This window comes from Rhinopithecus roxellana, chromosome 6 (genome assembly GCF_007565055.1).
Source record: "Rhinopithecus roxellana isolate Shanxi Qingling chromosome 6, ASM756505v1, whole genome shotgun sequence".
Classification (NCBI taxonomy): Eukaryota; Metazoa; Chordata; class Mammalia; order Primates; family Cercopithecidae; genus Rhinopithecus; species Rhinopithecus roxellana.
Genome location: NC_044554.1, coordinates 74,209,091 through 74,353,269, shown reverse-complemented (window position 1 = coordinate 74,353,269; position 144,179 = coordinate 74,209,091). Strand labels below are relative to the sequence as shown.

General features: G+C 37.3%; 1 protein-coding gene, 1 long non-coding RNA gene and 1 pseudogene across 2 annotated transcripts; 1 reads left to right on the top strand and 2 right to left on the bottom strand.

Annotated features, from left to right (window-relative positions):
• Positions 1-48,021: 48,021 nt before the first annotated feature.
• On the bottom strand, positions 48,022-52,216 carry LOC104658641. Its single transcript, XR_747454.2, has 4 exons — positions 52,131-52,216; positions 51,408-51,515; positions 49,986-50,159; positions 48,022-48,396 (listed from the first exon to the last, which is right to left on the bottom strand). It is a non-coding gene; the product is annotated as an uncharacterized LOC104658641 (long non-coding RNA).
• A 172-nt stretch (positions 52,217-52,388) lies between these two features.
• Positions 52,389-131,349, top strand: MACC1 (MET transcriptional regulator MACC1). The gene is made up of 5 exons (XM_010358708.2): positions 52,389-52,454; positions 107,549-107,671; positions 109,178-111,219; positions 115,307-115,495; positions 130,209-131,349. The coding sequence occupies exons 2-5, from the start codon at positions 107,557-107,559 to the stop codon at positions 130,419-130,421; spliced, it is 2,559 nt and encodes an 852-aa protein (XP_010357010.1). The 5' UTR covers positions 52,389-52,454; positions 107,549-107,556; the 3' UTR covers positions 130,422-131,349.
• Positions 131,350-137,290: 5,941 nt separating this feature from the next.
• Positions 137,291-138,748, bottom strand: LOC104658639 (annotated as a pseudogene).
• Positions 138,749-144,179: the final 5,431 nt, after the last annotated feature.

Below are 144,179 nucleotides of genomic sequence, written 5' to 3'. Positions count from 1 at the left end.
AGGGAATATGGAAAGTTTCATGGGGAAATCCCATGCCTCTGAAATGCCAGCAGCATTTATCTAGCAATAGTTATCCAAGGGGGTGGGCCTGAGTGAAATCTCAGCTTAGTGTGGTGTGGAGAAAGCAAATAAGAGAGCATACGTCCCCAAGGCCATTCACAAGTGCTACGTGCCCTTGTGATCAATAGAAGGAGTAGTGTAGCCAGATAGACTGTAGGATGTGAGATGCTTGTGACTGGAGGCTAAGGCAAAGTTCATGGACATCAGCAATGATAACAGGATGCACTCCAAAGACCAAGCAGGGTAATCTCAACTCAGATGGATCTTCAGCAGCCATGTGGTTAGACCACTGCAGAAGTAATCAGGACAGAGGCCATTACCCTGGAACCAAGCAGGATTTGGTATATCACCTGGAGACTTGCATGTTCCACCTCCATGTCTGAGAACATGTCAGCTTCGTTCTACACCCAGGTACTAAATTTGGAAGAATGGGAAGGATTTGAATGAGAGACTCATAAATACAAAATAAAAAAATGTATATTCTATTTTTTTGTGGGAAGGGGGATTTCTAGAGTAGATAGAACAAGATATTAGCTGTAAAGCCAAATTGCATTTCTGATACTTGAGTGTATGCTTGTTAAAATCATACCTGCCACATGGGAAAGAGAACTGTGAATTTGGCTCAACCCATTTTAGAACAAAATTCACATGTCTTGGGACATGAATCCCAAAATATGGAAACTTAACCATGCTTCTGCTATTTGGATTTTCTGTAACTGATTCCCTTTGTTTCTTTCATGGAATTTTAAAATATCCTGTGTGTCAGGGTAGATGAGGCCTGAGTCTTAAAAGAGGTAGTAGCATCTTCTTACAGATAGCATATGAGCTTGGAGTGAAAAGCAAAGTGAGAAAATGCCGATGTCACACCCTGTGGAAGCATTTTAGAAACTCCTCCATCCATGGAATCTCCTGATGCTCATATCAGCTCAGTCTTGCAGGAATTTGCATGTTGCTTATTTATAGAGGTCATTCTTTAATAATCCTTGTGGCAATGGCAGAAAGTACCCTTTGGTCTCCTCCTCTCGAGCCATCCCACCATAGTCCTCTGAGTGACTGGAGAAGAGAAGCCAAGAGTGATTGTCAGTGTAACTCATGGATGGTCACAGAACTGGTTTAAAAAGGAGTCGGGACTTGAAATCTAGCTAAACATTGAGAGTCTGGAATACATCAGACCTGGGAGGGAAGGCAGGGTGAAGCCCAGAAAGCTATGCTAAGATAAGAAAAAGCAGCAAAGTATTAGGGAAGTCCAGTCCTTGGTTGATTCAACTCTAGATGAAGGGTTTGGATAATGAGCATAGACTCAAATTTAATACTCAGTGATAGCTGTGGGAAAGTGAACCCCAATTTTGTGACTTGTTTAGCTTTAGAAGTGGATTGAGTATAGATAGGCCTAAAAGAAAAAAAATGCCAGAAATGCGGCATAGGAAGTGGAGTATGCTGTGAACATGGCAAATGACTTTTTGTCTTATTAAATTGTGCAGGTCTGGAGGTATGCATGGTTCGATTCCCACCTTTCCCCTTTCACCCTCCTCATGGATGACTTCATTTGTGTCCTGCTTAAATAAGACAGACTTCTGTACCAAGCTTCAGGACCCATGTAATCTACTGTCTAGATAAACCTATGCAACTCTTACCTTTACTCTGGTTGTTGACTGGTTCCAGCTTTGTGACCCAATCCTAATGCTGATTGATGGGCTTCTACCTGTTTGTCCTGCCTGAGGCCTTTTATTAGTGGCTCCCCGCTCTATGTATCTTCTGGGGCCAGGATTCTAATATGGTCTCACTGTAATTCTTTCCAGTAAGTTCCGTCTAAGTTTGTTAGCTTTGGAGGTGATGGTGGCAGTGGTTGCATTTCCTGTTACTTAATGCCTCTAAACTCATAGTATTTACAACATTCAAAGAAGATTTTAATATGAAATAACTAGAAGAACAACTCATTATATAATTTAATTGCTATGTGTTATTATAAGATTAAAGTAATAGTTTTTTTTTTTTTTTTTTTAATCCTGTAGCAATAGGCTATTAAAAAACTGTTAGTAAACATATTAGGGTCACCAAATAAGTCAATGACTGAATGGCGATTAGTTCAAACTCTTTAACTTTTCACAGTTTTAAGCCATGTCTTTGTGTTTCAGAAAGACACTTTTTCTGAAAAACAAAATGTCTATTGGCTACTCCTAAATTTCTTCATTAACAGTGAAAAAAATTCAATAGGAAGTCACGGAACTTAGTGCTTCTTTCTCTGTGCCAATTCTGTCAGACCACACAGAAGCAAAAGCTAGATGATCTGGCAGAGCTATCAGACTTGGAGAGAGGTTTGGCAATGGAATGAGGGGAAGGAAAGCTGACTGTGGTGTCACTGATTCAGGCAGGAGAGAGGAGTGGTTACAGGCAGTGTTAGTGAACTGTCTACAGACTGCACTGCAAACAGCTGAGTAGGAAGTTTTACTTAGCGAGGAAAGAGAGAATATACTAATGTAGTTGATGTTGGGATAAAATGGAAGTTAGCATTTTAGGGCACTATTGAGACCACAGAGGTGGCTTGTGGATGGAGATAGAGTAATACAGGGTAGGATGCTATTGTACGCTGTTCTAAATACTCGATATTGCTTTTTTTTTTTTTTTTTTTTCTAGGATAAAGGCTATGTAAAGTAATGCTGTCTGCATATTTTGTCAGGATCAAGTCTCACCTAGAAAAAAAATACAAAACAAAATATTAACAAAAATAGAATTAGATACAGTAATGCCTTCTAGAGTAATGCTTGCTTATATTTATGATCCACTTATTTTGAAGACATTAGATTTCTCAATAAGAAATTACTATGAAGCACTTTCTTACGTTGGGTGAGCTAGATACTGCAGATGCATAACATTATTATTATTGTCACTAGAAAACAAATTAACATGCTTTAAAAATTTATAGCCCTCTACATTCTGTGAAGTAGGAATAATATTAGTTCATTTTATTGAACACTCACTGTGATGCAGACACTACGATTAGTGCTTTATGTTTATTTTCCCTTCAAAGTGTAAAATAAAATCTGAATAAGGTACTATTTTTATTATGAATTAATAGAGGAGAGAATCGAGGCATAGAGGAGCCAAGATAACTTGTTCATAGTCAAACATATGGTAAGTACCAGATCTGGGATTCAGAACCATGTTTGACTCTAGTGTCAACCCAGTTAACTAGGATTTTCACTGGATATTCTAGTTCTCTCAAAAATAAGCTGTTTCACTGATGCAAAATAAAAACACAATGATAAAAAACTACGCATTCACTAAAATGACTAAAATTTTAAAAGAACGACACCACCAAATGTGTTTAGGATATGAAGCAGCCGAAACTGTCATACAATGCTGGTATAGTATAAAAGGATACAACCTACTTGGAGAACAGTTTGACAGTTTCATGTACAATTAGCCCACACTTATACAACACTAAAATCCCATTACTAGTTATTTACCAAGAGAAGTAAAAGTGCAGTTGTACAGAATTCACATCAGCTTTATAATACTCAAAAACTAGAAACAATCCAAATATTCATTAACTGTTAGATAAACCATTTGTGGTAGATTCATGCCATGAAATATTACTCAATGGAAAAAGGAATAAACTGCTCATATTGAAACAACATGGATAAGTTTCAAAAGCAGTATGGTGAGCAGAGGAAGCTAGGCAAAAAAGTGCACATAATGTGTGATTTCATTTATGTGAAGTTCTAGAATAGATAAAACTAATCTACAGTGATAGAAAACAGATCAGCGGTTGTCTGGTGCCAAGAGAATAGGATTAACTGTGTAGGGATATGAGGGAAATTTTGAATGACATAACTCTTCTATATTTTCATTGTGGTGGTAGTTACACAAGTTTATATATTTGTCAAAACTTATTCAACAGTACACTTAAAATGGGAGCATTATATTTTATAAAAATTATAACTGAATAAGTTGATTAAAAAATATACTGTTTCCTGTAGTTAAGTCCTTACTGCTTAAGAATTCTTAGCGTTTATTTCCTTGAACTTCCTGCCTATTCTATTGTGTATATGTTAGTACAGATGTATGTACATTAAGATGTACTGATTTACTTATGATACTGGATGTTTACCTGCTTATAGCCTATATTACTTCACAAAATTGAATTATGTGTATTTTTCTGTTTTTTCTTATGTTTATTTAGTCTTCTTTTGCTGACTGAATCATAGCTATAACACCGTTTGTTAATCTGACTGCATGAAAAAGTATACAACCTGCCAGAATTTGGAAAATACAGCGCATAATGCCAAATATTTATATATAAGCGAAATGAAAATTTGAATGAACCATTCATATTTATTGGCTCTCTATTTATCAAAAGCCTGTGAAACCAGTACCTGACATAAATGAAGCAATGGAAAAGAAGTCCTTGATGGTAACCTTGAAGTTTTAGCTCCTGAAGTATTATCTAATGACCTCATATAGATTGAATTGTAGTTTTTGTAAGTGTTGGTTACAGTTGAAAGTAAGTGTGCTACAGCAGGAAGACTTTAAATGTTAAATTTAGGTGGCCTGGCTTGAATTTATATCCCAGTTTCACCATTTACCTACTGAGTGGCTTTGAGCGACTGCTTCAGCTGTTTGATTGCCAAATTACTTACCTGAAACAGAGAGAAAATCTCACAGGCATGAGACAATTTTAAAAAGTACACATAAAGCATGCTTAACACCTACTATCCATGATTGATATTATTTATTATATTACATAAGTATAGTGTGAAAAATTCTGATCTTAAATTTAGAATCTTGGGTTTGAGTCTCTCTATTACACTCAGTGTCTTGGCTTTGATTTTCCATTAATCTCTTTGTAAAATGGTTATAGTAGTAACATTAGTTTATTTTGAGGATTAGCTGAGACTTTATATATGGAGTTATATCGAGTAATACCCAGGACACAGTACATTTTACATTTTAGTTGATTTTAAATGTATATTTTAGTTGATTTGAAATCCAATTTATTCAATGTCATATAAGATATATGATAACTCTGGTAACTAGAATATTAACAAAAGTATTCCATTTTCCAACTATGACTAAAAATAGGTATTTGCACAAACTTAAGAAAAAAGAAACACTGAGATCATAGACTGAAATTTTCTCATTTTATCCAAGTCTTTGATATCTTTAAAATAGCAAAATAACTGGCCAGATAGATAACCTAGAACTCATTTTTTATGTGTCAAATGATTATTTGTGTCCTTCATTAGTTTGATTTTTATGAAAGACTGGAAGGTGACAGAGAAAGCAATGCAACTAAGAACAATACAGCACTGATCATTTCTTTTGACAGCCCAATTGTTTCATCATAACTTGATTATTAAGCAGATGAATTAAGCAGATGTCAAAATAAACTTTAAGCTCCAGGGATTCCAGCTCTATGGAGGCATTCAAAATGCAAATTAAAATGACATTTTTCACAATAGGAATAATGTTATGAATTAATCCTTCACTAAGAATCTTTTCCCAATTAATATTTATTATCATAGATAATAGATAAACAAATGTAAAAAGTAAAGGATAAGCTATCACATAATAAGTGAACAGACCATACATCTTCTTTGAAAACAAAGAAGCGGGGGCGGAGCAAGATGGCCGAATAGGAACAGCTCCAGTCTCCAACTCCCAGCGCGAGTGACACAGAAGACCGGTGATTTCTGCACATTCAACTGAGGTACTGGGGTCATCTCACTGGGGAGTGCTGGACAATCGGTGCTGGTCAGCTGCTGCAGCCCGACAGCGAGAGCTGAAGCAGGGCGAGGCATTGCCTCACCTGGGAAGCGCAAGGGGGAAGGGAATCCCTTTTCCTAGCCAGGGGAACTGAGACACACAACACCTGGAAAATTGGGTAATTCCCACCCCAATACTGCGCTTTAAGCAAACGGGCACACCAGGAGATTATACCCACACCTGGCCAGGAGGGTCCCACGGCCAGGGAGCCTCCCTCATTGCTAGCACAGCAGTCTGCAATTTAACCTCAAGGCAGCAGCGAGGCTGGGGGAGGGGCGCCCGCCATTGCTGAGGCTTAAGTAGGTAAACAAAGCCTCTGGGAAGCTCGAACTGGGTGGACCTCACAGCAGCTCAAGGAAACCTGCCTGTCTCTGTAGACTCCACCTCTGGGGACAGGGCACAGCTAAACAACAAAAGGGGAAGCAGCAGAGGCCTGTGCAGACACAAACGACTCTGTCTGACAGCTTTGAAGAGAGCAGTGGATCTCCCAACATGGAGGCTGAGATCTGAGAACGGACAGACTGCCTGCTCAAGTGGGTCCCTCACCCCTGAGTAGCCTAACTGGGAGACATCCCCCACTAGGGGCAGTCTGACACCCCACACCTCACAGGGTGGAGTACACCCCTGAGAGGAAGCTTCCAAAGTAAGAATCAGACAGGTACACTCGCTGTTCAGCAATATTCTATCTTCTGCAACCTCTGCTGCTGATACCCAGGCAAACAGCGTCTGGAGTGGACCTCAAGCAATCTACAACAGACCTACAGCTGAGGGTCCTGACTATTAGAAGGAAAACTATCAAACAGGAAGAACACCTATACCAAAACCCCATCAGTAAGTCACCATCATCAAAGACCAGAGGCAGATGAAACCACAAAGATGGGGAAGAAGCAGGGCAGAAAAGGTGGAAATTCAAAAAATAAGAGCGCATCTCCCCCTGCAAAGGAGCACAGCTCATCACCAGCAATGGATCGAAGCTGGTCAGAGAATGACTTTGACGAGATGAGAGAAGAAGGCTTCAGTCCATCAAACTTCTCAGAGCTAAAGGAGGAATTACGTACCCAGCGCAAAGAAACTAAAAATCTTGAAAAAACAGTGGAAGAATTGATAGCTAGAATAATTAATGCAGAGAAGGTCATAAATGAAATGACAGAGATGAAAACCATGACACGAGAAATACGTGACAAATACACAAGCTTCAGTAACTGACTCGATCAACTGGAAGAAAGAGTATCAGCGATTGAGGATCAAATGAATGAAATGAAGCGAGAAGAGAAACCAAAAGAAAAAAGAAGAAAAAGAAATGAACAAAGCCTGCAAGAAGTACAGGATTATGTAAAAAGACCAAATCTACATTTGATTGGGGTGCCTGAAAGTGAGGGGGAAAATGGAACCAAGTTGGAAAACACTCTTCAGGATATCATCCAGGAGAACTTCCCCAACCTAGCAGGGCAGGCCAACATTCAAATTCAGGAAATACAGAGAACGCCACAAAGATAGTCCTCCAGAAGAGCAACTCCAAGACACATAATTGCCAGATTCACCAAAGTTGAAATGAAGGAAAAAATCTTAAGGGCAACCAGAGAGAAAGGTCGAGTTACCCACAAAGGGAAGCCCATCAGACTAACAGCAGATCTCTCGGCAGAAACTCTACAAGCCAGAAGAGAGTGCGGGCCAATATTCAACGTTCTTAAAGAAAAGGATTTTCAACCCAGAATTTCATATCCAGCCAAACTAAGTTTCATAAGTGAAGGAGAAATAAAATCCTTTACAGACAAGCAAATGCTTAGAGATTTTGTCACCACCAGGCCTGCCCTACAAGAGACCCTGAAGGAAGCCCTAAACATGGAAAGGAACAACCGGCACCAGCCATTGCAAAAACATGCCAAAATGTAAAGACCATCGGGCTAGGAAGAAATTGCATCAACTAACGAGCAAAATAACCAGTTAATACCATAATGGCAGGATCAAGTTCACACATAACAATATTAACCTTAAATGTAAATGGACTAAATGCTCCAATTAAAAGACACAGACTGGCAAACTGGATAAAGAGTCAAGACCCATCAGTCTGCTGTATTCAGGAGACCCATCTCACATGCAGAGACATACATAGGCTCAAAATAAAGGGATAGAGGAAGATCTACCAAGCAAATGGAGAACAAAAAAAAGCAGGGGTTGCAATCCTAGTCTCTGATAAAATAGACTTTAAACCATCAAAGATCAAAAGAGACAAAGAAAGCCATTACATAATGGTAAAAGGATCAATTCAACAGGAAGAGCTAACTATCCTAAATATATATGCACCCAATACAGGAGCACCCAGATTCATAAAGCAAGTCCTTAGAGACTTACAAAGAGACTTAGACTCCCATACAATAATAATGGGAGACTTCAACACTCCACTGTCAACATTAGACAGATCAACGAGACAGAAAGTTAACAAGGATATCCAGGAATTGAACTCATCTCTGCACCAAGCGGACCTTATAGACATCTATAGAACTCTCCACCCCAAATCAACAGAATATACATTCTTCTCAGCACCACATCGCACTTATTCCAAAATTGACCACATAATTGGAAATAAAGCATTCCTTAGCAAATGTAAAAGAACAGAAATTATAACAAACTGTCTCTCAGACCACAGTGCAATCAAGCTAGAACTCAGGACTAAGAAGCTCAATCAAAACCGCTTAACTACATGGAAACTGAACAACCTGCTCCTGAATGACTACTGGGTACATAACGAAATGAAGGCAGAAATAAAGATGTTCTTTGAAACCAATGAGGACAAAGATACAACATACCAGAATCTCTGGGACACATTTAAAGCAGTGTGTAGAGGGAAATTTATAGCACTAAATGCCCACAAGAGAAAGCTGGAAAGATCTAAAATGGACACTCTAACATCACAATTAAAAGAACTGGAGAAGCAAGAGCAAACACATTCAAAAGCTAGCAGAAGGCAGGAAATAACTAAGAGTATAGCAGACCTGAAGGAGATAGAGACACAAAAGACCCTCCAAAAAAATCAATGAATCCAGGAGTTGGTTTTTTGAAAAGATCAACAAAATTGACAGACCGCTAGCAAGACTAATAAAGAAGAAAAGAGAGAAGAATCAAATAGATGCAATAAAAAATGATAAAGGGGATATCACCACCGACCCCAGAGAAATAAAAACTACCATCAGAGAATACTATAAACACCTCTACGCAAATCAACTAGAAAATCTAGAAGAAATGGATAATTTCCTGGACACTTACACTCTTCCAAGACTAAACCAGGAAGAAGTTGAATCCCTGAATAGACCAATAGCAGGCTCTGAAATTGAGGCAATAATTAATAGCCTACCAACCAAAAAAAGTCCAGGACCAGATGGATTCACAGCTGAATTCTACCAGAGGTACAAAGAGGAGCTGGTACCATTCCTTCTGAAACTATTCCAATCAATTGAAAAAGAGGGAATCCTCCCTAACTCATTTTATGAGGCCAACATCATCCTGATACCAAAGCCTGGCAGAGACGCCACAAAAAAAGAAAATTTTAGACCAATATCCCTGATGAACATCAATGCAAAAATCCTCAATAAAATACTGGCAAACCGGATTCAGCAGCACATCAAAAAGCTTATCCACCATGATCAAGTGGGCTTCATCCCTGGGATGCAAGGCTGGTTCGACATTCGCAAATCAATAAACGTAATCCAGCATATAAACAGAACCAAAGACAAGAACCACATGATTATCTCAATAGATGCAGAAAAGGCTTTTGACAAAATTCAACAGCCCTTCATGCTAAAAACGCTCAATAAATTCGGGATTCATGGAACGTACTTCAAAATAATAAGAGCTATTTATGACAAACCCACAGCCAATATCATACTGAATGGGCAAAAACTGGAAAAATTCCCTTTGAAAACTGGCACAAGACAGGGATGCCCTCTCTCACCACTCCTATTCAACATAGTCTTGGAAGTTCTGGCTAGGGCAATCAGGCAAGAGAAAGAAATAAAGGGTATTCAGTTAGGAAAAGAAAAAGTCAAATTGTCCCTGTTTGCAGATGACATGATTGTATATTTAGAAAACCCCATCGTCTCAGCCCAAAATCTCCTTAAGCTGATAAGCAACTTCAGCAAAGTCTCAGGATACAAAATTAATGTGCAAAAATCACAAGCATTCTTATACACCAATAACAGACAAACAGAGAGCCAAATCATGAATGAACTTCCATTCACAATTGCTTCAAAGAGAATAAAATACCTAGGAATCCAACTGACAAGGGATGTAAAGGACCTCTTCAAGGAGAACTACAAGCCACTGCTCAGTGAAATAAAAGAGGACACAAACAAATGGAAGAACATACCATGCTCATGGATAGGAAGAATCAATATCGTGAAAATGGCCATACTGCCCAAGGTTATTTATAGATTCAATGCCATCCCCATCAAGCTACCAATGAGTTTCTTCACAGAATTGGAAAAAACTGCTTTAAAGTTCATATGGAACCAAAAAAGAGCCCGCATTGCCAAGACAATCCTAAGTCATAAGAACAAAGCTGGAGGCATCACACTACCTGATTTCAAACTATACTACAAGGCTACAGTAACCAAAACAGCATGGTACTGGTACCAAAACAGAGATATAGACCAATGGAACAGAACAGAGTCCTCAGAAATAATACCACACAGCTACAGCCATCTGATCTTTGACAAACCTGAGAGAAACAAGAAATGGGGAAAGGATTCCCTATTTAATAAATGGTGCTGGGAAAATTGGCTAGCCATAAGTAGAAAGCTGAAACTGGATCCTTTCCTTACTCCTTATATGAAAATTAATTCAAGATGGATTAGAGACTTAAATGTTAGACCTAATACCATAAAAACCCTAGAAGAAAACCTAGGTAGTACCATTCAGGACATAGGCATGGGCAAGGACTTCATGTCTAAAACACCAAAAGCAACGGCAGCAAAAGCCAAAATTGACAAATGGGATCTCATTAAACCAAAGAGCTTCTGCACAGCAAAAGGAACTACCATCAGAGTGAACAGGCAACCTACAGAATGGGAGAAAATTTTTGCAATCCACTCATCTGACAAAGGGCTGATATCCAGAACCTACAAAGAACTCAAACAAATTTACAAGAAAAAAAACAAACAACCCCATCAAAAAGTGGGCAAAGGATATGAACAGACATTTCTCAAAAGAAGACATTCATACAGCCAACAGACACATGAAAAAATGCTCATCATCACTGGACATCAGAGAAATGCAAATCAAAACCACAATGAGATACCATCTCACACCAGTTAGAATGGCAATCATTAAAAAGTCAGGAAACAACAGGTGCTGGAGAGGATGTGGAGAAATAGGAACACTTTTACACTGTTGGTGGGATTGTAAACTAGTTCAACCATTATGGAAAACAGTGTGGCAATTCCTCAAGGATCTAGAACTAGATGTACCATATGACCCAGCCATCCCACTACTGGGTATATACCCAAAGGATTATAAATCATGCTGCTCTAAAGACACATGCACACGTATGTTTATTGCGGCACTATTCACAATAGCAAAGACTTGGAATCAACCCAAATGTCCATCTGTGACAGACTGGATTAAGAAAATGTGGCACATATACACCATGGAATATTATGCAGCCATAAAAAAGGATGAGTTTGCATCCTTTGTAGGGCCATGGATGCAGCTGGAGACCATCATTCTTAGCACACTATCAGAAGAACAGAAAACCAAGCACCGCATGTTCTCACTCACAGGTGGGAACTGAACAATGACATCACTTGGACTCGGGAAGAGGAACATCACACATCCGGGCCTATCGTGGGGAGGGGGGAGGGGGGAGGGATTGCATTGGGAGTTATACCTGATATAAATGACGAATGGATGGGTGCTGACGAGTTGATGGGTGCAGCACACCAACATGGCACAAGTATACATATGTAACAAACCTGCACGTGGTGTACATGTACCCTAGAACTTAAAGTATAATAAAAAAAAAATTAAAAAAAAAAAGAAAACAAAGAAGCAAACTTTAAGAAAATAAAGCATAATAGTAAAGCCATATATTCTAAATATATGAATATAGAAATATTTAGAAATTTTCATGTAAGAGTGTAGGTGGTACATCTTCCAAACATCTGAATAAGGAAACATTATATTACTTAGCTTATTTATTTGTAGCTCACATGTCATGGCACAAGATAAAGCAACCTCAACAGAAGGCCTGCATTTCTGCATAGGACTCTGTTTTTCTACCTGCAGGTATATTTATTCTGATCTGGGAATCAATATATGGTGGGATGACAAGATGTGTTGGCACTGTCGTGGTTTTTTGTTAAATATCCATGTGATTGTGAGACATTCCAATTTTTCACGGCCTTATTTTTCACATTAAATTTAGAAAATACTCTATAATTTTTTCTCTTATTTAGAAAATTGAGTTTGTTTCAAAAGAAATAATACAAGTTAAACCACTGATATTTCAAATAATATAGGTTTATTCTATCAGTTGTTGTTTAATATTCAGCTAAATCTCATCCGTAGTTGTTTTTTTAACTAAGTTACCAAAGCAAGAGTTTCTTTCTTTATTCCTACAACTGTCATTTCTCATTCTCTCTGCATTGGCAAAATGTTCAATCTGCAGGATTATGCAGGGTATTTCCAGCACTGTAGTTTGGTCATGAATAGGTTATGTATTCAAATAGTCATAGACATTTAATAAGTCATAAAGAGAAAGAAGTTCATCAGAGCAAAATAACTAATAAAAGAACACTAGTTAGCTAAGAATTTCCATGTGACGAGCAGACGTAAATACATTATGTGGAGGAAACTTTTTGTTTCATAAATCTATATTGTATTTTAAAAGTTTTATAACCACTTTCCACATACTATCCTTTTTGACAATTGAGTAATTCTTTCAGAATAGTTACTTGCCTAAGATTGCAGGGCTATAATATGGTAAGTTTTTATTGAAGCCAAAATATTCTGACTTTGTGTTCACTCTTCTTTCTGCTATGTCAGATGAAGTCAGAATAACAGACTCAAGATTGCTTATTTCACCGATGTATAGTTCACTTTTTACAAACAGACAATTCATGTTCATCAGGCAACTTTATTTTTGATTCAAATGTATTATATAGTTGATAATTTATTGCTCATGCTCATGAACATTCACACTTACCAAAATTACCTGTTCTTATGTTTGTTCCTAAAATGAGAATAGCCAATGTTTGAATGACTGTTAGCATTTGAAAAATGGAGATAAATTCATAAATTACCACAATGAAATATCTCACAAAAGTGTGAAAGGCTTAACTGCCTGTTTCTTTGTTCACTTCAATGGTCAATTTTTGTAAACAAAAATCACTCAGTTATTTTCTAGGCTCAAAAAAAAAAAAGAAATTTTAATAGTATTTAAACAAAAAATAAATTTCCTGTGAATGATCCAAATATACTGCAACAGCTCTGTCTTCTAATTCCACAAGAATGTAGAATATGTACATAACAGACAACCCTTGTATCTTTGCCCCTCAAGATCCATGTCTTTTTCTTCTGCAGCATTTTGACTTCCCTTTGGAAACCTCCCCTCCTTACTATTAGTCTTGGCCCTAGGAATGGACACTCTATTTCTGGTCCATCAAACTTTTTTAGGTGCTATAAGGAAAGAAGAGCTTTTATACTGAGCTTGTTACAATGGAAGAAACTAAGCCTCAAGCTGCTGGAGTCATCTTGTCACTGCAGGGAGAGAGCCTGCTAGTGAATAAAATAACACAGGAAAAAGGAAAGCTAAGAAGTAGAGTGATATTTAATTCTGGTATTATTTATTGACGACAATTGTAATCAGTTTTACTTTTGTATTTCAGTAAAGTGATCCTGTATATTCCCCCTTTCATTTCATTTTATTTCCTTTCATTTTTCCACATAAGCCTGCCTGATTTCATTTTTTGCTACTCGTCATTGAAAAGGTACTGATTGCCAGGCGCGGTGGCGCAAGCCTGTAATCCCAGCACTTTGGGAGGCCGAGACGGGAGGATCACGAGGTCAGGAGATTGAGACCACCCTGGCTAACACGGTGAAACCCCGTCTCTACTAAAAAAATACAAAAAAACTAGCCGGGAGAGGTGGCGGGCGCCTGTAGTCCCAGCTACTCGGGAGGCTGAGGCAGGAGAATGGCGTGAACCCGGGAGAAGGAGCTTTCAGTGAGCTGAGATCCGGCCACTGCGCTCCAGCCTGGGCCACAGAGCGAAACTCCGTCTCAAAAAAAAAAAAAAAAAAAAAAAAAAAAAGACAAGGTACTGATTAATACAATGAATGGATGGATGATAAAAATTTTAGTGCTTCCAAATAACTGCAAAGCTAACAACCCTGAACATTTTATGAAGGTATATTGAACCTCCAGCATCTATCAAAGCCTAAATATGTTGCTGTGCTATTACAGTGACTCTTCATTTCAATTATAGCCTCTTTTAACCAGATCTGTGAATGCTTACGCTAATGTGCCAGTTGAGTGTTACACACACACACACACATACGAAAATAGAATTATTTCTTTTGAGAATAGCAGATAAAGTAGAGAATGCCCCAATTACATGAATTAAATATCAATCAAGTCAAATGATTGTTGTTTATAATTAAAATTATAGGACATTTTTAAATAAAAATAGGTTTAGGCCTACAGTTTGTATCAAAGAGTACAAAAGAAACAGATTTCCCCAAGAGACAAAACTCTTCTTAGAACATTTTTAAAATTTCTTTTAAAAACAGCTAGACTCAGAGATTTGCTCCTGTGAAAGTAGTAGCCTTTATGATTGATGCCCAAGTCTCTCCTCCATTCTTTTCTTCCATTCTCCCTCCGTAAACATTATTTAGCAACCTACTCTGTGCTAGGCACTATGCTAAGTACAAATAATACAGGAGTGGGCAAGTCTAGATTGACTCCCCTTCTTAAAGGTACTTTAAATTTTATCATAAAGTTATTATAGAAAAGGTAGGAAGATATTCCAAGGTCTACTAAAATTATGGATACTTTCTTTCTCCAGGCAAAAGCATATTGTAATTATTTTCTTCTAGACAATGAGGTATAAAATGCAAAACATCATTTGCATTATTTTCAGGTTAAGAAATGAATCCTTAGGAAACCTCCTTTTTTTTTTTAATAAGATGGAAGTTTCATTTATGTTTTATCCAAAGTTCACTTTATCAAGTTCAGTGCCAACTAACACCCTAACACTGGCACTGGTCCTGCTCCCTGCCTGATGAATTTGTCTGCAAACATCTGAAAAGCCCTCAGCAGTGACATGACTCACTTGGCAATGGGGACTGATGAGAAGGGGTTGCCCAGGGTGCCCTGAAATCATGAACAGGTATCCATACCAAGAGAGGGGAGGTGTTCTGACCTTAAAAAAAAAGTTATTGTGTGTATTTAAAGTTCACAACATGATGTTATGGGATATGTACAAATAGTAAAATGGCTACTGTAGTGAAGCAAGTTAATATATCTGTCATCTCACATACTTTTTTGTGTTGAAAGCAGCTAAAATCTACTTATTTAACAAAAATTCCAAATACAATACAATTTTATTCCCTGTAGTCCTCATATTGTACATGAGATCTCTAGGTTTGCTCATCCGACCTCTCCTACCTGTGTGCTACTTTGTAGGCTTTCACTTCCGTCTCCTCATTTCCCCACTCTCAGTCCCTGCTAAGCACTGTTTTATTGTCTGTCTCTGTATATTTGACTCTTTGATTTCTCAAAAAGTGAGCTCATGCAGTATTTTTCTTTCTGCATCTGGCTTATTTCACTTAGCATAATGTGCTCCAGGTCCATCTATGTTATGGCAAATGGCAGAATCTGCTTCTTTTTTAAATCTAAATAATATATATGTACATGTTATTGTACTATCCTATAACATTACTCGTATATATTATTACTTTCTTTATTCATCCATTGACGGACACTTAGCTTGTTTCCATATGTTGGCCATTGTGAATAATGTTGCAATGAGCATGGGATTATAGTTATTTTTAAGAGGTGGGGATTGCATTTCCTTTGGGCATATACCCACAAGAGGGATTACTGAGTCATATAGTAGCTTTATTTTTAATTTCTTTAAGCACTTCCATACTGTTTTCCATAATGGCTGTATCAATCTACCTTCCCACCAACAGTATGCTAGGGTTCCCTTTTCTTCACACCCTCACCAACATTTATTAACTCTCATATCCTTTGATAACAGCCATTTTAAAGGATATGAGGTGGTGTCTACTGGTGGCTTGAATTTGCAGTTCCTTGATAATTAGTGATGCTGAACACCTTTTTATATACCTATTGGCCATTTCTATGTTGTTGGTGAGAAATGTCTATTTAAGTCTTTGCCCATTTTTTAATTGAATTGGTTTTCTGCTATTTAATTATAAGAGGTTTTTGTGCTTTTCAGATATTAACCCCTTATCATATCTGGTTTGCAAATACTTTTCTCTGGCTAATAGGTTGCCTTTTCATTTTGTTGATTGTTTTCTTTGCTGTGCAGAAACTTGTTAGTTAATGTAATCCCATTAATTTATTTTGGCATTTGTACTCTGAGCTTTTGGTGAGATGGCCAGAAAAAAATCATTACCAAGGCCAACATCAAGGAGAGTTTCCCTCATGTTCTCTTATAGGAGTTTTATGATTTCAGATCTTATATTTACGTCTTTTATCCATTTTGAGTTGAAGTTTGTGTGTAGTTCAGATGAGGGTCCAATTTTATTCTTTTGCATGTAGAAATCCATTTTTTTAGTACTATTTATTGAAGTTACTATTCTTTCCCCATGTGACCTCTTTTATTGCTCTTCTTAGGGAAGAAATTTTGGTCTTAGTGGAATTAAATCACTACCCAATTGTAACGAATTTAGGATACTGATAGGCAATTTTCTCCCTATTATTTTGTGGTAACTTAAAAGGCGAACAAACAAGCACAACCATGCAAAGCAAAAAGAAACTCAGTTTCTTTAGGGATTTATAGTTGTACTATATTTTTTATCCTCATTAGATATTTATACCATTTCTAGGAAGGGTCATCATTCTTGACATACACTGTTTAAGTGGAATAGATAGAGGAAATGGTGGTCAATCTCATTAGTTTCCTTTGATTTAAAAAAATCAACTTTATGTGACGGTAATAGAGTTAGATCCTTTGTAAGGGATATTCTCAAGGACTGCCCTTGAAAATGACAACCTCATAGGCACTGATCCCATGTTCAGTAATGGTGATTCTGTCTTTTATTAGTCAGGGTTCTCCAGAGGGATGGAACCAACAGTATGTATGCATATATAAAAGGGAGTTTATTAGGGACAATTGAGAATTGGTTCACACAATTATAAAGCAAAGTGTCTAGAAGCTGGGGAAAGAGAGAAGCTGATAGTGGCTCAGCCCAAGTCTGAAAGCCTCAAAACCAGGGAAGCTGACAGTGCACCCTTCAATCTGTGGCTGAAGGCCTGACAGCCCCCAGGAATCTCCTGGTACAAGTCCCAGAGTCCAGAGGCTGAAGAACCTGGAGACTGATGTCTAACGGAAGGAGAAGAGGAAACAAGTGTCTGGCACAGGAAGAAACAGAGAGCCAGAACACTCAATAAACAAGCTTAACCTTGCTTCTTTTGCCTGCTTTTTCTAGCTGCACTGGCAGCTTATTGGATGTACCCACCCACATTGAGGGTAGATTTTCCTCTCCCAGTCCACTGACTTGAGTGTCAGTCTCCTCTGGCAATACCCTCACAGACACACCCTGAAACAATACTTCACTAGCCATGTAGGCATCCCACAATCCAGCCAAGTTGACACCTAATATTAATCATCACATCTCCCTTGACTAAATCTGTACTATTATCTAATACTGGATTAAAGAGTATTTGTTGATTGCTCTGTTTACTTAAGGACTTCTTAGAATATTAAATATGCTAATATATAATAACTGATGTTCAAGAGGGATTACATGTTGCATTTCCTAAAATTATTTGATCACTGGGTTTTTCTTCCCATATAATTTCTTAATAACAGTGTTCTGCTGAACAATTGTTGTGAAGTTAGTTGTGATCTAGAAATGAGCATCTTCTATGTTAAAATAAGTCACCTGTCTCTGTTTCAACCAATAGTCTCAGGAGAATTGCTGTATTTAATGTAAAAAGTAATAGAATTCATGTAAAAGCAATGACTATAGCTTTGAAGTAACCATTAAAAGGATGGATACATGAACAAAGAGTAGTAAGGCAATATCTGCATCTTTGACTATTCCCCCAATCTGTTTCTGGCTAGAATGAACGTTGAGAATTGTCCAGCTGATATTCCATTGTGAACAATGATACAGTCGTACAAACAATGAGCAGGTTCTCAGAAGTTCTAGCCTCTCTCTCAATTTCTGGCTGTTGCATATCTTGCTTCCTGCCTCTAAAACATTATTTGCCTCACTTTTCACTTACCTAGCTCCTATATCAGTTCAGATATCTGCTGACACATCACTTCATTAAGGAAGACTTTTCTGACAGTTTAAATTAGGGTAGATGTTAATTCTACATGCCTCGAATATACTCTCTGCTTATGTTTACTGCAGCCTTTAAGGTTCTACGTTAAAACTGCCTATCCTTTGATTCTCCCACTAAGATATAAACTCCTTTGGGCAATGACATTATCTTGTTCGTGTGTGTGTGTGTGTGTGTGTGTGTGTGTGTGTGTGTGTGAGACAGAGACAGAGACAGAGAGAGAGAGAGAGAGAGAGAGAGAGAGAGAGAGAAAGAGAGAGAGAGAGAGTTTCACTGTTCTTGCCTAAGCTAGAGTGTAATGATGCGATCTCGGCTCACTGCAACCTCCTGGGTACAAGCGATTCTTCTGCCTCAGCCTCCCAAGTAGCTGGGATTACAGGTGCCTGCCACCACGCCTGGCTAATTTTTTTGTATTTTTAGTAGAGACCGGGTTTCTCCATGTTGGCCAGGCTGTTCTTGAACTCCTGACCTCAGGTGATCTGCCCACCTTGGCCTCCCAAAGTGCTGGGATCACAGGCGTGAGCCACCGCGCCTGGCCTATCCTGTTCTCTCTTATATACCCAGTACTCACCATTGTGCCTGGCATACAGAAGCTGCTTAATAAGGTTTCGGTTGTTTGTCCAAATTGTCCATTATTTACATAGCTAATTTGTGGCAGATCTAGATTGATATCCAGAGCTCTTTGCATATGGGACATTTGTTTTCTACTGCTTTGAGAAACAACTCCCTTCACAGACACACTCACCTAAACACAGTTATTAAAATCTACTCTTGAAAGTATCACATGGTTCAGATTGACAATCTTCGTTAGGGAAACATCCACAACTAATGTAAATGATTGTAAATCCTTCCACTGAAGTGTGACAGAAGTTGGCACCACATGTGGTGTTTCTGCTGCAGTGAACTTTGGCCCAGGAATGGGCCCTGATGCATTACTCATGTGGTGGAACAATAATAATACCTACGGTCCAGCCATGTGGAATGGATATGTCATGGGGGAACTGCACAACTATGTCCTCCTCCCATCTAGCAATATTATGCACAAATATGTCCTCCTCCATAAAATATATCTAAAACATAGCGACTTGTTCACTTATGTCAGCAGCAATGAACCATTTTGCAAGTGTTTCTAATAATGAAAAGAATTAACATTTTAAATCTTTTCACTCAAGAGTGTTTGAACTCAATTTTCATTATGTGTTGTAGTTTGTAATGTATTTGTGCTACAGAACAACGGGTCTTTCATTCTCAGCTGCAATGATGAATTATGCAAGAGTTTCTAAGTGCTTTTCTTTTCCTTAATCATTTTGGTGTTCAACTTTCAGATTGTGGTAGTATTTCACACCACTGCATCTGAGAGGAGGAAAGAAGAGAATTTGACAATAGCTCCTACAGCTGTACAGAATACACTGTATACCCTCCTCAGTGAGAAAGTTTATTTGTAATTCAGATAGCATAGGCTGAACACATGATCCATTCATTGTAATTGTTCACCCCTTTTAAGTGGATTTGACGTCTGAAGACCTTAATCGCCAAGTTTCTACCTTAATCAGAGGTTGTTGATCACATGGTGTTTTAAAAAGCAATTAACATTTTAAAACTAGGAGATCTAGCCTCAAAATCCATATTTCTGTCTTCTCTTGAAAAATCCATGTATCCAGAACCAGATGCTCATGCAGCATAAAATCCATGGTGGGGTCACTACTGCCTGTCCCTTTCACTTGTAAGTATCTCTAGTCCCCACAGCCACAGGGTTCTACCTTTTATGTTACCTCTTTGGATCTCTTGGCATTGAGTTCTTAACATCTAGATGAAATATTTCTGTTTATATAAATAATAATAACTTTGTCAATCAATTAAATGTGTCTAAACAAAATCTACTTTCAAGATTAATAATTATTGAGTTCTTTCATCTTTAAGTGCTGGGAGGTATTTTGTACAAATAGGATGATATTAAAACCAGAACAAGTGAGCTTTTGGCCAATATTATTTTGTGTTTGACTCAGTTTAGAGCAGTAAGAGTTTATTGAACATCTATGAAGCCCTGGGGATGTAGCCATCTGCTTTTGAGAAACTTACACTTCTTTTTCTGCCTATAATCAGTCAACTCTCTACAAACCAGTAACAGGACTGTAGATTTGGGGTAAGCAAGGCTACAATCTGTTAAATAAAACAGAATTGGAAAAATTGAACTTCTTTGTAGACATCTATTTAGAATTGTGTTAGTTCATAAATAACGATCATAGACTTTTTATCAAAATTAAAGGAAACATAAATCCTTAGTCATATTCTTTCATTTGGGGGAAGTAAAAGGTGTTTTGTGAGTAAGTACTTTTCTTCTTAAGGAAAAAAAAGAATCTTTGAAAAGTAAGGTTCGTTTGTTCTCTCATTGAGCATAATCACAGAAAGTAGGTCATTGCTTCCCTCACCAAATTAACTATGTTAGCCCTTGAACTTTAAATAAAAGTCATATTTTAATGCTAGAATGGCCATGGTTTTCTTCATCTATTCCCTAGCTGTTCACAAGTTCTTTGACCAGCTTTATTGCTTTCAAATTGCTTCACAGTGTTTCATCTCTCCTACTGTCAAGGCTGAAGAACACAGAAATTTGCCAATTCCTGACACCAGCTCCCCTGCCTATGGCCATCTGCACTTTTACTTTAGAATTTTTCATTAGTTTGATCTGATTTTCTACAATTGTGCCACCATGTAAAATGGATCCTGAATGGGTAGACAAAGTTGTAAGTCAATTATATTTTTCCTCCAGACCTGCTTATTTTTTTTAAATACAAATACCTGAAAATTGTATATTGTTGAACTGAATGTTAATGCATTCTCTCCTGTTTCTCAGTGTTTGTTATAAAACTTTATCAAGTGGCAGCACGAAACCACAAAAACTTTTGCACAGTTTTCCAATAAAGTACAATAATCTAATAAGCCAATCACATTTTCTAAAATCAAGTTCAAAACAATACCTGGAAGTACTTTTTTTTCCATAAATTTAGAGAAGAGATCAAAAGTAAACAGGTACCATTCAAAGATGAACTTTATATAACAATAATAGATGACACTATTACTAAGGAACTTGCACAATCAACTGCAATGTTAATATCAAGTGTCAGCCTCAAAGAGAAAGCAGGAAGTTATTGGCAAAATATTTTATTAAATACAGGTCATTGTTGTACAATGGTATGAGACGTGGAAGACCAATTACTGACATCTGTAATTTTTAACATTATTCTTAATCTCCTTTAAAATTCCCATGGGCTTTATTACCAATACCTTTTCCTCATAAAATGGTACTAGTCTCATAGGTTAGTGGAAATTGTATACTTAGTAGTGTCTCTCTATAGCTATGTTGTCTCTTTTTTTAGCCTTGAACAAGCTGTAAACTAACTAAACTAATTAATATTTTTGTTCCTGAGATTGTCTCCAAATAGATACCTTCTCTCTATTCAGTGAATTTCTAAACGTTTCCGCTTTCATCATTCCACCCATGGATCTGCTTTGGCTGAGGTATCTAAGAAGTTGCACGTTATCAAATTCAACAGATCCTCCCCAGTTTTATTTTGCTTGAGGTTTCTTCAGGGATTGACTCTCTCCTTGAAACCTTTTACCCTGTGTGACACAATATCTCCTAGTTTCTCTCCCTTCCTATACTTCTTAGTTTCTTTTGTAGACTTCTCTGCTTCTGCCTATCCCTCAACTAATAAAACACATTTTATTTTAGGCCTTTCATGTGTTCATCCCTTCCTTGAGTGAGCGACTGCATACTTAACCTGAACATATATGACTACGTCACTAGCTTTCAAAGCTATATCTTCTGTCTGGATCTTTCTTTTTTGTCCCACATTCTTATGCCCAACTCTTGAATACACATTTGCATTTAGATGGACTTAAGTACTTCAAATGCAGCTCAGAATTTGCACCCAAGGCTGATCTTCCTCTTTTTTCTTTTCCATGGTGAAGAATACCTTGATATATGCAAAACACCAAGTTGAAACCTGGAACTAACTCTGATCTTCTTCTTCTTGAGTCCAATCACTTACTCCAGAAAGGTCGGAAATAGTTTTAGAGACCGCTAACTTTCTGTTCCCGTGGCCAGTTTTCTATCCCACTTGAAACAGGCCCCTCAGATGTTTCACCTGGGCAACCTAGTTCAGCTTGAGCTCCTCCCACCTTCCCTCAAGAGCAAGACAATAACTTCTTGAAATGTCAATCTGTTCTTACTACCCTCACTTAAAATCTTTCATGGGCTCAATGCCTAAAACAGAAGTTCAAATTTTTTTTTAATAAAGAAAATATTGAGTGGAAACCTAAACTGATAAAAGCTAATCAGTTTTTATTTCCCACTAGGCCCTGATGTGTCTTTACTCTTCGTGTTTTGAAAACCCCGAGCCTGCAATATGAAATCCAAATTCTTAATGCAGCCAACAAGGCCCTCCCTACCTTACATGTCCCTGCCCTCACTTCCCAGTTATCCTGCTCTCCACTACGTTGATCTCTCTGTCTTTCCCAAAACTGGCTACTTTTGTTCTGGGCTACGTTGCTGTTCCACATCTCTACTGGCTGCCTGAACGTTCTTCCTCACCTCGTTCAACCAATCACATCTGGCTCATCTTTGAGATGCAATGAAACAGTCCCCTCAGAGGTATATCTCAAGACTCCTCTTCTTCCCTAAACGTTGTCCCCACAACAGCATTTATTGGCCTGCTTCTGAGTTTTGTAGTATTTTTTGTGCATCTATATGTTTTGTGTATTTCTCTATTTTATATACACATCTATTTTAGGTTGTTTATGGGTTAATCTCTCCCAGTAGACTGTGAACTCCATAAAGGCAATTGCTGTATTCCGATACCTTCATCTGGTACCTTTCACAATGATTTTAGGAATTTGCCTTTTTCTGAATATGTTACTTTTACCATTTACTCCTTTTCTTAAGATGCAAATATACTTATAATCCATTCTGAACAGTTCTGCAGTGCCTCTTATGGTTACTTTAGTTATAATATTAATAAATGGCAGCCAAGTGATTTATCTTCATAGATTTGTATTTAAAATCTTGGAATATTTTTAGGTCAGCCATTCATTTATTTAGTTACTCAATGAGCATTAATTGAGAACCTATAGTGCACTAGGCTGAAAAGTGGAGAGAAGAGGGGATATCCATTTCCTTGTGTTAAGGTTTGCCATCCCAGTCCAAGGTGATAGCTTTCAAACTTAACAGCTTATGGATCCTTTGAAGAGAAACTAAATTTTGCTTTTAATACACTAGTCCCTAGAATAGATGGCAAATTTCAAGAAAGGAAGAATGGGCTGGGCGCGGTGGCTCACACCTGTAATCCCAGCACTTTGAGAGGCCGAGGCAGGTGGATCACCTGGAGTCAGGAATTCAAGACAAACCTGGCCAACATAGTGAAACCCGGTCTCTAATAAAAATATAAAAATCAGCCGTGTGTGATGACGAGTGCCTGTAATCCCAGCAACTCGGTAGGCTGAGGCAGGAAAATCACTTGAACCCAGGAGGCAGAGGTTGCAGTGAGCTGAGATTGCACCACTGCACTCCAGCCTGGGCAACAGAGTGAGATTGCATCTCAAAAAAATAAATAAATAAAAGAGGAAGAATAAAGCCATAAAGCCTTCACTATTCTGCTATTCTTTTTTAATGTGTTTATCATATTGAAGTCAGTGTCAGCTCAGAAGAGATGCTCATAAGATGTAAAATTATAACCAGAATTCATTTGCTGTCTAAAAATTCCATAACATCTTCTTTTTATTAAGGTAACTATGAGGAGACTTTGGACTTTAGTATTTCATATATATTCCTTATATATATGAATAAAATAATTTTTATCCATTTTGGTGGGATAGTTTATGTGTCTGTCGGTTATTAGACTGGGAATTACAAAGTAATTATTATCATTATTTCCATTAAAAATCCCTGAGTTGATGATTTCAACACAAAACAAAACAAAAACCAAAAGCCCCTCTGACAAAGATTGTTCACGCCTGCCAAACCCAAACTCACATATTCACATGTTTGTGCAATAAGCATGGAAAACACTTAGCTTTTCCCAGACTGCTTTGTATTTTTAGAGAAAGGAAAGGGGAAGCTAATATTTATTTAATGTTGAATATGTGCTAGTATGGTACCAGATGCTCTCCTTTAATCCTCACAAGAAACCTTGAAACAAGAGGTATCACCTCCATTTTTGCCAGTGAGAAAAATAAATCTCAGGATAAAGTAGTTCGTCCCAGATTTCTCACTAGAAATCGGCAGAGCCTGATTTAGAACTCAGGGCTCCACTGTCCATCCATAATCTTTCTACTATGCAATACTGCCTCTGGTGCAAGTGCTCAAGGTCAGTAGGGGCTAATATTATCCAAGAAAATAGGCTAAAATATCCCAGCTTTTCGATGATACCACTTTAAGCCTGACCTTCTTGTTATTATTTATCCCAGGGGCACACTCTTATCTACTTACTATCATGATTCACTTTTCACTGTGTGTAGTTCATTTCTAGTTCTCTCCTAAGATTTTGAAGCCTCTTAGAATTGAGCTTCATGATGTAATATACACAATATATAGGCCTATTAACTGGAAATCACAGTTTAAAGAATTATTTTTTCCATCAGTAAAACGAATGTGGTTTTCTTATTATATGAGAGAAAATACGGAGTGAAGAGTTTCTTCTTTTGCCTTATTTGACCGCAATGCAAAGTTATCCTTTAATTTTATGTTCTTTTTATTTATTCTATGCTTTGTGGTTATGAAGCCTTTTGGAAATATCACAACCTTTTCTGCTGAAACGTTGTGCTAGAACCCAATATTCAGGTACCATAGAAAGAGATTTGCCATCCAAATACGAGAATGCTGCCAGGAAGGTCAGTGCTACAGCAGAATGTATTAGGGCCAGGAACTAATGTACATTTTGATACTTTTATTTGAATCAAGAATTTTATATTATGATTTTATTTCAAAGCATTAAAATACATGGCAATGATTTAGCAGTGGAATCCTGTGTAGAAATTTTAAAAAATGCATCTCTTACCTGATTTCCATTATTTCTCTCCAGATCATGTTAAATAATGTTGGGTTTCCAAATATTCAGGAAGCATCTAAATATAATTCATTAGCACTTAATCACAAACTTACTATAATGCCACAAATCTACCATGAGAGTAAGATGATTACAATCTTTTCTGAGGCAAACAAAAAATATGAAAATTTCAGCTTGTACTTTTCATTGAGTTGTTGGGTGAAGGAAGACCACCATTAAACCAAATTGCAATCTGAACTAATGGAATAATGAACAGGAGGAATCAGGTTTATATTTGCATATGTCTAATTTTATGTTTCTATAAGCTTTAATTAAAAAAGCCTAAATTCACAGCCCTTTGAATTATAAATTAATAACTGAGATTTTGAAATACTTATCATATAAACAGCTTTATTATGCTCTACAGTTTCTACTAGATTCTGCTTTGAGTTCTTATCAGTTTTATTTTGTAGAACAGAGAATCATCAAAAGAGGAAACTCATTTTTTGTAGATAGTAATAGAATAAGAAAATTATCATTTATGCAGCCAACAGACACATGAAAAAATGCTCATCATCACTGGACATCAGAGAAATGCAAATCAAAACCCTGATAAGATGCCATCTCACACCAGTTGGAATGGCAATCATTAAAAAGTCAGGAAACAACAGGTGCTGGAGAGGATGTGGAGAAATAGGAACACTTTTACACTGTTGGTGGGACTGTAAACTAGTTCAACCATTGTGGAAGACAGTGTGGCGATTCCTCAAGGATCTAGAACTAGAAATATCATTTGACCCAGCCATCCCATTACTGGGTATATACCCAAAGGATTGTAAATCATGCTGCTATAAAGACACATGCACACGTATGTTTATTGTGGCACTATTCACAACAGCAAAGACTTAGAACCAACCCAAATGTCCATCAGAGATAGACTGAATTAAGAAAATGTGGCACATATGCACCATGGAATACTATGCAGCCATAAAAAAGGATGAGTTCATGTCCTTTATAGGGACATGAATGAAGCTGGAAGCCATCATTCTGAGCAAACTATCACAAGGATAGAAAACCAAACACTGCATGTTCTCACTCATAGGTGGGAATTAAACAATGAGAACACTTGGACACAAGAAGGGGAACATCACACACTGGGGCATGTTGTGGGGTGGGGGCGTGGGGAAGTGATAGCATTAGGAGATATACTTAATGTAAATGATGAGTTAGTGGGTACAGCATACTAACATGGCACATGTATACATATGTAACAAACCTGCATGTTTGTAACCTAGAAATTAAAGTTTAATAATAAAAAAAAAAAAGGACAAAAAGAAAGAAAATCATCCTAGTGCTTATCCTGTCCTCTTTCCTGCTCAGCACAAATAACTTCTTGGGTGTAAAGATTTGTTTAAAGATACTGACCATCTCCCCCTACTACTAATCTCCTTCCCATCTCCTCATTGCCCCATCCCCAATTCAAACAACCTGCATCTGATAATGGGCAGCAAACAGGTATTATTTTTTAGTGAACTAAGTCAAGACCAGCAAAGCATAGGCTTGCCTTATATTTGTATGTATAATATATAAATATAAATATGTATATATTTATATACATATATGTATACATATATTATTATACATAATATATACATATAAATATGTATATAAATATAAATATGTATATATTCATACTTACATCACATGATGTATCATCCATGTCATTTGATATATATAAAAGTCATACTGTCTTTGCCTAAACTTCATGTTTGATGGCAGAACCAAATCTAGAACTCAGGCTAATATTTCCAGTCTAATATTTATACCCACACTATAGTGTTGCTTATGCTGGATTCAGCTAGTGATTTTTCTAGTTTGCATTGTGCATATAAATATATATATGTTGCCTCAGTATTTCTACAGGTTTTAAGGGAAATTCATTCATTCCACAAATATGTATTAAGAACTGACTATGGGCTGGAGATATAGCTAAATGCAAGATGGACAAATTCCTTGTTTCACAAGGCTTAAATTCTAGTAAGGGATACAAGCAATCAATAAGTTGACAAATCTGTAATATAGTAATAGGTATTCAAAGCAGGGCAGGAAGACAGAATATTTTGGAAAGTACTTCATGAATGCATTGTTCTGCTGTATAACTTTTTCAAATGAAAATGTGTTTGAGACATTTTGAGAGAATCTTTGTCCATTTAGTATTGCTATAACAGAATACCTGAGGCTGAGTAATTTATAAAGAAAAGAGGTCTATTTAGCTCATGGTTCTGAAGGCTGAATACAAGAAGCAAGGCACTGGCACCTGCTTGGCATCTGGCGAGGGCTTTTCATGCTGAGCCATAACATGGCAGAAAAGGTCAAAGAGCAAGCGGACATATGTGAAGAGGCAAAACCTGAGTGATGTCCTCGCTGTTTAACGATCAACTCATGCAGAAATATTCCTGCAAGAAATAATCCGGTATTCAGAGATTGAGTCTCCCAGCTCCAGCTTGGTGTTGTTTTCTCAAGTCATTCACTGCCAAGGAACAACACCAAGCCCTTCATGAGAGACCCACCTCCATGATCCAAACACCTCCCACTAGGCCCCCCTTCCCAACACCACCACACTGGGGATCAAATTTCAACATGAGTTTTGGTGGGAACAAATTCAAACCACAGCAGGAAAGTATGAACAGAAAGTATGCTTTTATCCGTAGTACTTTGGACTTCATTCAGTATATTTGCACTCATGCGTGCACAGACGTATACACACACAATGTGTTGGTAAGATTGGTATGATAATGGCTTTTTCGATGCATTGTTAAAATGCCATTTTAAATAGACATTCATTACTTTTCATTATGAGTGTTGTCGTTTTCACTCTAATTTATTTCAATGACATTGTCATCTAACATTGTTAACATATTTAAGTGCTGATGAAAAATTCTTTGAAAAGCCAGTAGATAAAGAAAAAAAAAAATACAATAGAAAGACAGCAAAGGAGAAAACACACTGAATTCTCAGTACAACTGTAAAGAAGCTTTTTCCATTCCTGGGGAATTCTAGTGTGTTATAGAGAAGAAGGAAGAATCTTATGCCTCCTCTCACCCTCTTCTCTCAGGAAACAATAATAATGGCATTTAGAGCTCCTGAGTGGCCTTGAGGCAAGAAGAAAGTGTTTTCTTTTTCCTCCCCTAATTGTTTGACATATCTGAGGTTTCTCTCTACAATTAAAAAAATATGTAAAGTCAATAATGCTGTAATAACCAGTAATATCAAGCTCTTACTATGTTCCAGGCAGTAGGCTAAGTACTTTACATACAATTATTTCATTTAATGAAAACAAAAACTCCATGACTCAAACGTTATTATGTTTATGTTATGAGTAGGAGTCCTGAAGAGGTGAAATATCTTGCTCAAGGTCACGTATGTAATCAAGAGAGTCAGGCATGGACCCTAGCAAGTAGGTTCAGGGTCTCGAGTCTTAAACAGAAGCCATCTGTATGAGACAAACTGTGGATCAGGTTCTAAGTGAAATGTGGAAAAAATGAGCTGCAAGGTATGAAGGATGAAATGTCGGAGGCTGGTCATTGGCCATGATCCAAAGGAAAGTAGTTCAATGTGGTAAAAAGACCATGGCTTTTCCAAATACTTGTCTCCTCTTCTTGAGGGTGATCCCCATGAGCATAACAGAGAAGTTGTTGAACATAAGCACAGATTGATACAAAAAGAAACCTAATTTTTTCACTGCAGGAGTTTCTTAGATGAGACTTAGTAAAGCATTTGTAGGGCATGTTTTGGAAAGACCAGGGAAAAGCCTTACAAATATCAACCAGAATCAAAAGGGTACTTGTGGTTGGTGGATACATGGGCTTAATTACCCATGACTTTCTGGTCCTGCTTCTTCTTCTATGTCCTGTGGCTGCTAATGCTGAGTGAAATTACTCATTTTTGCAGACACTTCTGTGATCACATATTTACTCACTCAACCAATATGGCAAGTGCTGATTTAGCGGGCCAGAATAGAAATTAAAGAGCTAATTTCTGCTTTAATAGTGCTTCTGTAATATTTCTCTGTTCCTTCCTATAATCATGTAACACATTTTATGATAGTAAATTGCATGCTATATTTGGCTCTGGCTTTCAACCAAAACCAAGAAAGAATATGTACCTGAGTTTATGCACTAGACATTCTAAGAAAGAGACAGAAAATAAACAAGTTAGCAAAGAGAGATGAAGAAAATATCTCTGAAGAGGTGGTATCTAATGTGATATGGAAAGATGAGAAGCAGAAAATAATGAAAAACAGACTAGAAGGATGGTTACCAGAGACTGGGAAGGATAGTGAGAGAGTGAGAGGGAGGTGGAGATGGCTAATGGTTACAAAAATAATAGAAAGAATGAACAAGGCCTAGTATTTGATAGCACAACAGGGTGACTATAGTCAATAATAATTCATTTGTACATTTAAAAATAATTTTAAAAGTGTAATCCGATTATTTGTAAGACAAACTATAAATACTTGAGGGGATAGATACCCCACTTTACTCTGATATTATTACATACTGCATGCCTATGTCAAAACACCTCATGTACCTCCCAAAATATACACATACTATGTACCCACGAAAATTAAAAATAAAAAATTTAAAATAATAAAATAAAATCATAGAAAAAGCTAGTCAAGAAAGCCCAGGCAAAGAAAATGGAAGGCTTGCCATTAGAAGTAGAAGGAATAGAAGGAGGCGGATTTAGTGACTCAATATAGATTAATAAGAACAAAAAACTCATTTGCAGAGCCAATAATGAATTAGGTTTTCAGAGATCTAATGCTGTGATTTCTGTTACACTTTTCTGTTTCTACGACAGTAGAATGAGAATAAAATGTACTGAAGAACCATGAGGAGGTAAAGAAAAAAACACGTAGTCAAATTTTAGCAGGTTTTTGAGATCTCCTGAGACAAACTTTATTTCCAGAGAATTAATAACTCTCTATAGAACAATGTATTAAGTAAAAAAATTTTAGGATACACAACCTATACTTATAAAAACATGTTATTTTCCAGCAGTAAATTGAGGCACTGGGGATGTTGAATGTGTTTTTAAAAGCATTTTGAAATTTCAATTAAAAAGTTTTATTGAAAATGTTTGTCATGACAGTGCTCCATTTAATGTTTCAGAAAAGTCATTGCTGATGTCAGTATCTATGGAAAATGTGACATAACTTTTGTTTCAGGTCAAGGACTGCAGAAATAAATTTTTACTAATGATTACTTCCTCATTTTAATGAGGTACTTTTTTAGTATTGTTACTCTGAGGGGCTGACACCTCATTACTTGGCAAATTTACATGGTTTTCAGATTTCTGACTTATAGAAAGAAGACAGTGTGAAGCCCTAATTCAGTCAGTTTCATTATGCATACAACTGATTAAAAAATAAGTCATGAGGGAACCACTAACAATGTGACTGAAACTCTGTGGTCGTCTGGTAGACTGTTGAACTAATCCAACACACACACACACACACACACACACACACACACGGAAGTTACGTTCTCTCTAAGACTGTTATGGCAGAGCAACTTCCAGCTACTTATCCAAGTTCTATGCCATGTAGCCTGGGCTTGGGCATAGCTGTCATATGGACACTTCAGGGGCTCTGTCAGTATGGGAAGGACAAGAAGATTATGGGCTTAGGATTCCTGCTCCATGCCCATGCTAGACAAAAGCTTGTTCAGAATATTCTAGGATTCTTAAAAGAACATTGGAATGTCCCTGCATTATTCCTCAACCTTGCCTTGTGCTTCTCTGCTGGGGAAAGGGCTTATCACATGCGGACCAAAGAGGAGCACTGTCTGGGCATCGTTAGTTTCATCTCATCTCTCTTTTTTTTTTTTTTTTTTGGTGGGGGCACGTCTCCAATCTCATTCTTTCTCTGCTGTCTAATTCTCTATATTCTTGCTTCTCAAGGGGAGGGTCATGAACCAGCAGCATCACCTAGGAGCTTGTTAGACATGCAGAATTTCAAGCCCCCCACCAGACTTGCTGAGTCTGAATCTTCATTTTAACAAAGCCTTACACGCACATTAAACTTTGAATCTCTCCTCTGCATTCACATATGCACAGGTTTCCCCTATCTGGCAAGGTTATCATCATACCTTGCCCCTGTTTCCTTGCTTTAATTATATTTTTCCTTTCTGTTATGGCCTTACATGTGCTACTTCAGATATTCTCTCCAGAACACTCTGCACTCTGGCTTCATGTCTACCTGTAGTGCACATGTAAGAGTCATTGCCCCTCAGTATCCTTTCTCCTTACCTCCCTGGGGATCTATCCCTCCTCCCTTTTCAGACCAGGGGCTGCATACCCTTCCCCCAGGCTACTGCATATAACCACATTAAGTCAAATAGTGCATAACATTCCTTCTGACCATGGTAACTGGTGCCCACAATGAGATTGTTTTGTGACCACTTAGAGCTAATGAGAAGTAATCAGAATTGATTGGGACTTCTGGAGAGTAAGAGTTCTTACTTTCCTTACTGTGGGGTTTCAAGATGACAGAATATAAATACTAGAGTTTCTCCTGCAATCGGTCCTGCCTTTAGACCCAGGCAGAAGTGGTTTCTGCTCTGGACCCAGGGTTATGACTTTCCTCTAGCTCTACTTCTTCACACTGGTCAAGGAATCTGAAAGGCCATGAGGGTTGAACACCCAGAACCCATGCTGTCCCCTTCTTTAGGAACCCAAGACTGTGAAATTCTCTTTCCAGTGTACTCCAGTCTTGCTTCCAATGCTTGTTCAGGGAAAATTCCTTGGGCTGTCTCTCAAGGTGCGTCTTGTTACTGGTGGTATTCATACTTCTCTGACTTGAGTGGCGGCCAGGGAAAGGTTTCTGGGAGGGGAGTGGACCGAGCTTTGTTCTGTGTGCCTTAGTGTACACATGTGTCTGTCTGTCCAAGTCCCTTTGTTATACAGGATGGAGCTGAAGGTGAAGAGAAGCAGATACCAACAGCCACCACTTTTCATTATTGTTGGAAGCTCATGAAACCTACCCACACCTCTGTTCTGGAATGTCACTGATGATGTCTTCGTTGCCACAACTGTTCCTCTGTTTTCTTTCTTTCCCGCCCCTGCCCCTCCCCCACCCCGCCACTTACCCTTTCACTTTGCACTATCTGCTCCTTTAGCATTTAGAAAACTCAACTATTAAGTACTTATATTATGCAGGAGTCATAAACCAGAGTCAACGCAATCTGTTCCCACCCCCCACCTGCCCCCACCACCTCCCTGCCTCAGGTCTCTTCTTATCCTTAGGCCCTTACTATTAAAAATTGTTTTTATCAGTCGCCTCTTCTCCTTCCTCACTGAAGATGTTCTGGTTTAGTCCGTTCAGTGAATTTCAAAGTAGTCTCATTTTTCTTTAATGCTTCATCTACATAATCATGAGAATGACCTTCTACCAGGAAATTATATTCTTTTCCTACTTAATCATCAGCGGTTTCTCTCCACCTAGAGAAAACAGACAGTCCTCATCACAATCTACAAATCTCTTTATGTCTTGTCCCTTCTTGTATTTTAACAAGGAGCCTTACATGAGCATTAAACTTTGAACCTCTCCTCTACAGTCACTCATGCACAGGTTTCCCCTATCTAACAAAGCTTACATGTCCAACCTACTTCACTCAGTCAGCACATATTTATTGAGTGTCTACTTTATGACAGGTAGTATTCTAGACAGTGGAGATGCTATGGTGAACAAGCTAGGGTTCCTGCTCCTAAGAAACTACTGGGGAAATATAGTAGACAAATAAACAGATAAGCCAATAGGAAAATTAAATAATACACACACATGCACACACAAACACACATATATCACACATCACACATATATGCTGCTCAGGCCTGAAAATAGGATTATTTGCTGAGCAGAGAGTGAGGAGCTCAGTTCAGTTGTACGGTCTAAGGAGATTTTCTACACACATGACATCTAAGCTGAGGCTTGAATGACTGGAATAGGACACTTGAAGTAGGGCCAAGTGAACTTTCTGAACAGAGCTCACAGACAGTGCACAGGCCCCAAAAGGAAGAACTACCACCCGCTCTTTGATTCTCATTGTATGCTTCAACTCAACTCCAGACGCAGTTCCCTGAGTGTGTGAGGCTATTTCAAGCCCCTTGTCTTTGAATACCCTTTCCTTCGTGCTGCCCAGTCAACTACCACTCTTCTTTCTTGTTCACACCCACCTGTTACTTGCTTTCTTAAGGCTGCCCTGTCTACTCTCCCTTGGCCAAGCAGATTGAGAGGCTCCCTCCTCTGTGTTCCCCTTTGTGTGCACAAACTTGAACCATAACCTTGTTATGGCATTGAAATTCTCTTAAAGACGGAGAACATGTTTTATCATTGTGTTTTTCCAGAGCTTTGCATACACTACACACTCAATACTTATTAAAATAGATGAAGGAAACTTTTTTGAAAAATCTCTCTTCTATTAGAATCCTTCATGCCACTCTGCCTAAGAATGTTCAGAAATGCTCTTGATTTCCTTATTTTTCTTCTTAACCAACTCTTGTTTCCTTTTTTTCCTCCCTATCTAGTCGTTTAGGTTTTCTAGGGCCTGAGTCTCATATCTTTCTATTGCAGAGATTCCTTGAATTTTCAGCACTTTCACAACCATTTCTATATTAGTGATTTAAAATCTTTTTATTCTCAGTAAGAACCTAGTGGGTTTTTTAAAAGTCTTTATTTATATTTGGTACACTTTCAGTTCTTTGTTTTATTCCTTGTACTGAACATCTGTTAAGAGAGGAAAAAACAGGGATAGTAGTCATAAAAATCAGTCAGTGTATATTTTCAAGGAATCTCTGCTATCTTCTGGTGTGATAATTTGCAAGTAACTAAGAGTCTGACGTGCTAAGTGCTTTTTAAGTGTAATATTAGTCATCCAAGTTTCACAAGACTTATAAAGTAGGTGTTTTATTATTTATACTTTACAGATGAGTCAAATGAGGCTTAAAGAGATTGGAAATTTGCCCCAACCTACCAGTGTGTGTTAGAGCCTGGATTCTAACCTGCATCTGTCTGAATCAACATTTTATCAGTAGTTCCAAAGGAACACATAAGACGTGGCTTCAACATCAAATTTTTTAATGACAACTCTGTATTTGCTCAACTTATTGTTCTGTAGCTATCTTTCAAGTAAAGCTAAGGAGAGTGCAAGAAGTCTCAAATTCCTGCAGCCATTTGATAATCGGGGGTTATGTTCAATCTTTTACTATCTTGCTTAGTCTCCTCGATGAACGAGTATCTATCAAATACAACTTCTCTGAATCCACCTGCAATATTTTTGTATTTCTTGCATACACAAAATCATTTTACAAATGTAAAGGGCAAGAATAAAACTCAGGGTTTGGTAGAATTTTTGCTATGTAAGTTAGGAGGTGGAAATTTGAAATTCACTAAGAATGCTGAGAGAGGTACATTTTGTAAATCAAACAATGTCACAATCAGGCTCCAGGTAAACCAAGTGGCTTCTTCTAGTTGATGTTTTTGAGATTAAGCATGCTTTTCCTAGAGAGCTACACTAAGACATGACAACAATCAGATTCCTTGGCTGATTAAACACTTAGTGAACACTGAAATAGACATCACACCTCTTTCACTCAAGGCAAGACAGATGTCCATGTGGGAGCTCAACAGCAGTCATCCTTTCTGCAGAAAGGGAAATAAACACCTGATCACTATAGTAATTCATTATCAGAACAGAAACCCAGGAGCTGAGCACATTGCACAGTCCTTAGCAAGTAGTAAATAGCCAATTGTGACTTCAGTGGCAAGTCACTCCACAGTCACTCAAAATCTTTTGATTTCTGAAGAAATAGTGTTGATCAATTTGGTCTGTGAATTTAAAAAGCAGGTGAACTCTGTAGTGATGAATTCTTATGACTACAAATAGCAAAGTGGGTTCACACAACAATGGATTGGAGAGTGGTTATTCAGTTCTGTGTTGTCCCAGGCTTTGTGGAGGAGGTTGCAAGAATGATTCTGTATTTGCCAAGTAAAGAATAATGCAAGCTATCCTCATGTCCAAGTTTAGATCTGACTTTCTTCTTTAAAACAGAGTTTCACATGGCTATGAGGGGATATTTGGGGAAGCTCTGGAATTAGGCTACCTGGGCCAGAATCTTGACTTTGCAATTTATTAGATGTTTGACTTTGGACAAACAATTCTGTTGCTTTCTTCACCTTTAAAATGAAGATGTCAAAAGTGCCTGTTTTATAGGATATGGGGGAGTATTAGACTAAAAGATTCATCCAAAGAAGATAAAGGGCTTCCATACAGTGCCTGGCACTTAGTCGTACCCAATGTATGCTACTTTCCCATGATTGTACTACCTAGTGAAATGTAAGTAATCTGGCTTTGCCTCAAATCACGTTTTAAAATAGTGCAATTGATGACCATTGTATTCCACGTATAGTAAACACTTAGACATTAACCTAGCTATGTATCAGGGCACAAAGAGAAGTATACTGGATCCAGTGTGTATGTTCCCATCACCTAGATTTCCTTGGCATCGCCTGTCTACCTACATGTACTCTTTTCCTACTGCCATAAAGGTCATCACAGTAATCACCTCATTTCCAAAAAGCATCAGTTGTTTCTGCCTCCTCTAAGAGGAGATGAGCCATTAGAACTCATTTCCAGCACCTAGGTCCAATCTAACAGGACCTATGGGGGCCTAGGTTTGTCCACTGACTGCCCAAAGGGGCTTGGCAATGCACTTTGGTTTTATGAGAGTTAATGCCCTGTAGGTGAACTTTGACTAATGAAAGAGAGAAAGGAAGAGTAAATAGAAGAAATCACTCATCTTTTTTTTCCCAGAGGGCCTGGTCTGAGATACAATGGCTCCATGTGGAACCACTGTATTAGTGAAAAATCACCTAGTATTTGGTTCACTCTTTTCCTACCTCATTTCACTTTCTCTTTTACTCTTGCTTCCTTGGCACTGTAGTCGTCAATAAAGTGCCAGTAGGTTAGTTTCGCCTGAAGACACTGTTTTCTAGGGATTCAGTGACAAGAGGCAATAAACGTTTTCCCATGATACATAATATTTTAATAGCAACTTTAAAACAGTGTGGTATTGACTACGTTATTGCCACAGCAACATAGAAGACTGAGGGATGTATTCCTCAAGAAGGAAGGAAGTGTCAGATTTTTTTAAAGGATGGATTAGGTTTATGAAAGATCAATAAAGATGGACAAAAGAAGCAGAAAGAACAAATTGAGTTAAGGCAAAGATGTATGCATGAATGCAAACGTACTGTAAAGGGTCCCCTATGACTGAAGTGGAGGGTATGTGGAGGCATTGGGATAGGTAAGTTAGAAAAGGATGCATGACTCAGGTTGCGAAGGGCACTGGATGGTATGGTGTTATACTTTGGTTACACTCTAAGCAGAAGGAAGCTTTCAAAGATTTTGAGTAAGGAGGTGATATGATCATATGTAAGATACTGGAGGCAAGCAGCCCACTTAGGTGGCTACTTGCAACAGTCCACATATGAGAAGGCAAGAGCCCAAACTAATAAAGAGGAAAAACTAGAAAGTGAAGAATAAATGCTAAAGATACTGTGGAGGCAGAATCAAGAAGACTTGGAAAATTTTGCATGTGGAGTAAGACATTGGGATCAATGATAATGTTCATTTATTAGTTATAGAAGAGAGGAAGACATAATTTTGAGGAAGAAGTTAATTTTATAATAATGTAGTTAATTTTTCCAATGAACATCTGGGTAAAAATTACTAAAAATATTTGAAAACAGATCCAGAACTAAAGAATGTTGCTACCTTTTGGATAGAAGACTCACATTCACTAATAATAGATTTCAAGACATTGTAGAATAATGAAATTTATAAATACAAATTCATCATGAAGTCCAACCATCTATCCCTGAAAAAGTGCATAAAAGATAATGGGAAGCTCTAATAAACTTGAATAAGGATGACTACTTATGCAATGAGCAGTAGAGAACAAAAAACTGGACTGAGATGTAAGCTTATTAGTTCACTCTAACTTGAACATCTGAGTAGAGATGTTAGATAACACAGGAGTCAGATATAGGCCTCAGAAAATGACAAATTATTATGTGCTTGAGACTTTTAGGATCCTTCCTGAATATGCAAAATTGGGGCTAGTAGGAATTATTCATAAATATAAAATACATTCATATTCAGGGATAAATGAAGAAGGCAAAACAGTGGAGAAATAGACCTAAAAGTGTTTTCGGAACATAAAGATTTACTAGGAAGGAAAGAAAGCCTCACATATGTTTCTATTCCAGTAATGTGGTCCAATTTTTAGAAATAATAATAGCTGACATTTATGAAGACATTGTTATCACCTGCCAGACACTGCTGTAGGGACTTTACATGTGTCAACTCTCTTAATCCTTGCAAAATCCCGATGATAGGTTTTATTATTACCAGTTATTTTGAGATGAGGGAACTGAGGCACACTAAGGACACAGATCACATGAGTGATGAGCCGGCTGGAATGAGGCCGTGCTATGTCAGTGCTCCAGCATTTAACCACTGTGCCATTTAACCTCCTTAGCCCTGTAAGAATAGTAATGATATTTTTCATATTTGTATAGCAATTTATAATTCTTGATGCATTATTTCATATTGATGTACAACAAACCTATACTTGGAAAGGACAAAGTATTATTCGGAAATAGAGGCTCAGGAAGTTTGTGTTCTGCAAGGTTATATAAGCTATTTTACAGCTTTTCTCTGACAGGAGCTTACTTTGAAGGTAAATAATATCAAGCTTAGAAAATACTTAGATGAGTAGAGAAGATAAAAAATACAAAGGTAAGCAACCAGAATGTGACATGGGAAATGAAAATTTTACTTCCTACAATGAGCATTAGCCCTAGCAACTTCCTTAGGGTCTGTTACTGGGGAGGGAGAGCCCCAACTGCCAGACTTCTCCATTGAACATGTGTCCTCCCTCTACTGCTTGCAGGAAAATAAATGTACTCTATGAGATTAAATTAAGGTAAAGAAGACTGCAAATCATTTTACCCAAAGCCTACTAAGACACAGTGGACAACTCTTTTATGCCTCACTGCCCTGTGTAATCTGGCCTTCAGTGTGCTCAGAAAATAGAACCATTTTCCCTTTATTTCTCCAAGAAGTTTTCTGGATAACTTTGTATGAAGATGAAAGAAAATGGCTATCCTTTTTCATAAAATGATTTAATTAATACTGTATCCTTAATGTTATTATGGTTCAGATATCACCAAACAATTGTGGATGAAGATGGAAACTCATTCATTTATTCGACAAATATTTATCTCTGGTAAAGTGCGGCATTTGAGAATTGACTCTGGAACCAGATAGGGTTCAAATCCTGCCTCTGCCTTTTATTGCCTGTGAGATTGGTCCATGTCACAGTTTTCTTACCTGTAAATAGGGGCTAATAACAAATAGTACCTAGATCACAGGATTGTTATGAAAATGAGATGCCTGACACATAGATTCTATATCAGCATGAGGCTATTATCAAGGGCTGACTGTGTGTCAGGCACTGTTTTAGGGACTGGGAATAAAATAATTATCAAGATAGACAAAGCTCCTAATTTTACATAGCCTGTATTTAGTCATTCTAGTCAGAAAGATAGATAATCAGCAAGCATCAAGTTCAGTATACATAACTATGGTTTCAAGTTGTGATCTAAATTGCATAATGGTTGCACATATTCTTATATTCAACAGTATGTTACTTAGACAGTTGTATTAGCTAACTAACACCAGTTTTCAAGCAACATCCACATCTCTTATAATCATTGCAAGTATTTATTAGCTCAGCAGTTACTAGGCACATATTATTTGGAATCCTCCTCCAAATTCAGAAGGATAAGAAACTGAGATTCAGATAAATTCAATAACTTGGTAAGTGGTGGAGGTAAAATCTAAATCCATGTTTGTCTCATTTTGAAGTCCATGCTCTTTAATTGCTCTGTACTGCCTTACAACCATGAGATGTGATGGAACACAAATTATACCCTTTTCCAGCTGAGGAAAGTGACTCAGATTATCTTGGGGCAAGGTCACATAGCGTAGGAAGTGAAAGAGCTGGAGTATGAATCCAGGTTCCTGGATTCCCGTTTCCATTTCTGTTTTTGTTTTTTATCTATAGTAACAGAGAAAAATTTCACAAATACTTGAACTGAAATACTGCCTAGATGTTCAAAGCACTCAAACTTTACTGTTACTGTTCATATTATTTTATGACTTAAATCATATATGCTTTTAAAAATTCTTATCAACTATGTGTGTGAATCATTTCTGGGGGGATAAGAAGAAGGAAATTTCCCAGAGAGACAGTTTTTAAAATAGTAGTTAAATTCTTAGACTAGCCTATGAACGCCTCCTTAACATTTAGGGGCATGGAAATACAATGTCAATGGAAGTCACCAGTTTCTAATGATTGATTAGTTCTGTTTACTTACATAAGAGGAGTTTTCTTTCTAGGACAATCTGAGTCAAAGTCATGGGACCACTGCTCAGTTGGGAGAGAAAGAATGGATGTCAACACAGAGAGGAACCACCCTGTTACTCAGTGGGTCATTCATTATTCTGAGAAGGCTCTCATTGTCCTTCTCCTGCAACAATTCCATGACAGCATTAGTGTAGATGTTTCTGACTTTTGTGTGAGCAATAGTCATATACTCTACAGTTTTTAATTGCTTAAATATGGCACAACTCTTCTTATGTTAATGCAGTGATCTGTCAATTCCTCATCCCCAATCCCTCCAAAAGGGATTGTGTGTAGAAAGATTATTTGGAAATCACTTTTCAAACTAGTATTTCTCTGCTACTTCTACAGCCTCAGTGATATTGGGAAAATCTTCCAGGAGAGAGATCAACAGACAAATCAGTATCAGCAGCATTAATATAAAAAGAAATTGTGTGGTAATGCCACAAACTATCCTTGTAAGGCTCTTAAATTGGCCAGAAATCTTCTGCATTACGTGGTTTACCTTTTGGCAATACAAACAAGTATATCCAAATGAGTCCCAGAGCTCTTTTATGTTTCAAAACTTTTACTTTCATCTACCCACCAGTGAAAATAAAAGGGACTTTTCTCAGTTTAATTTCTTCTTTGGAATCCTAAAGCATTCCCCTAAAGTATTTTTGATCCACACAAACTTTATGAAATCACTTTTTTCCCCCTTTTACTAAATGGTTTCTTTTAACCACTTATACAAAACATTTATTTAAAAATATACAGTATCATGGTTTCTAGTGTATTGGCACATTGAGGATTCCAGAAGGAAGCCTTATATTAAATATTATCATGCTATGGCAGAAAGAACACTGGATCAAGAGCCCAGTTCATCCACTAAGAAGATTCATCTAACTCCTTTGAGTGCCATTTTGTCGTACTGCTTCATACATTGTTGTATGTTGCATGTGTCAGGGCTTAGAACAAGATACTCTGGAGTATGGTGCCTTGGCCTGCTGAGTAAATCAAACTGAAGGACAATGGGAGAGCCTCTGAAGCAATGCCTCCCTGACCTTCCTTGTCCTTCTTTACCCTCTTTCCATTCTCCCCAAAGTAGGTCATAGAAGCTTGAATTCCTCTCCCTAAAGCAAACCATAAAGCCTAGAAAGGTCACTTTCTTTCTCACCTTCCCCTGCTTTTCTGTGTGAACATAGTCATGAACGAATTCTTGGACCTACCTGGCCTAAAAGTAGGTCTTAAGACTTACATTCTGGAGGAGTTCTTTCCCAGACTTAGGAGAAAGGAGATGCTCTACAGAGAGGTCAAGAAGAATCTGAACAAACAGGCCTTTTTGTTCAACCATATTTGTACATCACTGTATGTTCTTCATCAAACCCTAGCACAAAAAAAAAAAATACCTGTTTTTCTCTGGGTCTTTAGGTCTTCATTTCTGAAGGCTCCTGCTAATTCGTCTTTTATTATAGGAGTGTCAGCTATAATCCTTGTGATGGGCAAGTGGAAGGTATTCTTTTTCTCTCCTCCACGTATGAATAAATATATATTGCATGAAATTACAAAATAAAGGTACTCTTAAGAAATTCTAAGTAACCTTTCAAAGATAAGAATCTCTCTTCACATTGTATCCTAGTGTCTCCCTAATCTCCTTCATGTGTATCTATAAATGGCTCTGGCATCATTACAAATTGACCAGCAGGCCACTGTCTAGATAATTAGTATATTATTAATCTCCTGCAAAATTGAGTGGAATAGGAGAAAATCTCTTTTATAGATTTAGATAATACCTGTTTTGTAGGTATAAAATAGGTATTTGCCCCTACATAAAATAACTTTCTTATAATAACAACAAAATTCACTAATTAGGTATCCTCAAGAAGTTAGTGCTTCAAAATGATACGAAAAGTTTAAAATAATTTAGTTGCATAGAATAATTAATATGAATAGTATCTTTGGTTTTAGTCTTAAACATATTTGATATTTTGTCTTTTCTTACATATACTGAAAGTATTTTCGTCATGTTTATTATAAAAAGCTTGATTTATTACATCTGGTCTTTAAACGTAGACTTTGATCTTAACAATGTAAAATTGCCAGTGCCCATACCGTTAAAGGGAAATTGATTACTCAATTCTAGGATGCCTGAAAGTAAGAATAACATATATTTGTTGGGCAGCATTTAAAACTCCTCTAGAGGAATCTTAGTAACTTTAAAAAGCTAATATATGTAATTAAGATAAACTATGTCCTTCTTACTGGCAACATCAGTCCTTAGGATGACCTCCTAAGAACACGAACTTAGAATTTAGGGTGACACATTACCTCAATCTCTTTTGCCTGGGGATAATTTCATTTCCCAGAAAGCTAGTGAAATCTGCAGGCGTGTGTTTATTTAATATGGACTCTATGACTTTAAGCCCTGACTTTAGTAATTCATACTTTTTTCTGAAATGGAAAGTGGGAAATCACTGTCACAGTTTTCCAGTTAATTGCTCTTTTTCAGCAATGGCCACACACATCTGGATGTGTGTCATTACCCTAGGTATTGTGTAAGAAGAAAGTCTGTAAAATATAATTGGAAAAAGATGAGAAACTGTGCTTCTTTTATTAGTGAGGTTATCACTTAAAATACCACTAACAAGTACATTTTAGCAAAACTCTCATATATTTCTAAAAAAAATTCTTTATCAATTTCTTTGATATTATCTTTTTTGGGGGGAAATTTTAAACAATGATATAAATTTTGTTTCCACTAAAATCTGATATACAAAAGGAATCTAGTATTTGCCATTCAGTCATGCATGCAAGCTATGTTCAGCAAACATTTACTGTATCCCAGACACCATGCTTGCAGCTAGGAAAATAATAGTGAAGAAACACAAACACAGGCCCTGGCCTCCTAGAACTTAACTGAAAAGCAAACATGAATTCTTCACTTTTTTGTTTTTTTTTTTTTTTTTTTTTGAGATGGAGCTTCACTCTAGTTGCCCAGGATGGAGTGCAATGGCATGATCTCAGCTCACTGCAACCTCCGCCTCCTGGGCTCAAGTGATTCTCCTCCCTCAGCCTCCCCAGTAGCTGGGATGACAAGTGCCTGCCACCACGCCCAGCTGATTTTTGTATTTTTAGTAGAGACGGGGTTTCGCCATGTAGGCCAGGCTGCTCTCGAACTCCTGACTTCAAGTTATCTGCCCGCTTTGGCCTCCCAAAGTGCTGGGATTATAGGTGTGAGCCACTGTGCCCAGCCAATAATTGTTGTGGAATTAAACTCTTTTTATAGACACGCTAAAGAAGGCTTTTCTGTGGAAGGGCAAAATCCAAAGGTAAAGAGGGAGGAAAGCATTTGAGGTACAACATTTCATTTCTTCAGTGGAAGAAAGCTGAGAAAATTCCAAGAACTAAAATAGGTCCTCTGGAGCAGCGCAAATTATTAAAAAGACTCTTGATGAGAATGGAGAGATAGGAAGAAACTCAAGAGACCACGGAAGGGCTTATTGGCCAAATATGGATTTCAGCTTTACCCTGAGAACAAAGGAAAGCTATTTAAGAATTTTAAAGCAGAAGCATTGCATTTACTTTGGGGGGGGGAACTATTTTCAATGTAAGAAATGATTTATTGAACACTAATATGGATACAGAGAGGACAGCTGAGTTACTGTAGTATTCCAGGTAAGGAATGTGGGTAGTTTGGAGTAGGGCAGCGTCAGTGCACATGGAAAGAGGAATACAGGTGAGATCTACTTAGGAGGTAAACCTGACAGCAGGGGGTGATAGATTAGATATGGGGGGAGAGAGGAGCAGAAAGAAGGATGGGTACTGGGATTTTGGCTTTCAAAATTGAGTGGCTTATGGTACCACACTCCCTGAAGTAGCAAACATTTGGGGGCTAATTTACAAGTCCAGTTTAAAACTGAGATGCATAGGTAGAAAGAAAGAGAGCTGGATATTTGCCTCTGGGGCTCAGAGAGGGACTGGGACATGGATTTAAAATTGTTAATGAATGGAGGGTAATAGAAGCAGTGACAAGGAGGAGATTGCTCAGGGAATGATATGAGGTGCTAGGGCAAGCTGAGCAGAGGAAGGAGAGTGAGGCTGCAAGGACAGAAAAAGATCAGCCACAGGGAGAGGGGAGGCACTGAGAGAGTGTGGATTCTTAGATGCCAAGGGAGAGTAAATTCCAAGGCATGATCAGTGAACTTTTCTGTCAAAATTGCATCCAGCTCATCACCTTTTTCCAGCTCTTTGCCTACGGGAACATGGGGACATCTACTTACTGGCCCACTGTGGGTAGATGTGACCACGTGTTTAGGTTTGGCAAAAGACTTGTGAGCAGAAATGATGTGGGTTGATTCTGGGAAGAGTTTATAATTGCCTATGTAGAGTTTACCAGAGTTGTCCCTCTATGAAGACACCAGTGTTCAAAATGAAGGCTGCTCAGACGGTCTAAGTCCTTGAGTGATTAAGAGAAAGTTCTCCCACTACTTCTCAATAGACAGGTAAATTGAGCAAGAGAGAAATATCTTATGTCCTGAGCCTGAGATTTTGTAAGTTTTTTGTTTGTTGCTTTTTTTTTTTAATCTGTAACACAATTTAGACCATTCTGACAAGTTTGAACATCTGCTGATAAATTAAGAAAGATAAAGATTGAAAAAAAAAATTCATTGAATTTAGAAAAATGACCATAAGGAGAACTTGATGAAAGGAGAAGTCTGATTAGAAAGGGTTGAGGACGGAGAAGATAAGGAAATGAACAGCAAGTGTATATGGAGAGATTCTGTCAAAACATTAATCAGTGATAGGAAGCAAAGATGATCATAGTTGCTTGAGAGAGATGTAAATGTTTGTTATTTTTGTAAAATGGGGGACACTGGAGAGATGTATGGATAGGAAGGACTCAAAGGAGAGAAAGAGGTAAAATATACTAAAAACACAAGAGATATTTGATGTTAAATATTTCTTAAAAATACGGAAAGGATATGCCTTGAGAATTGCTTAAAGTGTTAGGCAAATGTTGACGAATAAGTAATTCTTGGCTCCTTATAAAGAATCAATTATTGGAACATTAATGAATAAATAAATTAATTCTGCAATGATTAAAGAATAAACAATGATGACACTTTTGCTATATTTAATTTAATTCTTTCTTCTTTTCTGGCCCTAGTGTCATCCACAAGAAGAGATAAGCTCTGGCTTTACATTCACTAAAATAAGACCTTTCTACATTGAGAGCCGACCCTAGGCAAAACTCTCAACTATTAACTTTTATTTGGGCCACATTGTTTAGCTTTTTTCATGTTGTGAGAAATAAAAATAATGAAGATGTGTTGAAAGGATGGGGAACACATTTAGGAAGCACAATAAGTCACTAACACATGTGCACAATCAGGAAGAACTTAAGTATAGGTTAGAATATAACTCTTAGTACAATCCTCTATAATGCAGCCTTCATGAAACCATAGATTTGTGTTTATTTTCTTCAATGCAATATAGCTAGCTCTTAGAAAAGTCCCTGGCACACAGTAAGCAGTCAATAAGTATTTGTTGAATGTGAGAATAACAGCTCACCTTGCCTTGCCTTTATAAATGGGTGTCTAATATTGCCTCATTCTGGGATCCTACCATTCCTGTGACTAGCTTTTCTCTTATTCTGTTTCCGTCTCTGTCTGCCAATCACCAGCCCTCCATCCTGCTGCTCTCTGCTCCCACAGCAAACTTTTGACTAGTTTGTAGTTTCTGCTTTCTGTTTTGTCGTGGTGCTTATCCTGGTTTTGCAATACTCCAGAGTTTGTACCTCTACTTTAAGTTTTCCGCTTGCGTGGTTGATTGGTTAGTTGGTTACTATCCCATACAAAAATATTCTAATAAGACACGGCTTTCATGCTAGATTATTTTATAAGCCCACTATCTAACTGTATAGTTTTCAAATTTGCCTACAGAAAGGAAACCACTTTATATTGAACTCAACACTCAAAGACACACACATACCACACATAGACACACACACACACTCACACATATACTCACATACACATTAGAATGAACAGTTCCTGAAACAATACTTACCCTTTTTAGTTCAATGTATTCTCATTTATTCTATTGTACTCTATTCATTTCATCTGCTCAGTTCCATTCTATTTCAATTTATTGTATTTCACTTAAAAATGTTGTTAAATTGACTAGTGATCCACAAACTAGCCAAATATATTAGGTTGGTGCAAAAGCAATTGCGGTTTTTGCCATTACTTTCAATGCAATTTAAAAAATCCTGATCTAGTTGCAGATGGCCAGTTTTGGTTTGAACACCAATTTTCCACCCAGTGATCTGTGGTCAATCATCTGTGGTGAGTTAGGGCAACGGAGTCACATAGCACCGGGCAAGGAAAATTGTATCCATGGCTCGGCTCTTTCAGGAGAAAGGAACCACGTGTGTGAGAGGCAATTCTTTCTGATGCAAGCAGATTCCTGCATTTATTTCTGCAAATAAATATTCCTCCATTCAGTTCTCCCATTATCCTTCCCCACTTAGCCCTGTTCATAAACTTACACTTGCCAACATGTCAATTGATTAATCCTTGCCATGGCAGTCCCTTTAAGTTGCATTTCCGTTTTAATATCATCTTGTTTAACTAATCTAATTGTTTTTGAGAGCAAACCATGTTTGAAACTGAATCATGTGTCTATCATAATAAAATAATAAGTGACAGCCCAGAGGCAGGTGATGTATTGGGGACACCATACCTTTCTTTATGCTTCTTCAATCATACATCTTCTAACACAGGTCCTGTACCAAATTAAGAGATGGTCTCTTTTCCCCAATGAGTAGCCTATACAGCACTCAACTCCAACCTAGAATGTTACATGGAGAATTTCCTGAGGAGGTAACCCTTTATGGTAGATGAACAATGGCCCCTCCAAAATGTCCTTGCCCCAATCCCTGGTATGTGTAAATATGTTACACGGCAAAAGGAACTTTGCTGTTGTGATGAAGGGTCTGTACCTTGAGATGGTGAGTGGGAAGGGGTTGATCCAGATTATCCAGGTGGCCTCAATGTGATAATGAGTCCTTCAAAGCAGAGAAGCTTTCCTGGCTGTAGTCAGTGAGAGAGATGTGATGACGGAAGGATCAGAGAAGCGACAAGAGAGCACTCAGCCTGAAGTTGCTGGCTTTGAAGAGGGAAAAAGAAATCTGCCCCCAGAAATGTGGGTGGCCTCCAGAAGCTGAAAAAGGGAAGGGGATGGATTTTCCCCTAGAGCCTCCAGAAAGAAAGAAATATGATCCTGCTGACACCTAGAATTTAGCCCAGTGAGACTTGTAGCAGCCTCCTGACTGCAAAACTGTAAGACATTAAATTTGTGTGGTTTAAACTACCAAATGTGTGGTAACTTGTTGCAGCAGCAATTGAAAGCTAATACAGTTAGAATGAACATGTTAGCACCAAAAGAATGTGTAAAAATACAAGAAGCCAGCCTCATGTAGACTCCAACATCTGAGGTGGAAATTCTTATGGGGTATTGAATGAGTAACTTAAAGCATTCCTCTTCTATGTCAGAGAACGCTGGGATTTGGCCCCTTGTCAGTGAACCTCTCTGTGTCTCTGTGTTCAACCTTTTAATCTCAAGTTAGAGAATAAACCTCACTGTGGCATAACACTTATTAGGTACATGAAAAATAAGAGACAATATTACCAGGATATAAAATGTACTGCTTCTTTCTTACAGAGTTTCCAATTGTCAGAAAAATTTACTTACTCATAAAATCCCACTGATGGTGTCCACAGAACGTAACAGTATGTGAATAGATGTTAATATTTTTTAAAAGTTTTGCATTTTATTGTGCAAAATTTAAAAATGTGCAAGATATTTACATAGATAGATAGATAGATAATGAAGCCTATTATCTAAACATATTAGAAAATGAATTAGGAATATCCGCCACCCCCTTGTCTTGGGTTTCTAGATTGTGAGCTTTATAGAATATAATTAAACATTGATATTCCAATAAAGAACTTACTCACTATCTGGTATTCCAGAAACTCAGAGAAAATTATTTTTCCCGCTAAAGAGGGTGAAGTAATTGATATGTTTGTCCACACACAGACACATATATTTGTTCATTGAATGCACAAAAAGTGCTATTTTAATAGAGAGACACAAAATATTACATATTCATGGGACTTAGGGACAAAACTATGCCTTGGAAATTTTCTGGAAAGTCACATAAACTCCAGAGAAGTTGATGTAAAGACACCTAAAGATCTTCCCAAAGAGTGATCTTGGTTTTGATAGCGGCAGTTCTACCAATACAAATACAAAAGAGTCAACAAATGGACAACTCTTTAGATTACACTTATGACTCAAGTAATTCATAGGCATTCCAGTGAAAACTGCACAGAGCTCTCTCTGCTGTTACTTGCAAAAGGCTAGCACGGAAATATCTTGTGCTCATGTGAAGAGTTGGCCCATATTTCCTTGCGTGTTATCCTGAAAGCAACAAATGACAGAAAAGAGTGATGAACATCTAAGCCACAGCTTTGTGGGGGTCAATTTATGGATGATTCATCTTACGGTTAAGTAAAGCTCCAAAAAATGTAATGAAGGAAACTATGAAATTGTTACAACAACTTGGCTCACTTTCTTAATCTGGGGAAATAAAATCAATCTGACCTAAATTTACTCTGGCCCTAACATTTTACTATGATTTAAGCTATTCACTGAAATTAACTGGTAAATGGCAGAGTCAAATGTTTTCAGAAAGTTACAGGATGATAATGACTCAGGGACAAAGTGACCCAGAAAACGGATGTCACAGCAGCCCAGGTTCTGAGTGTCAATACATACTGAAACAGGACAGAGAAAAAACTCCAGGGGGATCTTTCTTCCAAGTTTGCAAATGTGGCCTTTCTTTTTCCAAGATAATGTCATACTGAGAAAAATCTGAACAAGGGGGGAATATGCTGTTTCCTATCACTCTTTCTGGTATATTTGTACTACAGGGGGCAAACATGGTGACTTTGACATACGACACAGGCCACTGAAGGCTACAAAAAAAAAGAAAAGAAAAAAGGAAACAAAAATCCTTTTGATTATTAAATAACAACAAGCAATAGCTTGTGTGTTTGAGTTCCCTCTCCAGCGTAGGAAATCACTAGTTCTGCTCCCTCTGAGATACAGAGAAGGGGTAGAGTCTAAATTCTAACCGTAGTTAAGAGAAAAGAATTACCTCTGCATTAATGAGCAATCTGACAGCTTCCATGTGGTCAGGCAAATTTTAAGTTAGAAGGAACTTTAAGCAAGACTTCCTCATTTCATTGACCGGTTTAATGTAGGTCAAATATATATACATGTACTATAGCCAGGCACTGTGGAGATTTAGGATATTTAGAGATAAGTAAAATCCAGTACTTGATCTGATGGAGTCTAAATATACTGGGGTAGGTAGTGACAATGTGGTAAGAGTTGTGTGAGAGGTAGGTATCACTCAGAGTTTTTAGCTTCAAGCAACAGCAAATGACTGTGGCAGATCCAGACTGAAGAGCAACACACCAAACTTCAGTCTCAGAATTGCTGGGAGGGGCTTAAGAATCAGGCACATGGCTTATGAAGCCAGAGCAGCAGCCAAAGAAATGCCACTGAATAGGTTCCTTGTTTCTGCTAAGACCCAGGAACCACAATTTGCATGACCAACGCCATGAGCACTGGACTCTGAACCCCACGGCCACCACAGTCACATCCGGAACAGCATGTTGTTTGCACAGCTGCCTCTGCTCACCACAACAGTGGGTTCTCTTCTGTCCCTGCTTCTTTGTGTCATCAGTTCCTAATCCCTGGTCCCAGATAGCCATGTCTGATTGCAATTCTAAGTGCTTTGCCTCTCCCTTATCTACAAGGGCAGCTGGGACAGTAAGTCATTGGGATTTCAGCTTCTATGTTGGTTGTAACCATTGCATAAGTCAGTACAAGAAACATGGTAGGGTTAAGGAGGTCAGAAGAGACTTTCTTAAGGAAGTGATCCTGAGCCATGTGCTGAAGATGAGCTAAGGCCCCAACTTCACATAACTGGTGATACTCACACAAGCAGGCTAAGGGGCCTCCAGTCCTTATGACATAATTAGAGGAGAGCTGGGAGTACTTTCCAGACAACAGCCACCTTCACCAGCCAGCCCTTTTGTCTGATGGTCGACACAAAACTCATTGTATGAGTCAGCAGGATCTAGAAGGTTCACTTCCTCCACAGTGGCTGACAGCTAGAAGACACAGCAGAGCATGTGGGGACCAGAAGAATCCCATAGAAGCAGAGGTGTGGGGAACTAGCAACTGTTGAAAGAATTCCCTTCCCTGGGGGAGGAGATCAATGGTTAAGAACGATTTAAATAGTCCAAAGTGCAGAGTTTGTTCTTTAGAGCCAGTAGATTAGGTAACAGGGGAAGGGATCCATAAATGCTGGAGCTGATAATCGGAAATCATAGATAGAGGTAGGGCCAGGTCTCCAAGGCCATGGGACTGAGGACTCTAGGGAGCCCAGTCCTTGGGAAGCTGTTAGAAAGGCAAGTGCAGAGCAGGGATTGGAGCTGGTAAACAGTGAGTGCTGACCTACTAGGGCTTTCATTTCGGGTACTGTCAAGGTTTCAATTGCTAGATTTAATACTTTGCCTTTCTGCAAATAAAGGCTATGGGAGCCACACCAGACTAGACTGCAGGGGGATTCTGATAACAGTACTCGTCATGCATGGCATTTAGAGAGTTTTTTAAATGTAAATGTTTTCTGGGAGAGATAAAAATGGCATTAGGCTTTAACACACACACACCTTAGAGTTAATATCTCAGTTATTTTAGGCATTGATTGTTTATCACAAACATCTACATGTACATTAATGAGTTAATGAGGTGGGGATACAATAAAGTCTTGCCTTCAAATAGGAATGTAAGGCTGCATATGTACACACACACCCACGTAAACCAATGAAACGAGATACACAATGTGTTATGAGAGGAGCAGATACAATATTATGAAATTGATTAGGAGGAAGAGAATAACTCAGATTAAGACAAACTGAGGAGGACATCTTGGTGAAGAGTGTTCTTCACTGAGCTTTGGAAAAAATGAAATCTCTGAACATTTAAAGATGAGGAAAGATAATTTCAGGGAGGAGAAATGCCATGCAGAACGCCATCTGTAGGGTCGGGTAAATTAAGAATTATTTGTTTTGGAAAAAAAATATAATGACATAAAGGAAAGCTAGATTCTAGTAGAGAGTTGAGGAACCTGTGAAAAGGAGAAACGGAACAGCTCAGTGTGGATCATGGGATGAGTCAAGGGGAAACTTCAAAGGGAATCTGGGTGGATTAGGTGATTTGGCAGCATGACAGCCCGGGATGCATCAGGGAGGAAGGGGCAGTTGGAACAGTAGGAGAGAAAGTGCAGAAAAGGGAAAGGAAACTTTTTCTTTGTCACTCAGAATGACATGGCAGATGTCATTCTGCTATCTACTTACTTTAGATGAATCCTTCTGTTATGTTTCTGAACCCAGACCCAGCCAGGACTTGTCTCTATTCGTTTTCTGGGCTGTGTCTAACAGGAAATAACAGGCTAGAGAGAGATGCTGTATGAGCAAATGGAGAAACACATTTGTTTTTAACATTCTCTGTTGCTGATTTTGGAAAAAAAATGTGAAACAATTATTGCACATTGCATTTTACTAAGTTTTACATTTTTTCCCCTTCTCCTTAATTTTCTCTTTCTTGAATTTTGAACAAAATAATACTGAAATACACAGAAGTAAAACACAAAACACAGAAATGGAAAGTAAAATGGAAGAAAATATCAAGAAAACTTTATTCTTACATTTTAAAGTGTTATCTTAAAAATCCAGAGCATTTTAGAAGGTGAAATGCCAAAAGGTCTCCATTATGTCTATAGCACCTTTTGAGTGACAGTCACAGTGCTGATGTAGGGGGAACTAGTTAGACACTGTCACTCACCAGGGAAGACTTTATTCACCTGTTCCACAGGGCAGTGAGGCACCCTCAGCTCTGAATCACCGAAAGAGAATCTGGTGGGGCAAGTTCCAGCTGCATGAGGATTTGTTTGCATAAATATTTTTTAGTTATTGCCAAGACTGAGGGTGCCTTCTTACTCCCTGGCAAACATTAAACCACTTTTATTTCCTTTCATAGAAATAAGATTATATTTACAGATTGTTCTTAGATATACTCACCTGATTTTTTTTTAATTGCTTTTCCACCTGCTTCCCCTTTCTTCTTAGGGTGAAACTCTAGCCATACGCCCTCTTCTGGTTTCGGGTGAGGAGCCTGAATTGTGGGTATCGTAGTTCTCTTGCCTTTTGGGGTTTCTGGTTGAGCAGCCTTGAAGCCACACCGGTAGAACTTCAAGTCCCAGGTGGCTCAGGAAGCAGGGGTGCAGTTGCCTGCCTGCATATGGAGCAAAGCGTGTTTGAAGAGTACCCGGTTTTGGTAGAGTGACTTCTATTCACTAAAACCATGTGTCTGAACTGAAGAAGCTGGGGCTCACTTCCACAAATGTAAGTGCTGCTTTTCAAAAAATAATATTCCTTTCACTATTGATATGTGCTACACACTAGGAAGTTGTATAATTTCCAGAAAAATTTAACAAAACAACTGTTAAATCAAGTCTTGCTTTTAAATAAAGGGAAGGTAACTGTTATTCTGTGGGCTTATGGTACATGTGTTAGAATAAACCTCATGACACAGAATAGAATAATACCTTGAGACATGGTTTAGAATAAAGTAGTTTATTTTTAAAAAGCAGGAACCCATGTGGCATTAACCATCAAAGGCAAAAACAAAACAAAACACTCTGAGTTGCTTAAAATATGTAGATGGCTGAAATCCCCTAAAAGGTTTAAATATTTCAAAAAGCATACAGGCATGTTTAAAAGACTGCATTTTGAAGTTAAATAAAGTTGCAATCACCAGCCCCACTGCTTATTAGATTTGTGACCATTGACAAGATGTTTCACCTCACGAAGTCTCAGTTTCCTCATCTGTAAAGTGCGCATAACCTACCTCATAAGGTTAATAACATTAAATTAGCACAGTGGGTTGTACTGAATAGATAGGTGATAAATGATGGAGGGTAACTTGGCTTCATCCTAATTAAGTTTCAGTTAAGTTTGGAAAACACACCAAAGAAACAAAAAGACAAATACTGTATGATTCAACTTACATGAGGTATCTAGAGTAGTCAAATTCACAGAACTGAAACGTAGAATGGTAGTTGCCAGGGGCTTGGGGGAAGGAGAAATGAGAGTTGTTTAATGGATATAGAGTTTCAGTTTACAAGATGAAAACACTTGGAGACTGTACAACAACGTAAATATATTTAATACTATTGAACTTACAGTTTGTAAGTGTAAACACTTACAAATAGGATGGTAAATTGTATGTTAAGTTTTTTACCACAATTAATAAAGATAGATTTTACAAATTTATTTTTAAGATCAAAAAGCATGTAGTGAAAATTCCAGTGCCTTCCATTTATTAAAGCTCTTCCTAATTCCCTAAAAATGTCTTAAGTCTATATTCCGTGGGTCTAATTTAGGATTGATATTAACTTATCTGTGTTAATGTCTGGTTCTTACATAGCAATTACTAGGCGATAATGATGAGTTTCAGGTATATTCTTAAAGTGATTCTTTTATGCCCCCATTAACTTAATTACATGATTATCATTTATTCATAATAGTGATTTTTAATATAATTTCATGGATAGTGTACAGAATCTAGAAATTCTGAAGTCATAATTATTAGTTACAATTTGCTTAAAAGCTTTAGTTATGACTCATTTTTAAAACTTAAAGCAAAAATATTATTTATCCCAGTTTTCTCAACTTCCTTGTAGCTAATTTACAAATGGAATATTTTTATCTGTTTGTGTTTTAGAGATAATATAAACTATTAAGGCAAAGTTTGTTAAACATCATCTTATCTTAAAATGTATTGGCTGATTTGGAGGACAAAAGACATTTTGAAATTATACTGATTTTGAACTTGAAGACACGTCTGTTGAATTTTTAGAGAATTTTTTCTTGAAAGACCACACATATGCCTAGGTGTCTATGAAGACTAAACATCTCTTATGGTATCTGGTGATAACTGAGGGTGATAACAACCAGCATTTTAGATGAGTGTGCAGAGTTTTATATGTGATATGCCATATATTAATAAATGTAAACTCTATGTCAGCAAGTCCAGGATAGCATTAGAATGAAACTTGTAATTCTCCAAAGGTGGAGGAAAGCTGCAGAGGCACTGAACACAGTATGCTTCTAAAAGGGTGGCTTCTTTTTTGTTGTTGTCAAATGCTGTCTATGGTGTAGTGTCTCTGGGAAGTGTCATTTACTTGTTTGACAAAGATTTCTAGCAATCCTGCAATATACTCCTACTGGGCTGAGTTTAGAGGCTAGAAGAAACTCATGCATAGCCTTTGAGGGGATCCTTATCTACTAGCAGAGATATGTCCTCATAAATAGTTAAAGAGAGTAAGTGCTAATTCATTAGTCATTCATGCACTTCATAGAGTCACTCCACAGAAGGTGTGATGCTCAGTATCAGGGGATTAAAAAGACACCTTCAAAAACCTTTCTTTCAACTATAATTACCGGAGATGAAATAAATAAATAAATAAATAAATAAATAAACTTGAGAGATGTATATGAGTCATTAAAAAGCAGAGTGGAGTGACTTCCTAAAACACAGAAGAGACGCGTACCCAGGCTGCCAGAGGAAGGGGCAGTCACAGTGCCCCGAATTTCAAGAGGACATTGTGGGAGGTGGTGGAACTTTAGGCAGGTCTGGGGAAATGTGCAGAGCTGAGATTGGCAGGAAAAGGTAATGAAAGTATCTCATGTACAGCAGTATTTTCCAAACTTTGTGTACATTAAATGATTTTTGGGAACAGATGGACTGATCAATCAATAACATTAAGATGACAGATTGAGAATGTTTTATTTTTTGACTTACTTTCAATTCTTCAGAAATAAGTTTTGCTGTTTTTGATGTGACTTAAAGTTCTCCTAACACTTGTTTAAGTTTCCTTTATAACATTCACAGAATAAACAATAAATGTTAGCAGGCAAAAAGTACTTGGTTTAATATGATTGCTCCTTTAAAATAACATTTATATATAGTTATTGCCTATTTATTACAATAGATATCGGTTTTTTTTCATTTATGGTACTAATAAAAATTAACCTTTCAAGTATTTATCTTACTTAAAATAAGAGTGAATTTACAGGAAATATTAAGTAAAAAGTAGTTCAGGTGGCAATTGGTAGTGGAGAAATCATGATGAGGTACCAGAATGAGTGAAGTTTGGGAAACACTGAAGTAGGGGGAATATCAAGCACAAGAATTAGGAAGTGAAATTGAATGGGCTATTTTTACGTGTAGCTGGAAAGAAAGGAGGGATATTGGGTATTCCATGGAGGGTATTCTAGGGGATTTTGGATGATAATGCTGGAATAAGGTTGGCTGTAGAAGCTTTAAAGGGATTTATTCTTCAGCGGCTAGATAGCAGGGGGTTCAAAACGGTTCTGACCAGGAGCTGACTGTGGAAATCCATACTTTAGGGGGTTCCTCCTGGGCATAGTGTGCAGGAGGATTGGAGCATAGGGAACATGACGCCAGGAGAGCTCTTTGGAAATAGGTTTCCATAAGCTGAACATGAATAGATGAGGAGTGGTAGGAATTAAAATGGAAAAGAAGCAGGGGATGAAGGAATCATTCGATAAAAAAGAAAACTGAATGATAATAATGACAGTGATGGCCAAGCTGCTCTTGAGTTTTTATTTATTTTATTTTATTTTTTAACTTTTATTTTATGTACAGGGGTACACTCGCAGGTTTATTACATAGGTAAACTTATGTAATGGGGGTTTGTTGTACAGATTATTTCATCACCCAGGTTTTAAGCCTGGTACCCAATAGTTATTAATCTTGATCCTCTGCCTCGTCCCACCCACCACCCTTCAACTGGCCTCAGTGTGTGTTGTTCCCCTCTATGTGTCCATGTGTTCTCATCATTTAACTCTCACTCATAAGTGAGAACACGCAGTATTTGGTTTTCTGTTTCTGTGTTATTTTGCTAAGGATAATGGCCTCCAGCTCCATCCATGTCCCCGCAAAATACATGATCTTGTTCTTTTTTATGGTTATGTAGTATTCCACGGTGTATATGTACTACATTTTCTTTATCCAGTCCATCATTGATGGGCTTCCATGTCTTTGCCATTGTGAATAGTGCTACAATGATCATACGTGTGCATATGTCTTTATAATAGGATGATTCATATCCCTTTGGGTATATACCCAGTAATGAGATTGCTGGATCGAATGGTATTTCTGTCTTTAGGACTCTGAGGAATTGCCAGACTGTCTTCCACAATGGCTGAACTAATTTACACTCTCACCAACAGCATATAAGCATTCCTTTTTCTCTACAACCTCGCCAGCATCTGTTATTTTTTGACTTTTTAGTAATAGCCATTCTGACTGGTGTTAGAAGATATCTCATTGTGGTTTTGATTTGTATTTCCTTAATGATCAGTGATGTTGAGCTTTTTTTCATATGATTGTTAGCCACATGTATGTCTTCTTTTGAAAAGAGAGCTTCCAAAGGGAAGGGTGGGCCACCATCTTTGCATTTTCCACGTCTTAGTTATTCCAGCCTGCGGGCGTTGAAGATGCCAAGTCGACCAAAGTGGAAGTGCTATCCCAGCACAGAACAGCTGCTCTATGAAAGCATGACCATACAGGTTCTTTAAGCAGGTCCCCGATCTCATTTCTTTTCACTGGGTGGAACCTGCTAACCGGGCCCTCCAGCCACTCCCGCTAGTATTCTCCCATCTACAGAAATTTGAAAACTCCCTGGGCCAGAACTCTCAGAGGGAGGAGCGGGCTGCCATCTTTGTTGTTTAGGCATCTGGAGATTTTAAGCTTGGTGGTCTGAGAGAAGGACAGTAGCAGTGAAGGAAAAGAGAGGGAACTGTTCTCGTGGGAAAATGCAGCTTTGTATCTCAGGTGATTTGAAATTGAGAGGAGAATGGACCTTCAAGCAGAAAAGGGAAACTACGTTGTTAATCATGTGGGATTGGAATTCTGGAGCGCCATCAGGGAGGGCCAGATAAATGGAGGAGACAAATATGTTCCTTATTAAAATGACACCTAGCTCTGCTTTTCCTCCTGCTCCACTTAAGGTTCCAGGAGAAGAGAGCTGAAGAAAGAATCTTCAGGTACTCGGGAAGACAGAGGAAGGGCATGCTGACTGTTTCCTCCCAGGTTTTATTTTCTCTTTGGGGTTTTCTCTTGGTTACTGTGGCCACCACCTTGCCCAGAGATAAGAGGCTTCTTTATAGGGGCCTTCCTTAGAATAAACAGAAACATCTTCATCTCCAGCCAGAACAGACATCAGGTTTAATTTCCAGGAACGGTAGAAGAGTTTTGTATGTTTTCTATTTCCAGTGGGAAAACACCTAATTTAGATATTTCCCCAATACATGTAATATGTAGTAGACACTTCAAGATAGATACTGCAAAGACTTATGTACTCACCTCCCAGTTGAAGAAATAAAATATTAAAGATTAAAAAATACCCTCCTTAATCCTATTCTCTTTTCACCGTCAGAGGTTACCACTATCCTATCTTTGTCAGTATCGCTGCAGTGTATGTTTTTATTCTTTTATTTGTTTTTTAAATGCTTTTATTCTTTCAACTGCTGTGTATGTGACGATATCCATAAACAGTCTATAATAGTGTTTTGAATGTTTGAAAATTTTATGGAAACAATAAAGTATGCATTATTCATCTGCAACTTGCTCTTTTCTCTCTGCATTATACTTTTAAGATTAAATCATGTCTATTCTTATCGCACAACTTATTTTCATGGCTGTATGGCATTTTGCTATCATAAGTAGTCTATAAAAATATTATATTACATTCCTATTTGTGTCCAAATGAAACAATTACTCTAGTGAATATTTCCAGAAACTGATTTGCTGAACCATGGGCATGTGTATCTTCAACTTTATGAGATATTGAGAAATTGCTTTCCAAAACATTTATAACACATTATATTCCCAGCCAAAATAGGAGTTCCTGTTTCTATTCTCAACCCACTTGTTTATCTCAAATGTTCTAATCAAATAATCTTTCCAGATGTAACTGAAAGCCAGATGCTTGTGGCATCTGGGAGACTCAGATATGTTTGGAACACTCCCATTTTTAAAATACAGTGCAAAATTTGATCTGAAATCACCTCTCTGTTTCTCAACCTGTGATGTTAAAGATTGACTGACTTTTCCACAGACATTTACTTTCGTATTAATCATATGACTTTTCCATTTAACAGGCACTTACTTTAGTATTAATCATACTAATCACAATAATGATAATGATAATATTGATAGTAACTATTAGTGCCAATTGAGTACTTACTATATGCCAAATGCATTAATTATATTATATTGTTTAATTAATTTTGGGGAGCGGCAGATAATGCTATTATACCTCTTTTAGAGATGAAGAAACTGATTCCCAGGAATCCTTATGTTAATAGTAAATAGAGATTGTTCGTCTATTCCGTCTAGGACAGTTGAGAAATGATAGATGGGAGCAAACTGAGAAGAGAGACATCAAATTATTACAATCTTTAACTTTTAAAAGTTTAGACTCTGGTTACTATGTAAATAATATCAAAAGAACATACATACACACATAATAAGAGGGAGATATCAAATAAGTGCTATATTTGTACTGAGAATAATTTAGTTTTGCATAGGAAGATTGGAAAATGATTCTTATGGGTGACTAAACTTTAGTAAACCCTGGAGTCTTGACAGAGGAGATTAATGAGGCAAAAATTGGAGGCAGTAGCTCTTTAGAAAATATGGGAAAGTGGCAACTACAGAATATTTTTGAGAAAGTTAATTAATTTATTTAATCTTTAATTAAACAAATAATTTCTGACCATCTATTGAGAGGTTCTGAGGCTACATTCTGGGATACAGCAGTGAACAAACAAGATGCCATCCCTCCTCATTGATGGCAGTGCTAAGAGATGTACTTGGGGAAATGGGGGCAACAATATGAAAAGAAAAAGATTGAAAGGATAAGTCACATCCAATTTTGAAGGATTTTCAAATACCAGCCTAAGAAGTGTGCACGTTATTTCCTGAAGGCAGTGGGGAATCAATATGGGTCACTGAGACATAAGTAGCAACATTCAATCATTTATTCAGTTAGCATGTATTTTACCTGTATTTTGCTTAGCACTGGATACATAGGGATGAAAGAGGTTATAGTGCCATGAAAGTGACAAATACACTTATAAAATTTATAATACAATGTAAGAACTGTGCCAGAGGTTTGCACAGGACAGTGATACCTAACCTAGGCTGTGGATGTGCAGTGAGGAGAGAGAGGAGAACAGTGGAAGATATTCTAAGATGGTTTTTTTGGGTAAAGAAATTTGCTTGAAAAAATCTGCCAACTTGATTTAGACATTTATAAAATAATATGTGTTTTGCTGATTTCAAAAGCATTGCATATTCATTATAGAAAATCTATGAATCACAATTATACTTACCAAGGATGCATACCTTTAAGGTTTGTGTGTGCATTAGTCTGTTCTCATGTTGCTATGAATAAATACCCAAGACTGGGTAATTTATAAAGGAAAGAGGCTTAATTGACTCACTGTTTTGCATGGCTGGGGAGACCTGAGGAAACTTACAATTATGGCAGAAGGCACCGCTTCACAGGGCAGCAGGAGAAAGAATGAGTGCCAGCAGGGAAAATGCCAGACACTTACAAAAGCATCAGATCTCATGAGAAGTCACTCACTATTACAAGAGTAGCACAGGGGAAACTGCCCCCATGATTCAATTACCTCTCATCATGTTCCTCCCACAACACATGTGGAGTATGAACATTACAATTCAGTATGAGATTTGGGTGGGGACACAGCCAAAACCATATCATTTCACCCCTGGCCCAAATCTCATGTTCTCACATTTCAAAACACAATCATGTCTTTCCATTAGTCCCCCCACAAAGCCTTAACTCTTTCCAGCATTAACCCAAAAGTCCAAATTCAAAATCTCATCTAAGACAAGGAAAGTCCCTTCTCCCTATGAGCCTGTAAAACAAAAAACAAGTTAGTTACTCCCTAGACACAATGGGGGTACAGGCATTAGTTAAATACACTCATTTCAAATGGGAGAAATTGGCCAAAACAAAGGGCCTGTAGGCCCCATGCAAGTCTGAAATCCAGTAGGGCAGTCATTAACCCATAAAGTTCCAGAATGATCTCATTTGACTCCATGTCTCACATCCAAGTCACACTGATGCAAGAGGTGGACTCCCATGGCCGTGGGCAGCTCTAGCCCTGTGGTTTTGCAGGGTACAGCCCACTTCTAAGCTGCCTTCACAGGCTGGCATTAAGTGTTTGTGGCTTTTCCAGGCATATGGTACAAGATGTCGGTAGATCTACCATTCTTGGGTCTGGAGGACAGTAGCCCTCTTCTCACAGCTCCACTGGGCAGTGTCCCAGAGCAGACTATGTGTGGGGACTCCAATCTCACATTTCCCTTCTGCCCTGCCCCAGTAGAGGTTCTCCATGAGGGCCCCACCCCTGTTGCAAACTTCTGCCTGGATATCCGGGCATTTCCATACATCCTCTAAAATCTAGGCAGAGGTCCCCCAACCTCAATTCTTGACCTCTGCCCACCAGCAGGCTCAACACCATGTGTAAGCCACCAAGGCTTGGGGGTTGCAGTCTTTGGAGCAATGGCCTGAGCTGTACCTTGACCCCTTTTAGCCATGACTGAAGCTGAAGCAGCTGGGATACAGGAAACCATGTGCCAAAGCTGCATAGAGCAGAGCAGCCCTGGGCCCTGCCCACAAAACCATTTTTCCCTCATAGACCTCTGGGCCTGTGATGGGAGGGGCTTCCATGAAGTCTCTAACATTCCCTGGAGACATTTTCCCATTGTCTTGGTGATTAACATCTGGTTCCTCATTACTTATGCAAATTTCTGCAGCAGGCTTGAATTTCTCCCCAGAAAATGAGTTTTTCTTTTTTATCGCATCATCAGATTACACATTTTCCAAACTTTAATGTGTTGCTTTCTCTTGAATGCTTTGCCACTTAGAAACTTCTTCTCCTAGATTCCCTAAATTATCTCTCTCAAGTTCAAAGTTCCACAGATCTCTAGGTCAGTGGCAGACTGCTGCCAGTCTCTTTGCTAAAGCATACCAAGAGTGACCTTTACTCTAGTTCCCTATGAGTACCTCATCTCCATCTGAGACCACCTCAGCTTCAACTTCATTGTCCATATTACTATCAGCATTTTGGTCAAAGCCATTCAGCAAGCCTCTTAAGGTGTTCCAAACTTTTTCACATTTTCTTCTCTTCTGAGCCCTCCAAGTCTCTAGGAAGTTCCAAACTTTCCCCCATTTTCCTGTCTTCTTCTGAGCCCTCCAAACTGTTCCAACCTCTGCCTGTTACCCAGTTTCAAAGTCGCTTTCACGTTTCAGGTATCCATATAGCAGCACCTCACTTATTTTACCAATTTACTGCATTAGTCCATGTTTACACTGCTATGAAGAAATACCTGAGACTGGATAATTTATAAAAGAAAAATGTTTAATTGAGTCACAGTTCTGCATGCTGGGGAGGCCTCAGGAAACTTACAATCTTGGTGGAAGACACCTCTTTACAGAGTGACAGGAGAGAGAATGAATCCTAGCAGGGGAAATACCAGACACTTATGAAAGCATCAGATCTCGTGAGAAGTTACTCACTGTCATTAGAGCAGCATGGGGGAAACTTCCCCCATGATTCAATTACCTCCCACAGGGTCCCTCCCATGACACATGGGGATTATGGGGATAACAATTCAAGATGGGATTTGGGTGGGGACACAGCCAAACCATATCAGTGTGTATATCCTGTTAACCTTTTAATGCCAATAATAGATATTATAAATGAATAATTTATAAAAGTTATATAACACTTTTAGTTCACTTACCTGGGTATTACACAATTTTGATATCTTTGTATATTCTTCTATAATACAAGTTTAAACTTTGCTCATTTGTATGTCATAATTTAAACAATCCTTTGTTCCTTTATTGGTGAAAACACTTGTTTTTTTTCTAATATTTGTTATTGTGAATAGCACCATGTTGCACATTGTTCAAAAATCCTAGGACATATCTGATTTATTTTAAAGATAAATTTCTAGAATTTGAATTATATGTCCTAACATATAAAAGCATTAGACCATATTATAGAGGAGAAGGAAAATCCTTTTAAAAGATTTAAAAATAGGCTGAGCACAGTGGTTCATGCCTGTAATCCCAGCACTATGGGAGACAGAAGTGGGGGGTATCACCTGAGTTCAGGAGTTTGAGACCAGGCTGGCCAAAATGGTGGAGCCCTGTCTCTACTTAAAAAAAAAAATTAACCAGACATGGGGTGCCACATGCCTGCAATCTCAGCTACTTGGGAGGCTGAGTAGGAGAATCGCTTGAACCCAGGAGGTGGAGGTTGCTGTGAGGCGAGACTGTGCAACTGCACTCCAACCTGGGTGACACAGCAAGACTCTGTATAAAAGAAAGAAAGAAAGAAAGAAAGAAAGAAAGAAAGAAAGAAAGAAAGAGAGAGAGAGAGAGAGAGAGAGAGAGAGAGAGAGAGAGAGAGAGAGAAAGAAAGAAAGAAAGAAAGAAAGAAAGAAAGAAAGAAAGAAAGAAAGAAAGAAAGAAAGAAAGAAAGAAAGAAAGAAAGAAAGAAAAAGAAAGAAAGAGAAAGAGAGAAAAAATTAACAAGGGATTGAATTGATGAAACTTGCATTTTAGAAAGATTATCCTAAAAATAATTTGAAGGGCAAATAGAAAAGATCGGAGGCAGTTTACCAGGTCAGATTTACCACGAAAATCTAGGTGAGAAAATAATAAAACCCGCACAAAAGAAGTCGAATTACTAACGGAACGTGGCAGAAGATTTTAGAGATACTAATTTTGTAGAAGTTCATGGACTGGCAACAGTGACTGGGGGGGGGGCCACAGGAGGTAAAACTGATTGTGGATTACCTCTCAGTTTCTGACATAGGTATCTGATTGGGTGGGTGGTGATGTCCTCATTCCTTTCAACAGGAAAGACAAGAGAAGCAGGTTTGGAAGGAAGAACAGATGAGTTGAGGTTGGCCAACTTTGACGTACCCGTGGCCATCTATGTGGAGAAATTCCTTGAGCAATGGAACAGGTCTTGGAGTCAGGAGGGCAAATGGTTTAGAGATTAACAGACGTGGAAGTCAGCAATCCTTCAGTGTAGCTATAATCATGGGTGTGGGTGACTCTCCCACGGATGTTAAGAATGGCAGCATGAGAAGTTTAGGGTGCCTATGGTGCTGCCCTCTGATAACATTAAAGTTTAATCAGAGAAAGAAACAGCCATAGAGGAGACTGAAAAGGAGAGATCAGAGAAACAAGAGAAAATCCCAATGGAAGGTAGAGTGAATAAGGACAAAGAAGGAGAACTTCTCAAGAAGGGAAAAGCTAACAGTGTCACATGTCACAGAAATGCCAAATAAAAGAGAAAAATGTCCTTTAAATGTCACTGGAAGTCTTCTCTAGAGCAGTTTCAGTAGAGTGGCAGGGATAGGCACTAGAATGTCATGATTGTACCTGTGATTCAGGAAGATGACTGTCCTCGCCATGGACAGAATGACTTAGGGAAGGAAGAGACAATACAATAATGTGGGAGACAAGTGTGGTGAAGATGGGATCAGGACCCCAGAAAGGAAATAATAAAGGCTAACCCAAGGCAGGCACCATGATATCAGAAAGAAAGCTACTAGGTAGTGGATTTATCAAGTAGATGATGATAATGTGTGAGAAAGATGATGGAGCTCAAGAAGGCTCTTCAAGAGGGCTCTAAGATTTTTGTTTAAAACGACAGAGAAGATAGTGAAACTATTCCAAAAGGCAGAGCTAAGGAGAAGAAATAGGCATTTTTGTTAATGGAGATAAGGAAGAAGAGATATACTGATGTGAGGTATATATGGAGGTGCCTGAGGGTAGGGTCAGTGTTCACATGGAGACATCAGGAAAGTGAATGCTACAGTTCTGCAGCTCTCGGGAGGGGTCTTGGTTGGGGACAAACATCATTGAGCTTTTGCATAAAAACAGGGATTTCGAATCATGGAAAAGGATGGAACGACTCAAGGAGATCACTGAAACTGAGAAGAAACAAACAACCAAAAAACCCTTGAGAAATATTTAAATAAACAGATATCACAGGAGGAGCCACCGAAGAAAACAGGGAAGAGATGATCAAAGCAATAGCAATAAAATAAGAATATTATTTCAAATGAGTTTATATTTTTTGGTAACTAGGTGAGCTATAAGAAACAAACTTTCTTTTCACAGGCTACTTGAAAAAAATAGATTGAATTATAGGTGAGGTGATGAACTGGTTTTAGGAAATTGAGATCATGACCGAATGAGACCACACCACAGATCACAGCAGGAAGAGGATCAAGGAAATCCCTTAGGATCTGGGCTTTTCCCAATTCTTGCTTTGTCCTGGAAAATATATTTTAAGAATATCTACTGTAATAATGTGATTTACTAATATGTTGTCTTTGAGTTATTTTTTTCCAGATTCTATGTTCTTTTGGTATGAAGTTGAACACCTAACTTTAATTCTACGCAATAACTTCTGACTTAGTTTCCTCCCAACTGAAGTTACAGCAAAAAGTTTATGATCAAGGCACATTGCTAGAAACTAATGTTTTGACTTCATGAAAATCCATCAGAGCTAAAACTTTACAAGACTTTCTCTTCACATTTATTTCCATTCTAAAAAAATTATATTAATATGCAATAAAGTATGAATTCATATATCAAAAATTTAAAAATTTACTGAAATTTGTTCATTGATAACCACGGTGTAAATTTAATTATAGATCCTTGAACTAGGGTGCTAAGAAAGGCTTCTTTATCCTTTCCTAATTGAAAAATGTACAGTCTCTACTCACTAGATTGTCCTCATTTTGGATAATTTTAATAAACCGAAAAAGCAGTACACATATTCTTGTTTTAGAATATCAAGTATAAAGTATCATCTTTAAGATGTGGTGCTTAATTCCTCCTTATTTTCATGAAGCTTACAAACTTACAGTGTGAATGCAATTTTTATGTTTTGCCTGTAATTCAACCTATTTTTCTGTAGTCTCCTGTGAAAAGTATGTTTGTTAGAGCTCACCTAACCAAAAAATATAAACTCACTTTTTCTATCATTGGCGTTTCATTCAGTTTTCCAGGTTGATCTTATAAACAAGTTGATCAATTATGTGGGAAGTGCTTTCCACTTGGACTTGGATTGAGACACAAATGTCTCAGGATGTTCAGGATGAAAAAAGATGTTTGAGATATTGTGCCAAATAGAAAGACTTGAAGATCACATTCTAAGGAATTGAGCAGGCCGGGCGCAGTGGCTCACGCCTATAATCCCAGCACTTCGGGAGGCCGAGGCAGGTGGATCACAAGGTCAGGAGATCGAGACCATCCCTGCTAACACGGTGAAAACCCATCTCTACTAAAAATACAAAAAATTAGCCGGGCGTGGTGGTGGGTGACTGTGGTCCCAGATACTGGGGAGGCTGAGGCAGGAGAATGGCCTGAACCCGAGAGGCGGAGTTTGCCGTTAGCTGAGATCACGCCACTGCACTCCAGCCTGGGTGACAGACAAAAAAAAAAAAAAGAATTGAGCAATAAATTGAGCAATAAATTCAAGCTTCAATATGTATCCAAATATAATATTTATAAAGCTAATAAGGAGAACCCTAAAGCAATTCTTCTGTAAATTAAAAATCCAAATAATATAAAAGCATGTACATACATAAAAATTACATTTTAAAATGCAAATGGAAACATGTCTGGCTTCCTTTTTTTTTCACTTAATATATTTTAGTGATGAGCCCACATTGTTTATGAAGGTACCACTCTTTCCACTATGATTATGTAATTTTCCAGCCATTACCTATTATTACCAGAGCCACAATGATCATTTTTGCATAGAAACAGGTTGTTAAATTGAAAAAATTCATTAAGATTCCAAGAACGATTGATTTCAGATACCAGAAAGAGGTATCTGACAAAAATCCCAATTGGCAATATTTTCACAAATCTTGAGCTCCTCGCTGACTTCCAAGTTGCAGGAAAAAATAATGGGGGAATGAACAGTGAGAGGATTTTGTGAGAATGATTTTTGAAGGACTATCCTAATCCAGAGGGCTAGGTGAAGAGACGAAGGATGCTATTGCTTCACCTCATTGCACATTCCAGGAAAGCTTGGTGTGTTTGCCTGCCTGGAAACCAGGGCTCAGGGAGGCTTTAGCTGACTTAAAAATGGGATGCATCATTCACTTCACAGGTATAGCCATTGAAAGCTTCTCAGGATCTTCCAAAGTGCATGCATGCACGCACACACCATCTTCATGATCCGCAGCAGCAGCAATAAATATTTGCTGGTTGTCGAAGCTTCCAACTTTGGAACCATCAGTAGCAGAAGCTAGCTAGTTAGTTGGGTGATGGAAGAGGTGAGGTGGAAAAAGAGGAGATATACACTTGTACCCCTCTTCCCCAAAGGCTGTAGACCCATGTAGTGTGGAGAGGGGAGGATCAGTCTTGCCCTGGGAGACTGGCATGCTGATGAAAATTTACAAATAATACTGCATTTTGAAACTTAAAATAACCCAGGACTTTTTCTATTTTTAATCTAAGAGTGACCAGGAGATACATGGGACCAACTGGGGAAATTTCATCAGTGGTATTAAAAAAATTTCCCCCGATGAATCAATTGTTTAAAAGCACAGTGGGGGACAAAAACACAGTTGCACTTTGTTACATCTCACCAATTGCTCTTAAGAAGGTTACATACTTATCTTTGCTCACATATAAAGAGAGCATTCATTTTTAAACAAAGACAACATACTAGCTATGGATTTCCAGAGCAAAGGTAGAATTAATGAATTTAGACTAGGAATAACTGAAACCGAATCAGTACTCTAGAGCTACACTTTCCAGTCAGGTAAATGTTAGCCACAAGTGCCCTTTAAACTGACGAAAATTGACAATTCAATTTCTCAGTAAAACTAGCTAGATTTCAAGTGTTCAACAGCCTCATGAAGTGTGTTCAACAGCGACATGAATGTAGCTATTGTCTACCTGATTGGATAGGACAGATATAGAACATTTCCAAAATCAAAAAGTTTTTGGTTCTCATCACAGGTAGTAAATCATTTAATTCTCATAAAATATAGTGGAAAGGGAATAATAATTATTATTATTACTACTTAATAGATGTAAAATTGAAGATTGGAGAGTTTTAGAAGCTCGATCAGGTTCTTTGGTTCTGGGCCACATTTTCTTTCCTCTAACACATATTCATTGACTATCAAGGCAAGTATGAAATGTGTCAACCACTTTACTCTATGTCCGAAATATAAAGAGGCATATTCTGGAATCTAGAAATTTCTAAAAGAAGGAAACTAAGCCCATCTCCATGTCATAGCTTTGATGGCAAACACAGTCTTGTATCTGTTTCTAATATTTTCCATTTTACAATCCGTAAAATTTACCTACAGAAGTTAATATAACCAAAAGACTGTGAACAAATGGAAGCAGTTTTAGATAGCATTAGTGAATTGCTAAATAACTGCACTTGTCTACATTATCCTTTCATTTTGGTAGGATTGTCGAAGAAACTATTCACTGGTTTAAATGTGCGGACATGGTTTTGAGACCAAACTTGTTTTCTGCTGGCATTTGAACCCAGAGAGCTTTTACAAATGAAGATAGATAAAATTCACAATAAAATAGTTATTCACACTAAACACCTAGGAGTGTGTAAGAATAACAGTTTTATTGGGGAAAGGAAATACAGGGGCCAATTGAAAAAACATAAAGAATAATTAGCAGTCAGTGAGGTTTGAAACTCATTTCCCCTACAGGAAGACATGGGTCCAACTGGTACAGAGATTCAACTTCACATTTTGCATTCTTGGAGACAGAAGCTCAAAAATGGAATCTAAGGTGGTCTTAAATGCAAAACCTCAAGCGGGTAATTTGTAATCCTTGGAGTTTAGGAATCAAAAACAAGGGACAAGGTGGGCTCTGTCCACTTCTCTCCATTGTTACAAGCACTTTCCTAGTTCAGGCTACTGCCCTCGCTCTTTGTCTCTAGTTCTGCTTCAACTTTTGCTTTCCACCTTCCTAAAATGTAAATCACGGATGAGATCATGTTATTGACTGAACTTAAACTCCTCTGTGTCTTCTTTAGGCTAAAGTTGAAGTTCCTCAGTCTGTCTTGTAAGTGTATCATGACCAGCCTCTGCCTTTCTCTGCATCCTTCCCTCTTGCCCCTCCCCCATCCTTGCCTCTGCCTCTTTCCCCACTGCTATGCCTCAGTCTTACTGAACTGCTTGCTGCTTCCTGGACGAGTTCTCCTCACTCTTGTTTTTACACCATTGTGGAACATTTTCCTTTTACCTGAAGCACTGCATCCTGCTTCTCCCTACAAATTTCACTGTGGAGCATTTGAACCCAGATAACTCAACCTCCAGAACCCATTTCATAAATTCTGCATAATTAGTCCATGGGGGGAGAGACTGAGAACCCCTCTTGGCCTCTTGCATTGCATGAGCCTGCTGCTTCTTTCTTCCCTCTCTTTAATTAAAACCTCAGACTGTGTCACATACTTCTTTTGAGTGTGACCAGCTCTCATCAAGGTCTTTCTTAAATTTGATTCACCAATTCAGATGACATAGTACCACTTCTCTCCCTTTAGAATATTTTTTAAAATTAAAAAGCATAATAATAGAAATCCATCCCACCAAATAACACCTAGTCATCTTGGAAGTTTTTTTTTTTTTTTTTTTTATTATTATACTTTAAGTTCTAGGGTACATGTGCATAACGTGCAGGTTTGTTACATATGTATACTTATGCCATGTTGGTGTGCTGCACCCATCAACTCGTCAGCACCCATCAATTCATCATTTATATCATGTATAACTCCCCAATGCAATCCCTCCCTCCTCCCCCCTCCCCATGATAGGCCCCAGTGTGTGATCTTCCCCTTCCCGAGTCCAAGTGATCTCATTGTTCAGTTCCCACCTATGAGTGAGAACATGCGGTGTTTGGTTTTCTCTTCTTGTGATAGTTTGCTAAGAATGATGGTTTCTAGCTGCATCCATGTCCCTACAAAGGACGCAAACTCATCCTTTTTTATGGCTGCATAGTATTCCATGGTGTATATGTGCCACATTTTCTTAATCCAGTCTGTCACAGATGGACATTTGGGTTGATTCCAAGTCTTTGCTATTGTGAATAGTGCCACAATAAACATACGTGTGCATGTGTCTTTGTAGTAGAATAATTTATAATCCTTTGGGTATATACCCAGTAGTGGGATGGCTGGGTCATATGGTACATCTAGTTCTAGATCCTTGAGGAATTGCCATACTGTTTTCCATAATGGGCGAACTAGTTTACAATCCCACCAACAGTGTAAAAGTGTTCCTATTTCTCCACATCCTCTCCAACACCTGTTGTTTCCTGACTTCTTAATGATTGCCATTCTAACTGGTGTGAGATGCTCATCATCACTCACCATCAGAGAAATGCAAATCTTGGAAGTTTTTAACAGGGAGATGAACACTTCCATGGTAGACTTAAGTTGATACTTTCCTGAATGTAGAATGATATTAAAAATATTCAGCAATGAGTATGGCATGGATACCTGAACTGTCAGAATGGATGCTGGACAGTAGATGGTACTCAGGTGTTCTTATTGGATATCCACCCTGCCTGGAAGCAGAGAATAGGCATGAAAATATTGAATGGTCTTAGAAACTTCCAGGATTAGATAGCACCCATGTTTCTAGCTGGGGTCGTGGGGGATATCTCAGGTACCTGATTGGGCATCAGTGGAAAGATTTCTTCTGGCTCAAGCAAAAAGAAATCAGGTGCTGATGGTTGAGTGCATTACTTCATCCCTTTTCTTAGGTAATTACATCACCCCATCTCTCATGTCTTGTGATGAGTTTGGCAGTTTCCTAAACTAAGAATTTCCTGTGACTGACCTACGCACTCTTGCCTGTTACATTTTGACAACAACTTACTTTCTCTTCCAGGATTTGTCGTTATGACCAGTAAGTTGGTTGGAAATACTGATACTAAAGATCTCTCAGTAACCTCTTTTTTCCTTGGAAGTCATTGTTTGTTTTCTTTGGTATTTATTAGTAATTTGAAATATAACTTAATAGTGTTTGTTAATGAGGGATATAACTGTTATCTCTTTATAACTGTTCATTTCTAGTAATCTTTTCAATGAGTGTGTGTGTGTGTCTATACACACACATTATGGGGTATATATATATATACACACACACACATCATGGTGTATATATATACATATACACATATACATACACATACACACATAATGGTATAGCCACTTGTTTATCTTTATTCTTTATCTTGTTAATAACTGTATAGGACTTGGCTAATTCATTTGAGCTTTAAAACTTGGTTTGCAAGGTCGTTTTCCTTTACAAAAGCATGTATAACTCACTACTTTCTGACTGATTCATTTTATAGAACACTTAATTTTACTGTTTAAATTTATTTTTAAGATATCTGTTTTTACTTTAAAAATAAGTTTTGTTTTGTTTTTTTTTACTTTAAGAACAAGAAAAGGGTAAAGATTTAAAGTGAATTCTCCATCAACATTTTTGAATGACGGGGTGTATATATATATACACACACATCATAGTGTATATATATACATATATACATATACATACACATACACACATAATGGTATAGCCACTTGTTTATCTTTATTCTTTATCTTGTTAATAACTGTATAGGACTTGGCTAATTCATTTGAGCTTTAAAACTTGGTTTGCAAGGTCATTTTCCTTTACAAAAGCATGTATAACTCACTACTTTCTGACTGATTCATTTTATAGAACACTTAATTTTATTGTTTAAATTTATTTTTAATATACCTGTTTTTACTTTAAAAATAAGTTTTTTTTTTTTTTTTTTAATTTAAGAACAAGAAAAGGGTAAAGATTTAAAGTGAATTTCTTCATCAACATTTTTGAATGACTCTGTACTCTTTGACTCACCTCTATGAGGTCCTCCTCAATCACTTTGGTTTCTAATTTCATGTTAATAAGTGCTCTGCTGTCTCAGTGTGCTTCCTATTTCATTTGAAGACTTACTTATTCTGTCATTTCATCCTTATTTCAGAGCATGGCTTCCTGATGATTATGTGACAAGGGTGTGGGTGGAGGATAGTGGTGTTGGAGAGGGCAGGTTGGTTTCAGGCCAGTGGTTGCCAAGGCATCCATTCTGCCAATCAAGGCAAGCTGAGCACTTCACTGCTGTCTTCTGGGTTGAACTGAAGCCTCCAGTACTATCACACACACTGGGTCCCTTCTGCATGTAATATACATAATATTTCTTTAGATAGCTTTGGCTGGGACAGTGCTTACTTTTTCCATGAGTATGAACAGGGGAAGATCAAACTTTGCCAAATGTTTATCTGTGGATCACATTTCTACCTTAGTAGCTAATAATTTTTCCTTCTCACAGATTTCTTGTGCAAGTCTTGTATGAACCACATAATCTGCATCTGTCTCAATTTCTTATCTGCAAATGGAGCTAATAATCTTGGCTACTTTTCTCCTGAGATAGTCCTGAGGATTAACAAGCTGGCTTTCAAAAGCACAAGTGTCTAAGATGATAGCCCCTCCATAAATTCAAATTACTATTATTGCCATTCTCTCTACATACTGGCAACTGAATAATATATTCACATAAAATATTGTATTTATATAGACCTTTACATTTTGAGAAGTATTTTATAACCTTAATTTAGGCAAGCCTTTCTCTCTGCACAGTCTCAGCACCACTCTTCTGTGCATAAAAGATTTGTTAGGGATCCTCGGTGAATCTTTCTTTTTCATTGAGTCTTCATTGTTTTGCCAAATCAAGTTACTATTATTATTTTTAGTCCTATGCTGTCTCTGATTTGAAGGAATTGTTCTACATGAAGTCTCTTCGGGGTACATGGGATTTATTCTTTATATTGAATTAATTAGATAATATACAAGTAATTTTGGCTTAGAAATTGATAACCCTGTAAAAATCTTGCCTTGTTAGAAAGTGGCAGAAGAAATTATAGGTTAGGCTGAGATTTGAAAGGAGAACTCCAGAATGGAGGCTTGGACCAGGGGCAGACCAGGAGCTTATCAAGACACAATTGAATAATCAAAGGGTGGAGCCTAGACAAAATGTTTACTTGTCTGGTAAGCCTTAAATGTTTATATTGGCCAGTTGATCCCCTTTCATCTTCTCTTGCCCACTAGGAGACCAACATCCATTAAACTCTAGTTTTTGGCAGTCCTGTTCTGTTCATTGTTTATATCCTGAACTAGCATGATATGCTTGGCTCTTTATCCCTCTATGATCTCCCATGCTGTCTTTGGATCTGATGCCTAATCCTGGTTCAGAAAAGCCCCTGGGGACTTTACTTAGGCACTAGTTTAATTAGTGCCTGGTTTTCCCAGCTCCCACGAAAGGGGATAAAACATTGCTTTGATCAATATCTCTCTGGCAATGGTTTGCTTCTCTTTCCACTACTCTCCTCCATACCCACATATCACATGCCCTCAGGGATCTCCAGATGATATGGTCTTCTTGAGATTTCTTGCCAATACCCAAGCAACAGACCCTCCTGTCATTCCCTTTACACCTGGATTAGCCACTGTGGTAACTGCAGGCATTCTGCCCCCAGGCCTTTGCTGTTTAAGGGTTTCACCACCAGAGGGTGCTATTTTCCTCTTACGATCATTGAAATTGTTTATGTTGAAATGGTTTTTATTACATGAAATATTTCTATAAATGAAATAGCCTATTTTCTAGTGAACAACATAAGCCTTCATAATATAAAAAATAAAAATAATGCATGGTAGATTTGGAAACATTTCTCCTAAAAGCCATGATACTAAGTCATGATACTAAGTCATGATAAATATGTGATTGAAACTTTTCTGTTTCACCTGAAATTGAGTTTATAAATCATGACTTCGAAATTTGAAGCTCAAATAGGACTTCTTAAACTTTCCATGATCTATCCAGAGTTTATCTGAAATCTTTGTTCATCATGCAAGTACATTTTACTCAGTTTTTGTCTGGAGGGGTTTGCAAAACAAGCCACACTCTCAGGTTAATTCAGTCCAAGTTTATTGAGAGTAGGCATACAAGAACATGTTCAGGCTTTACTAAATGGACAAGAGATCTTGATATCCATAGTGTTAAAAACTAAAGTCAGGCCAACTTGTAAAAATGCTCGAGAAAGAAAAACAAATAGTCACTAAGATTCCACAAAATTGTTATCTTGGCTAAGTATATTTAACATACAAAAAACACAAGGCCATGTGATTCTTTACTCAGAAGGGGTCAACAAATTGAGATCCAATAGAGATTCCAAGGGAATAGACAAACACAGCAGCAGTTGAAAGCAAATCTGAAAAGATGGGAGGGCAGGCCTTTGCTGCACATAGGCCTGGGAGGAGGGGAAATAGCAGTGCTGGGCCTGAGAGACAATATTAACTGACTTGTTGAGTTTAGGAAAATCTTAGACTCTCTTTAGTTTTTTTCATAAATTCCAAATAGCCCAACTCTTTCCAAAGACCAGAATTTTAATTTTCAGCCAATACTGGGATGGACTTTTCTAGTTGGACAAAAATAAACTTCTAGAAATCGGGGAATTTGAGTTCTGGTGGGGTGACCTGGTCACTCACTGGGTAAATGTTTATAGATCATTTGCAACTTCATCATACATCATTTTTCATACTTACAAAGACAGTGACTAAAATTGACTGGTAATAGTCAAATGTGTATCATAGAAAATTAGGGGTTTTGTGGGGTGACTTCAGAATGCTCTGCTGCAGTGAAAGTGAGTGGCTACAAGGTGAAGTTTGTGGGCTTTTATCCTCCTACCTTTAAGTCAAAGGAACTTTGCTTTATTTATTTTTCAACCTCTTTTTTTTTTTTTTTAAGTTTTGGGCCATATTTCATTTGAGAAAATTGGTTTTCCATGCATGATAGATATATGTTTGGAACCATTTAATTAAAGGATTGCTAAGCTCTTTTTAATTCTAAAGATGTTTTACTATGATAATTAATTGTAATATATATTATGTAGAGCACATACACACATGCATGCATACACATATATACATTGTTATATATTTATACACTATCTTTCTCCAATGTGACTTAATGTATCTAAATACAAAAGTACATAATCAATAAAAGTGAAAATTATTACCAATAAAAACTAAGTCTTGGAAACTAAAGATAAAATCCTAAACCTCCCACAGATTGAACAAACCCTTATTTGGCCAAAGGGACCCCAGAGAAGTCTTGAAAACTGAGTTCCCAACCATGATGAGACAGGAGGTCAGACACGCTTTGTTATACCCCATCCTTTTGCGGTTTAGACACAACAACTGACCAGTATTAATGTTAAAATAGAGATTACAAGACTGACAGAATGGACTCTTGATGACAATAAAATACCGAATTATAAACAGGACCTAAAACCATGCCAGGCAAGGTTAAGTCACACGCCCCTACACTTCAGGAATAAACTATGTTCTAGCTGCAACAAGGTTTTTCTTTTTTTTCTAGCAGCTAAACAAGCATTGGCCTCGAGATAAGCAATATTAAAAGAATGACAACACATCCAGCTCATAGAAGCTAACTGATCCCCCTCCCACAAGCCATACCTACAGCTTTGATTTCAATAACATTCTCCTGATAAAACCACCAACCATAGATTGCACACTTGTGTGCCTTTGTGTCCTAAAAAGGTCTAATTGTAGTACATTTAAATGTTATCTTTACCCCAAGGTAAACATGGGTCATGCATACGCATATTTGCTCAATACGCATGTGTCAGGACCCCCTTCATGAATATTCACAGCTCCTCCTATAGACTGTGAATACATATGTTACTTCAGTTTATTAAACTTAAATTTCCATCTAAACCCTACTCCTTTGAAGTAGCCGTCTCTGGTCTTTGTCGGATGCTATGCTTTTCAGCCTGTGGAATGGTCACCTTGAAGGCTATAATCTTTTATGAGAAATAAGGTCTCCTTTCTAAGCTCATAAATCCTGTAGTTTTTAAAGTTAACAACCTCATGCAATAATAGCAAGGTATGGTGGGTTGGAAGAGGAGTATAATTATATTAAACAAACAAACAAGAAAAATCAGAGATATGAGAACTTACTGCACACAAAACCCAGACCGCGTTTCCCTGATAGTCAAGGTAAAACTTAAAGCATAAGGGGATACTAGTTTTTTTTTTTTTTAATAAGAGAAAATGTTAAGATTAGGAGTAAAAAAAAAATTCCTGTCCCCAAATTTTGAGAATGATTTCTTCTACATGGCTTTATATGAAAGAAAATGCGTGACACAGTGGGCAAGTTTTTTCTTATTAGAGGTTTACTAAAAATATAGGCAAATTCCACATCTCATCTTTATGACAGGTAAAAAATCAAGGAAGTAGTGTTAAGCCATCATTCTGTAAAGGCAATTTTGTTAGGAGGTTGAAGTAACATGCTCTATTTTTAAAACTGCCTTTTGATTGCAATTGATTTAGGTATAAAACTAGGAGAGCTGTGAGTTGTGAATGGCTATCATATCCTCTTTTAGTATCAAGATGGCTTTTAATGGAAACTACATGGTAGGCAATTTTAAATTCTCATTACCAAGACATAGTTGAAAGACAACCTTTCCTTATTGTTGCAAGAAGACAGCAAAATGACGTTTTGCATGAATGTAAAATTCCTGAGATGGATTTGCTTAATAGCTTTTCACTGGATCTCGAATGGATGGGCCAAGAGGTTGAGGTAGAGCCAGCAGCTGAGTGAGTCAGATGTAAGCTTTTAAGGGTACCACGAAAGGAGCGAAGCCTCCTTAAGTGAGGCTCTTCACATGTTTGCCATGGGGGAAGATTAAAATGCCTCTTCGTGTGTTTCTTTCTAATGAAAACTAGAAAGAACAAACACATCGGGGGAATACTCCTTTGTGATCATGTTTTCTATGTTTGGAGTGAAGACAAGCTGGGCTCCCTGCCTTCTGACATCACTGATCTCTGTGTCAGAACCTGGCTTTCTTTTTAATTCTTTTCTTTGTATTGCTTAAAATTTTATTATCCAAGATTCTATAATATAAAATTAGGATATAAAAAATGAGGCAAAAACCCTTCAGAGCAGCGTGGCTTCCCAAATTCTCTGCTTTTCAAATGGACTCCATCGTATTTGACAACTGAATCAGATAACAGTGACAAGATAGGATGTTGGTAGCTCTGTGATGAAAAACCCCTCATTTTGCAGATGGAGATATGGAGGCTCCCAGCAAGTGAGGAGTCAGCACAGATGAGAGAATGGCTGGCCACAAACCTTACCTAGATTCCAGAGCTTGCTATTTCTGTTCTACCTTTCTAGCGTATCTACAAAATTATTAAAATAGCGAATGTTTTCTTTATACACGTCTTCTTAAAGGTGTGTGTGTGGGTGGGGGAGCATAAAGATGGCAGAGATGGGGTTGGAGAACAGTGCTGTCAGCTGTTTGCTTTCTGGCTCCTAAGGGTTTTATTTTGCCATTCATGCAACAATCAAAAAAAAAAAAAAAAAATAGAAAGAGGCCAAACTTCCCCAAGAGTCTGAGTTTACCTTCCTAATGACATGTTTATTCTTCTACATTTTACAAAGTGGGAAGTGACCCTCCACAACCAGGCCTGCCTTCCCGAGCTTTGGGCATTCAGTCATTCCCTTAGTTTAGCTACAGCTTTGACAGGGTATCTCTTGTAAACCACAGAGGCTGATTTCTGAAAGAGCTTACATCACTTACCATTGTCTATAATGGGATGCAACTTAAATGAGAAATGAGAATTGAAAAACAAAAACTAAGAGCAAACTTGTATCTCATGACCGTCACCTCAACATAATTGTTTTCACTTCTTCAAATTTCCTTCCAAGTTTTATCTGTAATATACACATTTTTATACTTGTAATCACAGTTTATATAAACTTTCAAGATTAGCTTTTGCACTTAGTCATATTATAAACAATTTCTCATGTTGTTCGAAACTTTGTAACCACTTTTTATAAAGATGACATCACCCCGTAAGTTGATAGCTTATAATTTATTTAATTATTCATTCATTACCAAACATTTAGGTTATTTTCAGTTTATTTTTCTGTTATACATGATGCTCTGATAAAGAGTTTTATAAACATAGCTGTCCCCCTTCTTCTTATTTTCTTGGAGAAAATACTGATTACTGAGAAGGGCCAGAAGAGTTTTGTGATACTAATGTATACCCTCTGGGGACAGATTCTATTTTGTGGGGCCTAAAGTTTATATCATTTGGCAGCAGGGGCATCTTAAGAAAACTAATATGAAATTATAAACATAAATTGCTAGGGAACTTTCCACCTTGAAGGGACTCATCACAGTGAGGAGCCATAAGATCAGCTTGTGTCAGATTCATATTGTCAAAGACATTCCCTCAAATTCTGTAATACTTTTCAATTTCATCAGTACGGGATGAGTACTTCATCCTGAATCTTCATGAGTACTGGGTTTTCTGATTTAATTATGTTCAACAAGTGTAGCACAATTTAATCTGGTTACATTTAACGTGAATAATTTGCTTTAGTGTGCATTTCTTTGATTGTTAAAAAGGCTGTGTTTCAATATCTATTGCTACATAGCAAACTACTCCAAAGCTAAATGTCTCAAAACAGTGGTCGTATTATATTTCACAATTTGGTGGCTAAGAGATCTAGTTAGGGATTGTCTGGGTGATTCTTCTACTTGGCCTAATATAGACTGTAGTTCTTAGCCTGTAGATGGAGTGGTTGGAAAGTTCAAGATGGCTACCCATTCATGTCTGGCACTTGGGAGGGGATGACTAGAAGTCAGGGCTTAGCTGGGACTGATAAGCAGAGCTCCTTTATATGGTCTCTCCAGCACGATGATCTCAGGGCAATTGTTCTAGATATTGAAATCTGTGAATCACTATGGGGCCGGTCTAGATTCAAGGGCAATTTCAATGAGAACAGCAAAGAATTAGAGGCTATCATTAACCACAGGGTGATATTTTTTCCCTAATTGTTTTCTTCTTTTTCCCTGTTTACCTGCTCAATAATATCCTATATTGGAATTTGAAAGAATGATAAAGATGTAAGTAGAATATTAACATGTCTTCATGAAAATAAGAAAAGATATTATTTTATAACTTGCATAAATCTACTAAATGTACTTTCCTTAACATTGAAAAATCAGAATTTCTTTAATAGTAGACTTAAAGTCACTTAGAGTTCTATTAAAATATTACATATTATAGTTTTATATCCTCATCCTTCATCATATTATTTATGTATTCATTTATTATTCTGTTCCTTTAGTAAGATGATAAAAAAACAGATATCAATTTTCCATTAGCAACTTTAGGCACAGTGATCCTAAATAAATACTACAGAAAAACTGGCATTGAAGACAGTAGATGTGCAAGACACTTACCTCCTTGCCTTCAGTGTTGATTTCTGTCCTGTGTTCTTCTTTTATGTGTTGTAGGTTTCTGATACCTCACAGATTACCTTTCCAAGTTTTTATTGCCAGCTGTATGTTAGTTAGATCTTGCCAGTGAGAGGTCCTGGGCCTCCTTCCACAACAATATGAAGCTATGATGCCTGCATCCTCCGGCAATTTCAGTGCCCATAGTGCGTCTGTTCCCTGGTTCCAGCCCCTGTCCAGTGGCACTCCCCTTGGCTATACCAGCACCTGTAAGCAGAGACCCATTGATAGCACCAACTCCTACAGAGCAGCACCTCATCATCAGTTGCAATGCCAGCTACATAGGGCCAGGTTGCATTTCCAGACTGCTGCAAAACACACTTCATCCCAGCTATCCAAGCACTTATTGCCTGGCACCCATCCATGCTCCCCAAACTAACATGGATATCCCCTCCTGTGTTTCCAGGACCTCCTGAGACACTTCAGAAGTACAAGTGGGCTCATGGGTTCTACAACCTCCTCTTCCCTGCTGTTTCTCTGGCCCTGGGGATAGTAACTGCTTCCTGCAGGTATTAATAGCTGGGTTATTTCACATTCTGCTGTTTGCTCTTTCAGCCTTCTAAACATTTTGTAAATAGTCCCCTCTGCTTGAAATGCCTCATGTGGATTCTGCTTTCCTTACTGGACTCAGAGTGATAGAGTAGGTGCTATGTTACTGCTAGTGTTTTGCAGATATGAGTAGAATGTCCACTAAGAAAAAATGCTTAGATTAGTGCAAATCGTGTGACAGAATGGTGATTATATCAGCAAGCCATTTATAAAATATTGGTGCTTTGTTTCTGTGTTTTTAATATCTTCCCTTGTTTATATGTTCTGTGTACATAGTAACAATTGTGTTTCACAAAGAAAGATTGTATTTTTACAAAACAGAAAGCAAACATTCTTGGGAGTGATACTTATGTTTCTTTTCAATGTCAAGTTGCATTTTATAACAGCTGAAGTCACAGGAATATGTCCACTGATTATTCTGTCATTAACAGTTCACAGGCAGGCTTTGGAAAATGAAAAAAGTGGGCTATTATTAGGAAAAGAGCTTGTGATGAAAACCTTTCCTTTTTTTTTTTTTTTTTTTTTTTTTGGTTTGACAAAAACTAACCAATTTTGGCTTTGTTGCCATTCTAAAGCCATGAACTGCTCCAGAACTTTTATGCTTTAGGATTACCTCTGCAGGCTGTGGGAACTGAAAAAGCCAGTGCTAATTCTGTTTTGAACAAGAATCCTCAAAGAGAAATGTTTATTTGCTATGCCTTAGCTCAAATAGTCATTTGCCAGTTCCACTAAATTTATATTAAAAGAAAGTTTTTCTTTAATGTCAAGATTCAATAACAATTTATTAATTAATTTGTGGTTATTAGATATACAAATGCTAAACAATAAATGATTAGGATCAAAATGTCTTGAAAAAAGGAAGCTAAGAGGAAAACTGTTCAAAATTAAACATTTATTTTGCCATGATTGCAATTAACTTTGATATTCAGCAGATAGAAATGGCATTAGTGACTATCACAAAGGTAATAGGTAAGGTCACAGCGATTGGAGTAAAGAAAAATAGAAATCAGAGTCTCATGTACTTCATTGGATACTTTTCCATTGTGGACTGAATGTTTATGTCTATCCAAAATGTTGAATCCTTAATTCCATTGTGACAGAATTAGGAGGTGAAGCCTTTGAGAAGTGATGAGGTCATGAAGGTGGGGCCCTCATGAATAGGATTAGTATCCTTATAAGAAGAGGACACAGAGTTTTCCGCTATATGAAAACATAGCAAGTAGACAACAATCTGTAAACAAGGAAGAGGGCCCTCACCAAGAACCTCACCCACCTGACACCCTGATCTTCTTCCAAAATGCTGAGAAAAAATGTTTAAGCCTCTCAGTTTAAGGTGCTTTTTTACAGAAGACTGAGCTAAGTCTCTCTTCTACTCTCTCTTTTTCTCTCTCTCTGTGTATGTGTGTGTGTGTGTGTGTGTGTGTGTCTGTCTCTTTTCCCCATTTTTTGTCCCGCTCCTACTCTGGCCTAGAACTAAGAGATGGTGGAATTTAAACATGTCACTTCTTAGTTGTGCTTTCCAGAGCTTTCACTCTGTTGTTGGCACTTCTTTCAAGAAAGCCATTCAGGCAAACTATGTATATATCACATTTGAACTAGATTTGGAAATCACCTAGAAAATCTTTACAAACCTCCATTGATCTGCTGCAATGACTTTTTTTCTATAAATGTAATTTGTTTCTTTCTCAGTTTTCAAGGGGAAATGAAATTTATGCAACAGTCACTCCACAATTATTTTTTGAGCACCTACTACGTGCTAGAAACTGTTCTAAACTCTAGGGATACAAGAGTGAACAAAACAGATAAATAAAAAAACTCTCACTCTTTTGGTGCTTGCATTCTAGTATGATGAGATAGGGCATAAAATAAATTAGTCAAACATATAGCATATTATATTTTGTGAGTAACATGAAGAAAAAGAAAGCAGAGAAGCGCAATGGGAAATGTATATTTTTTAAAAAAATATAAGAAGGCCAGGAAAGTCCTCATAAGTAAAGCAATATTTTAGCAAATACCTAAATATGATGAGGAAGTCACCATACATACCAGAGGAAAGAGTGTTTTTGGCAGAGAAGATAGCAAGTATAAAGGCCCTAAGGCAAGAACATGCCTGGTATGTTCAAGGAACAAAAAGTAAGGCCAGTGTGACTAGAGTCACATGAGATGACCTCAGATGAATTCACACAAGAAACAAGGCCAGATGGTAAAGAATAAAGCTATATAGGGTATTTAACCTTAGCTTTTGCTTGATTGAGAAAGGAAGCTATTACAAGATTTTGAACAGACAAGTGATGTGACGACCCAAGTAATGTAATCTGACTGTTTAAAGGAGGAGACGGTGATAAGCTGTCTCGCATGACGATAGGTCAAGCATGTTGAGGAATGAGAGTTTACTAGACATTGTGGCAACAGAAGGTCACAGGTGACCTTGATAAAAGCACTTTTGGTGGAGTGGAGAATGGGTGAAAATCAATAGAAGGTGTTAGAGAGAGAGAAGAAAAATATTTGTGGATAAAGAGAGAAAGTACTTTGTGTGTGTGCCTGTTTTTGCTGTAAAGGGTAGGGGTGGGAACTGGAGAAGGAAGAAAGGAGGAAAGGTCAAGTCAGGTTTATTTGACCTTTTTTAAAGATATAAAAAGCATCATTATGTTTTATGCTTATAGAAAAGGTGCAATAGAGGAAAATACGCTTGTAATGCTAGAGAGATGGAAGAGAGTTTTTACAACTTCCTTGAGTCGAGGAGCAGGAATGGACATGCTAGTCCTCTTGAGAGGTGAGACTTGGCTGATAGCATGAGCAGCTCACCCACAGTAATGAGAAAGAAATCCAAGCAAAGGGGTTCCAATACAGGAAGTCGAAAGAATGTTTTGGTAGATACAGGTTGAAGCTCTCTGATATAGTTTGGCTCTGTGTCCCCACCCAAATCTCACCTTGAATTGGAATAATCCTCACGTGTCAAGGGTGGAACCAGGTGGAGATAATTGAATCATGGGAGTGGTTTTTCCTGTGCTCTTCTTGGGATAGTGAGTGAGTTGTCAGGAGATCTTGTGGTTTTATAAGGGGCTTTTCCCCTTTTTGCTCGGCACTTCTCCTTCCTGCCATCATGTGAAAGATGTCTTTGCTTCCCCTTCCACCATGATTGTAAGTTTCCCAAGGCCTCCCCAGCCACGCAGAACTGTGAGTCAATTAAACCTCTTTCTTTTACAAATTACCCAGTCTCAGGCAGTTCTTTATAGCAGAGTGAGAATGGACTAATTCATTCTCTCTGATAGTTTTTTCCTCTTAACTAAAATATGAAGCGAAGTCATCAGGGGCACATGACAACAGAGAAGGGTGTTGGAGATTCCACAAGAAAGGAGAGGGAGGTGTATGTGCCAGAAACATAAAGTTGCATTGTCTGGCAGGATGAAGAGCCCAGCTGGAGTTAGCAACCCCAATTGAAAGCAAATCGTGATCAGTAGGATTGTGTGCTTTCCTTCAGTTCCCAGAAGCTTCTGGGTTACAATAATTGGGCAGAGTGTTCAATTTCACCATGGTGTTACTGCAGTTCCACTATCAAAGAAACTAATAGAGCGTTTAGGGAGTAAAGGGGCATGCACCAAGGTCTTTCTGACTGTCCTTGGAGTTTAAGTTGTGGAAAGAGGGAGAAGGCTTGTGGGAAAGGCAGGCAAAGGAAAAGAAGGTTGTCAGATTGATAGGTTGCTGGTCCTGTACAGTGAAAGGATTGTTAGAATCAAAGGATTGCCATGAAATATTAATTCATGTTAGAGTTTACCTCAATTTTAAGAATCTTTTTTTGTTCCTGTTGTGGTTTCCTCTTCACTCTGTTTTTCATTAAATGTATTCCTATCCCTCTTTAATTAAAAACTAGTTACGATTTTATTACTATTGTCCTCTCTATGTAAAATAATATCTTAATATAAAATAATGTGTGGTCATTAAAAATTAGAAAATATAGAAAAGTGAAACAAAATTAGTATGATCTTCCCATTTACATGTGTTTACATGTACTGGCAATAATTTTGAATGCAGGTGCTTCTTCACTTATCAGTGGGTTACATCCCAATGAGTCCACTGTAAATTCAAAAAATTTTGAGTTGAACCATTGTAAGTCAGGGACTTTCTTTGTCATTTCAGTCTTGTTTCTTTTCATCTGATTTTATAAAACATGATAGTAATTATTCTATGTATTTTGTTTTGTACCATGTCTTAAGTTATTTCTTCTTACTATACTCTCCTAAGCGTGTGTTATGCTGTTAAATACTTTCATCAAGGTTAATTTTAATGACTGTGTAATATTCCAATGAAGGAATGTTTTATAATTAATTTTGTCTACATTACAGGATATTTATACTAATTTGGGTATTAACATTGAGTAGAGATTAACATCTTTATATATAGGTTTTTAAAAAGTGTTATTTATATTCCCTAAGGAACCTTTATAAGTTCATTCTTCCTTTTTTTCAAACAGACTAATTCAGTTTTCTCAAACTAATTCCTTAGACATTGTTGTTATTTATAGAAATTGTCACAGTTTCCACATAGTATTTTAATAATTCTTCCAATGGATTTAACTATAATAGACTAATTTTCCATTTTTAGTATGTTTGACTCTCGTTTATTTTATTATTTTACCTTTTCAATATTATGCTACATTTTTTATGCTGCCCTATTATGACCAAAGCCATAAATTCACACAGCCTTATTATTGTTTTGGTGATTATAACAATACTGTAATTTTTAATTACTTAGTATAGTTAGTAAATATAGTGTTGGACCAATTTTTCTGCTGAAAGTATCCAATCCTGTTTAGAATGTTGTTGGTTGTAAACACCTCATATTACTTATATTAGAAAACCTGGAAAGTGTCCCAGTTAGCAGGTCCCTTTTACCTCATAACAATCAAATATGATTTTAGATTACAGGAGGTTTATGGAACGGTAACAGGAGGGAGTAAGGAAGAAAAACAACTTGTGCAGCCAAGAAGCTAGGCTTTACTGAACTGGAACTCTATTGGAAATGTAATAGTAGCTCTGTCCGTTAGGTGGTAATTCTGTAGTTATTCTTTCAGAAGAGCTACTCAAAGCTTTCCATAATAGGGTCCAAGGACATTCGCCATATGTGACTTTGTGTGTAGTCAAAACTGTAATCATTGAGAACGTGGACTCTGGGGCAAGAATCTTGTGATTTTTTTCCTGTCTTCTTTACTTCCTACTGGGATGATGTTGGGTAAGTTAATTAATCTCTATGTATCTCAGTTCCCCCAACTGCAAAATGTGGACAATACTATTACCTATTGCACAGTATTACTGTGAGGGTTAGAGTTGATAACGGGTGCCATGCGTTTAGAAGCCTGCCTGCACAGAACATGCCCAGTAATTGCTAGTTATTATAAGTTTCTGAAGATTCAAGTTAACGTACGTTGGACAGTCTTTTCCTTACTTTTGTCAGATTTCTTATGTTTTCAATTTCTTTATTTTCTCATATCTTATCTTATTGGTAATGATTTTAAAATATTAAAAGTAATTTATTTCACTTCATTCTCTATTTTTATCCTCCTCCCTTTATAAAAAAAGCAGAAAATTTTCTTTTACATATTTCTTTATAAATTAAAATCTGTTTAAATAAAATATTTGTCGTTTTTTTTTTTGAATAAACTTTGTAAGCGTCATCTCATGTTTAGCTTGGGTGTCCAACCCAATCCCAAGAGTCTTCCTTATTTCTTGTTCTTTTCTGTGATTACATATCAATTTCATTCAGTTGATGCCTCCTTGGTTTAGGTAATTGTAATGCCAATTTTTGATATTGTTTGAATACCAGAAGATAGATTTTGCAAGAATAAATATCTCAAATATTCTTTTAAAGGCTTCCAAAGGAGAAATGGCTGGGATATTGATAGAATTTGAGAGAGCAATCTTTCTTATGAGTTCTTATGATAGCAAAGTGTAAGCCTCTGTTCAAATAACAAGTAACAATTTTTGGAGGAATTCAGGCTTAGTTTTTCTACCTCTTAGAGAGAACTGATACTATTTATTCTTCACAATCTTACCAGGAGATTGAAAAGTAATGGCATGTGTTCTACCCTCACGATTAAAGAGGAAAAGTTCTCTGTGAATCATAATCAAAGAATCCTTGACCTGAAGTAAGTCCAATTTGAGGATGTTCTTGTCTCTAAGACTTAGTATAATAATGTTTAAATTGCATGCCTTTATTATAAAATCAATTATAATATACCTTTAAAGAAAATAAGAAATAATATGAAATATTACAAAAGACATTTCTTCCTGTTTCCTTTTGAATAACTTTTCCTTGGGAAAAGTTATGTCATTTCTTTCCAATGTTTTACCAATATTGATAGAAAACAGTGCTCCTACACAAAGAAAAATTTTTCTAGTTAAGAGTAAAGAGTGTTGTTTAATCAGTGAAAATATTTCAGCAGACAAAAGGTAAACATTTCTATCATACAAGGAGCTGAATTATATTTTTCTCCCTCTGTGGATCATTCTCCTGAACAAATATCCAAGAAATAGCATGAGTATAATTATACAGATATAAATGCAAGAAATTAATTAGATGGGTTGAAAATTTATAACAATTATTTACTGCTTGCTTCTATTTTTTAGTGAAGTAGTTAGCCAAGAGTTTATTTGGTAATGAGAAAGAAAAAAGGAGCTTTGCAAGTTTGAAATAAGAGTAGAAGATATGAGAAAATTGTTTCAGAGAGTGGGAGGGTGAGTTAGGTAGAAGGATATAAGATTTGGTGTAGTCTTTATTGGGCACAGTTGAGATTGCTGCTCATGTTTAAATCCAACCCATTTCAGCAAAAGGTAATGAGTTGGATGTTGTTAATCTTGGGGTTTCTCAGATGAGTATGACTGAATAAAAGTGGTCTCGGGACACTGCTCGGGTGATGGGTGCACTAAAATCTCAGAATTCACCATTATATAATTCATCCATGTAAAAAAACAAACCACTTGTACTTCAAAAGCTATTGAAACTTTTTTTTTTTTTTAAGTGTGTTTGAGAGTTGAGAGCAAATGCCTACAGTGTTGGAACTTAAAATCTAAACAGATGAAGGAAGCCAAGAAGGACCTAACTAAGTGAGGAATAATGCTTAAAAGTTAGAATCAGGGGCCAGGTGCGGTGGCTCATGACTGTAATCCCAGCACTTTGGGAGTCTGAGGTGGATGAATCACCTGTGTTCAAGAGTTTGCTACCAGCCTGGCCAACATGGTGAAACCCCATCTCTACTAAAAATACAAAAATTAGCTGGGCGTGTTGGTGGGCACCTGTAATCCCAGTTACTTGGGAAGCTGAGGCAGGAGAATCTCTTGAACCCGGGAGGTGGAGGCTCTAGTGAGCTGCGATCATGCCACTGCACTGCAAACTGGGCAACAGAGTGAGACTCTCCCTCAAAAAATAAAAAAGCTAGAATCAGGTATTGAAGGACCCTGACCTAACTCTCGGAATTAGGATATTACAGGGAAAGAAGCGAAAGCAAGAAAAATACGTTGTGGAGAATTTCTCCTTCTGATGAATGTTAAAGCATCTCATTGCATTAGATTCCATTTCTACAAAACAAATTACCATTTAAACCTAGAGATTTAGGCAATAATCATCCATTAATTCACAGTTCTGCAAGTCAGAAGTCTGGCACAATAAGGCTTGGCCCTCTGCTAAAGGTATCACAAGGCCAAAATCAAAGTGTCCAGTTGAACTGAATTCTCCTATGGAGGCTCCGAGGAAAAATCTGCTTCTAAGATTGTTTTTGTTAGTGGAAAGAATTAGTTTCTTGCAGCTGTAGGACTGAAGTCCCTGTTTTCTTGCCAACTACAGCCAGGGGCCACTCTCAGCATTTAGAGGCTGCTCATATCCCTCAGTCTTCAGCCCAGCAATGGTTTGTCAAATTCTTCTCATGCTTTTAATCTCTGAATTCCTCTTCTGCAACGAGCTAGAGAAAATTCTGCTTTTAAAGGGCCTACTTGATTAAGTTGGGTACATCCACAAAAATTTCATTTTGCTGTATAATGCAACACAATCATGAATGAGGCATCTTATCATAACAGCAGACTCAACCCACATTCACAGGAGGGGATTGATATGGTTGAGAGTCACTAGGGGTGATGTTAGAACTCAGGCTACCCCACTAGTCAAATTCAATTAAGTTATATTTAAATGTTTAATTTGAAAGATTGATATCTTTCTAGAATAAGAACTTTTCTACAGTTTAATTTGTTTTTACATAAGATTTCCACATTCGTTTTTGTAAATATTGTGTATTATAGATATTGCTGCTATTGTTAATGGGATTTTTTTCATTACATTGTCTATTCTGTGAAAGGGCCATATATGAAAAGTGACTCCCATGTGTCAAAGGAGCCCAGAAACCAAAGAATGAGGAAGACAAATCAAGGTTGTTAGTATTGGGTGTTTTACGGCGGGAACTTACAAACAGAAGCATGGCCTTGGGCGGTAGCAAGACAGGCAACTGTTTGCACTGTTTCTTCCCAGGCCCAGGGCTTATATACAGTAGGAAAGGGTATATATGGTCCAACAAGACGATTAAAGGCAACTCTCCAGAATAGGCAAGAATGCGATGTGCATCGTATCCTGTAATTTGTGCAATAATATTAAGGTTGACATGTTCTTACACCAAGAACAACAAATAGGAATCAGGAGGCACTCATGGGACTGGGGTTAATCAGAAGTCAACACGGTGGGTTAGCAGCCATGATGGAGTCACTTTTGTGTCCACATTATCAAATTGATTTATCACTAATTTTTAATATTTATCTTTTATTTGACCTCCTAGACTTCTCATTAGTTCTAATAATCTGTCAGTTATTCTCTTGAATGGGTTAGGAGTATCATCACACAGTCCAGAAATAATAATTTTTCTCTCTTTTGAAAGTTCTATGTTTTAATTTATTTTTGTTGTTTCATTGCATTGGTTATAAACCCTTTGGTTACTGTGAAGGAAATTAACAGTAATATGGAATCTCATTATATTGTACCTTTTAAAATGCAAATGTTTTTAATATTTTATCATTAATTATGATATAAGAGAAAGGTTTATGGTAAATACTCTTTACCAGATAAAAATTTTCATCAATTTCTAGGTTGTTGGCATATTTTTATGATATTCAATATGGAATTCTAGCAAATGGTTTTTTAGAATGCATTGAGATAATCATAGTTTTTACATATTAAATTAATACAATGATTGCATGAATATATTATCAAATGCTTAAGCAGTCATTTGTTCCTGGGAAACCTATCTTTGTCAGATGTATTATTCATTTAATACACTTACAAGTTTTATTTGTTAATATTTTATGTACAATATTTAATCTAATATTCAGTGGGATTTCACTACAATATTTTATACTGTAACTGTCCTTTCTAACATATAATGCTTGTTACAAAGATTCCATTTTTCTTTGTAATAGGTATTATTTATATCATGCAAGATTTTTATCACTAAAAGTTTTGTTAGAACCTGGTATGGAATCAAATTGTCCAGGTCATTTTTAGAACATAGTTTTAGCTGGCATTCCTATTTCTTTCACTTTTATTTGTACATTGAGAATTTTTACTTTGTAACTAAGTGTTAATTATACACACACACATACACACCACACATACATACTTAGAACAATTTGTAGTATAGTCATTCAAATTTATTAGCTTAAAGTTACACTTATGCTTCTTCAAAATCATTTATGGTTCTTAGAATCTGTAGTTATGTTCCTTCTTTGATTTTGTTTTGATTTTCTTTTTTTCTACACATATTTCATAAACATTTGCCAATTTATATTTGCCTTCCTAATGAATCATACTTTGGAATTATTATCATTATTGTTATTTGAGATGCAGTCTCATCTTGTCACCCAGGTTGGAGTGCAGTCATGAAATCTCACCTCATTGCAACCTCTGCTTCCCGTATTCAAGTGATTTTTCTGTCTCAGCCTCCTGAGTAACTGGGATTACAGACACGCACCACCACACCCGGCTACTTTTTAAAAATTTTTAGTAGAGATGGGGTTTCACCATGTTGACCTGGCTGGTCTCAAATTCCTGACCTCAAGTGATCAGGAATCACTGATCAGGAATCAGTGGGGGCACCTTGTTCTCCCAAAGTGCTGAGATTACAGGCGTGGCCACTGTGCCTGGCCACACTTTGGAATTATTGATCAGTTAAACTGCTAGTTTTATGCACCGTATTTCAGTTTTGCTATTTATATGCTTTGCTAATTTAAGCCTATTTTTTTTTTCTTTTCCCTTTTTTTTTTTTTTTTCAAATGGAGTCTCGCTTTGTGGCTAGGCTGAAGTGCGAGGGTGCGATCTCCGCTCACTGCAACCTCCTTTTCCTGGTTTCAAGTGATTCTACTGCCTCAGCCTCCCGAGTAGCTGGGACTACAGGCACGTGCCACCATGCCCAGCCAATTTTTTTATTTGGGGTTTCACCATGTTGGCCAGGATGGTCTCAATCTCTTGACCTCGTGAACTGCCCGCCTCGGCCTCCCAAAGTGCTGGGATTACAGGCGTGAGCCCCTACACCTGGCCATGCCTATACATTTTTGAACATACTTTCTTTCATTATCTGAAGTGAATAAGTATATTCTCTCCTGAACAAGACAATAATTTTACTTTTTAATTAAAAAAATTAGCAGAATTTTGATCAAGATGATCAACTTCAGGCTTTGACACTATTTTCTCTCTCCTAAAAATATCAATAAACAGCTCATATTAAAATAGAAAAAAATATCTGGGCCCCAAAGCAAAGTTGACTATTCGTAGAGCAGAATTGGAGTAGAAATACAGTGTGATAAGGTGATTGAAACCACAGACCTACCATACTTTGTGTGTGAAAGCAAGAGTGGCAGCTGAATTTTGGCTTCAGTAAGTAGATTGAGTCTTGTAAAAGATATTTGTTTGAGACAGAAGACCAGAATCTTATTTGTTGGTTGAAACCACTGGTTGATATCAGTTACCCTTCACCCCCAAATCATGGAAGCCTTTTGAAAACACAACAAAGCAAAACAAAAAACTCCTGCTGGCTTCTGTGTGGGGGCTTCAGATAATAACAAGCAGCAGCCTAGGAAATTGAAAATACTCAGAAACAGCCTCCAATCAGGAACTGAACTAACTGTTCACCAGGCTTTTTGCATGGATCTGCAATATATCTAATACCAACATGGGACAGAAGCAATACCATTTAGTGACCTGAGAAGCCAAGTGGAGGCAACCGAAATCCACTAGACAGAGAGAAGAGAGCACAGAATTGAGGAGAGAAACCCAACAGACAAAATACCTTCTAATTAACATGACCTTGGAAACCAAAAATCTGAAACATTTGAATAGAATTCTGAGTAAAATATCTAGCGTAGCCATAATCAAAATGAATTAATTATGTAAAATAATCTGAAAAGAATCAGATTTTAAATGATGGATTTTTTTTTTCTGTAAGATAGCAAGACCTTATGCAAAGGACAAATGGAAAAGAAAAAGCACTAATCAGAAAATTTAGAATTGACAAATGTAATCATAGTAATGGAAACCTAATATATGGGAAAAGAAAACCTCAACAAATTGGACATTAGCACTGATTTATTTGTTGAGAACACACCACGAAGCAAAAGAAGATAAAAGTTCATAAACGTCAATAAATATGAAGAAAGGAGTATTCATTTCATCAGAGTTCCAGGAAAAAAAAATTCAGAGAAACTAGGATCGAAAAAATAGTTGAATATTTTTCAGTATTGAAGAAAGGTATGGGTTCTCAGCATGATAAAAAGGTAAATCTGGGCTGGGCACCGTGGCTCAGGCCTGTAATCCCAACACTTTGGGAGGCTGAGGCGGCAGGATCATGTGAGGTTGGGAGTTCAAGACCAGCCTGACCAACATGGAAAAACCCTGTCTCTATTAAAAATACAAAGTTAGCTGGGCGTGGTGGCGCATGCCTGTAATTTCAGCTACTCAGGAAGCTGAGGCAGGAGAATCGCTTGAACCTGGGAGGCGGAGGTTGCGGTGAGCCGAGATCGTGCCACTGCACTCCAGCCTGGGCAACAAGAGCAAAACTCCATCTTAAACAAACAAACACACAAAACAAACAAACAAAAGGTAAATCTGCATAGGTGTACTCCAAAGTGAAACTAAAGACTATCAAGAATATAGAGAAGTTCTTTAAAATCTAACAGAAAGATTTAAAAAACTCCCTACAAAAGAACACCAACCAAACCATGGAAGATGGCTCATCAACCTAATCCATGCCAAAAGATAATGAAAAAATGTCTTCAAAATGTTGAAGGCATACAACTATAAATCTTGTGAATTCAGGACAAAAGCATAGTTCATAAGAATAATTATGACCACAGAATTGTATAAAATGTAGGCATAAATTGAATCAATTATTCTCTGGGGTGTGTGTGTGTGTATGTGTGTGTATGTGTGTGTGTGTGAAATAAGATTAACATTCTGGGCAACAATAATAGTGTGCAATCTTTCAATAAGCAGAGATTTTAATGATCATTTTTTGTTTGAGTATTAGTAAGAAATATAAAATAAATTTATACATTCTGATGAATATTTATAAGTAAGTAGGTAAACTGAGATCTTAAAACTTACCACAAAATGTATAGAGTTTAGAAACCTGGAATTGGGAACAAGAGGAGCTATTGAACATTTTATTCATCTAATAGAAGGGGGAGATAAATAAAGCAAAAAAGTAAACACAAAATAAGGTAATGGAGAGAAATTAAAAAATGATGTTTTTAAATGATGTTAAAGGGATGGAACTCAACTATTTAAAGGTGAAGACTTCCAGTCAGTGTGAATTGTTTAAAAAAGTCCAGCAATTTGGGGCTGGAACAACCAGTCAAATGGTTGAAATAAGATGGGAAAAGATATGTCAGGTAAATACTTTATTTCGTTGGATTTAAGACTTCCCCCATCTTAAGATGCATTATTATTTTATATAATACCAAAAAAGCCAGCTAAACTCCAAAATTAATTGCATATGCATCACAATTTCAGAGACATTAAACTGTGAAAAACATGTGTGTTAAAATGGTAAAGCACAATAATCAAAATAAAGTTGGCATAGCAATATTAATATCACATAAAATATAAGTTAGAACAAAGAAGCACTAATAGGAATAAAGAGAAACACCAGAGAAAAATAAAGAAAAAATCCTAAGAAAATATAACCTTCACATACTTACATGGATTAACAGCAAAGCCCTGAACTATTTAAGATAGAAAGCACAAACTGACTGAATTACAAGAGACTGAGACAATTTCAAAATCATGGTGCAAAATTTTATCACATCTTCAACAGAAACTTAAAAATTAAACAGGTATAAAATAATTATAAGAATAGAGTGTATTTGAACAGCATAGTTGAAAAAGTTGATATAATTAGATACAAAGAGACAGAAATTTCATGCCTAATGTTATAATTTATTAGTTAATTTCAAACATTCTGTGCTTGTGTATTTCCAGTTTTTTGACTTTTTATTTTAAACTAATCATAGAGTCCCAGGAATTTGCAAAGATAGTACAAAATCCTATATACCTTTCACCTAGTTCCCCTAAGGGACCATCTTACATAACTGTAGCACAATATCAAAACCAGGAAATTGACACTGGTACAAGGTATGCATGTATAGTTCTTTGACATTTTATCATATGTGTAGATTTGTATAACTACCAGTGCTATTAAGATACAAAACCAGTTCATCACTACAAAGATCTCCCTTATGGTACCCCTTTATAGTTACATCCACTCCTCTTCCCTTCACCATCCCTATTCTCTGGCAACCACTAACCTGCTTGCCATCGCTATAATTTTATCATTTAGAGTATGTCATGTAAATAAAATCATACCTTATGCGACTGGCTTGTTCCACACAGCATAATGCCTCAGATGTATCTAAGTTGTTGCATGTGTTAATAGTTTCTTTCATTTTATTGTTGCGTAAAATTTCATGGTATGGATGTAACACAGTTCTTTAAATCATGTACTCACTGAAGGAAATTTTGGTTGTTTCCAGTTTGGGGCTATAAAATACAAAGCCGCTATAAACACTTGTGCAAATACATTTCTAGGAAAATAAATTTTCATTTCTCTGGGATAAACATCCAGGGTGATTGCTGGGCATATGGGAAGTTTATGTTGAATTTTTAAAAGACATTGCATAAGACTAGTCTTTTAAATTAACTATTATTTTATCCCTATTTTCAAAGAACCGAGAAACATCATGATTAGTAATCCAGGCTTTTAAGACAATAGACTTGATCAATTCAATAGGGGTTGAATCTGGCACTGCCATCATCAACAGTGAGACTTGACAGATTAATTAATCCTGCTACAGTTCTATGCCATTTGATCTCATGTATAGACTTCTCTATATTTTCTTTTTACCAACTTTATTGAGGTATAATTGATGAAGACTGTATATATTTAAGATGTGCAACATGTTTTTTGTATACATTGTAAAATGAAATTAAATTATAATCTGACCATAAAACAATAGTCTATTCAGAAACCTAAAAAAATACTCTATTAATAAGTTTTGAGAGAACATTTGCTGTACTTAATAACTTTTTTTTTACAGTTTACAAATCACTATAAGTTTTGAGAGAATATTTGTTGTACTTAATACTTTTTTTACAGTTTACAAATCACTATCATCTTTAACATCTGACTTGATTTCCATACCTGCCTTATGAGATGGGCACCACAGCATAAACGGCGGCTCAAGAGGTGGAATAATACCCAAGGATATGGAAGAGGTCAGTTGTAGTGTCCACTTCTAACACTGATCTCTGATTTTCAGTGTTGACTTTTCTTTGTAGCCTACAATGGAAAGATTTTTATTAGTGTTCCAGCTGAATATTCGCTATATTCCAAATAGTTCTAAGGAATTGATTTAAGGCTGCTCCAGCTTCACCGTCAGCAAACATATTAGCATTAGGTTTTATCACTGGGGCCAAGAGTCATGTTAAAATGCTATTTCTTCATCCAAGTGAAAGATAAGAAGGAGAAATAGAAGAAAAGCCTGCTTTTAAGATTAAACACATTGACAGTCTTCTGGTGAGAGGATGAAATGTTACCTAAAATTTTTCTTGGTTATTTACCAGTGCCAGAGCCGCAAAACCCCCTAATATATGAATATATAAATATACATGCATAGTTTTATGAACATATATGCATGTATGCAATTATATGAAAATGCTGATTTTGCAATACATTTGAAAATGTATCAAGAGTTATATATATTAGATGCAGATATCTTTGAAAATAACCTATAAAGTGTTTTTTATGTTCTATTGCTAGATCAATTTTTTAAATCTGCCTTTGCCTGTCATTTTTTAAAGTTGATGATCCATGAAATAGAACAGAAAAACCAGAACATTGATTAAATATGTGTATGTATTTTGTACATATTCACACACATTTATTTTATGATATTGGTGGTAACAGATTTCTTTTAGTGGTTGTTGGAATAATGGATAGTTTGGAAAATAGTGCTTTCAATTTTGCGTCATATACCAAAATAAAACATTGCCGGGTTAGAGTTCATCAAAAAAAGTTAAAGCCATAAGGAATCAAAGCTAATATAAGTTAATGTTCATTTTATCTCAGGGTAGATGATATCTTTCTATAGAAACAGAGGCCAAGTCAGAAAAGAGTTATAGATTTGTCAACATAAAATTAGAATATGACATAAAATATCATAACTAAAATAGAAGAACTGAGAAGATACTGGGAGATGATATTTGCGATATGTGATATTCAACATATAAGGGTTCGTATATTTAGAATTAGAATATTTTTCAAGTTTATCAACAGAAAACTGGGAAAATGGTAGTATAGGATTTTCCAAAAGAAATACAAAATAATGAATATATATTTTTTAAATTTAAGGATGTAAATTGTTCTTGAAAGGCAAAGGGAAAAGAGTATTTAAATGAATGTTGATACCATGAATAGTCATATACAAATGTGAACATTATTTCACATTCAGAGATACCCACACAGTACCTACTTTTGCTATATGCTTTATATTTCCCTTTTTAATAATATTTTATGTGAATAGGGAAATACTATTTGAAATAATACACATGAAACAAAACATCAATAGTAGATTTTGGCGACAAGAATTGTATTTTATTCTCATACTTTTCTTTATTTAAAAACTCTGTAAGCTGTATATGTTTGTATACCCACACAAGGCATTATACCATATAAAATATTTTATATCTTGCTTTTGCACATAACATACTATCTGCAATTTCCCAAATAGTTATAATTTTATAACATTGATTTTGCTGGGGCCATAAAATTTAGTTAACCATTTTAAAATTTCTTTCTCCTACCTGAATTCAAACAGTAGATTCATTGTATTTGATCCTAGAAGTCTTAAATGAACTTCTCACATTCCTTCCCCAGAAATATTTAAGTTTTCCCAGATGTTGACAGGGCAAAGCTTCCCAACATGATTCTTACAGATGAACTGTCATCTTATTCATTGACAAATTCTGTCTGGTTCTTTTTCGTCTTTATACACATATTGCATTATCATTTCATTTTAATAATTATACCAATATTTATTCAGAACTTATTTTAGAATTATGCTAAGTGCTGGGGTCTAAAGAGGATTGAGAAAATCCCTGTGATTCAGGCAACCTCAGATCATCAAGAAGTCACACGTAAGTGCTAAATGTTGTCTGTTCATCCAACTAACCATCCATGAACTTACCTGCTTCTTTGAAACCATACACCCAAACCAATTTTTATAAATCAAATCTGAATCTACATATGCAAAGGCAGACAGTTATCCATGTTATGAACATACTCATGTGATGCAACTGCTCCTCAAAAGACAGGAGAGTTCCTTTAGCCTCACTTTCAGAGCTAGTTTCCCCATCACATCCAAGAGTATCAACCTCAGTGACCCCAGTCAGTACTAAAACAGATTAATGGCACCATAATTTAAATGAATTTATTACATTTTAGATACTACTGGTGAGTCGGCCCAAGATGGTATGTGGGTAGGACCCAAGATCAGATTGCCCGTTAGCACAGTGGGTTTGAAGCAGATAATGCTAGGCAAACACACAATTTTATGAGTGGCTGAGCTCACACTCTATTTACAATGCACTTTTTGCATAAGCTACAGGCAGAGCAAGGACTGATGCCAATGGCAACCTTTACATCACCTTACTATCCAGAAGTGTCTCTATCTAGACCTTACAATTCAAAGGAAAAGAAAAGACAAAGATAGTGACCCCGGCAATCACACTAAGGGAGGAAGAATTTGTCCCTAAAACCTGGAACAAAACTAGTCTTTCCTATAATCACAGGGTTATACTAGAAAGGGCCATGCCACAAGAAAGAGAGCCGTAAATGTTTCCTTTATCATAGTGAAATCCTATGTCTAGCACAGTGTCCCGAGACATGTTTGTGCCAGGGTAAGGATGGGCTTCTTCAGCTGCCATATGTTTTATTATGTTTAATAATATGCTTTTATAAAACAAAACAAAATAGGTATGTTGTCACCTCATACTTATGGTTTGGTGGCTCTCAATTTATCTCCCAGGAGTTTTTTATAAAAATAAATGAACCCTGGGATCCATCTCGGACTTTTGGGATGATTTCTGGGCATCTGTATTTTTAAAAATAGCTCTGAAATTGATTTTGATGCAGAGGAATGGTTGAGATCCCCAATTTTATACTAAACTGGTTAGGGAAAATGATAAGGAGATAGGAAGCAAGAACAGGACGAAACTCAACAGCAGTCCAGGAAGACCCCAACCTGGCACCAGGTGGTGCTGTGGGGACAACTCTGAGCCTTTTTCCAGTCTCCCCAGCTGATCACAAGGAACCCACTAGCTTCCCCAGAGCAGCACAGGCTCTCAGCAAGGAGGCAGGCTCCTGACCTTAAGTATTCCACTTGCATTAAATAAAGCGGGGGATGGAGGAAAAAGGAGGGGAAGAGCTCCTTCTTAGAGAGGTTCACTGTCACTTCAGGTGGTTAAGTGACGGGGTTCAACTTTTAGGTCGATCGAAAGAATTAAAAATGACAGTGATGGGCAATTCTGCCTATTCTATTCCGAATGGTTTCTTTTGTATTTTCTTTTGTATTTTATTCTGTTTCCACTAGAATTTAACACATGAAAGTAGAATAACAAAACATAATTAATTTAAACATGAAATTAAAGTCGTTCCTATATAGCTCAAATATATATGTGAGTGTATATATAATATATGTGTATATATCTTTATATATTTTATTTTCTTCCTCGTGATGGTTTAAAATACTTTAAAAGTCCATACAGATAGAAAAGAGATTTACATTGAATATTTTACATTCCTTATGTTGGACTATGTACTCTTATACTAACATGTTCCTGTAACTGTGGTAACCAACCATAATAGTTTGCTCTGAACTGGCAGGTTTCAATTTTAAAACAGGGCAGTCCTGGGCAAACCCAGATCAATGGCGGTTCACCCTACTTGTAACCCGTATGTTCATTTGGGCTGCCGTGTTTTCCTTTTATTCCTGTTGTTAAGTTGGACTCAACACCTCTTTTTTTCACTATAAATGTTTCCTGAATCAGTGAGTAACATAGATTTTTTTCTGAAGATTGTGTGGGAGAACTGATGCTAGGGTTGACAATGCATACCTCTCAGTACTTCCCTCAGAATATTCTCATTAGTTATGCCTTTTTATTTCGTATTTCCCTTTTAGACTGCAATCACTTGTCCCGATCCTCAGTCTCCTCAGTTGGTTTCCTTTCTTACCCAGGGCAGTTTTCCTCTCTCTCAGTTTTTTCCTTCAGAATTCTTGTAACTTACATCACTACTTGATACTGTGTTGAAATAAGTGAAATTTTGAAGATGTAATTGTCTCTGGGAGGCCGAGATGGGCAGATCACCTGAGGTCGGGAGGTCGAGACCAGCTTGGCCAATATGGTGAAACCCCATCTCTACTAAAAACACAAAAATTAGCTGGGTGTGGTGGTGGGCACCTGTAATCCCAGCTACATGGGAGGCTGAGGCAGAAGAATTGCTTGAACCTGGAGGCTGCAGTGAGCTGAGATCACACTACTGCACTCCAACCTGGGTGACAGAGCCAGACTCCGTCTCAAAAAAAAGATATAATTGTCTCTAAGAAAGAAAATGATCAGCCAGTCGTAGTGGATCATGCCTGTAATCCCAGCACCTTGGGAGGCCGAGGCAGGCAGATCACAAGGTCAAAAGATCGAGACCATCCTGGCTAACATGGTGAAACCCCATCTCTACTAAAAATACAAAAAATTAGCCAGATGTGGTGGCGGGTGCTTGTAGTCCCAGCTTCTTGGGAGGCTGAGGCAGGAGAATGGAGTGAACCCGGGAGGTGGAGCTTGCAGTGAGCCAAGATAGCCTGACTCCCGCCTGGGCGACAGAGCAAGACTCCACCTCAAAAAAAAGAAAAGAAAAGAATCTTCCAGTTTCTAGTAGTCAGAAAGCAGTGGAACATTAATAATAACAAAAATATTTTTGTTCAGCTGAATCATATATATGTATATATCAATATCCATCTTTCTCTATTAGCTCTCTATATTTCTGAATAGATAGATGCACACATGTATGCACATTAGTATTCTTCAAGTCAGTGCTTTGACAAAGAGTTCATACTGTTGCACACCATTCTGTTTACAAAAATAACAAATAGAAACGCTGTGATTCCCTGAAACATTAAAAACTAGATGTAATAAATTGTTGAGAATTTAAGGGAAATTCCTGCTTTAAGAATTGGATGGTGTGGTGTAATGAGTCTCTCTTTAATCTTGCCCATTCTACCAAATTTTATTCATAGGCTCTTTCTCACAGCAAACGTCGGTGCGTAAACATTCTGTTTTCACTTAACAGTGACCAAAGATTCATGTTTACTCCCTTTAAAGTAGGTAGCCTTGTCAGATGATATTCAAATGATTCACATTAGTGTTTGAAGTTCAAACCAAGGAAAACTGTGGATATACACAAAATGTCAGAGTGTTTTTCTCTTGGCAAAGAATGCTGGGAATCTTACAATTAATTCCATACAGTAACAACTGAGCAAGTGTTGGCTAAAAATACTTGATTTTACTGTAAAAGTACTAATACAAATCTAATTTTAAATGATACAGTAATTTTTATATTACCCCTTTAGAGAGGTGAAAAGTATTGTCAAGTTTAATAATTAAGCTAAAATGACAAACTTTCACAGTGTTTATTCAGTTTCCTCTTTTCCAATATTCTTTACATATCTTTGTCAGTAACAACTCAAACCCCTGTCTTGTCCATCCCTTCTGAATTGGGGTTTGATCTTTATATCTTTTGAAAAATACAACCCAGAAAACGTCTTTTGCATAGAAGGGTACAGGAAAGAAAAATGACTGTAGGTCAATAATTACACAAAGTCGTATCCAACTACTCTTGCAATAATTAAACTTGTCCAATCCCAGGGACAAGATTTGTAGCTAATTTATTCCTTAGCCTTTGCTTGAAACATCTATTGCTTAAAGTTAAACTTGAGAGACGTATCACTGGGAATATTTTATGGCAACAGTGGGGATTAGGTAAAAGAAGTCATTAAATGTTTTTCACAGTGAAAGTACTACAGCTTTGCTCTGTGTCCTTGAAAGTTGGAAATGTATGCTCTTGTGTGGGAGCAGTAACAAAACTGTTTCTGAGGAAAACTGCAGTCCATATCATGGCACAGCATGCAGAGGTAGAATGATCTCAGGCTACATTTTAGCTACTCATCTCAATTTTCATCTCAAGTTTACTCATCTCAATTTTTGCAAGAGAACGTGACTCCCATCTTTAACTTAGCGAATTGTTTGGGTCTTCAAGAGAAAAAGCTGCTCTGGATCTTAGGCCTAGAATGTCTCAGTCAGCTCTGGCTTGAAAAGTGGAAAGGGAAACTCTGTTGAGAGGAACCAAGTATAGTGGATTTTACTGGACTAGGTCCTGTCCTTTTGGGATTGTAACCTGACATGTGTGCTTGTCTTAGAATACGGAGGCAGACAGCTGCCTATCTGGGCCCAATCTTCTCCACCTGGCTTGACAGAATTGCCTTTGAGTGAGATGACATCAACACACATTAAGAAAGAGTTCCATGAAAGAGATTTACTGTTGAACATACTGTAAAAGGCGGGGCTGAGGATGTTGTCCCCAGTAGTTACATGCTCCTCTACACCCCTCTTTATTCCAGGTATTGCTGGTGCTGCTGCTAAGTGGCTTCTTTGTATCCTGTGATCACTGTGAAGCTTGTAACTAATCATGTTTGCCTTATTTTGGTCACTTTCAGAAACTGGAGAGCCAAATGTGTGGGCTGTTGCTAGTAGGTATACTGGAATTTACAGCATGATGTTTGTGAAGTTGCTTTTATTTGAAGTTGTCCTACTAACTTCCTGCAAATGTCACCCTTATTTATTCACTTATTTTGTTTTTAATTTTTTTTTTTTTTTTTTACTGAAGAATAATATACACTTACTCATTGTTTAAACTCATTGTGTTATTTGACTATTTGTAAATTTCTCAAAATATTTTTAAGCCAAGGAAGGGCATGTGTGTTGTGGGTATGTGCGTAAAATGAACATACTGTAGGGAATTCACATAAAAAAGACAAATATCTATCAACCTCTTTGCAGCCTGCCTTCATCATCTGAAAATGAGCATTCTTCATCCAAAATAATGCTTTTCTCCTTTCTTCATGGCCCCTTGTAATTTTAATCATTTCTCTGGGTCTGAAGAGTAAAGGTTGCCAACTCTGTGAACCAGGACCAGCTGCATAATTTGCAGAACCAGTGAAAAATGAAAATATGGGACCTCTTGTTCAAAACATATTAGGTAGTTCAAGATGGCAGTGGCAGAGCATTACACCAAGCATGGGGCCTATTCGAGAGTGGGGCTCGGTCTTACTGTACAGGTCACATGCCCATGATGCGGGTCCTGCTGTGAACTTGGAGATCTTCTGGGATCAATATTGAGGCTTGATACTACTCTCCAGCAACAGGCCCAGGGTATAATCTCAAATTTCACTTCTTCCGGAAGAGAAGGTTTAACCCATAGGTAGAAAGCATTGTGTAGAGTTAAAAAATGTGTTTGCTAGTATCTAGTATCCTTAAGTTCAAAGACTGGCTTTGCTACTTAGTAGCTTTATAATCTTGAGTATATAATGTCCCTAAGCCTTTATTTCCCTACCTTTAAAATGAGGATAACGGGGGCCGGGCATAGTGGTTCATGCCTGTAATCCTAGCACTTTGGGAGGCTGAGGTGGGCTGATTGCCTGAGCTCAGGCGTTTGAGACCAGCCTGGGCAACATGGTGAAACCCCATCTCTACTAAAATACAAAAAATTAGCTGGGCGTGGTGGCGTGCACCTGTAGTCCCAGTTACTTGGGAGGCTGAGGTAGGATAATTGCTTGAACCCGGGAGGCAGAGGTTGCAGTGAGCTGAGATCACACCACTGCACTCCAGCCTGGGTGACAGAGTGAGACTCCATCTCCATTGAAAAAATAATAATAATAAATTAAAAAAAAATAAGGATGATGGTAGAGCCAACTTTCTAGAGTTGTTGCAAGTGAACAAGAAAAGCTATGCATGATACCAGAAGTGTGGCATGCTCCAAATAAATAATAAATAATAGTTCTTTTGATTATATTTTATCTTTTTTTAATAGTTCTTTTGATTATATTGTATCTCTTTTTTTTTTTTTTTTTTTTTTTTTACAGGCCCAAGATATTCCTTTTGTGTATCTGTTCAGAGAGTCCTTTATACCTTCTCTTCCAGACCTAGGTTTCTGGGAATGTTCCTTGACTACATCACTAAGCTACACATCAAACAGTTTCTGACCTACTGTTTTTATATCCCTGATTTATTCTCACTAATATGATGTTATGCTGTGAAATTATTATGATTTTCCTGAACTTCAGTTCTGCCAGTGATGGAAGGATAATAAGACATAAAGAAGTGATAGACATCTTGACCTGGTGATATTAACAAGATGATGTATTGATGAAATATTTTGAGTTCCCAGGGTTGGAGGTATCAGAGAAATTATTATGGATTTATAATACTGCTTAATGCCCTGAGGGGCCTGCTCCCTTTCCTGGAGAGTCTTCTGAAACCCTTTGCCTTGGGGAAAAGTAACTGCTGACATTTGCCGGGTCAGGCCTTTTAAATATTTGGTTAGAATAAATCAGATGCAACACTCAAAGTATTTAATAACTGGGAGAAAGTGTGCTTGTGTATGTATGTATATTATTAAAAATTACCAATCAGAGAGTGCCACTAGTCCATCAGAAGTTGCCCTAGGGTAAGATCCAGTAAGCCCACTCACAGCATGGTAATGTCCAATAAAATCATACCGGGTGAGTATCATCAGCTGATTATCATCCCTTTGTGGGCTTTTTTTTAAAAAAATAAAACACTGGTTGGATTTATAAGTAATACAATGTTACTTGAGCAGGTTTGGCATTTGGGGGATGAAGGAAAAGTCTACTAGTCCAACAGTTGCTCTCCTGACATTTTAGTATTTTCAGTCACCTATAAGAGTTATAGCCTACAAGGACATGTTTTTATTATCACATAGATCAAGAGTTAAATACAGTACAAATTCATGGAAATCATCGGGGCTTCAGGTATTCAAGGACTAATTGGAAAATACTTTGATCCTACCACCTGGCTAACACTAACAATTTTCACTATGTAATTACTACCATAAACAATTCAAAGGGCACATTTTAAAGAAATAATTCTTTTAAGTGGTATTGTTTTCTTGGTTACTTATTCCAAACGCTGCATTGCTCCCCACCCCTTACCCTCACAAAAATATCTTCTATATTTATATCTTCTATATAAATATATTTTGTTTGCTAAGTTGTACATTTGGTAAATGTTTCTAGTTGCTTAGGGCCTAGTTTAAATAGTAAAATAAATAAGGGCAAAACTTTGTTGGCTTTTTAAGGAAAAAAGTAATGGATCATGCAAAATCAGCATAAGTGTTTTTAAAAGGCGTATTGAAAAACCATGTCCCAAATTAAGTGAATACTAGAGTACTCTATTCTCATTTACTCATTCCAACAAAGACTGACTCATGTTTCTCTAGACAAAGTTAAAAAAAAAAATCCTGTTTTGGGCAGCAGTTGTCATTGAGTATGGGATTTAATTGGAAGAAAACACAGGGAAATGCTAAATGTGGCTAGTGTGATTTGCACCTGTGTAAACAAGCAATGCCACCGGCCAGGCAGATCTTTGTCCTTCCAGCCAAGGACTCTTTTTTTTCCCCCCCCCATACCACCTCTCCTTGGATTCATGGAAAAAAAATTTAGATTTAGTATAGTACTGTGAGGGATGTGTTGTGTAGAGAAAGATTGTGAGAGGGAGGATTTGTTGGGGGATAGTGAGAGTGGCTAGGGAAACCATTTGGCTAGGGAAGGAGCTTTAAGAATGGCTTTCAGAATGTGGTTCTTAGCAAGTGCCCCCTGGAACCAAACCACAGCATCAGCATCATTTGACAGCTTTGTTAGAAATAAAATTCTTGTGCACAATCCCAGACCTCCTGGATTAGAAACACTGGGGTGGTTCCAGAGGGTTGTTTGATTAAGCCTTCCAAGTGATCCTGGTGCCACTGAGATTTGGAACAACTACCTTGAAGGACAGTGAAGACCTGCTTGAGTGACTGGAGAATAGGGATAATCCACAAAGAACCTCAGCTAATGACCACTTGGTGCCTTTGTTTCTGAGAGGTTATGAGCCTTCAAGGTCATAGCTGCATAAGGCATCATTCCTGCTTTTTTTTTTTTTTTTTTTTGAGGCGGAGTCTCGCTCTGTTGCCCGGACTGGAGTGCAGTGGCCAGATCTCAGCTCACTGCAAGCTCCGCCTCCCGGGTTCACACCATTCTCCTGCCTCAGCCTCCCGAGTAGCTGGGACTACAGGCGCCCGCCACCTCGCCCGGCTAGTTTTTGTATTTTTAGTAGAGACGGGGTTTCACCGTGTTAGCCAGGATGGTCTCGATCTCCTGACCTCGTGATCCGCCCGTCTCAGCCTCTCAAAGTGCTGGGATTACAGGCTTGAGCCACCGCGCCCGGCCCATTCCTGCTTTTTATGTGGTTGAGGACTTCTACCTACATACCATTTGGTTATAACTATTTTTCATATCAACGGTTATTTACCTCAATGGAATCCTCAGTATATATTGCTCATTTTGCTCTTTCCTCATAAAAAATAAAAGTGTTTAGGTAGTTTACTAAGTTGATTTTTTAAAAATATATTTTATCTTTTCAGAAATATTTTTCCATTTAAACATTTGTTCCTCATTTTAATTTAGTTTGTTACATTTTGCTGAGGAACTTGAGCTCAGCTTTTCTACCTCAAAGTTTTGGCTACTTATACTGTGCTAAAAACTTTTAATTTTGGACATTATATTTGGTAAAATCAACCACAGCATTTGGAAGGTCTGCCAGGAAATTTGAGGTTTCAGTGCAATTTGAATGTTGCATAATTCAACATTTTACCCATTTTTTGGATGTAGTTTCCCTAATCAGGGAAAAAATTGTTATTGCAACATTGGATTTTTTTAAGCATACCACCTTATGAGACAATTTTTGGATTTATTTAATTATCATGCTTGGAAACACATGATTCCCTCCTTTTCCTTTTCTTTTTCTTTTATTCCTTTTCCCTCTTTTCCATCTTGTTTTAATTTTTTCTTTCATTTTTATAGATCAGAAAAGGCTTTTGGTTTCTTTAAAAAATAAAATAAACTACTTGAAAGGAAAAAAAGTAAAGAACTACAAAGAAGAGTATAACAAAAAAGTAAGGGTCACAGGTGAAGGAGGTGTGGTCAACATACACAAAGGAGAACAAAAGATAAGGTTTAAAGTAGCTGGGCTGGGCGTGGTGGCTCCTGCCTGTAATCCCAGCACTTTGGGAAGCTGAGGTGGGCAAATCACCTGAGGTCAGGAGTTTGAGACCAGCCTGGCCAACATGGCAAGACTCTGTCTCTACTAAAAATGCAAACATTAGCCAGGACTGGTGGTGGGTGCCTGTAATCCCAGCTACTCTGGAGGTTCAGGCACGAGAATCGCTTGAAACCAGGAAGTAGAGTTTACAGTGAGCCGAGATCGCACCACTGCACTGCAGCCTGGGCGATGTAGCGAGACTTCATCTCTAAATAAATAAATAATGATAATTAAAAAAATAACTGGAAATGTGGACTGGAAGGTGGGACAGTCTCAGAAGTTACATTGGGAACCTTGAGTCTGACATAGGATATGTGGCGTCCTAAGTCATGGGCTGCATGCAGTAGTTGTAACATGAACAAGTAACTTCTGGTCAGTGGCTCACTTGCTATTTGACCTTGTGGTTTAGTTACATTCTATTGCTGAGATTCTGAAAGTCATATTTATAACAGCTATTTTTCAGTGTTGTCATGGGATGAAGAGAAATTATATAGGTAAAGAAGACTGAGTCCCAGACATGAGATATTGACTACTAGTATGTGTTCTTACTTTCAGTTGTGATTCATCTGTTTCAATAGTTGTATGATACTTCATTGCGTTAATATGCCACAATTCATTTATCTACTTATATGGCAAAGGATATTCTGGGGAATATCCTAGGGATTTCAAGGTTTTTTGATAATATAATGAATATTCATGTATATCTCTTTGATGCACATCTGCAGAGTTTTCACTGAAACAAATAACTGGAATTGGAATTGTTGGGTACTAGGCTGTAAGCATATTTCCTAGACAATGTCAGATTAAGTTCCAAGTGGTTGCACATATTGACACTTCCACGATGAATATATAGACTTTCCCTTTGTTGCACTTATTTGTCAATAATTGGTGTGGCTAGACTAAAATGTTTGCAAATTTCGTAGGTAAAAATTGTGTTTCTTAGGGTTTCATTTTGCATTTTCCTAATTACCAAGGAGATTGATCATATTTCCATTTATCTAGGGATCATTTGTGTTTCCATTTTTTGAGAAATGTTCATTCGCAGAATTTTTTCAAAAATTTCTATAGTGCTGTTTTATTTTGTTTATTGATTTGTGGGAATCTTTGATATATTTTGGAATCCCATTATTTTTCCTTTTTCAGTCATGTGCAATGAAAATAAATAGTCCCAGTTTTGGCTTGTGTTTTTACTGATGTCCTTTGATATATAGGATGTCTTATTCTAATGTGTGGTTTTATTTTTTAGGATTTGCATATTGCATAAGTGTATGTGCCTTGTTTAAGAAATTCTCTCCTTCCCAGAAAACATAAAGACAACCTCTAGATTATCTTTCAAATTTTAAAGGTTTTTTTTTCACTTTTAGATTTTTTAATCCTTTGGCATTTATTTTCTGTGCACCGGTTGAGATAGTAATCAATGTAATTTTTTTTAAGCATACACAACCAATGGCAACATCACTGTTTAATGAATAATCCACCATTTCCACACCACTCTGTATGGCCACCTGTGTCATGTATCAATCCTTTGTATAAGGGTGGGTCTGGTTCTGAGATCTCTATTCTATGTCCTTCATCTATTCATGTTCCACTTCCATGTTGTCTTACTTAGAGCCTATTTAAAATAAACGCTGATATCTGATAGGTAGTGCATATTACTTCTGTCGTGCTTTTCTTCTGGATTATCTTGAGTATTAGCTCCTTGTTTTTCTATATAAATATTAAAATAGTTTAAGAAGTTATTGTTGCTGTATGTATTGTTAAACACAACATGCTTCAAAACCATATGCTGTATGCAATAAATACATACAATTTTATCCATTAAGACATAAATACAATTTTAACTATTAAAAAATAAGTAACAAATACACATACACATTGCATGCAATCTTTCGTGGAACTGCATTGAATGTATACAAGGATTTAGGGGAAAATTTTTAGTTTGTGATATTTAGTCCTCCAATCACCAAACAGGAAATGTTTATTTACTGAGTTTTTGACTTACTATTTTTGTTGTTGTTGTTGCTGTTGTTGTTGTCCTTGGGATTCTCATTCATTACTTTTATATGGGATCAGTAATACATTTCCAGATTTGCTTATTGGTATTCATCTGGAATTTGAGCATTTTTTAGTGAAGTGCTAATACGTATTTTAACATATTTAGTCAAGTATCCTACCAGGAGTAGAAGATTTATATAGAGGATTTTCACATGCAGTTCTTTATAGAAATATGTATAATGTCTTTGAGTTTATTTTCTCTGCCAGCATGTATATGTGTGCTTACAAAAAATACATATCTATTTACTCTGTAGGTGGAAAAATGCTAATCACTGAAAGAAAACATTTTTTGTCAGGAAGAATTGCACAAAGTAAGTCTGAAGCAAATTTGTTTGACATGGAAGCTGGAAAACTCTCAAAAAGTTGCAATATTACAGGTATGGGAATTTATTACTGTTGTGATTTGTCCATGTAAGTACATGAAATTCATCACCAATAACTGTTGAAGGTCTACCTCTAAAAATGCTTTGGAAGATAGAAAGAATTATAAAATCTTGTTTTTACCATAAAAGTAGTTTAAAAGGTGTGCAAAATAAAATAGCGCAACCAACAGATCATGATAAATACTATAAAAAGGAAAAATGTTGTTAATAGATGAGTGTTATATGCAATAACTATAATGAATTTGGGGACAAAAAGGCTCTCTGTAGGTTGGTCGACCTAGGAAATCTTCATGGAGCATCAAAAAATTAACCTGATACTCAGAAGAAAAGTAAGTTTTAAGAGAGTTAGGGGATACTGTATTAAAGAAAAGTGTGAATGTAAGAGAAATGCCATCTTTATTTTTCAAAATCCAGCTTCTAATTTTTAGCATTAACACTTAAAAACATTTCATTCAAGACAATGGTTCTATGTATATTAAACAAAAGAAATTCTGACATTTAGCTTGAATCATTTTTTCAGTAGAACTTCTGAAAATTTGGTTGGCCTGTCTCTAAAAGCAGCACTAGCTTCACAAAGTCTGCAGAGTCTTTATAATTATTTACTAAGAAATGAACAAGTATGAGTGGCTCTACACACACAAAAAATGGCTTCAATGTTGTGAGCTATCTAGAAATTCTTATAATAGAAGTGTAAATATTTTAATGTTACAAATTCTTAAGACACTTACTTTCCAAAGTAATAATGCTTCCATTTCTAGTGGTAAAATTGTTATTTGCCATCGCAATCTTGAGTGCAACAAATTCCTTTGATCAATAAAACCAGTGGTGGTCTAAATTTTCAATGTTCATTTTATTAATTCATTTTCCTCAAAAATGTTCATGTTATGAACATTTTTCAATAGAAAGTTATCATAGAATTATCTAATAAATTAATGACTTTCTAATTTAGTATATTGTTTTAAATATTATTTTAAATGTTAAGAGATGTATCTGATATTTTCTACATATTGAATATTATCTGAAAAGGAAAACATTAAATTAATATTCTGAATGTAATGAGACCAACAATCCAATGTTTAGAAAAATGTGGATAATTGAATAACTGATTTGTTCTGTTTGACCAGAAATTTGTATTTGTAAACATGATACATAAAATAATAAAGCACAAACACATGCTAGTCTGAGTCATTTTCAAGAAAATGTGCTAAATATATTATTACATCCTATTAAATATTTATTCGTTTAGTTTACAAATCATGATGTCTTAAAATAACATTACATATGTTCAAAAAATAACCTGGTAGAAAAAATATTCTTTTCTCATTACATACAAATTTGACCAAATTTAACATTGAGTTTGTGTTAGCTGGTAGACTAGACATCAGAAAGAAAAATGAAAAGTAAGTCCTGAATTTTTAAGCTATGGGAAAAATTGATCTTGATTATAACTCAGAATGCCACCTTATCTTTGTTTTGCTTTGTCTTTCCTTAAATAACAAGAATGCCAGGATCCAGACTTGCTTCACAGTCGGCCGGATGCTTTCACGCTTCATGGTAATAATGCTTCCAAAGTTACAAATCCATTCTGGAATCAACTGTCTGCTTCTAACCCATTTTTGGATGACATAACTCAGCTAAGAAATAATAGGAAGAGAAATAAGATTTCCATCTTAAAGGAAGATCCTTTTCTTTTCTTTAGAGAAATAGAAAATGGGAATTCTTTTGATTCCTCCGGTGATGAACTTGATGTGCATCAGTTACTTAGGCAGTCTTCCTCAAGAAAATCTGGAAGATCTAAAAGCATTTCAGAACTTCTGGACATTTTAGACGACACAGTACGTTCCCATCACAGTATACATAACTCTGATCAGATTCTACTACAAGACTTAGAATGGCTTAAAAATGACCGAGAGGCTTATAAAATGGCTTGGTTAAGTCAACGCCAGCTGGCCCGCTCCTGCCTTGATTTGAATACAATTAGTCAGAGCCCTGGATGGGCCCAGACACAACTTGCAGAGGTCACCATAACTTGCAAAGTAAACCATCAAGGAGGATCAGTACAATTACCTGAATCAGACATCACTGTTCATGTGCCCCAAGGTCATGTGGCTGTGGGGGAATTCCAAGAGGTATCTCTAAGGGCTTTCCTTGATCCGCCACACATGCTTAACCATGATCTTTCATGCACCGTGAGCCCATTGTTGGAAATCATGTTAGGCAACCTCAATACAATGGAAACCCTTTTGCTGGAGATGAAAATTGGGGCTGAAGTGAGAAAGGATCCTTTCAGCCAAGTCATGACAGAAATGGTGTGTTTACACAGCTTGGGTAAAGAAGGCCCTTTTAAAGTTTTAAGCAACTGCTACATTTATAAAGACACCATCCAAGTCAAGCTAATCGACTTGAGTCAGGTAATGTATCTAGTGGTTGCTGCACAAGCTAAAGCTCTTCAGTCACCAGTTGCCACCATTTGGGATTATATCCACAAAACCACCTCAATTGGAATTTATGGACCCAAATATATCCATCCCAGTTTTACTGTTGTTTTAACAGTTTGTGGACACAATTATATGCCAGGACAACTTACAATTTCTGATATTAAGAAGGGCGGAAAAAACGTATCTCCAGTCGTGTTTCAGCTTTGGGGAAAGCAGTCATTTTTACTTGACAAGCCACAAGATTTAAGTGTTTCTGTTGTTTCCTGTGATCCTGATTTTGAAGTAAAGACAGAAGGAGAAAGGAAAGAAATTAAACAAAACCAATTGGAAGCAGGTGAAATAGTTCATCAACAATTTTTATTTTCTTTAGTTGAGCACAGAGAGATGCACTTGTTTGATTTTTGTGTTCAGGTGGAACCTCCCAATGGTGAACCAGTTGCACAGTTCTCTGTCACTACTCCTGATCCAACTCCAAATCTAAAAAGGCTCTCAAATCTGCCAGGCTATTTGCAGAAGAAGGAGGAAATCAAGTCTGCTCCTTTATCACCAAAAATGCTTGTTAAATATCCCACATTTCAAGATAAAACATTGAACTTTACCAACTATGGGGTAACCCTGAAGGCAGTGCTAAGACAAAGCAAGATTGATTACTTCCTTGAATATTTCAAAGGGGACACAATAGCTCTCCTCGGGGAAGGTAAGATAAAAGCTATTGGGCAGTCCAAAGTGAAAGAATGGTATATAGGAGTCCTCAGAGGTAAGATTGGACTTGTACACTGCAAAAATGTCAAGGTGATTTCAAAGGAACAAGTAATGTTTATGTCAGATAGTGTCTTAACAACCAGAAATCTTCTTGAACAAATTGCCCTGCCTTTAAAAAAGTTGACTTATATCTACTCAGTTGTATTAACCTTGGTGTCAGAAAAAGTTTATGATTGGAAAGTTTTAGCTGATGTCCTGGGTTACTCACATCTGTCCCTGGAAGATTTTCACCAATTTCAAGCAGACAAAGAATCAGAAAAAGTTTCTTATGTTATAAAGAAGTTAAAGGAAGATTGCCACACAGAGAGAAATACAAGGAAGTTTCTGTACGAACTTATTGTGGTGAGTATTGCTTGATCATAGTAATGAATTGCCATAGAGAATTATATTAACTTGACAATATTTATAACCAAACATGTGAGAGGAGAAATGTTTAAAAATTCAGCAGTCTTAAATACATTGAAGATACTTTATAGCAAATTAGTTTTTCCTACATAATCATAAAACTGATTTCTTAAACTTGAGATTCAATTGTGATTTCCCCCCAAAACTGGATCATCTTTTAAAAGAAAATTAAAAGTTCTGTTTGTGCTGGGCTTAACTGTTCAGATACGACTTCTCTTCCTGTCTCAAATATTTAGACAGCTCTTAAGATACCAGAGAGGCTCCATAACATGAAAGCAAGCTAAAGAAAACTAACTTGGCCATTGTTAGAGATCACTTTTCAGTGTGTGTGGGATTTTTTTCTTTTCTTTTTCTTTTTTTTTTTTTTTGAGACAATGTCTGGGTCTATCACTCAGGCTGGAGTGCAGTGGCATGATCACGACTCACTGCAGTTTCAACCTCCAGGGATCAGCTGCCCAAGTAACTCAGACTACAGGCAGGTGCTACCATGCCTGGGTATTTTTTGTTTTTTTCTTTTAGGATTGGGAGTCTCACTATGTTGCCCAAGATGCTCTTGAGCTGCTGGCCTCAAGCAATCTTCCCACCTTGGCCTCCCAAAGTGCTGAAATTACAGCCATGAGCCACCACACCTGGCTATTTCTTTTTTTTTTTTAAATGTATTACCAATATCCTTTAGAAATTTAATATTCTTATGTGTGCAATGCATTACAGCCCAAATAATGATATTAGTATTCTCATCTTAATCCTCATGTTTAAATAGGACTCTTAGGGTCAAATTCTTTAATGTAGTATCCAACCCAGTGGAAGGCTCAGTGGAGAATTACAAAGTACTTTTTACCTTTAAAGTAGATATTCAATATTTTATACAAATAAAAAATATCAAGAGCATATTTCTAAAAATGGTTAAAACATGAGTGTAAAAATAATGATTGTCAATACTTCTCTAGTGCTCATTTAGCCATTAACAACTCTATGGGGTAAGTATAGCTAGTGTCTTCATCTTACAGATGGAAGAAACCAAGTCTTAGAAAGTTAGGCGATTTGCCTAAGTCCTATAGCTGCCTATTCTTATAGATGGGATTTAAACATTTTTTGGTTTCATGCTTAAAGCCACTATGCCTTCATGAAACAAAGTAATGTGTGTGTGTATAAAAATGTTTGTATAAGTACTATATACGTGTAGGTATGTGTATTAAATACCATTATAATTGTGAAAGGCTGGTGCTCTGTAGAAGGTAAATAAAATGATATAGGCAGGTTCATGCAAATGGGCAAAGTTTTAATCAAGATGCAAAAGAAGTAGAAAATATTTGGAGGACAAATTTAATCTGTGACATTAACAATGATTCATATAATAAATAAATATATATAACATTATCTGTCTTTCAATATTTTTGATGATTCTACAGTGATACTTAGAGGAGCTGAAATTCAAAAGTTCCAATATCCAGTTGCTAAGTTGATAGATTTTTTTATGGTGTGCTGCATTCTTTCCTACCCTGGGACATTCAGAACAATTGGAGACTGAATGTTAGAAGCTGCCCTACCTGGGGGAAGCTGCATGTGCGTTTTGTAATAGCTCATTAACTCTCATAGCTCATATTCAATATTCACCTGCAAAGGTTTGAATTGGAAGAATAATTTCTTTTGTTCTTTTAGTGGCCTAAAAATGTTGTAATGCCCAAAGGTCATTAATGATGGTCTGAAAGTTCAAGCCTGATCATACCTGTACTTTTTGGGGTATGATAATTATCAGAGTGCCTCAAGTGTCTAGCTAGAAAATCTAGTAGAGAGTCCATTCACGTGGGGAGTTTCCAAGCCTTAGTGGAGGTTTCAGAAATTCTGTTTGAAGAGGCTCAGGCCTGGTTCTCTGACTGGCAGGTAATGGAGCATGGGGTATAGAGTTGTCTCTTGAAACTTTCTTTGCATGGTAAATATACATTTTCCTAGGATTGCATATTAATTTGGGGTGGCAGGAAGAGACCTGATAAGCTGAAAACGATTGTGGGATCCAAACCCTTCAGTCTTCTCTCGACATTGAGACTGGCTGTCCTTACATGCTTGACACTCTCTAAAGCACTTCAGCATCCAATTTGATTTTCACAATGATTATGGAGGTTTAGACAAAGTAGAATTAACACTGTATCAATTTTTAAAATCATTAAATAGAGATATTGTGTGATGTATCTAAAGTCATACTATGTGGAGCTGGATTTTACACTCATGTTTTGTGACTCCAAGTACAGATCTTTTCTCTAAAACAAGAAACTGGAATATAAAATAGTAACCCCACTCCACAGATTACTAAAAGCACCACCAGGGACCTGCTGGCTCAGTATTGTTTCTCACTGAGGCTGTAACTCTTCAGTATAAAGGTTTGGATCCATTTATGTATCAAAACCATGGGTAGTCCTTCTAACTGTATACTTCCAGGGGAATGAACATGCTATCAACTTTCATAGTTGCCTTACTTGCTCATTCGTTTTTACTTATTGTTTCATATTGGTAGATAAAGCCCCAAAGTGCCATTAAATAATGAGGGGCTACAAAGCATGTTTACAGTAGTTCCCCTTATCCACAGTTTCACTTTCTGTGGTTTTGGTTACCTACCATCAACCATGATTAACAAATAGGTGAGTGGAGTACAATAAGGTATTTTGAGAGAGAGAGGTCACATTCATATAATTTTTATTAGAGTATATTGTTATGATTGTTATATTTTATTACTATTGTTGCTAATCTCTTACTGTGCCTATTTTATAAATTAAACTTTTCCATAGGTGTGTATGTATAGGAAAAAACATAGTGTGCATAAAATTTGGTACCATCTGCAGTTTCAGGCATCCACTGGGCGGCCTAGAAACGTGTCTCCTGGATAAGGGGGAGCTACTCTATTTTCTCATTTGAACAAAGAAGAAGTATGGATAGATGTAATCCCATATTTTAAAAATAGTACTCAAGGCAAAACACAAACTTGTAGACTTGTTTGAAACATGCGTGGTTAGGTAAGAGTCTGATGGTTTTCTATTTTGCATTGTAGAAGCCTAGGTGTTTTTTTTTGTTGTTTTTTGTTTTTTGTTTTTTTGAAGGAGTCTTGCTGTGTTACCCAGGCTGGAGTGCAGTGGGGCGATCTCGGCTCACTGCAAGCTCTGCCTGCCGGGTTCATGCCATTCTCCTGCCTCGGCCTCCGGAGTAGCTGGGACTACAGGTGTCCGCCACCATACCGAGCTAATTTTTTGTATTTTTAGTAGAGTCAGGGTTTCACCGTGTTAGCCAGGATGGTCTCGATCTCCTGACCTCGTGATCCACCCACCTCGGCCTCCCAAAGTGCTGGGATTACAGGCGTGAGCCGCTGCGCCCAGCCGGTGTTTTGTCTTTAATACCTTGTAGTTTATGTTTAATACCATTCTGTTGGTGATGAGGGAGAGTATTTTAATAAACATATATATATTTTAAACTTATAAACATCAATAGCTTTGTTCAAAGTTGAAGGAATGTCTCTTTTTTTTTCACAACAGATATGATTCTGGGACGTTTTAAGTCATATTTTGGTGAAAATAGAACAATATTTACCATCACCAGTTCACATACACTTTAGAGAAATTTTTGTAGCCAGTCCTCTCATAGAGCAAGGCTTTATTTCTCACGAGTAAATAACCAATCCTAGATTGATAAATTAGACTGCTGGAACTTCAGAGTACCATTGGAAGTGTGTACTTTAACTTCCTTTTTTCACAATTAAAGGTACAAAGACACATATTAGTTAAGTGGTTTATCCAAGGTCCTATAATTAGCCACTGAATTAGTTCTAAATCTCCCCTAACTCTGACTTAGTTATGTCTACTGTAGTTTGCTTATAGAATTTGCTTAAATGTGAATCAACTTCTTGAGCTTTAGAAAACTCAATTATGTATGTAGTGAAAAAAGGACTCCCATTTGTAGAATATGTAATAAAAAGGCCAATTTATAGAGAAAAAAACCCAAGTTAGTTGCTTTTAATTGTGATATGTAATTGTTGCTGCAGGCTCTTCTGAAAATGGATTGCCAATGGTTAGTTGCACGTCTCATCCAAGAAGCTGCTATTCTGACTTCAGCTGTCAAGCTTGGAAAAGGCTGGAGGGAACTAGCTGAAAAGTTAGTACGACTCACAAAGCAACAAATGGAGGCATATGAAATTCCTCATCGAGGAAACACTGGAGATGTTGCTGTTGAGGTAAGACTTGTTTGTGTAATTCAATAGTGAAAAGCTGCAGACCAAGTAACACTAATGTAATCAAACCCGTACCACATTCACGAATTCACTGCGGGAGTGTCCAAGTTGATCCACTAACTGAATCACTGCGCTAGTAACTCCTCAATACTGTCTGAAATATAGACACACTCTCTTGAAAGGCATTGAGAGCCTTTAAAATATTGATATTTGTTCTTTTGGATTTCATATTCTCATGGCCTTTGATCAATGAATTAATTGATCAAATTGGGCCAGTAAGTGGGGATGGCTATAAGAACTTGAGTCATAAAACAGGTAAATTTTGAAGGTGGGAGACAGTATCAAGTCAGGACAATAGAGGAAAGTATAATAATATGTATTTATCGGCCTCAGGCATAGACTTAGTCACTTGTGATAACTAATGCTCAGTGACAAGAAGCATTAAGAAAGTGGATATAGAGCCACTGGTGATGAGAAATAGATACCTAAGAGCTTCATTATCTCCTTCACAATGTTGCCTACAATAACTACAGGCATCAATTGCAGAATGATAGCACTTAGTACAAAGTAAATATTTACCATGAAAATACTGTTTTTATCAAAACAAATGTATGCTGTTAGGCACAAGTTAAATATTTTTCTCTAGATTACCATAAAGAACTGTGAGTCAATTTTTGTTGAATTAAATAAATAAAAATATTCCAGTGAAGGGCACATGTAAAATATTCTGTATCTCTCTCTCTAAATGAACAAGCATTTTGAAGATATTTATGTTTAAGGAAATCTCTCTCTTATTAGAGATGACTTGGTGAGGGCAGAAGAGGTATTCTTCACTGTGTTTTTGGCAGAGAGCTGGGAATTCATTTTTGGAGAAAATTTTCTTACTTTGATGCAACCATTCCAGTTGGGTGAACAGGGCAAAGCCACCTTTGCATGAAAAGTAGAGACAAATCGAGTCAGCTGAATTCCAGCAGCTGCAGTGGAAGTGTCAGCAGGCTGGTTTCTGAGTTCCTGCAGCCTGGCTTTCCAGCCAGGACTTCTCCAAAATAAGACTCTTTAGCCAGGAGCAGCCAGAGACTGAGGATATCTTTCCCCTCAGAGACTACATTTATCTCCATAAACTTAGAAGGTCATTACAGCCTATAAATAAGCATAATAGAGCATTCAGTACACAAAATGGACTCAAGTGTTTACAGAATGAGATGAAAGATAGGAAGCCTTTGAGAAGGAAAAACAAATATTATGAGGGATACGCTCTTCTGATTCGGACATTTCAATTAACTGATTAAAAAGTTGTCTAATTGAAAGCAGGACCTTTTTTTCTTAATAAGGTTCTGTTTTGAAAGAGTTTTGTTGAGAGTTATTTATCAGAGTTATTTATTCTGTCAGCCTCCTTAAGCATCTGGCTGCTTTCTAATTGTGGCTGTTTATAGTTTGTCTTCCCCTAAATCTTCATGGAGGCTAGCAAACCACCTACTTTTCCATTATTTACTTTTGCAGAGCCCAAATCATAAGTGACTAAGTCTTTGCCTGAGGCTGACAAACACTCAGAAGGAGAAAGGAAAGCCCCTAGGTGACTTTCTATGATAGTTCAACTTATTATGATTAATAGTAATAGTCATCACTCAGATTCATGTTATTCAATACTTAGAAAAATCCACAGTATATTGGCCTAAGGTCATTCCAAATAATCTACAGAAATCTTACCTATGAGGTCACTTAACTAATGGGTAAATATATGCTAATTTCCAACCTCCTAAAAAAATAGCTGTATAATTTTTCTCTTTGGGAGGAGATTCTTAAATATGATCAATTTACAATTCAAGTAGTTGATTTCAAAGCACACTGATATTAGTTCTGGGTAGGGGGTGCAGAGCGGGCGGAAGTGCACTGGGGCAGGGAGATAACCAGGTCTAGCGGTTACTGGGCTGCTTTTTTTCCTGTATCTCATTTCCTCAGAGGGCACACACTGCAAAAATTGCCTTCTATGTGTGCCAACGCCTACAGTTGGGTTCTTTCACTTACTTTCTCTCCTTTAACTTCTTTCTCTTCCCTTTGTTCTACTTTTATTGTGTCTTAGGGAGAGTTATCTGGCACTGACTCCATGACAGGCACTGTTCTGGAAATATTACAGAAATTAACTAATGTAATCCTTTCAATAAAAACTTATGGGGCAGACACTAATATCTAAGATATAGAGAGGATAAGTAACTTGCTTAAACATACACAGCTAGAAAGTCCTGGAACCATGTTTAGAGCACAGACATTTGACTTCAGAGTCCATGACTTTAACCATTGCACTCTGTCCATCACTGTTTAACATGGTGACTAAGTTGCAGAGTCAGAAGGTGTGACCAGGGTTAAGCAACTCATTTCATTTTATATTTGTCCTCTTTTCAGGCCATGTAAAGTAGCCATAGTAGTATCAAAATTGGCCTCAAAATTAAATCTTTACCAAGCCTCAAGCTGATTAAAGAATTAAGTATATCAATAATACATTTGTCCGATTTTCTTTTTTTTCATTCTTTTTTTTATTGTTTTTTATTATTATTATTATACTTTAAGTTCTAGGGTACATGTGCATAACGTGCAGGTTTGTTACATATGTATACTTCTGCCATGTTGGTGTGCTGCACCCATCAACTCGTCAGCACCCATCAACTCGTCATTTACATCAGGTATAACTTCCAATGCAATCCCTCCCCCCTCCCCCCTCCCCATGATAGGTCCTGGTGTGTGATGTTCCCCTTCCTGAGTCCAAGTGATCTCATTGTTCAGTTCCTACCTATGAGTGAGAACATGTGGTGTTTGGTTTTCTTTTCTTGTGATAGTTTGCTGAGAATGATGGTTTCCAGCTGCATTCATGTCCCTACAAAGGACACAAACTCATCCATTTTTATGGCTGCATAGTATTCCATGGTGTATATGTGCCACATTTTCTTAATCCAGTCTGTCACTGATGGACATTTGGGTTGATTCCAAGTCTTTGCTATTGTGAATAGTGCTGCAATAAACATATGTGTGCATGTGTCTTTATAGCAGCATGATTTATGATCCTTTGGGTATATACCCAGTAGTGGGATGGCTGGGTCATATGGTATATCTAGTTCTAGATCCTTGAGGAAATGCCATACTGTTTTCCATAAGGTTGAACTAGTTTACAATCCCACCAACAGTGTAAAGGTGTTCCTATTTCTCCACATCCTCTCCAGCACCTGTTGTTTCCTGACTTTTTAATGATTGCCATTCTAACTGGCGTGAGATGGTATCTCATTGTGGTTTTGATTTGCATTTCTCTGATGGTGAGTGATGATGAGCATTTTTTCATGTGTCTGTTGGCTGTATGAATGTCTTCTTTTGAGAAATGTCTGTTCATATCCTTTGCCCACTTTTTGATGGGGTTGTTTGTTTTTTTCTTGTAAATTTGTTTGAGTTCTTTGTAGGTTCTGGATATTAGCCCTTTGTCAGATGAGTAGATTGCAAAAATTTTCTCCCATTCTGTAGGTTGCCTGTTCACTCTGATGGTAGTTTCTTTTGCTGTGCAGAAGCTCTTTAGTTTAATGAGATCCCATTTGTCAATTTTGGCTTTTGCTGCCATTGCTTTTGGTGTTTTAGACATGAAGTCCTTGCCCAGGCCTATGTCCTGAATGGTACTACCTAGGTTTTCTTCTAGGGTTTTTATGGTATTAGGTCTAACATTTAAGTCTCTAATCCATCTTGAATTAATTTTCATATAAGGAGTAAGGAAAGGATCCAGTTTCAGCTTTCTACTTATGGCTAGCCAATTTTCCCAGCACCATTTATTAAATAGGGAATCCTTTCCCCATTTCTTGTTCCTCTCAGGTTTGTCAAAGATCAAATGGCTGTAGATGTGTGGTATTATTTCTGAGGACTCTGTTCTGTTCCATTGGTCTATATCTCTGTTTTGGTGCCAGTACCATGCTGTTTTGGTTACTGTAGCCTTGTAGTATAGTTTGAAGTCAGGTAGCGTGATGCCTCCAGCTTTGTTCTTTTGACTTAGGATTGTCTTGGCAATGCGGGCTCTTCTTTGGTTCCATATGAACTTTAAAGCAGTTTTTTCCAATTCTGTGAAGAAACTCATTGGTAGCTTGATGGGGATGGCATTGAATCTATAAATAACCTTGGGCAGTATGGCCATTTTCACGATATTGATTCTTCCTATCCATGAGCATGGTATGTTCTTCCATTTGTTTGTGTCCTCTTTTATTTCACTGAGCAGTGGTTTGTAGTTCTCCTTGAAGAGGTCCTTTACATCCCTTGTCAGTTGGATTCCTAGGTATTTTATTCTCTTCGAAGCAATTGTGAGTGGAAGTTCATTCATGATTTGGCTCTCTGTTTGTCTGTTACTGGTGTATAAGAATGCTTGTGATTTTTGCACATTAATTTTGTATCCTGAGACTTTGCTGAAGTTTCTTATCAGCTTAAGGAGATTTTGGGCTGAGACAATGGGGTTTTCTAAATATACAATCATGTCATCTGCAAACAGGGACAATTTGACTTCTTCTTTTCCTAACTGAATACCCTTGATTTCTTTCTCTTGCCTGATTGCCCTAGCCAGAACTTCCAACACTATGTTGAATAGGAGTGGTGAGAGAGGGCATCCCTGTCTTATGCCAGTTTTCAAAGGGAATTTTTCCAGTTTTTGCCCATTCAGTATGATATTGGCTGTGGGTTTGTCATAGATAGCTCTTATTATTTTGAGGTACGTTCCATCAATACCGATTTTGTCAGATTTTCTGAATACCTTAACCATTTCTTAATTTTTTCTAAGGTGAAGGAAAAGCCTCTCTTTGGAAACTTTTGAGAATGTCACTTTTTAAATTAACCACCTCCTCAAGTTAAATTTTAAGAAATGTTACTCAGTTTTTCTAATGACATGATAATACTACCTAAAAGCAAAACTGTAAAGCTTGGAATCTGATAATAAACAAAGTGTGTTTTTCAGAGCATTTCTTTCAGGAAAAAATGCACTTATGCTATACAACGATGTCACCATTGCTAAGGTTCTTCTGTGAAAGTTAGTGAAAATTTATTGGAGTTTTCGGAATATATTTAGAGCTTTAATTTTTTAAAAAAGGAATCAATAGAATATTAGAAAAATAGCTCACTTTTTAAATGTTGAATTTTACAAGGGGACGTGCTGGGGATTCAGAGATAAGAAATTCACTGGCCAAAACTGGGTGCTCTTCACTGAGCCTTCTAGGGATGGTTACCACAAATGACAACAATTGTTCTTCAACTCCCTCATTGGCCCCCTTGTGTAACAATATAGATTATGCTATTTTTATCTCGTTTAATAAGGACACATATTCACTAAGGACATTAAAGTTTCACTTCCTTTCTTTTTTTTTTTTTTTTTTCTTTGAGATGGAGTCTGGTTCTGTTGCCCAGACTGGAGTGCAGTGGCACAATCTTGGCTCTCTGTAATCTCCGCCTCCCAGGTTCAAGAAATTCTCCTGCCTTAGCCTCCTGAGTAGCTGGGATTACAGGTGCATGCCACCATACCTGTATGATTTTTGTGTTTTTAGTAGAGATGGGTGTTTCACCAGGTTGGTCAGGCTAGTCTCGAACTCCTGACCTCAGGTGATCCACTCACCTTGGCCTCCCAAAGGGCTGGCATTACAGGTGTGAACCACCGCTCTGGCCTCACTTCCTTTCTTAAATTACCTTTGCCCACTGGGCTCTGTCTCAACCACAGGCACCAATAGTCCTGTCGAGAATGGTTGCTTATCCGACCTGCCATAATGGGCTACTCTCCCAGTGGAAATCAGCGAAGTCAATGTTCCTAATGGTAATTTTTTAATCTCAGAAACTACTCACCTGTAGAGATTCATAATTAGGAAGATGTATTTTACGTCTTTTTGTAGTCACCATTTAATCAATGCAGATCTAATTTTCCTTTGTATCTTCTATTCACAACCTGTTCCTCGTTTTCTGACTGGCTGCTAGAGAGTTCAAAGTACTTTATTCCAAGTCTAGATTAAAGATGGGAAAGTTGTTGATTTTCAAGCAGTATTATTCATTTTCTATAAGTGAATAAAAGATTCCACATGGAATTCTTTCCACTTGTTTCGTATCTTATATCTGTGTCCTAGCCTTCAGTATTTAATTCATCCATATACTTAACGCTTATTCTGGGTCTATCAGTTCTGAACATTGGTTTTGGAGCCATAAAAAACACAAAATATGATTATTTTTCCTTAAAAACCAGGTTTTATTTTGGCCTGGGAATTGGGATAAACTGTTAATATTTGAATTGTTATAATATTTCTTTAAAGTATATGATTAGATGACAATGGTAATAGTTGTAATTTACCAAGTGTTCATTGTCAGCTAGTCATTATGAGCATTTTCTTCACAATATCTCTATTATTTCAATATACTTTGTAAGGAAAACATTATAGCCATCTGCTCTTTACATATATGCAAACTGAGGGTGAATGTATTTGTGTAATTTATCCAGTTACATGGCTATTAAGTGCAAGTATTTAGATCTGAATTCACTTTGTCTTATATAAAGTCCTAACTGCTGTATTATACTAATGGTAAGCCCTTTCAAATTTAACTTATTTAAAAAATATCAAAGTGGTGAGGAGCAATTAGAAGACACATCCTAGCTTTGAAGGATGGGTGGCCTTTGAGTAATTGGAGAGGAATAGAAGCAGACTTCAGTGCTTCTAAATATCAGTGATGTGGCCGGGAGGGGAGATTTCATCTTAATAATTACTGGGTGATGTGGTCAGGTACATATGTTGGTATCAATGGAGGGGAGTCTTCAATGACTACCAGAGCATAGAGGTTAAGATTCTTGGCTGGACTTCTGTTTCACCTCTACTATCTATTACACCTCAAGCCTTGGGCAAATTACTTTACTTTCCTGGGAATCTATTTTGTGTGTCTGTGAAGTAAGGAAAATAATACTATCTTACTCATTGGATATTTAGAAGATCAAATGAGATAACAAATGTGTAATATTTGGGACATTGTTTTGCATATTGTAGTCACTAAATACATATTATTTATTATTTTAACGAAGAGGAAGAGGAAAAGGTGAATTTGACAACTATATAACATTGAGTAATTTTTGGAAAATAGAATAAAATACACTTTTTTTTAGTAATATGACTGAGAGTGCCTATAGGAAGAATGTAAGGAAAAAGTTAGCAATTATTTCAAGGTTTCTCATCTGAGAAACTGGCAGAATAGCAATGCATGGAAAAAAAATGAGATAAAGGCTTGGCTGATCAACTTATTTCTTATGGGCTTAACAACATTTAATTTTCCTTGGAAATTATCTCTCGCAAAAGTTAAGAGAAATATCCTTGGGCTATATGGTTTTCTGGCTTACTTGGCAACTTCTGGATTCTGCTTACAGGGATGTTGAATTATCAAGTTCTGATCGGGGCCTGGTTCAGTTCTAGCCTTGGTACTTAATTCTTTTGTTTGCTGTTCTTTTGAAATGAGAAATATATTTATAATTCCTTAGAGAAGGGAAAAGTATTATATGGAAATTCACATACCAGTTGTAAAATGTGTAGAATGATATCTCAAATATTCATTGTTTGAACTACAGATTTGGCACAGTGATGTTATTAGATTACCATCGTCTACTCTGTACAATTCTGTACTTGTTACAACCTTTAATTTCAAAAAGATACTCCATTTTGGGAGGAATGAAGTAAGAAAGCAAACAAAGCACAGTGGAATTTCTGGGGTAACACATTATATTCCTATGATTTTTGACTTAATTCTATATTATACACTGAAAATCAAATAGAAATAGCAAGCATATTAAGTTAAACATTATTAAGAAAATATAAAATGGATTTAAAGACACTAATTTTGATTTTAGGTTTTCTTTTTCAAGTTTTAGTACTAGGGAACATAAATAATAAGGAATTTCAGACAACCAAAATCCAGCTATATGTAAGACCAAAATCAGAATTTGTTAGAACTGCTTAATAATGAAATAAAGTTGTGGCAGTACTTTAATAAAATGGCCCTAGATTTATAGCAAGGTTACCTGGGTTCTTTTCCTGGATAGTTGACTGTGATTTTGTTACTTAACTTTAAACTCAACTATAATTAGCATTAATTGAGCACTTAGTGTGTGCCGAAAACATTTACATCCATTCCTTTGTATACTTAGCAATTCTTTTATAGCATTGGGTACACCTTTTTTTTTTTTTCTCATTTGCCAGAAGAGGAAAGCAAGGGTGTAAAGAAAGTTGATAGCTTACCTAAGATCCTGGAGCTACTAAATTAAGAGTCTAGATTTAAACCAAGATGTTTGCCTCTAAATCCAGAGCTCTTAACACTATATTTTTTCATTTGTTTTAATGTTTACATCGAAAAATTAAATTGGAGAAGCCCAGTTTCTCTAAACACTGATGTCAGTTGTCTCTATGAATATATGTTTTTGGCAGGGGCATGGGTGGCAGTGATGATGAGGAGGGAATGAGGAATCCTCCCAACTAGGAGTTGGTAAGAATGGCTTAACCAGCAGGTTTTCCTACAATGTTTGACTATTTAAGCAGATGCACTAGCAAGGAATAGGTCCTCTGTCTTCCTCTGGCTCATGCTTAACCCCTGAAGTTCCAAGTGGTTATTCTCACCCAAATTTAGCTGGTTGTCCCCAATTATACTTTTTCAACAGAATATTGTGTCAAGTTTTAACCAAGCAGCATCTCCTTGGTGAGGACATAGGGGCCCCCAGATATGTTAGCCTCCCTTCTCTTCTGAAGACAACAGTAATCTTATCTTCAACAATATGTATGTACTTACTAATTATAGGTAATGTTAAAGCTTACCTGAATATTGTAAATGATGTACTGAGGGTAGAGCATATGTAATAATCGTTAAGAAGGCAACCTTGCCTTTAGTACTTCTTCAGCTAATGGTAATGAAAATGAAATATTGTTCCTATAAGTTTCTGAGAAAAGTAGGTGGATTACTAATCCTTTAATGCGACAAAATGTAATTATCCAAAAGTAGTTAAAACCAATTGCATTCTTTTTGCTATTCATATTTTATAAGGTAAAAAAAGACACAGAATGCTATGCTCAAATCTGAATTTCTTTTACTCACGTTGCATTTCATTTTCTAGTGCATTATCTAATGAGTCTTACTGGCTTCTGGAAATGAGCACTCTAAATTTGGAAAACTATATATTTTTTTGCCTTTATTCCTATTTAATTTCTTTCGGCATCCCCACTTATTACTTTTTATTGCTCCATTACTTTTTACTTTGTCCTCTAACACTGACAAGATAACCTAAGACACACTTCTTCCACACAAAAGCTGGAACTTTGGAAAACTGCGAACTTCCTATGTTAAATACTTACTCAGGCTGCTGCCCTCTTTTTTTTAATAAGGAGAAAAGCACATAGATGAAAAGTTAACAACTATGTGCCTTTATCAGCCTCACGCTTCCTATTTAAGAATAAAACTGCAATATCATGAAGTTACCATTAAAAATCTAAGAATAGGGTGCTGATGAGTTGATGGGTGCAGCACACCAACATGGCACAGGTATACCTGCACGTTGTGCACATGTACCCTAGAACTTAAAGTATAATAATAATAAAAAAAAATCTAAGAATAGAGGCGTAAGAATGCTGTCTATGTATTAAATATTTGTGATAGAAATGAGAAGCCTGAGAGTATTTTTGTGGTTAAGAATAATTTAACAACTAAAAAACAAACCCTCAGGAGCATGCTTTCCTTTTGATTTTTCGAAACACAAGTGCAGAGTTTCTGCATATCTTTTCTGAATCATAACATTGAGCAAGAGAGGAGGAACTATTTTTAAAACACGGAATAGATACAGGACGACATAAATCTGGAAGAGATCTTGGCGGTCTGCAACTCCTTTCTAGCCTTCGGAGGATTAAATGTTAGTCAGTCCAGAAAGAAAATTATTTATTCTACCCATTTTATTCCTTCAAATATTTCCACAAAAGATGACTTCATTTTCTTTGCAACTTGTTACAAAATCTAGAATTTTTTGTGACCTAACTGGGTAGGTATTTTAGGGCTTAATTTCATAGAGTCTATTGTTAATTAATGTACATAAATTACCTCTTATGTCTCTGTCTTGGATGATATGTATTTAATTTTTAAGAAGACTAGAATGAAATGAGTTAATAAAAAATGCAGAAAAAATAAAAGTATCTTTAGAACTTATGTCCAAATGTTCATATATCTATTCCATCTATTCCACAAAGGACAATCAAACAACTGATTAGCCTATTTATTGTATTGATGAGACCTGGACTATTAATCAGGTTTTGTTAAGGCAAATAGAGATTTTTTTTTTTTTTTTTTTTGAGACCCAGGCTGGAGGGCAGTGGCGTGATCTCTACTCATTGCAACCTCTGCCTCCTGGGTTCAAGCGATTCTCCTGCCTCAGCCTCCCGAGCAGCTGGGACTACAGGCACGCACCACCATGCCTCACTAATTTTTGTATTTTTAATAGATACAGGGCTCACCATAATGGCTAGGCTGGTCTCAAACTCCTGACCTCATGATCCACCCATGTTGGCCTCCCAAAGTGCTGGGATTACTTGCGTGAGCCACCACCCCCGGCCTAGAGATTTACTTATTAAGGGAAAACATAGTTCCCCAAATTTAATATTTTCTATCAGTGTATTAAGTACATAACTCTTGACATATGCTTTTGTTCCCATTCCTTCTCAATTTCTCATGATACTTGCCCCTCTAATTTTGTGCCCTAACTCCATAATGATTTTAACATCTTTTTGTATTTATGTTTCTGCCAAAGGAAGTTAACCTTTCTTCTTGGGTGCTTCATATATGCTACCTATTTAAGACTCATTAACCTTAAATTCTCCATATGGCAAAGCTAAGATTCAAACCCCAAATCCCCTTGCCATCATAGAATATTACTTAAACTTTTTTCTTTTAAAAATACCTCTATTTTCTACTGCTGCTTGCTAATTTCCAAAATCCTGGATTTGCCAAGTTTTTCTTCATATTCCCACATTGTTGATGTTACAGGTAGCAGTGGAGATAACAGAAAAGGGAAGACATGAGTGTTACACTGGCGTATGTTTAACATCCAGCCCTGCAAAGGGAAAAACCCTAAACTTATAGCTTTTGTTAATTTTCTTAGTGTAAATATTCCGATCGGACATCGTTTTAACCTACCATTGTGGTGTCACTGAACATGGAGTTGGGAGGATATCCAGGGAGCTTGTGTGAGCTGGCTCCAGGAAGCCAATGCATGTCTTTTTTCGGATGTTATTATACTGCTTGGCTTTTGCAAGATGAAACATGTGATTCACTTTCTTTCCCTTTGACTCCAGCTTCTCCCCATCCTTTTATTGCTTCTATTTCTCTCTTGTAGCCACTAATCATTGACTTAGTTGAGAATTAAATTTTGTATCCCTTTATTCTTTTCCTTGGCATTTTCTTCTACTCTCGTGTTTTACTGTCCCTGTAGCACAAGTGGTGCCAAACCCTTGTCTGTCCTCTCAAGGTCATCTCCCCGTTCCAATCATAATTTTTTATCAGATACCCTCCCTTTTGCTTGATGCTCAGTAGGACTGAAAATAACTCCTTAGCTTGCCCTTACCAAAAAAAATAAGTACTTTCTTCCCTATCCTATTAAAAAGTATAAATGCAAACTATATGCCAGGTACTTGCTGAGGTATTTTGAACACAAAATTTGGGAATGATTATCCATATTTTATAGATTAAAAAAATTCCAACCTGAGATAACTTGATTAGTTTATCAAATTGACCTATCAAATAGGCAACGGAACTCAGATGTAAACACAGGACTCTGACACCCAAACCTATCTTTCTTTCCATTATGGCATCATGCCTCTCAGTGAATGGAACAATCTTTTTTTTTTCTCACACTGATTTAAAATATGCAAGTAATTTTTGAGTCTTTCTGTTATTATCACATCCTATTATATCCATTGTGCCAGTGTTTGTGCAAGTATCTATCTCCTTCCTATGCTATAAGCTTCTAAAAGCAAGAGTCATGCAATATTCATAATTTTATTTCTTACTATAACAAAATTTATTGTAGTGGAAGGTAGTCAATAATCCTTGATTTAATAAGCGAAATAGTTAATGAACAATGATAATGTTGAATATTTTCATTGTATTTATGCTATCAAAGCGTTTCTCTATCATCTTTGTTGAGAGCTACCAATGATTTTTGTATATAGAAGATGAAATTTTACACCAAAGGAATATTCAGGTTTAATTTGCTACAATGAGGAGAAAAACTGGAATGCAGAATATGCTCATATTTTAGTGTAAATCATAAAGTTTATCAATGCCCTGTTGCTTTCACCCCAATGTTCTTTTACCCATTTCTAGCCAGATTATGGTTTACACTCCAGGGAATCTCAAATCGGTTTAGGGCAATATTCCGCCTTGCATTTCAGACAAATTCAGGGGACTCTTGGGAAGTTTTTACACCTTCAAAATTCTTAATTAGGGCCTGGGACTCAGTAATGTACCCAAATTTCTCTGATTTGCAAAAGCTGTCGACACTACTCTGTTGTCAGTGCAAGTTGGTGCTCTGCATAAATGCATGAGAGTAGATATGTCATTGGACCTTTCCTGAATCTGTAGTTTCTATTTTTTGCATCACCTCTGGCATTTCCTGCCCTCAGCAGCATGGAGGAGCTGCTTTTTGATTGAGTGTGCCTAAGGGCTTTTCTATACATAGCAATTCACAGTCCTGCAGCAAGATAGGCCATAGATACAGAGCTTTTCTACTCATGAAAGTAGGTGGGGCCATTTTGGCTGCTTCTGACTGTAAAAGTATTTGAATCTGTAGTGTAGTGGACAACCCAAAATAAAATTAGCCATTTATAATTCTTGAGACATCTGTTTTCTGCGATGCTTTATGCTATCTACTATGCCATCCCCTTTTTACAGAAATGTTTTAAGTTGCTGTTTATCATAAAATATCTCCAGATACATCATTTGTCAGACTCAATCACTAACGGACTTAGAACAGTCTTAGAAGCCTTTAGCTATAAACACCATTATTTTAAAAAATACGTGACCATTTGAACCAGTTGGTTGAGCATCAGGGACTTTTAAGTGAATGGAAAGTAGTATCCATGTCTCAGAGATTTTACAGACAGAATATACCCACTACAGAATAATCTATTTGTTTAGTGATTCTTTGCAACTGAGCAGTGACAAACAAGATTGAGTCTGACAAAAAGGTTCCATTATGTCTCAACTGATAGTCCACTGTTGAGAAACTAGTGGCAATTGTACTTTGAGAAGTTTGATTTCAATGTAAATCTTCAGAAATGTAGATGAGCAGATACCTCATTCACATTCTATCAGACATAGAAGATAAATTATTAATCTGGTTGGTGAGGGTAAAACTTACATACAAAAATCTGAGGTGATTTTTGTTGCTGCATCATATACCGACGTGGTATAACTTTCATAATTGTCTTTTATTCTCTACCTTGCAAAATTAAGCTTTGCCAAGAGAGATGAGGGAATGGGTTGTCATGGCTTCCCAGGAATGTCAATTTGGACAAATAACATCAAATTGTCCTTAGAGCCTTTTATGTGGGTTGAATCAAATACATAATGGAACTCCCTATTTAGGTCTTTAATTCTTTTAACTTTAATTTTTAAAATTAGACCGTATGAGGACATTGGAGGATGGTGAAAATTAGATGCCAAGGCTTTAGTTCATGTGATATCACTAAACTGTGATAGAGGTTCTACTTTAAAAGGATAGTTCTGCGTAATATTTAGCTCAGAGTCTGTGTTCCTATATTTTGAAAGTGATAGAATCACAACCAAATTAGTTCAGTGAACCCCCCAAAATAAGCAAATAACTAAGCTTATATTTCAAATATTCCAATTGTAAGCGTAGGGTTCATTTTGTTGTTTCCCTAGAGAAAATTCATTTTAAGCTGTTGTGTATGTGATGTGTGTGTGTGTGTATTTTACAATTTGTCTTATTTGGTCTGCCTTTGTCTCTATTCTCTCTCTAGCCTGGTTGCCTTGGTTACCATTACATACATGCTTGTATGTGAAGTTTCTCTTTGACGTACATTTATTTCTATGGAAACAATGACATCATTGGTATGGGTAGGTGCTTAGGAAGAGCAAAAAGAAGCAGCATTGAATATTGGTTTTTCTTTGGATTATAAAACATATCATGAAATAAATGTTTTAAATTAGAGAACTGTATTTTTGCTTTCATTGTGACTTGATCAAGAAGCTAGATTTTTGCTTGTTTATAGACTTGCTGGAGAAAAATGATTTAAAACGTTAAATATACTATTTCTCCCTTATATATTATTTGGTGTCATAAAACTCACCACAGATAGGTATAATAATAATAATTAACCTTAAAAGTCTCTCAAATATTAAAAAGGCTATCTCAATAACATTTGTTATCATCAAAAAATTGTGCAAGGAATTTTATATTCACATCAAGGCAACAGCAATGTATAGATGATGGATCAATGGAAAAAAGGCCCCACTTGTAGTTATTATTTTTAAAATCTCTAGTTTTAAAAATACAAGGATATAGCAGGAAGCTGATAGTTTGGCATTCTGTTTTCTTTTAAATCTTAAGAGGCTTTTTACATCTTTTTTTTTAAAACTATTTTCCTCTCCTTTCTACTTCCACACTACTCCGATCTATTTTTTTTTTTTTTCTTTATAGATGATGTGGAAGCCTGCCTATGATTTTCTGTATACCTGGAGTGCTCACTATGGAAATAACTACAGAGATGTGTTACAAGACCTTCAATCAGCTTTGGACAGAATGAAAAACCCTGTGACCAAACACTGGAGAGAATTAACTGGAGCTTTAGTACTAGTAAATTCTTTGGAGATTTTGAGAGTAACTGCATTCTCCACTTCTGAGGAAGTATAGAAATAAAGGGTGTGTTTTTGATGGGAGGGAAAATAGTAAGGGGAAAATGAGGTAATGGTGTGTGTGTGTGTGTGTGTGTGTGTGTGTGTGTGTAAGAAAGAAAGAATCTCAGAAAAGCATTATATTAATTTCCTTCATGTTCAAAACCAATTTTGTTTTCTGATGAAAGCACAGCCTAACTGATAGGCAAGATGGGTTTTATCCTCAAATATGTATTTTTGTGTATGTTTCGAACACAAGTATTAGGCTGTTTTGTTCTTAGAAAGGAAAGAAAAAAGAAAAGTGCCCTCTCTCTCTTTCAGTGTTATTTTAAATTTACTAAGTTAAAGCTGTTTGAATAATTACATCACACAGATATCTGGGTAAACTAGAGGCTATCAACATGAACAAAGCAGTGTTCCCAGGAGGCAGCTAGAAAGGGGGGAAGCAAGCACACACCCTGTGGCCAGTCACGGCTGACTGCTTTCCACACCTGACCTCTTCAGTTCATCAGTGGGGTTCGCCAGCATCACCCCCATTTTTCATGTGAAGAAACTAAGGAATGGAGAGAACGTCTGAGGCTACACAGCCAGTACAAAGTAGGTTTTCTGCTTGAAAACCTATTTCTATTTCTTTTTAAAAAATCATACTGCATAACAGAATGGTAAAAACCAAATGCATGTTAAGACTTACAGGGAAACAGACGCCATTTCATTTTAAGTGAGACTTGCTACTCTTTTTCATTATCTCTTGAAAGACTGCCAGAAGGAAAATACGACTTATCAGAAATCTGTTGTCTGCGTGCATGGACCTAGTATTTTCATCAGCTTCCTTCAGCATCTTGGGGCCTCTCTAAATCCTACCTAACTTGGGACTTTTTCTGCAGGATTATAATGTAAAATAGTTCTTTAGCTCTTGGGGATTTTTAATAATATGAGTTATTAAAAACAACCACCACCAGAAACTTGATTATACTGTTGAGTAGAGAGGTCTTAACCACCAAAAATACTGATATCTTTATGTTGGCATGCTCATGCAAACAAGTGTGTGTGTGTGTGTGTGTGTGTGTGTGTGTACCACAGTGTTTTATAAAGCACAGCCTAACTGATTATATAGGACAAAAATTATATAGGACCCTGGGTCAGTATAAATGCTAATGGCTGGCAAAGTTCACAAAGAGATGTTCTGTGCTTACTCATCTGTTCAATCTCTGGTTGCCTGCCAGTGTTTATGTGTGTATTTGGACAGTCATTCATTTATTGTCATTCAGTCAATAGGCAGAGTATATGTGTCTATTTTTTGGCAGGCATATAGATGCTTGAGGCTAATAATGGGGAAAAACCCAGCATGAACTCTGACTTTAGTAGTGCTAAGTGATAGATAATTTGGAAAAATGACACCGTTAAGTATAAAATGGCATGCGTAATAACAGTTGCAATGGGGAGAGGCTGTGATGCTATGACACATAAACATAGATATGCCATCATATGAAACTGGAAGTGGGGGTGGGTCAGGGAAGTTTCCTCTTGGAAAGGAATAATGAACCTGAAGGAAGAGTAGGCATTGTCCTGGTGTGGTGGGGTGTAAGCGGTGATCCCATAAAGCACTGAAGCTCTTAGATGGGTGGGAGCTGAATAGGTGCAGGAAGCAGGGGTGAAGAAGTGAAAGTATAAAAGATTCAAGGATGAGATGAGGATGGAGCAAGAAGAGGCCACATTAGGGCCATTAAAGCTGCTAGAATTTAGAAAGAAAACACACAGCCTCAAAGAAATGTGGGTAAGCCAAATAAGGATTTTGTTTTGGGAAACTGAATAAAAGCTGTCCATTTGACTAAAAAATAAAAACAGAATCTTTTTAGAGCTTTTAATATGCCCACCCTGGGATATTTGGTATGCTGGCAATGGTAATTCAAATTGGGATTTAAGAATAATCTTGGCCAGGCACAGTGGCTTACGCCTGTAATCCCAGCATTTTGGGAGGCTGAGGCAGGCAGATCATGAAGTTAGGAGATCGAGACCATCCTGGCTAACACGGTGAAACTCAGTCTCTACTAAAAACACATAAAAATTAGCCGGGCATGGTGGCAGGCGCCTGTAGTCCCAGCTACTCAGGAGGCTGAGGCAGGAGAATGGCATAAACCCGGGAGGTGGAGCTTGCAGTGAGCCTAGATCGCACCACTGCACTCCAGCCTGGGCGACAGAGTTAGACTACGTCTCAAAAAAAAAAAAAAAAAAAAAAACATAGAACAAAACAAAAAACAAACAAACAAAGGAATAATCTTTAGGGCTTTCAATATTTATATTTGATGATAAGGGAACACAGCCTGACCAAAGAATTATGTACACACATTCAAGGACAGAATTTATTTTAATTAAAAATAAATTATGAGAGAAGGAAAAAGAAAACACGATTTTTACTTTCAGAACACAATCATTTTTAGTGATGATTTTGCTTTATTTAGAACATTCTTGGAATCTTGTTAACACGTCAGCTAACCAGAGAATTTTGGGAAGGGATAGTGGGGATTAATAACTGGGTTTTTCCGGGCTCCAAGATCTGAGAAAACAGAGATCTTGTTAGCTGATTAGTGTTGTAAGATCAAATAAATAATTTCAGGTTTACCTTGCATCATGTATTATGATTGTGATTGAGAATAATAAGAGTTTAAAAAAATGAAAAACAAGATTTCTGTAATTTAAGGATGAAACAATGGTTTAAATATTAATACACACAAATATATTTCATAATCTTGTAACAAATCCTTCCAGGGGAAATTTTTTTTTTTTTTTTTTTGAGCCAGAGTCTGGCTCTGTTGCCCAGGCTGGAGTGCAGTGTTTCGATCTTGACTCACTGCAACCTCCACCTCCTGGGTTCAAGTAATCCTCCTGCCTCAGCCTCCCAAGTAGCTGGGATTACAGGCATGCACTGCCATGTCTGGGTAATTTTTGTATTTTTAGTGGAGACAGGGTTTCACCATTTTGGCCAACTGGTCTGGAACTCTTGACCTCAGGTCATCCACCAGCCTCGGCCTCCCAGAGTGCTAGGATTATAGGCATGAGCCACCGCTCCTAGCCTTCCAGAGGAATTTTAAGCCCGTGTCCAAATATTCTATTTGTATAAATATATACTAATTTTTAATAAATAGTTTATACTTTTCTGAACTTTATATTTTTTCTTGCTATAATGGATTTTCATAATCAGAAAAGATTAAATGAGTAATCATGAATTGCCTCTAATATTTGGCAGTAAGTCAATGAAATAATACAGCACTTATATCCAATCTTTGACATCATTAAAAGCATCAAATTCCATTAATCTAAAACTTCTTTAAGCATTTTGAAGGTAGAAAATGCTTACATGGTTCTTTCAGGTCCTCAGGCTTTTTGTCTAATGATGCATGACTTAGGATAAGATTTTAATTCAGTGCCCAGCTTGAAACATAATAATTTTTCTGTGTAAGCCACAGATCCTCTACTTCCTTTGTGTTAAAGCCTTTATATGAAACCATTAAGGAGGAGCATTCAATAGTGTATCATTAACTGTTCATACTTATAAATGGATACAGCACATTTTCATGGCCTGTAATGTAGAACATACTATATAAAGTTTTCAGTTTGGGGATGACTAGGTTTCTGGAAGGAATAGAATGCTAAATCAATGGATGGCATTGGGCTGAGAAACATTGCTGCTACTAATCAGCCTTGAATGTGTGACGTGAACATACAATAGAGAAAATACATACATTCAAATTTGTATAATGCTGTAACTGGAAGTTAGAGGACTTGAATTTTTATATTGTGCTACTGCAAATTACGTTTTCTGTAATTGTTTAGATCTAAGGAATATTTGAGGTAATATAAAAGAAAAAGAGAATAATGAACAACGATGTCACTGGAGGCTTTTTACATTAAAATAGATCATTCTTCTTCTTATACATAGGTAAATCCCTCCTCCTCCTTCTGTATGAACTTTTCTCCCACATGTTGCTGTATGGTTTAGTGAGAGTGAAGTTCTAAAGAACATCAATATGATTGGTGGGATAATCCAAAGACATTTTTTTTTTTTTTCAGAATAAAATGGCATGTCGAAGGTTCATTTCTTGCATATATATTTACTTGTCCACAACACAAAATAAAGTGACCGCATATACACAGGAAACTTGAATTTGTACACATGTAGCATCTGATACGTATCTGATGTTCAGCATCAAGATTTCACTGAATGTTGTAGAAATGTGTATCTTTTGCATGTATATTTTACATTGATTTTCTATTTATGTACATCTAGAAAGTTTTAAGCCCAATAAATAATTTTGTAATTTTGAGTAGTAGCATCAGTTTATGTGAGAGGAAGTAGAGATGGAGAGGTTGGCACTGGCTAATAATTAGTAAGGCCAAAGGAGAAAATTTCATAGTAAATATTATTGTTGTTATAGTGAGTACAGCATGAAAGGCTTCCTCTACAAGACACTAGTCCAGGAGTTGAGAGCTGTGGTTTCTAATCTTTGTCCATTATTCCCTATGAGACTGTGGACCTGTCACGTGGCCTCTCTGGTCTTCAGTTTTCTCACCAGTAAAACAAGGAGCTTGAACCAAATGATCTCTAGTGTTCCCCTTGGGTTTAAATGTCTATAAATGTTCAATGAGTAGAATGTATTGTGTTTTGCTTTGAGAAAAGAGAACATGAATTAAGAGTAATAATTTGAATACCAATTATCCACATTAAAATAATGTCCTCTATGTGTGAGGCATAGCACATTTAGCACACATACATAAGCACACTAAGCACTTGACAAATATCCTCATTTATTCTTTACATAATCTTTTTGAAATTGATTATGTAATATGCACTGTTTTTGAATAATAGGTGACTTCCAGCTATTTAAAACAAGCTAGAGTATGGTGCTTGAGTACTGAGTTATGAGGTCAGCATTAGTTTCACCAAGAGCTTCTCAAAGCACGCTGCCAAACATGCTCCAGTCTCATTTTCAAGGCCTTAGACAAGGCAATCATTATGGCAGTGGTTCTTCAACTGCAGCAGCAGCAAAATGATCTGGGGGAGCTTGGTGAAACAGACTGCTGGGCTCGACCACCAGAATTTCTCATTCAGAGGGTCTGGCCTGATCACTTGCATTTCTAATCAGTTCCCAGGTGATGCAGATGTTTCTGGTCCAGGCACCCCAGTTTGAGAACCACTGTATTAAAATTTCCTTCATCTCTATAGAAACGGAAAGATTTTTGATAAGTCCTCTAATTTGCTTTAAGATAAATGAGATTTCACCTAATTCTTTTTTTTTTTTTTTTTTTTTGGGGGGGGCAGAATGAGTTTATTTCTCCAGTTTAGCCTGTTTTAACTCCTACATACATGAGCAGCCAATACAATACAAATAAAGTAGAAACACAATATTTAGTATTCCTTATCATAGCCATTTGAAGCACCTTTCTGCCTAAAAGGCTCAAGACTGTCAGGAGAGGCCCTGAGACAAAGGCACTGCTATAAGATGCAGACTGTATCGTAGCACCGTGGCAAGGTCACCACGTGCAAAATCTGTGGCGTGCCTGCCTCTGTGCTTCAGATGGAGCAAATGCACGGGATGGATCTGGGATCTATACAACAGCTCCATGAGGCAGGACAATAATATGAGGTTTTATGCTGAATTACACCCATTTTCCCAATGAGTACACATAAAACCTTCCAAACATGTGAGAAGTTTCAGACCCAAATATAATAAAGATGTACAGGCATGTGACCTGTGAAGTGAATTTGTCAACCTTGTTTCATTTACGTGTGAAAAATGCTTTATAATTTTTATAATCTTATCTTCAGCAGCTTTGTAAGAAATAACTTGCCGGGCATGGTGGCACACGAGGTCAGGAGATCGAGATCATCCTGGCTAACATGGTGAAACCTCATCTCTACTAAAAATACAAAAAAATGAGCCGGGCATGGTGACAGGTGCCTGTAGTCCCAGCTACTTGGGAGGCTGAGGCAGGAGAATGGTGTGAACCTAGGAGGCGGAGCTGGCAGTGAGCCGAGATTGTGCCACTGCACTCTAGCCTGGGTGACAGAGCGAGACTCCATCTCAAAAAAAAAAAAAAAGAAAAAAAAGAAAAGAAAAAAGAAATAACTTGTTCCATTAAGGCCATTTCAGTTTCCTCATTCATAAAGTGAAAATACAAACTAAGGCTCACAGGTTTTCTGATCCTGCCACTTAGAGAAAAAAAGCAGGACTAGGACACTGGTCTCCTGGGAGTCCAAGGGACAGTGATTTGCCCAACTTGTGCTCAGAGAGGGAATGGCAGTGGGGTGGCTTGGGCAGTTCTGTGTCCCCCTGCTGCACTGAATTTCTCTTGCCAGGTGGTCAGAGAGTGAGGGTCACATAAAGGTTGCTTAGTTGTAGCAAACCTCATGGGAAGCATCCTCTGACTGGCCTCAGCACAACAACCAGCTCTGGGTATGGGCAGCATTTTTTTGGCCTATTGGGAAAGCCTATCTAATGGTGTCTGAAGATTGTGTCTACTTCATCATCCTCACTGACTTAACTTTGACACCGGACAGGAATCAGCAAAGAGGGGGGTTGGCTACTCCATGCGCCGGAAAGTCCTGATGCTTACCCCAACAAGTCACCTTAGAACTGCTCTGATCCTCACCACTAGCCCTGTCACGCTTCCCTCATGGGGGTGCAGTGCTCATTTGACTGGGCCTCTGCTTTTTAAAATGAGTGGTTTCATGACAGACATAGCCGTAACAATGACCAAAGGATCAGACAGAGGAATCCTTGGATTCTGATTTCAGGTCAGTTTCAGGGGATAACTGTCAGTGGCTGGGTCCTCCAAGCCCCATGGGGGCCAGGCCCAATTCCATCCTCTCTGGTTAGGATGGTAGCTCTCTTAGTCCTCCCCATCCAGGGAGCAGATGGCCAGAGGAGCAGTGTTGTTGGGTCCAATGCTGTAGCAAGGACTAAAATAGGGCAGGAGGCTCCCAGGGAAGGGATAGCGGGGGAAAGTGAAGATGTGGGAGCCATAGTCAGTCACATTGTAGAAGGAAATGTCATGGGCCTCATAATCCACGAAAATTCCCACCCGGCGAGGAGGGACTGGCAAAGACAGGAGGGGGTACTCATTGGTGCCTGCTCGGTACTCATTTCGCTTCCTCAGCCTTATCACCCAGAATCCATAGTGGGGGCATAAGTAGACCACCTCCTTCCAGTCTACATTTTGCTTACATACTCCCAGGCCCCACTCAGACCTGTCTCCCACCTCCACCTCCCAGTAGTGTCGGCCTGAGGAGGTGCACTGGCTTCCCAGGACAATATTACAGCGGTAAAATCTCTCAGGATTGTCTGGATGTTTCTCTTTGGTTCTCCATGGTGCACACGTTTTCTGTCCTCAGACACAATGAGACGGGAGTAAGCAGTATCTGGATCCAGGCGCACGTCAACAGCATAGGTCTTCAGGATCTCTCTTAGCCCCAGCACATGGCAATCTGTCTTCAACTCCAGGGAGATTGGTTCTGGCCGCTGCAAGCTCCAAGATTTGCTCCTGTTTAGCACTTCCTGAATATCCTGCAACATCCAGCGGACAGGTCTCTGCGACCGCTCTTTCAACTCTGCAATCATCCTCCCCAGGACCCGGCTCTGCTGGATGAGCTCACTATGGTTCAACTCCAGTTTCTGCATGGTCTCCGCCACCTCCCGTTGTAGGCTTGGCCAGAGCTGCTGCTACCTCTGCCTCCAGCTGCGGATGTGGTGGCTGCTTTTTCTCTAGCAATCGCTGGTATTTCTCAAACTCCCATACAATACTCTGTTATCGGGTTTCCACCTGTATCTTCCAGGTAGCAGTTCGTTTCCTTTCACCAACTTCCAGCTTCCAGGCCTCTTCTCGCTCTTTCTTCAGATGTTCGAGGGCCTCATGAAGTTCCCACTTGTACTCCCAGGCAACATCCTCCATTGGCAAAACACTGTGGCCCTCATGCTATGGGGACCGGCTGCAGGCTTCACACATTATCAGGAAATCCTCTTTGCAGAACATCTTCAGTTTTTCCCCATGGCGCTCACACAGATCACCCTTCGGCCCCATTCCTGGATGTAGCCTTAGCAGATGGACTTTTTCTACAACATTAGCCAGCTGCCAATTAGGCCGTAGGTTCCTTGGCTGGACAGGAGCTCGACAGAGGGGACAGGTATAACCCCAGTTCTGGGATTCTCCTGGGATCTCCCAGAGTCCGGAGAGACAGCTGTGGCAGAAGCTGTGGCCACAGTCAATGCTCATGGGCTCCCTCAGGAAGGTCATACAGATGGGACAGGCCACTTCTTCCACAATGGCTTCCACCAGCGCTGTGGGATCCATGGCTCCTTCTCACACCCTCCTCAGAACATGAATGAAACCAGGGAGAAGTAGTAAAAGCTCCCTCCTGGGCCCGGACTGGCCCTTGGCGGTGGAAACTCAAAGTGAAGAAGCCGGGTTCCGCAGCCTCCAGTGGCCCAGGCGGCCGCTCCGGCAGTTCAGCACTTTGGGCCAGAGAGCGCTGGAGGCCCAGAGCCCAAAGCCCAGCAGTGCAGGGCCCATATCCCTCCAATTTCACCTAATTCTATTGGAGAAATCGTTTTAAAAATTGTACAAAAGAACCAAAACTCACTTTATATTAAGGCTCCATTTATAGCAAGTGAATTTTTCATGAGTTAATAAAGGCCTACAAAAATAATTTTGATTGTAAAAGTAATTAAAATCTCTGTGTTTCATTTAAAGAGTAAACATATTTGAATAAAAATAAGTTAACAATAATTTGGGACATTTATTCAGCATAATTTTAAGATAATTTTACAAACTATACGTAAGATTACATTTGTTTCTGTAAAATATCTTTGGAAAAAGCCTTGTTTTCCCTAGTGTGTCATTTGTTGAATTTCTTGTTAAATGTATTTTTTTCCCTTTGAAAAAAATGTTTTTGATCAATGTGTTCAATATAGCTATCTATATGCCCTGCCTTCATTGTAGAATTAGAAAGTGTTAATAAGGTGGTCAGATGTTCTTTCCAAGGATCATATTCCACATTTAAAGAGATGGCAACTGAGAAGAGGTGGCAAGCTGAACCACCTCACTTTGAGATTAATGTAGCGCATTTTATCCTCTGCCATCATTTCCTTGTTAATTGTTTTTCTTTAGGTGATTGGAAGAATCTATGGCTTCCTTTTTTCTGTTCTCAAAGATATCAAGACTCTGCCCTTTTGTGACTGGAAGTAGATTTTAAATGTTCCTAATATTTACATGCTCACTTAAACTCAATACATGGAATTTACTGGGGCATTTAACTTGTTCATGAAAATATAGTGAGTCGTTGAAGAATCAAAGCTTTAGTTAGGATTGAGTTATTGGTTTTACTTAAACTGGTTCTACCAAACTCAGTCTTTTAAGCAGAATCTGGAATTGGCAAGTCCGATGTAATGTTTACCTTACACATATTAGGTTAAATGACTTAATAGAACCAGCTATTGCACCCCTTCTTAGCAGAGCAGAAAAACCCATTCTATGGGTTTACTCGCAGGAAATATATACTCAATGCTCACTCAGACGTTTTACATCATGATGAAAAATCAAGAAAGGGGTGAAGGGGAGATAGGGAAGAGTTCGATTATGGTCTAATGAAAGAAGTCTGCCTATTCATGACAATGGAAACTCTGTCTTCTCTTTGTGTTGGCTTTTTTTTTTTTTTTTTTTTTGCAAGATCTCCTTGTCTTACCCAGGCTGGAATGCAGTGATGCAATGATCACCTGGCCTACATCCACCTTCCAAGAGTAACAATGCTCCTGCTCCATAGTGACCTTCCAAATCTTACTTAGATTTCTCTGCGGTCAACTCTAATGAGCAACACTCAGAGATACTCAGTGAAGGAAGCCCTGGGAAGCATTGTTTAGTTTAGCCAAGGGGAAGTTACAAGGCCATGACACCCTGAAACTGGAACACGAGGAGATATGAGGCTAGAGCTTCTGCAGCCATTTTGTTCCTAAGAAGGGAAAGCCCAGAGCTGCGGGGCAGCTTTGTGGAGCCCAGTGATGAAACTAATACAATCAAATGCAGATAGTAGAACTAACAAAACAAGAACAAAACACAAGTTTGATCACACGCTTCAAGCCTTGGATACCGGAATGCCTGAAATTGCCTCCTGGAGTTTTTAGTTGTGAGAGACAAATTCATTGTGCCTAATCCAGTTTAAAATAGGTTTTCTGACAGCAGCTCTCGAAAGACTGATAAATGACAATTTTGATGTAGGGCTGCTGCGTTTGCTCTAGCTGAAGTTTCTTAAGTGTTTTACAAAACAATCTTAGATAGCATTAAATCCATCCAGGAGAAAAACAAAAAACAGTTAATTGGTATCTTTTTATTAATCAGGTAAAGAGAAAGAAGGAAGGATACTGTATTTTCCATTTGTAAAAAGACCAGGCCAAACACTGTGGCTCATGCCTGTATTCCTAGCACTTGGGAGACCAAGGTAGGAGGATCACTTGAGGCCAGAAGTTTGGGACCAGCCTGGGCAACAGCAAAACCTCATCTCTACAAAAAATACAATTTTAAAAAATAGCTGAGCATGGTGGTGCACATCTGTGGCCCTAGCTATTGGGGAAGCTGAGATGAGAGGATCTCTCAGTCTCAGCACTATTTGCTGCATCAGGAAATCTTTCTCCCTCAAGTGCAATTCAATAAGCTAGTTTTCTGAGTCCTTAGCATGAGACTGGCAATGGGCCTGCTTTTCTATACACTTCTGCAATAAACCAAATGATAAGTAAATGGAACTTCACAGGCAATATCTGCTCTCTGCATACCACTTTACGAATTGCTGATGACATGACGAAACCACCTACAACCCTGTTAAGGCCACACGGGCACCTGGCCTAAGAGGACCAGAGGCAGATTTCCTATGACTTCAATCACTCTCAAGCAGAACCTATAACGTAGTAGATGCACTTCACCTACTGCCAGAAAGAAGCTGAGGGGAAGAGACAGACAGAGGAGGAGTTCCCAGAATGCTTGATTGTGAACATTGTAAGGTTAGAATCGAGTGTCATGACCTGCTAGTGAAAAACAACCACGGCAAATTACTTCAAACATTTCCCAAATGAAACCAGGAAAGCAGGTCCAACTCAGTGGTATTTTCACCTTTCTCAGCCATGTGACTTTTCACTGGAGATCTTTATCTCTTCTTTGGACTGAGTAATAACCCCAAAATGTTGCCCAAGGGGAAAGTAGAACAGCAATAGCAATCAAAGTGAATTACATGATTCTAAGACATCATCAAAAAATAGGACAAAATGTAAAGGACAACAACCAATGTTGTTGGTGGTATGTTTGTTATTTTTTAAAATACCTGACAACTTTATTAAGATATAATCAACATGCCACAGAATTCATCCTTTCTTTTTATTTTTAAGAGCCCATAGTCATTTTTTTCTCAACATACAGTTCCTGTTTAATGTTTGTTCAACTATATTCATAATTTGCTGTATATAGAGGAATGCTCTTTGGGATGAAATCGGATATTGTTAGGCTTTTCAAGGTTGAATGGAATGGTGTGGGTTGTGGTGAAATAAGAGATTAGTGATAGAGGTTATTTATAAGAGGAAGATACACTTGATATTACATTCCTAAAGCTATTTTCAAGAGATTTCACTGATAGTTTGGAAGAAAAAGGAAAATCGAATATCCTTTCACACTGTTAGAAAAGGTCTATATTTCTTTCTATTTGATGGCTTAGAAGTTACTGTATGCTTAGGGATAAGAGTCCAGGTTCCAGTGAGACAGGTGCAAACCCACTGCACGTAATTAATCTACCCACCCTGGGTTCCTGTCTCGAGCAAAGTTTTAAATCTATCTTTAATGAGAGCTCTGTTTTGAGCACTTAGTATATTCTGTGCTTATCTAGTAAAAAACTGCATCACTGTAGTCCCCCATTATCTGTGGTTTCACTTTCCATGGGTTCAGTTACCTGTGGCCATCCTTGTTTTGAAAATATTACATCAATACTCTTGTACATTGGGGCCATTATTAAGTAAAAAACAGTTACTTGAATACAAGCACAAGGACATAGTGACAGTCAATCTGATAACTAAGATGGGTACTAAGTGATGACGGAAAAGGATAGAGTGAGATTTCATCACACTACTCAGGATGCCGTGCAATTTAAAATTTATGAATTGTTTATTTCTGGAAATTTCCATTCACATCACAATGCCTACCTCATCCACCTCACTTCATCTCATCAGGTACACATTGTATCGTCTCACATTATCACAAGAAGAGTGAGTACAATGCAATAAGATATTTTGAGAGAAAGATCATGTTCACATAACTTTTTTTACAGTATATTGTTGTATTTGTTTGATTTTATTATTAGTTATTGTTAATTTCTTACTGAGCCTAGTTTATAAATTAAACTTTATCATAGGAATGTATGTGTAGGAAAAATTTACGCAGGGTTTGGCACTATCAGTGGTTTCAGGCATCAACCTTGGGTCTTGGAATGTGTCCCCTGCAGATAGGGGGAATACTGAGTGACTTAGGAAACAGAAATGTATTTTCTTACAATACTGAAGGCTAGAAATAAAATCAAGGTTTTGGCAGGGTTGGATTCTTCTGAGGGCCGTGGGGAAGAATATATTTCTGGCCTCTCTCTTTAGTTTAAAGATGGCCATCTTCTCCCTATATCTTTACATGCTCTTCCTTTTTGCGTGTGTCAATGTGTCATGTCCTTATCTCTTTAGGACACCAGTCATACTGGATTAGGGCCCACCCACTGACCTCATTTAAGTTCCCTCCTGAAAGACCCTACCTCTATATATGGTTACATTCTTAGGCACCAAGGGTTAGCACTTCAACATGAATTTGAGAGAGGGTACAATTCAGCCCATAACAAAAATTATTTGGTCAGGATTTTTTGTTGTTGTTACTAAAATCAACTAATTTGTTCAAATGCATTTTAAACAACACTGCAATAAGCCTTTTAACATTTCTGCCCCCTTATTTCTCTATCACCATAAAATCCTCAATGCCTGAGAAATGGGGGGCATTCCAAGCCACAGATTGATCTGAAATACAGAAAGATGATAGACCTACACAGCTGGAACTGCTATTGTTCTTTTAACTCAGGCATGATAAAGAGTCAAACTCTGCGTATGGGAATTAATGGTAAACATTATTGGTGCGGTTAATACAAGTTCCAGTCCAGCCTGGGCAACATAGCAAGACTTCATCTCTAGAAACAATAATAAACAAAACAAATAAATAAAAAATAAACTTATTTAATACTCCTAACCTACAGAACATCATACCTTAGCCTAGCCTACCTTAAAAGTGCTCAAAACACTTATAGTAGCCTACAGTTGAGCAAAATCATCTAACACAAAGCCTATTTTATAATAAAGTGTTGAATAGCTCATATGGTTTATCGAATACTATACTGAAAGTGAAAAACAGAATGGTTGTATGGGTACTCACTCAAAGTTTGGTTTCTAATGAATGAGTATTGCTTTCACACCACTGTAAAGTTAAAAAAAATCATAAGTCGAACTCACAAATAAATTGGGGACTGTCTGTTCATACTTGTAGATAATTTCCCTTGGGTTTTCATTGTTGCCACTATAGAATTTAAGTGCTGCAGAAAAAGAATACTCTTTTTCCTGGTGGGGAACTGTGAAGGCAGTCTAAGAACAGATTGTCACTCCTTTGATTTTTTTTGTTGTTGTTCCTGTTGTTGTTCTTGTTGATGAACACTGGGATGGCTGGGAAG

Coding starts and splice junctions, on each gene's coding strand:
- MACC1 (XM_010358708.2), top strand. CDS start 107,557: ATGCTAATCACTGAAAGAAAACATTTTTTGTCAGGAAGAATTGCACAA. Junction 107,672..109,177: donor AAAAAGTTGCAATATTACAG/GTATGGGAATTT, acceptor TTAAATAACAAG/AATGCCAGGATCCAGACTTG. Junction 115,496..130,208: donor CTGGAGATGTTGCTGTTGAG/GTAAGACTTGTT, acceptor TTTTCTTTATAG/ATGATGTGGAAGCCTGCCTA.